Source organism: Phalacrocorax aristotelis, chromosome 1 (genome assembly GCF_949628215.1).
Source record: "Phalacrocorax aristotelis chromosome 1, bGulAri2.1, whole genome shotgun sequence".
NCBI classification, from domain to species: domain Eukaryota; kingdom Metazoa; phylum Chordata; class Aves; order Suliformes; family Phalacrocoracidae; genus Phalacrocorax; species Phalacrocorax aristotelis.
The window spans coordinates 76,292,437-76,433,599 of NC_134276.1; the positions used below are offsets into that span (position 1 = coordinate 76,292,437).

At 43.2% G+C, this 141,163-nt stretch overlaps 7 protein-coding genes across 17 annotated transcripts in view; 5 read left to right on the forward strand and 2 right to left on the reverse strand.

The window, feature by feature from the left end:
- The first annotated feature begins 3,460 nt into the window (after nt 1–3,460).
- LOC142057760 (granulocyte-macrophage colony-stimulating factor receptor subunit alpha-like) lies at nt 3,461–16,169 on the forward strand. 2 transcript variants are annotated; one of them, XM_075094429.1, is made up of 9 exons: nt 3,461–3,545; nt 7,899–8,052; nt 8,145–8,320; nt 9,041–9,180; nt 11,901–11,936; nt 13,473–13,611; nt 14,189–14,276; nt 14,848–14,929; nt 15,895–16,169. In XM_075094429.1, exons 1-9 carry the CDS (start codon nt 3,521–3,523, stop codon nt 15,958–15,960), a joined length of 906 nt encoding a protein of 301 aa, XP_074950530.1. In that variant the 5' UTR covers nt 3,461–3,520; the 3' UTR covers nt 15,961–16,169. The 2 variants fall into 2 exon arrangements, with proteins under 2 accessions (XP_074950530.1, XP_074950534.1); XM_075094433.1 differs by lacking the exon at nt 14,189–14,276 and adding an exon at nt 14,341–14,432.
- A 9,973-nt stretch (nt 16,170–26,142) lies between these two features.
- Nucleotides 26,143–43,258, forward strand: LOC142057753 (granulocyte-macrophage colony-stimulating factor receptor subunit alpha-like). 4 transcript variants are annotated; one of them, XM_075094393.1, is made up of 10 exons: nt 26,143–26,279; nt 26,846–27,148; nt 32,487–32,616; nt 32,709–32,884; nt 34,945–35,084; nt 38,649–38,687; nt 39,686–39,815; nt 40,195–40,291; nt 41,165–41,246; nt 42,436–43,258. In XM_075094393.1, exons 2-10 carry the CDS (start codon nt 27,061–27,063, stop codon nt 42,508–42,510), a joined length of 957 nt encoding a protein of 318 aa, XP_074950494.1. In that variant the 5' UTR covers nt 26,143–26,279; nt 26,846–27,060; the 3' UTR covers nt 42,511–43,258. The 4 variants fall into 4 exon arrangements, with proteins under 4 accessions (XP_074950494.1, XP_074950504.1, XP_074950515.1 ...); XM_075094403.1 differs by lacking the exon at nt 26,143–26,279 and having other exon boundaries at nt 26,845–26,971; nt 27,052–27,148; XM_075094414.1 differs by lacking the exon at nt 26,143–26,279 and adding an exon at nt 27,325–27,458.
- A 6,188-nt stretch (nt 43,259–49,446) lies between these two features.
- Nucleotides 49,447–63,963, forward strand: LOC142057782 (granulocyte-macrophage colony-stimulating factor receptor subunit alpha-like). Of its 2 annotated transcripts, none has more exons than XM_075094488.1 (9): nt 49,447–49,650; nt 55,693–55,846; nt 55,939–56,114; nt 56,834–56,973; nt 59,694–59,729; nt 61,266–61,404; nt 62,134–62,225; nt 62,641–62,722; nt 63,688–63,963. In XM_075094488.1, exons 2-8 carry the CDS (start codon nt 55,695–55,697, stop codon nt 62,698–62,700), a joined length of 795 nt encoding a protein of 264 aa, XP_074950589.1. In that variant the 5' UTR covers nt 49,447–49,650; nt 55,693–55,694; the 3' UTR covers nt 62,701–62,722; nt 63,688–63,963. The 2 variants fall into 2 exon arrangements, with proteins under 2 accessions (XP_074950589.1, XP_074950580.1); XM_075094479.1 differs by lacking the exon at nt 62,134–62,225 and adding an exon at nt 61,982–62,069 and having other exon boundaries at nt 63,688–63,959.
- A 9,981-nt stretch (nt 63,964–73,944) lies between these two features.
- On the forward strand, nt 73,945–91,050 carry LOC142057767 (granulocyte-macrophage colony-stimulating factor receptor subunit alpha-like). Of its 3 annotated transcripts, XM_075094457.1 has the most exons (10): nt 73,945–74,072; nt 74,639–74,941; nt 80,280–80,409; nt 80,502–80,677; nt 82,737–82,876; nt 86,441–86,479; nt 87,478–87,607; nt 87,987–88,083; nt 88,957–89,038; nt 90,228–91,050. In XM_075094457.1, exons 2-10 carry the CDS (start codon nt 74,854–74,856, stop codon nt 90,300–90,302), a joined length of 957 nt encoding a protein of 318 aa, XP_074950558.1. In that variant the 5' UTR covers nt 73,945–74,072; nt 74,639–74,853; the 3' UTR covers nt 90,303–91,050. The 3 variants fall into 3 exon arrangements, with proteins under 3 accessions (XP_074950558.1, XP_074950567.1, XP_074950546.1); XM_075094466.1 differs by lacking the exons at nt 73,945–74,072; nt 74,639–74,941 and adding an exon at nt 75,117–75,251; XM_075094445.1 differs by lacking the exons at nt 73,945–74,072; nt 74,639–74,941 and adding an exon at nt 78,814–78,996.
- A 6,202-nt stretch (nt 91,051–97,252) lies between these two features.
- Nucleotides 97,253–122,362, forward strand: LOC142057794 (granulocyte-macrophage colony-stimulating factor receptor subunit alpha-like). 2 transcript variants are annotated; one of them, XM_075094549.1, is made up of 12 exons: nt 97,253–97,441; nt 105,468–105,585; nt 105,758–105,891; nt 106,901–107,012; nt 108,653–108,782; nt 108,875–109,050; nt 110,190–110,329; nt 111,413–111,445; nt 112,419–112,548; nt 113,199–113,292; nt 113,923–114,004; nt 119,494–122,362. In XM_075094549.1, exons 2-12 carry the CDS (start codon nt 105,498–105,500, stop codon nt 119,557–119,559), a joined length of 1,185 nt encoding a protein of 394 aa, XP_074950650.1. In that variant the 5' UTR covers nt 97,253–97,441; nt 105,468–105,497; the 3' UTR covers nt 119,560–122,362. The 2 variants fall into 2 exon arrangements, with proteins under 2 accessions (XP_074950650.1, XP_074950640.1); XM_075094539.1 differs by lacking the exon at nt 97,253–97,441 and having other exon boundaries at nt 105,372–105,585.
- On the reverse strand, nt 122,070–125,831 carry SLC25A6 (solute carrier family 25 member 6). Its single transcript, XM_075094562.1, has 4 exons — nt 125,606–125,831; nt 124,131–124,617; nt 123,221–123,361; nt 122,070–122,861 (listed from the first exon to the last, which is right to left on the reverse strand). The coding sequence occupies exons 1-4, from the start codon at nt 125,714–125,716 to the stop codon at nt 122,704–122,706; spliced, it is 897 nt and encodes a 298-aa protein (XP_074950663.1). The 5' UTR covers nt 125,717–125,831; the 3' UTR covers nt 122,070–122,703.
- Nucleotides 125,832–127,789: 1,958 nt separating this feature from the next.
- The window catches only part of ASMTL (acetylserotonin O-methyltransferase like), a 30,758-nt gene continuing 17,384 nt past the window's right edge, over nt 127,790–141,163 (reverse strand). Inside the window, exons 8-13 of one of the 3 annotated variants that reach the window (XM_075094513.1) lie at nt 141,014–141,163; nt 139,030–139,214; nt 136,929–137,058; nt 135,694–135,837; nt 135,014–135,136; nt 127,790–128,492 (exon numbers count right to left, since the gene is read on the reverse strand). The exon at nt 141,014–141,163 is cut by the window's right edge and continues 13 nt beyond it. In XM_075094513.1, the coding sequence (XP_074950614.1) occupies nt 128,278–128,492; nt 135,014–135,136; nt 135,694–135,837; nt 136,929–137,058; nt 139,030–139,214; nt 141,014–141,163 (947 nt within the window). In that variant the 3' untranslated portion in view covers nt 127,790–128,277. Of the gene's footprint in view, nt 128,945–132,158; nt 133,378–135,013; nt 135,137–135,693; nt 135,838–136,928; nt 137,059–139,029; nt 139,215–141,013 lie in introns of those variants that run through there. The other 2 variants (XM_075094523.1, XM_075094505.1) reach the window with 2 other exon arrangements.

Here is a 141,163-nt window from a genome sequence, read left to right on the forward strand (position 1 = left end):
TAGGTCATGATTTGGGGGTTTTAGTTGCAAACAATTAATATATTTTTTCAGGGAAGACATAGTGAGTGCAACTCATATGCAAGTTCACCAGGTACCACACCTTGGAGTTAGATTAAATACTAAGGTCTGTACCAAACACAAGGACAAGTGGTTTTCTTTTTTTCCTGTTACTGATGACAAAGAAACCATCCCTAGTTTTATTCTGCATTATTCCACTCTGCTGTTTTCATGAGTGGCTTCACCTGAAGGCTCATGTGTTCAATGTCAAATTACCTAGTGATGCCTATGCTTCTGGATCAGATCCCATATTTTCCTTCCTGGTTGGCACATAGAAAGTGTACATCAAGTGTCCAGTTGTCTAGGACTTTGTATGTACCACTGATGGGATTTGGACTCTTTTCCACTCTGGCCCTTCTAAATCCTTCCATTTCTTTAACTTCCTTTTTTGCCTAGGCAATCTGCCCTTGACAGGTTCAATGACACAGTGGCAATGTGCTTTGCCCATAGTTCACTGTAAGTGAGAAAAGCTTTGGAAAGCAGCAATCCAGCCAATGGACTAAAGAACATAACTAAAAAAATCCAGGAAATCACTGGACAGTTGTTTTCCTGGATAATTCATCTCTCTAACAATGTTAAATATTCTGATAAATTATATTCTATTAAACTAGAAAATAATAGTAACAGGATGACAGATTGTGTCCACTACACAACAACTAGTATTTCCTGCCATACTGGAAAGTTTTGATGTCAGTGTGATTACATACTTACATCCTTTCTACAGGAAACTTGTTTCATTCTGTGTACCTTATAGGTGCATGTGAGAATCAGTTGTTTAGCTTCCAGCCTACACAGCATTATTGTCATCTAGCTGGGCAGGTTGTACATACCTGATAGAAAATAAGGTTTCACGTTCACTGATACAAATCTATGCCAAAACCATAATTCGCTCAAGTTTTATCGAAGCATCTACACTAGAAAGTGAGAAAGAGAACAAAAGGTTTTACTTCTGCTCCTGAAATGAAGTGTCTTAGCAAGGAACGTGCTAGTGTTCTCTTGATTGTTCTGTGAATAAAATTGAGGAATTGAGACCTGAAGAAGGGGAAACATCTCAAGAAACACCCTCATTCCTCCTCTGCCCAGAAGAGTGACAAGAACAGGGGCTGATGGGAATGAATCTATAAAAGATACAGGGAAACAGAAGCAGGACAGGTCTGGTCAGGTTTACCACTCCTCCAGTGAGATAGAACAGATAAATAGTGTAAGACAAGTATAGTCAGTGAATATTATAACTAATCAGATTTAAATACTGTTGTTTACTTTAATAACTTCATTTTCCTGTTCAAATGATTTAAAGGCAAGAAAGGCAAAGGGATATGTAATCAGACTTTGCTGTTGGTACCTGAAAAGGCAGATGCTATGTTTCTCAGTTCACAGAAAGTAGCTTTGCTGGACCAACACCTTTGAGGACCCAGGCATGCTCTTCAGGGTCAAAAGCAGTCAAGATTGCAAAAAAGGCTTGAACTTACTCAATTTGGAGTCTGCTAACACAGACAGTTGTAGAACTCCATGCCCAAGCAGTACACAACTGACTGTGTTACCATCACACTGTGTGTGCTCACGTTGCTGAATGCAATTGGAAAGAGGACGTTCAGACTCTGCAACCAGAGGGCAAGGGGGACTGCACACCTTCCTGGAACCAGGGCACAAGCACAGACAAGTGATGTAGTGTTGATTTGGTACACTCAGGGCATTTGCATGCATGAAGAAACTTTCCCTGGTCTGTGTACTGAATTCACCCAGCCCAGAAAAAATATGTACGCGTCAAGCGGAAAAGTTGTGGAAGCTGGTGACATTGGAAATCAGGCTGGCCAGTGCAAAGGGAATGGCTGTTATGAAGTCCAGAACACTGGACTTATTCTCCTGTGCAGAGCGCTAACCTTAAGCAATAAGCAGAAAACAGCGGCATGGCTTGAAACTGTGGTACCTGACCTATACCTTAGCCAGAAGGTAGCCTCATATAGAATCATAGAATAATTTGGGTTGGAAGGGACCTTTCAAGGTTATCTAGTCCAAACCCTCCCTGCAATGAGCAGGGATATCTTCAACTAGACCAGGTTGCTGAAAGCCCCATTCAGCCTGATCTTGAATGTTTCCAGGGGTGGGACATCTAGAATCATAGAATTATTAAGGTTGGAAAAGACCTCTAGGATCATCAAGTCCAACTGTCAGCTCAACACTACCGCATCTCCTAACCATGCCCTGAAGTGTCATGTCTACCTGTCTTTTAAGTACCTCTAGGGCTGGTGACACAACTACTTCCCTGGGAAGCCTGTTCCAATGTTTGGCCACTCTTTCAGTAATGTTTCTTAATATTCAATCTAAACCTCCCCTGATGCAGCTTGAAGCCATTTCCTCTTGTTCTATCTCTAGTAACTTGGGAGAAGAGACAAACACACACCTTGCTACAACCTCATTCAGGTAGTTGTAGAGAGCAATAACGTCTCCCCTCAGCCTCCTCTTCTCCAGGCTAAAGCACAATTCCCTCAGCTGCTTCTCATAAGACCTGCTCTCCAGACCCTTCAAAGTTTTGTTGCCCTTCTCTGGACACGCTCCAGCACCTCAATGTCTTTCTTGTAGTGTGGGGCTCAAAAATAAACACAGTACTTGAGGTGCGGCCTCATCAGTGCCGAGTACAGGGGCACAATCACCTCCCTGCTCCTATTCCAAATACAAGCCAGGATGCTTTTGGCCTTCTTGGCCACCTGGGCACACTGCTGGCTCATGTTCAGCCAGCTGTCAACCAGCACCCCCAGGTCCTTCTCCACCAGGCAGCTCTCCAGGCACCCTTCCCCAAGCCTGTAGTGTTGCATGGGGTTGTTGTGACCCAAGTGCGGGACCCAGCATCTACCACCTCTCTGTGCAACCTGTGCCAGTGTTTTACTGCCTTCGTCATACATTTATTCCTTAGATCTGGTCTAAATCTACCCTCTTTTATTTTAAAATCATTAGCCCCAGCACATCAAAATTCTTGAATGGAGCACCTGCTACATCCATTTGTCCATGGGGATTTGCTAAATCCAAGCCTACTGGTGAAGCCATTACTCACAGGAATCCTTCCACACCGTGGCCATTGCTTCTCTCAGAAATAGACAGGAAAGCTCTGCATGACAAAAGCTCTCAGGACATTCACCTACCTTTTAGGTTGTGCCCTGTACAAACACCTGTATGAAAAATGTGTGACAGAAATGAGTGAAAATTATGTGAATGAAGTGGTAAAGAGGGTGTCTTTCTATTCTGACCCATTTGTCTCCATGTAGAAAAACAATGGCTGTAACCAAGCTTTTCCCGGTTACATTACAGAAGTACAGGGTAAGGGAAATGAGTAAGATTACACCCTGTTCCATGAGTAGTTCAGAAGAACTTAATAATGACATCAGTTTGTCAAAGCACCATGAAAATATGCCACCCAGGCAAATTCACAGCTTCCGTCCTTTTTCTGCCTCATTACTGTAGCTGCCACATGGAAACTGGTTTTCAGGGAGGAGGTAGGTTTACTTTTGTCTTTGTCTGTTGATTACTTTTACTCCAAAGAAGCTAGGCAAATAAATACTGCATTTTGTTATTTTTCCTAGTTTTAGTGTTGTTAAAATAACTATAAGTTGTGGGTAGATACTATCTGCAAATGCATGCTTTTGTGTGATGAATGTCTTATCCAAAATTTTAATGGTGTATTTTTTCTACAGTCTAAAATTAATTATATAAAAATATTTTAAAATTAGAAGAGTTGCCAGTATTAATGGCCTCATCCACATTGCAGTATTTTGCTTGTTAAGTTAAAACCTGCATTACAGCATTGAAGAGTGCTTGTCACTTTCTATATTCTCTTGAAAGCACAGTCTGTGTTCAGGTTTTAGCTCTTTACATCCATAGAGCAAAATCACTATGCAGAGTGAATCCCTTTTAGGAGTACTGCATGTAGGCACCAGTAGAATGTAAGTGTGCCAGTGTCTTTTCTTTAATACAATATTAATGTTGAAGTAGATTTCACGTACACACAGGTCTCTGAAAATGTTACAGGAATGTAGGGATAATTTTATCCTAATAGCACAACCAACATGCAAGCAGTAATTCTACCTTACATATTCCTCTGGACAAAAATAATTTTCCAAGTGTTTCAGAGGCAAAGCTGGGAAAAGTTCTATTCAAGAACTACTGAATAAAAGTAAAAATTCTTTTGGGGTCAAGGCACAGAGGTAAAAGCCTGTCCTTCCTTGTTAATAATCCTCTTTACCACATAGGACTGCAGAGACAAGTTTTCTTTTCTTTGATATTTTTCTGCAGCTACTACTGAATGAATTAATTGTTTTTCTTTGCTTGTATGCACGGCTTTTCTTTAGCCGTTAAACTGTCTTTATCTCAACCCGCAAGTTTTCTCACTTTTACCCTTCTGATTCTCTCCCCCATCCCACTGGGGAGGAGTGAGCAAGCAGGTGGGTGGTGCTTAGCTACCGGCTCAGGTTAAGCCACAAGTGGTTAAGCAAGAAGTCACTGGAACAATTCAGTTAGTCCTCAAGTATGAACTGGAAAGAGAAAAATTTCAGTGTCTCATTGAAATAACAGGAGATAATGGGAGAAATGTCTCATGAAGACTTAGCTCTGTTCCAGGCATTGCTAAAATTAAAAGTAGAAATATTACACTTACACTGTGGGTGAATATATTAGGCTCAAAAATAAACCTTAAAGGAGGTGTAGTCATACTTGTCTACTCTGCTAGGTTTTCTTTGGCATATCCACAGTAAGATGAATAAAGAAAAAATGAAAAATGAATCCCCCCAAAACCTGGGAAAAAAATCCTGTCATCAAAGGGAATAAAATAACTTACACATACCTGAGTAATCTTCCCAGCATGTGCTTGGTGTTGGTATGAACATGACACTGTGCAGCTGACCATGGCTGTTTTATAGGCAGAATAACGTTCTGGCTGTAGAACTTAGGCTAATTTAAGAACATCTGAGTATATCTCTATATGCTTCTCTTGGATATAAAAAACTGAGGCCATCACTGAAGAGGCCAAGGATGTGGTTTCATTTGCTTTTTCCTTGACCACAATGCCATTTTAGGAGTTCCTTTCACCCTATTTCCTGTGTTGCCACTCAACTCATCTGCTTGATGGGCCACATGTGAACCAGGTTGTGATCTGATTTGAAGCCAGAGTAACCCTTTTTTTCTTTTGAGTTGCAGCATTGTCAAAGGCTTTACAAAGCCTATCCCCCTAAGACCCTTGCACAGCACCTGTGATCATACTTCAGACTGCTGCATTTACTTCACAATTTCTTGACAGGAAGAAAATTTCTCTGTTTCTTTTGTAAATGAGGAAGTGAAGTACACAGATTTGATTGACCCTGTCTCATACCGTGAATCTGTGGCAGACCAGAGAACTGAGCAAAGCTGTCTATCACCTCAGTACAGTACCATAATCATTGGACCCTCAGGAGTGTTTTGTTGTACATATATATATAAATTTGCATTAAGCTGGATATAAGCAACTATATGCCGAGAGCTTAGGTGCCTTCAGTAACTAGATAGGGGTCAACATTTCTTGCAGCAGCAGAAACAGCTTAGACAGCTCTCCTCTGGGTCTTTGTTGCTAACCCACAGTGTCATCTCAGATGACCTTGTTCCATTGTTTGTGGTAAAGAATGCTAAGCGAGATGAAAAAAACAAAACAAAAAAACCCAACCAACCAACAAAAAAAATCTGCTGGGGTGGGAAGAGCTTTATTAGTTTTAGCGATGATCCCTTCTTCAGAACTACTCACTATGAGACCCCACAAGAAATGGCACTAGCACAGCCAGGGAGGCAGGATGGAATCAGGAAGGAGCCATGGAGGATGGGGAAGGCCAGTGGATGTTTAGGCCAACACTGCTGTCAACAGAAATGCTGCTGAACCAAGCTCTTGAAACAGTTTCAACCTTCCTCTTGGAAGAGAGGAAGTTTTCCAGAAATCCAGGAGTACTGTGACAACTTTGCTGTCTCTTGAAGAATTCCTCTTTATTTCCAAAGGAATCAGATGATTGCTAGTCTTGAGACTCCTTTGCAAGGTCCTGTCCCTGACAACATTTCTCCTAGCACATGCTGAATCCTAGTGTGATGAGCATGAAGTGAACACTTCCACCAAGGTGTTCTGAGGGATGAGGTTTAAGTCATCCGGCTTTCTTTGTAACCAAGCCACAGAACATCATATTAGGTCAGGTCTCCTAGATAACAGCCTTTGCCTCTGAAAACTGTGATTCTAGCCACATTTATTACATGCCTACACTTGTAGTACACCCAAACGACAACAACTTAATTCTGTAGAGAAGTTCCAAGAGCCTCCATACAGCACAGTAGCTGCCTGGAGCAAGCCATGAAAAAATATTACGTGCAAGAGTCTGTTTGAATTCCTTCTTTTCTGGAGAAGGATTGCCTTTTCTCACATTACAGCTGAAGAGAGGAAAGGAACCAGAAGGAAAATAGACCTTTTGAATCCTCCCATTGGTCATCCTATTGGCAAGGGATCTGGTAGAGGCCAAAAAAAATTATTGGATTCAAAAGAGAATAAGGAAATTAATGGTGGATCAGGCTTTCTCGCACTGCTAAAGACAGTGATCTATGAGGTAGCCCCTACCTTTGCAAGTCCATAGGGCACTGGTAGATGAGAGAACATATAGGCAAAGGCCTGCTTGGTGCCTTCTCACTCCTACTTTTCACCCTAAGCATCCCCTGATGTCAGAAGTTTTGGTCTGCTCAATAACAGCATTTCTTTTGAAATCAGTGCTGTCAATTATATGGTCAGATGCTTGTGGGAACATAAGGAAAAAGAGGCTTCCAACGTGGATTGCAGTGGAGGTTGGACAGGAGACAGTCACTTGGTCTCATAACATGGTAGTTGCTAAGCCCTGTTAGGGAACCTTTGTTAGACACGTAGGGAGTTTCAAGGCGAACAGGGGAGGTACAAGTCAAGGTGATACCTGTAGTGCTTCAGCTCAGTGAATCACTGTCTTGGAAATCTGTCACCCAGTCCTTCAATTCATGATGACAGTAGTCAAGAAGAGGTACTACATGATTATTATTTCCTGTCGGAGATCTCACCTTTTGATTGGGAAGAAACACACAAGGAATTCATTCCTCATGTGAATACACAACCTGAATAGCTATCAACTCTTGCTTCAGTTCTGTCTTGATTTTACACTAACGACATGGATATTCAGGCTGGCTTCTACCAAGTTCACTGCAAACAAAATTCCCACTACCCTTGAATTCAAAGTGCCAGAATGGATTAGCAACCGTTTTCAATTCAAGAACAAACAATATGCCACTACTGAGACACTTCTGCAGGGGCTAGCTTCAGGAAGCAGTCTCAGGTTTGGGCTGTAATCACCCAGCTGTTACACAGAAGAAAGTGATGGACAGGTTATTTTAAATCCTTAGTCCTTTATAAGCCAACCAAGGCTCCGAGCACTTAAGACAAACACGGAAGAGAGAACTTGCCTGGCTTATGGTTGTAGCATTCCACTGTAGACTGGACCTTAGATAGACAGGGGATCTAAACAAAAGGCACAACAGTGACTGCCTTTGTTATTAGCTTCCACTACATCACTGTGTCTGAGTTGATTAGAGCTAAATCCTAGTCGCATCTTCAGCATCTGTAACATTGATAGATTATCCTCCTAGCTCAACAAAATAAAATCGTTGCTATCTTAAAGTAAGCACATAACTGCAAGTCCCAAACAATATGCAGTTGGATTTACTAATCAGGTGGCTAAAAATTACTACAAGGGTTTGCAGAGATCTGCATGATTTGAACCATTATACAGTCTTTCCAGAATGGACATGGGATGTTCTTCCTGTGTTTGCAGGCATGAATGGGACAGCCATTGAAAATTTCGTCTGTGTCATTTTTAATGTTTCCTTCATGAACTGCACTTGGGATGTGGGCAGGACTGCTTCAGGAGATACCCAATATTTCCTGTACTGGAAGACCTCAGGTCTCTTCTACCCAACGACCTCAGGGTAAGTAGGTCTGCTTGAATCTAGGGAATTTTGATTTCTGGTCTGACATGTGACATTGTCAATATTTAACTGATGCAATATGTCATGTAAAGGAAAGAAGATTTCACAGAATGCCAGAATTACACCGAAGATAATTGTGGAAGGCATACAGGATGTAGATTCCAAAACGTGACAATAGAAAATACAAAAGCTCATTTCCTGGTAAACGTGTCTAGAAGTGGACAAACCATTCGGTCATATGAGAAGATGATTATCCTGTACAAAATTGGTAAGGATTTTTTTTTCAATTTTATTTGCAGTTTTATGCTAAGGGAATGAAGAATTTATTCCTGGAAAAAAACCCATACGTTTTAAAACTACTGCTTCTCAGAACTGTTTTTTGTTGTTGTTGTTGTTTGTTGGTTTTCTTTTCCCCAGACTTGATGGCTCAAAAGTCAAAAATATAAGAACAAACAAAACCAAAATAATTTAAAAGACAATCTGAAATCATAGGTCAGAGAGTTGTGAAATATTTCAGTCAAATATATGTTCTGTGAAAGAAAGGTGTCATCTTTTGGGATTAACTAGCTAAGGATGCCTGACTGGGACTATCCAGATGTTGGTTTTGTATCATTACCTCATAATTCTGTTCATCCACACAAATACCAATTACCTTAACACTGTTGCTAATTAAAAAAAAGAAAACAAACACAAAACAACAACAAAAAAAGCCCCAAACCTGCACAGATAGCATGTTGAATTCAGTAGAATCTAAGAAATTGTCTGTGTTTTTACTTTTACCTACTGTTGCTGCTGATAGTCCAGGCTCCTCAACTGGAGCGTTAAATCAGGGAGTCTTGCTTCAGAATATGGGGTGAATATAATAATTCTAGTAAAGCTGTATTACAATTTTTTAGACCAGTTGCTTGAACACTTACCTGTATTTTAAAAAGGCAGAGTGAAGAGAGATAATTAGTAATCAATAATATTTCTGGTTATATTATTGTAGAAAAGCTCACCCCTCCATTAAATGTCACTGTGAATTGTACAGAAGCTTCTCATGGTTGTGAAATTCGGTGGCAACCACCTCGCACAAGTCATGTGAAAAGATATGCTTGTTTCAAATATGAAATTGTCATAGAAAACAAGGTACGAATAATTATGACTCTTAATAGCATTTGGTATGCTTGTATTTCCACACATACTACCATACAACCAGCACCCTGTTCTCTTTCCCTGCTTAACTAATCTCTCCTTTTCGATATGTAGTGCCCCTCTTGCATGTGAGCTGAGGACGGCTGTCACTCACAAATAGGGGCAGCAAACTGAAGGAGTATTTTCAGTCCACACCCGGTTCTTAAAGAAACTGGGCAAGGGATTCCCCACACTGAGGCTGAATAGTTATTCTAGCATGGACCATATTACCTTTATGACTTTATGATAAACAGTTATAGGTTACATCAGATGAATTTTAAATATACTACAAAGAAAGAAATCAAAGCTACTGTTAAATTGGATACAACCCATTTTATGTGTCCCTGTAGGGCAGTTTGGGCCCCAGTGCAGTCTTTCAGTCCTAGTGCTGGTTTTGATGAAGTTAGGTCAGGAACTTCTGCTCTGTGGTTTTCCTCTTTGCAGCCTCCTATGCCATCAGTCACCTTTTGTCATGTCTTTCACAAACTCACTTTGCATTTTTTCTTTTTGTAGTCATCATGACTGCTCAGTCGGGTTTATAGTAGTACTAAATTGGGTCCAGAGAAGTAGCACATGCTTTATTACAAAGGTGCACCTGTAAGTTAGGATGTATTGCAGGAACTTTGAGGTATCTCCACCCGGACCCCCGTAACTTCCATCCTACCCTTTTCGTATCCAGCCATGCCTTGTTCTCCTATTGCCTCCATTTACTGATACCAGCATGGTGTTGCTGAAAAGGTTCAGGAGTTTATGTCTGAAGTAAGACTGCAGCGTATACAGTCAGGATGGTTGCACCCCAGCTGTCACATTCAGATGTAAGGGGCAGCAATACAGCATCTGTTCATTGTGGGATTTTATTGAGTCCCATGTCCTTACTTTTTAACTTAAAGTGAAAAGAACCATCCATGTCTTTCAATAAAAAGAAATATTCTGTCAGATTATTGGATCAGAATATCCAGATTTGCCAGGTCTTGACTGCATACCGTTGTTATCCACTTCAGGAACTGCTAGTATTCCGAAGACTTGGATAAATATGGAGAGTAGTATTAAAACCATCAAAAACAAAGTTTGAAATATTGGTGGAAACATTTGTGAGTCCATTATTCCAACAGCAAAAAGTAAAAGAAATGGAGACATGACATAGCTTAATTAAATGTTTAAGCATGTAAAAGCTACACAGACAAAAGTTTTAATGGAAAAAGACATTGTTCCAGTTCGCTAGTATTTTTTTAGATACTTTGTTTTGTACAGGTAAAACATAATTTTAAATGGTGGGCAACTTGAGCCTTTTTAAAATTTAGTTATTTGGTACTCAGTTCTGCAAACAAACTGAAAGGGCACAGTATTTCAGAGAACCAGTGCTGAGGAAAAACCTTTTAGAGGAAGAACAGTGTGGTGGGTTGACCCTGGCTGGACACCAGGTGCCCACCAAAGCTGCTCTATCACTCCCCTCCTCAGCTGGACAGGGGAGAGAAAATATAATGAAAGGCTCATGGGTCGAGATAAGGACAGGGAGAGATCACTCAGCAGTTACTGTCACAGGCAAAACATACTCGACTTGGGGAAATCTGTTTAATTTATTACCAATCAAGTCAGAGTAGGATAATCAGAAATAAAAACTAAATCTTAAAACACCTTCCCCCCACCCCTCCCCTCTTCCTGGGCTTACCTTTACTCCTGAATACTCCACCTCCTCCCTCACAGTGGCAAAGGGGGATGGGGAATGGGGGTTGCTGTCAGTTCATCACATGTTGTCTCTGCTGCTCCCTCCTTCTCAGGAGGACTTCTCACACTCTTCCCCTGATCCAATGTGGGTCCCTCCCATGGGAAAGAGTCCTCCACAAACTTCTTCAAAGTGAGTCCTTCCCACAGGCTGCAGTTCTTCACGAACTGCTCCAGCGTGGGTCCCTTCCCCAGGGTGCAGCCCTTCAGGAACAGACTGCTCCAGCGTGGGTCCCCCACGGGGTCACAGGTCCTGCCAGCAAACCTGCTCCAGCGTGGGCTCCTCTCTCCATGGGTCCACAGGTCCTGCCAAGAGCCTGCTCCAACATGGGCTTCCCAGGGGGTCACAGCCTCTCCTTCACACATCCACCTGCTCTGGCGTGGGGTCCTCCACGGGCTGCAGGTGGATATCTGCTTCATCATTAACCTCCATGGGCTGCAGGGGATCAGCCTGGCTCGCCATGGTCTTCACCACAGGCTGCAGGGGAATCTCTGCTCTGGTGCCTCCTGCCCCTCCTTCTTCACTGATCTTGGTGTCTACAGGGTTGTTTCTGTCACATATTCTCACTTCTCTCTCCAGCTGCAGTTGCACAGGTTTTTTTCCCCCCTTCTTAAATACCTTATCCCAGAGGCGCTACCACCATCGCTGATGGGTTCGGCCTTGGCCAGCAGTGGGTCCATCTTGGAGCTGGCTGGCACTGGCTCTGTTGGACATGGGGGAAGCTTCTAGCAGCCTCTCTCAGAAGCCACCCCTGTAGCCCCGGCACTAGCAAAACCCTGCTGTGCAAACCCAGTACAAACAGCTTAACTTCACAGCCTTTAAAAGAACACCTTTAAAATATTAAACGTACTTTTTTTTTCCCCTGCAAATCAAACATTCATAAGGCAGAACCTCTTATTACACAGTAACAAAGAGAACAATCATAAATACTGTCATTATCTTTTGTTGCTAGGCTGATCCTGAGAACATCAACACGACATCTAAAACAGTAAGTCTTTATTACTGTATTAATCTAACGTTTATGCTGGATTGAAATGCCACTTCTATCAGAGCATCCTCCAATCAAATTGTTTTGGATTCACACTACCAGTTTCAGTATACTATATATGCTCTTTATTGACAATTTTCCTAAACTCAAACTTTTAAACTGTTATTTATAAAACATGGTACAAAAAAATAGCTGCACATGTGGAACTTCATATTACTTCTATGCAAGTCACAAAATCTTCCATTTTATAGTCTCTTGTACTTCCTACCAAATTCATATGAATCACAGAATCACACAGGTTGGAAGGGACCTCAGGGAGCATCTAGCCAAACCCTTCTGGGAAGAGCACAGTCGAGACAAGATGGCCCAGCACCCTGTCCAGACGACTCTTGAAGGTGTCCAACGTGGCCGAGTCAACCACTTCCCTGGGGAGATTATTCCAATGGTGACTGTCCCCACTGTGAAAAATTTCCCTCTCGTGTCCGATCGGAATCTCCCCAAGAGCAACTTGTGTCCATTCCCCCTTGTCCTCTCCATGGGACTCCGTGTCAAAAGGGAGTCTCCATCTTCTTTGCAGCTACCCCTTAAGTACTGGTACATGGTGATGGGATCCCCTCTGAGCCTCCTTTTCTCAAGGCTGAACAAACCCAGTTCTCCCAGCCTATCCTCGTACGGCAGGCTTCCCAGTCCTCTGATTGTCTTGGTGGCCCTTCTCTGGACCCCTTCCAGCCTGTCCACATCCTTTTTGTGCAGCGGGGACCAGAACTGTGCACAGTCCTCCAGGTGTGGCCTGACAAGCGCTGAGTAGAGTGGATAAGGACTTCTTTCTCTCTGCTGGTGATGCCCTTTTTGATGGAACACACATCCATTTATATGTATAAATGTGGATGATAATGCCACATTACACTTAGACACACAAAATGTGACGAAATTTTTTCTTTATAATGGTCTCTGGAAGGGGTTGAGATGCAGGATGCAAGAAAATATCACCTGGAAGATTAAGCCAGTATAAAGAAGGAAAAAGAAATTCATGTTTACAAGGAAGCTTAATATTCTTCTGAGAAGGATTTCAATATATGTCAAATTTTTCCCTTCTGTTTAATCTGGCTGTTAAACTCTGCTTCAGTTTTAAAAATTTCCGTGGTAAGGAAATGCCAGATCTTTAAAGAATTATCTTACAGTAGAATGAAACATTCACAGACTGAAAATAAACTTTTTTTTTCTTTTCCCAAAAAGTCCCATTGTTTAGCAGAGGCTAAGGAGCCAGGGAAGAATACTGCAGGTTTCATCTTCACAACACCAGTAACAGAAATGTTCAAACAAAAGGAATTAGGATGGAACAAGCTAATTTATTAAGGCATAATTTTCTATTTGTTGTTTCGCTCTAGTCTGGTGAGACTAGAGAGAATGACTAGTTCACAGAAGGATGCGTAAAATCTTTTGTAATCTCCTGCATCATTAAATGAACCTGATTCATTCTTAACATCTGTACATCTAGTGAATAAAAAGTTCTCAGTCTAGTTGTTTTGTATTTAGGAAAGAAACGTCTCAGGAAACTCCTACATATTTGGGAGCTTCAGTGCAGGAAAAAGGTACAGCGTCAAAATCAGAGCGACTGACAATAATTGTTTAGTGAGCAGAAGCTGGGGAGAGTGGAGTACACCCGTAGAGTTTGGTAAGAGTGAAAATCACCTCCTTGACTTAGCTCTCCCTCAGTTATTAATTGTCTGCCTCATTTATTACTTCATACTTACAGGTATCAACACATTGATATTTACACATTAATGTGCTAGGATGAAAAGGAGCAAAGAATCGGCATATCTCTTAATGTGAGGGAGGTCTCCGAGCATTCTGGTGTGAGAGTGTGTGCTTCTTGCAAGGAGACAGTGAATAAAGCAGACCTTTTCAAGGTCTGTTCCCAGCTCTTTTCCTTCTTTCATTTCTACTTCTGGTTTTATAAACTTCTCTTTTCTCCTGTTACTTTTGGCCACCTTGGATTCTGAAGAACTCTCTAGGCCTCAGTTCCTCCCAAAATGCTCGGTAAGGTCTCAGATTACCATAGACAGTCCACATACTTCCATCCATCTCGTTCCTTTACATGTTACAGGACACAGAGGTGCTAAGCTAAGGAAGAAGCCACTTCATACCAGTGCTTGACACTGTCGTGCGAAGCAGATTGCACATAGCTATGCAATCATTCCTGTTCTGTCATATCATGTCAGTCAACACTTTGATGATTGCTTGTCTTTCAGGAAAAGAACAGCTTAGATCTACTTCATCATATACGTTATTTCTGACACCAGTGGTGGTAGCAAGTCTCGTACTTATTCTCTGCGCAGTGTAAGCCTTATTTCTTTGCACAATTTTTATTCTGTCGTTGTAATAACACCTCTTTCCCCAACAGAAAATTTCTGGCCTCCTTTTAAAGGAGAGGAGGGAGGGAGAAAATTGACACTGAACTATAGCAGGAACCATGACCTGCTGGATGCTCCTCAAGTAGGCTCTATATTTCTGATTCCCAAACTTCTTACCCATCTGATCAATATAACATAATGCTTTCCATTTACTAGGGCAAGGCTTTATATCAGTGCTGCTTTCCTGCCAACAGACCCTGCAATGTAGAATGGCATGAAATTGTTTCCTTGTTTTGAGGATATTTCCCTTTCAGATACTTAAAAAGCAACTTCCTATGATTCTTTAATAAGTCATAAAGTAAATTATTATCATCCAAATTCTGAGCAATGAAATTATACCATTGTACTCAGCCTACATAATTTTTAGTTTGGTTTTTTTTTTTTTCGCTACTTTTCTCTTAGAGGAACAAAATAATACCTCAGAAGCATTATTATATAGCATGTCTTCATACGTTCACATACGGTCTTTTCTTCACCAACACTTTTTGCCATTGTAGAAGGATTTATTTGAAAAAAACGTCTGCTACAGTACCACAGCCAAGAGACCCATTCCATGATATCTCTCCAATAGATTTCCAGGTACGTTTTCCTTCCATTTGCCTGAAATTTTTTGGAAGTAAGGATCCATTGCAGTCTCAAAGGTATTACCTAAGTGTCAGAAAGATCCACAGAAGCAAGGATATGTTTTCTTTCTTGTTCTTGGGGTATTGGAGGAGAAGGTCCATACGCAATAATTCTTTTTCTCCTTTTCCATTCTGAAACCCTCATCATCTCTCTACCTGGAGTATTGGACAAAATACAAAATTTCACCCTGCTCTTCCTACAAGCCATATGCTATCACTAGCATAGCACTGATCTTAAACTTCTCAGCCCAATAATAACGCAGAATCAGACTGTTGGTCAGCCTTGGGAAGAGAAGGGGCAAATAAATCTACTGCTGGCCAAAACCAGTTGTGCCATAGCAGATGTTGAGACCCATGTTAGTTTTTGGCAGTGATGCTGAAGGAGGAAAAGTTTCTAGGGTGCAGTAAGCACAAAAGTAGAGCAGAGAGCTGAGAGGTTCTATCTTATGTGGAGAGCTGAAGACACTGGCGAGAAGAAGGAACAGACAGACATTGCAAGTAACAGAAGGGAGCAGTCTATCTAGAGAGCATTTGCAAAGTTTGCTGCAATTTGCTGAAATTCTTTAAGATGGCTACAGCCAGGTCTGGAAGCAAGAATGTCTCTACAAGGACACACTGGATCACTGGTGAGCCTTTATAAATCCTTTTACTTTCTGTTCCTTCATCACGTTAACTTTCCTACATTTAAAAAGATGAGCCTTCTCGTTTTGAGTTGAAAAGTCTTTTGCTCCTCTTTGGGGAGTTTGTCACAGAGGGAAGACCTAGACATGTCTACTTCAGTCCTCACATTGCCAGAGTCCCACTACAGCTTCTAGATTCTATATACTAGCTAACAACTCTCTGAATAACAGGAAAATCGTAAACTCATGGCTAATCTCATGCATGAAACACTAATGAAATGTTTTGTTCTTCCTTTAATAGACAGACTATAAGAATCAATTAATAAAGCATGAAACTGAAGAAATAATTATTGAAGAAGTGGCTTAACAGCACGCAAGTGAAACAAGGAACTTGAATTTTTTCAAATATAAATATCTTATTGATAGTCATTTACAGGCTTTACACATTTTCTCCTTCTTGCAAGCAGAGACAATAGCATTGCCTGTAGAGACAATTCCCCAAGAGCCTATCTTTAAAAGCTTATTTGTATTTGATTGCATTTTCCATAAAGAATTTCAGTTGTTTGGACTATTTTTCATTCTTCTTATGATGAGTATTCTTGCAACGTTTCAGCAAAAACATTTCAGTAGTGCTTTGGAAGTTATTATACCGCTTTTCAACACCACGCAAAAGAATAAAACAAGTACAACCAAACTTAAGGGGCTTATACAGGATCTCCAGTGGTCCGCTGCCCTGGGAGAAGTACAGCTGCACTGAGATTGTGATCAGGAATAAAAACTTGTCATCTGTATGAAAACCCACTGACAACTGGCCAAGATTAAACCTCTTAAAATGATCATTTACTCATACAAAATGAATATAGTTGAAGAGTTCAGGAGGCATTTTCTCATAATTCTATTTGTTGCTTTCAAACTCTGTTGCTACAGCCTTCAGCACAGCATGCCCTAGATGTTGCTCACAGCCATTTACGAAACAAAAAATTTACTCCCACTTTTCATCACTTCATACCTGTGGTAGATGAAAACATAGCTGAAAATGTGACTGCTAACAGGTAGCAGATAATTATGTGTATGTGTGTGGGGTGGGAAATGTTGGAAATTGACCTTCTGAACTCTCCGACAGAAGCCTGCCACTTGCTAGCTGTAAGTGGTACAGGCTGGTTGTGTGGTTTTATAACACCTGGACAAAACAGAATCCTCCAATTAGTAAGGAGATATGAGGCAAAACCACCAATCTGGAGGCTAATCACACATTGTGCTTCGGTGGATGGGTTATTTAGATTGGGAAAACCAGGGGTTAGAGGCCTTTTATAGCCATGAAGTCCCCATTGCCATGCCTGTGTCCCACCTCTTACCCAGCCCCATGCCTCTACACGTCTACGGCATATCCGTGTGCCTCCACTTCTAAAGGCCTCTACTGTCATCTATATCGGTATATCTATGTCTGTATCGGTGCACTAGAGTTGTAAAACCTTAGTGCTAACATACAAAGGAAAGCAAAAGTAAAACAAATTAGCGATGGGCACATGGTCAAAGAAAACTACAAGCATATCAAGAAAAGTCCAAGCAGAGCAAGCCTGACAAACTTCAGCCCTGAGGCCTTGCAAACTCATTACGAAGTTTATAGCCTGTTACTAGCATGTTACAGGGCTACATGGTTACAACGACTAAGTTTACTAATGCTGCTGTTGCAAATGTTCTGTTTTTTCCTCATGTCGACATCACTTGGAGAGTGTCTCTACAGAATAAACACTAAAGATCGCCCGTGCATACTAGGCAATTCTGTTCCTGACTGGCTTTTCCAAAGATTTACCTTAGGCTCCTAAAATTACTTCTTCTGAAATTGGCTTGATCTTTTTTTCTGCATTTCTGCCAGAATAAAACCAAACCAAAACCGTAGGACAGACTCCAGCACAGGGGAATGCCTCGAGTGATTTGAACATTCTGGTAAACTGAATCCCTGCAAAACAGAAGAGGTGCTGCCGAGGTTAGGAAAAGACTGTGCCAGATGAAAAAATTCAGTATAGTGGCCCTTAAACTCAGGAGCTGGAGCTAGTTGCCCTCATCAAAACAGAGCTTCCTATGGGAGTTTCACTCGTATGGAGTAGAGCCCTGGCTAGAGGGAGGCATGCCTTGAGCCATCCCATACTGTGAACTGGGCTCCGGCAGACAGACACCAAGGGAGGTCCTGCAGCAGATGAGATCTGCAAGGTCAGGAGGAAGCAAGTGGTGGCAGAGGGCACTGAGACCTGGGTCTGTGAGGTATGCAAGGACACCTCTGGCGTAGTAGATTGCGTGCCAGGGCAAAGGTGAAAGATGTAGGTGATTCCCTTCTGAGGGGGACAGAGGGCCCAATATGCCAGCTAGACCCGTCCCACAGAGAAGCCTGCTGCCTCCCTGGGGCTCGGGTCAGAGATGTTACTAGGAAACTCCCTGGTCTGGTACGGCCCTCTGATTACTACCCGCTATTGGTTGTGCAGGTGGGCAGTGATGAGGTTGCAGAGAGAAGCCCAAGAGCAATCAAAAGGGACTTCAGGGCACTGGGGTGACTAGCCAAAGGACTGGGAGCGCAGGCAGCATTTTCCCCAATCCCATCAGTGGCAGGGAAGAATAATACTGAAAGGAACAGGAAAACTCATCTGATTAACATGTGGCTCAGAGGCTGGTGCCATCAGTGGAATTTTGGGTTTTTTTGATCACGGGGCGGTTTACATGGCACCGCATCTGCTGGTGGCAGATGGAGTTCACCTAACCCAAAGGGGGAAAGGGATTCTTGCACATGAGTTGGCGGGGCTCATCGAGAGTGCTCTAAACTGGGTTTGAAGGGGGAATGGGGTATAGCCAGGCCCACTAGAGAGGAGCCCAGGGGCAGTGTGCCACGGCTGGGGGTGAAACCGATATCCCAGCTCAAGTACATCTACGCCAATGCACGCAGCATGGGCACAAACAGGAGGAGCTGGAAGCCCTTGTGCAGTGGAATAGCTATGACTTAGTCATGATCACAGAGACATGGTGGGATGACTCTTACGACTGGAGTGCTGCAGTGGATGGCTATAAGCCCTTCAGAAGGGATAGTCAAGGAAGGAGAGGCAGTGGGGTGGCTCTGTATGTTAGGGAGTGTTTTGATTGTATAGAGCTTAGTGATTGTGACGATAAGGTTGAGTGCTTGTGGGTAAGGATGAGGTGGAAGGCCAACAATGCAGATATCCTGCTGGGGGTCTGTTATAGACCGTCCAACCAGATTGAAGATGTAGACGAAGTGTTCTACAAGCAGCTGGTGGAAGTATCACAATCAGTTGCTCTTGATCTAGTGGGGGACTTCAATTTACCAGATGTCTGCTGGAAATACAACACAGCAGAGAGGAAACAGTCTAGGAGGTTCCTGGAGTGTGTGGAAGATAACTTCCTCACACAGCTGGTAAGTGAGCCTTCCAGGGGAGGTGCCCCACTTGACCTCCTGTTCACAGAGAAGGACTGATGCGAGACGTGGCAGTCGTGGGCAGTCTTGGGCTTAGCAACCATGATATGATTGAGTTCTCAATTCTTGGTGAAGTAAGATGGGGGGTCAGCAGAACCACTACTATGGACTGCCAGAGGGCAGATTTTGGCCTGTTCAGGGCACTGCTTGGGAGATCCCCTTGGGAGGAAGTCCTGAAGGGCTTTCTTCAAGAAGGAAGTCCTGAAGGCCCAGGAGCAGGCTGTCCCCAAGTGCCACAAGTCGAACCAGTGGGGGAAGACAAGTGGCCTGGGTGAACAGGGAGCTTCTGCTGATGCTCAGGAAAAAAAGGAGAGTTGACCACGTTTGGAAGAAGGGGCAGGCAGCTCAAGAAGAGTACCGAGATCTCATTAGGTCTTGCAGAGAGAGAATTAGACAAGCAAAAGCCCAGATAGAACTCAGCCTGGCCACTGCTGTAAGGGATAACAAAAAAAAAAATCTTTTTACAAATACATTAACAACAAAAAGAGAACCAAGGAGAATCTCCATCCTCTATTGGACGCGGAGGGGAACATTGCCACCAAGGATGAGGAAAAGGCCGAGGTACTAAATGCCTTCTTTGCCTCAGTCTTTAACCGTCAGACCAGTTATTCCTGGGGCATTCAGCCCCCTGAGCTGGAAGGCAGGGATGGGGAGTGGAACAAACCCCCATAATCCAGGAAGAAGCAGTTCATGACCTGCTGAGCCACCCGGACACTCACAAGTTTATGGGGCCGGAGGGGATCCACCCAAGAGTACAGAGGGAGCTGGCAGAGGAGCTCGCCAAGCCACTCTCCATCACTTATCAACAGTCCTGGTTAACAGGGGAGGTCCCAGATGACTGGAGGCTTGCCGGTGTGACACCCATCTACAAGAAGGGCTGGAAGAGGGATCCGGGGAACTACAGGCCTTTCAGCCTGACCTTGCTACTGGGGAAGATTATGGAGCAGATCATCTTGAGTGCACTCACTAGGCAAGTGCAGGACAACCAGGGGATCAGGCCCAGACAGCATGGCCTGATGAAAGGCAGGTCCTGCCTGACCAACCTGATCTCCTTCTATGACCAGGTGACACACCTAGTGGATGAGGGAAAGGCTGTGATTGTTGTCTACCTGGACTTCAGCAAAGCCTTTGACACTGTCTCCCACAGTACCCTCCTAGAGAAGCTGGTGGCTCGTAGCTTGGATGGGTGTACCCTTCGATGGGTAAAAAACTGGTTGGATGACCAAGCGCAGAGAGTTGTGGTGAACAGAGCTAAATCCAGTTGGTGGCTGGTCACGAGCGGGGTTTCCCAGGGCTCAGTGCTGGGGCCAGTCTTATTTAACATCTTTATCAACGATCTGGATGAGGGGATTGAGTGTGCCCTCAATAAGTTTGCAGATGACACCAAGTTGGGTGGGAGTATTGATCTGCATGAGGGTAGGAAGGCTCTTCAGAAGGTCCTGGACAGGCTGTATCAATTGGCTGAGGCCAACTGGATGATATTTAACAAGGCCAAGTTCTGGATCCTGCACTTGGGTCACAACAACCCCATGCAACGCTACAGGCTTGGGGAAGAGTGGCTGGAAAGCTGCCTGGTGGAGAAGGACCTGGGGGTGCTGGTTGACAGCCACCTGAACATGAGCCAGCAGTGTGCCCAGGTGGCCAAGAAGGCCAACAGCATCCTGGCTTATATCGGGAATAGTGTGGCCAGCAGGAGTAGGGAAGTGATGGTGCCCCTGTACTCGGCACTGATGAGGCCGCACCTCAAGTGCTGTGTTCATTTTTGGGCCCCACACTACAAGAAAGACATTGAGGTGCTGGAGCGTGTCCAGAGAAGGGCAACAAAACTTTGAAGGGTCTGGAAAGCAGGTCTTATGAGGAGAGGTTGAGGGAGCTGGGGTTGTTTAGCCTGGAGAAGAGGAGGCTGAGGGGAGACCTTATCGCTCTCTACAACTACCTGAAATGAGGGGTAGCGAGGTGGGTGTTGGTTTCTTCTCCCAAGTTACTAGAGATAGAACAAGAGGAAATGGCTTCAAGCTGCATCAGGGGAGGTTTATATTTAATAGTAAGAAAAATTTCTACAGGGAAGAGGCTGTCCAGAAGGTGGTGGGGTCACTGTCCCTGCAGGTATTTAAAAGACATGTAGATGTGGCACTTCAGGGCATGGTTTAGGAGACATGGTAGTGTTGAGTTGACAGTTGGACTTGATGATCCTAGAGGTCTTTTCCAACCTTAAAAATTCTATGATTCTGTGATTCTATGTCATGAGCTGTTCAGAGAGGTTACTTGGGACTGCAAGGGATGGGCTGTGTCTGTGTCGTGGTACCCAAAACACAGGAAAGAACAGGAAAGATGTGCTGGAGGCTAAACCCAAGCTACTGGCAGGAGACTTCAGTCCAGCACATCCATAGTGGGAGTCTCTGAATTACTGCCAGTCTCTCAGTTGAGGGCTGAAAAATGGGCAGAGCACTGGATCTCAGGTCCTATCCTGCCCTAAGCAACCTGAAATCTGTTCTCATGATATCTGTGCTGGTTTTGGCTGGGATAGAGTTAATTCTCTTCACTGTAGCTGGTAAAGTGCCGATGGCACATTGATGCTTTAGTTGCTCTTAAGTAGCGGCTAAGTAGTGCCTATAGTAGTCAGGGTCCTTTCCAGCTTCCCGTGCTCTGCCAGGTGGGCAAGAGGCCGGGAGGGGCAGGGCCACAGCCAAGACAGCTGACCCTGACTGGCCAAGGGGATGTTCCATACCATGTGACGCCATGACCAGTATATTAACTGGGGGAGATGGCGGGGTGGGGGGGTGGCAGTTGTGGCTTGGGGACTGGCAGCGTCGGGTTGGTGGGCAGTAAGTGGCTGTGTCATGTGCTGTTTTGGTTGTTCATTCCCCCTTCCCTACCCCCAGGCCTGTGTTTTGCCTCTCTCATTATTCTCCTTCTCATTGCATTATTATTGTTGTTGTTATTATTGTTTTATTTTAATTATTAAACTGTTATCTCAACCCATGGGTTCTACCCTTCTGATTCTCTCCCCCATCCCACCAGTGGGGGAGTGAGCAAGCGGCTGTGAGTTGCTGGCTAAACGACAACAATATCCAACTTAAATAGTATGCTATTTGCCTTCCTCCTTTCTCTCAGGAGCTTAAAATCTACCACATCATGATCCTTGCAGTCTACACTGCCCATTACTGTCATATGCATGATCAGTTCTTCTTTGATGAGTTGCAAACCTGGCTGAGTACCTCCTGTTGTTGTCTTGTCCAGCACCTGTACCAAAATATGGTTCCTGATGATCACTGCAATTCCCCTGGCTTGCTTGTATCCTGCATTTTGCCCATCCAGCAGGTCTCAGGATGGTTAAAATCATTTCATGCGGCTGAAATTGCCTCCTGGAAGATAAACTTCTCTCAGGCTGATAAAATTCCACTAGAACAGATGACTTCCAAGAGGCCATCTTTGAAACCAGTCTTTTTTCTATGACATTTTTGTTTCTAAATAAGTTTTCATTAACAATTTGCTTTGAATAGTTTTTTAAAACACAATCAGAGAAGCAGCCTTCTGTTTAACTGCCAGAAGATAGAAGCACCTTCATGAGAAGTGGCCAACTAAAGCCAAAGGTTACTTTAATCTAAGGGGAATGAATAGACAGAGTCTACTGGATCCTCTCCATCCTGCTTCACTCACAATGATCATGACCATTGGTTCACCCATTACCACCCCACTGCTTTCACTGCAAAAGCTGCTGAGGCTGCAAAGCCATTCCGAGATCTGGAATTCACTACTAGTGCCCTGATAAGAACACCAGAAATCCTGTCCATGAGGCAGTGGAGGTGAGAGTAGGAGTGGAGTAAAGGTACTCCTTTCCCATCCCTTGGCCAAGGCCCAATTTAACACTCACTGGGAAAGGATGGTCAGGCTATATAAGCTTCTAACCAAGTGGTTCAGGCATTCACATAGATAGAAGTCCTGTATTCTGGTCTCCTATGGCTGTTCTTCTGTTCTCAGGAGAAAGACATTTGCTAAAATCTAGAAAGTTCTTGCTGCAAGGGTGAAAAAGAAGGCTTTGCCTCCCATTTGTGTTTTTGTGGTCTACGCAAAAGCTGTAAGACACTGGCATACTGTTGTGTTCATAGTAGGAGTCTGAGGAGTGGCCTGGGGAAGACCCTACCGTTGAGTCACGAGGTTCAGACAGGACCCCCTTGCTTTCTAAACTCCTTCTCAGAGAGGAGTCTACGGGCAGCTAAGTCCAGTTTTAGCCTCAGACTTGATCAGCAGTTTAGTTTCTAAGGATTGTAGATGTAACCACCCGTCAGAGTATTTGTTGTTGGTAACTAATTTGGCAGCTGCCCAGACAGGTCACATTCAATGAGAACAATCACAGCTAGGTTAATGTATAGTACGATTTATTAAAGCAACAGATACACAGTTTCTTTGGATGACTGGTGATAGAATTGCTGGTTACAAGACACACACAAATACTAGGAAAATTAGTAACGCTGCTAGGCTACAAGTGTGTTAAGCAAATGTGAAGCGACTCTAATGCGTTGAAGATTTAAAGTGAAGCTATAGAGAGGTTTCTAAGTTTTCCCGGGGAAACACTTGGTATAGCCAAGTGCTCAAATCTTACCCAAAGGCATCCCAATGGGGCAGGAAGAGGGGCTCAGCCCGCCAACTTGTCCCGGGAGTCAGAGTGCTACGCGATGGTATCTTCCCCAACACCCCTTCTCTCTTGACGCAATTTATACTATTTTTTACCTCTCAGGCGGAGCTTAAGGGACTCTAGTGGTACATACCCTTATTATTATTGGTGTAAAATTTCCTTGCTTTACTCAGTGAGGGGTGGTCGCGCCTTCGAGGCAGGTAGCTTTTGGGATGCAGGTGTGTTTTGGTATTGTAATGGTAAAAAGGACAGCATTTTGTCAAAAGCGTGACAGTCTGTTGACTCAGGGTAGCAAATGTGCAGTGTACCAGCTCTATGGTACTGCCAGTTCCCATTTATCACAGAGCCTGGCCAAGTATGCAGCGTACCAGCTCCATGGTCACAAAGCCTGGCCACGGTGTCTCCACAGCATTCCATCCTCCAGACAAATCCTCTTAGAGTCAGTACACCAAGTTCTCCTGGCATTGCTGACATCTAAGGCTACAAGCCTAGGGAACTTCCATGGAATGGATTTCTCACCTGTCAGCCGCACCCTGTCCTGCAAGCTTCTTCCATGCAGTACCTTTTCTAAAAACGTAAGTTTAATTTCTAAGTCACCCCCAGCGACTATTCCACACGTAGCAAAATGCCCAGGCAGTTCTTGTGAGCACTACTATTGTTGGAGCAATCAATTATTCTTCCAGCTCTCGGGACTTTTAAGAAAGGTTGGTTTTAATCACGTTCCTGCTGTGACTCTACTCCTTGTAGAGTCAAAAGTTGGAAAACAGCACTAGTGTCTCTGCCCAACTTTCTCTTCTCTTTCTGTTCTTCTTTCTCTTTCTCTTTCTCTTCTTATTTCTCTCCCAGCTCCTGGTCAGACAGTCCTCATTTCAACACTAGTTTTATGGCCTTTAAAAGATAACAGGCTATGGTAGCACCATCAACAGCACCATCTTTGCTCGCAGTTTTTTAATTTTTAATTTTTTAATTTTCATTTTTGAAAGCCTCAGGGCAGGACTTGCCTTAAATATAGACAAGCAAAGAAATCCCCTGGATTGTAGAGAGTTCCTTGGTCTGTGGTGACATCACTGTCCTTGTGGGCTGTTTGGGTTGTTCTGCTGCAGTATATTCCAGTTGAAAAACAAAAAGTAGCCAAACCTCAAAATCTCAAAAGCCGGACTTCCTCATTTTGTTACAGAGGTGCATAGTCTGAGGGAGCAGCAGAGAGCACGCTGCTCCTCTGCTGCCTGCTGTACAGGCTTGGGAGATCTTCAGAGTGGGAGTGTTGGGCTTTACCTGGGGTGCACAAGTAGACACACAGTTGAGAATCCAACTGGGGAAAGAGAACCCAGCACTGGTTTGTCCATGTCCACTGATTGCAAGATGCGTAACTGTGATGGCTCAAAGGTTGGAGGTTGACAGCATTTCCCAAAACAAGATTTAGGCACAGAAAAAACACACAGTTGCCCAGGGCAGTCAACATCCCACTGCATCAGTGCTAAACAGTGTAATGAAAGGGCAGAAACAGACACTGCCCAACAATCCAGCCACAGCCGTCAGTGGGCACAGCATTGTGGCCCAACTGCTTTTATCAAGAAATGTCCATAAGAGGGTGGAGCTACACAGCAACAGCTGCCCTTAACACCATGCATCAGCAAATGCAACTTTGGTGCAACTGATCCTAGCCTTCCTCCTCCCCAGCCCAGTCTCTGGGCTGTATGGCTCACCTCAACTCCCTCCTTCCTCTGCTCCTGCAGAGTGAGGTGCCAGCGGGTGAGCAGAGCTCCTGGTTTGGATATGTCTGCTGCAGGAGTGTGTAGGAGACTGCCTAACACTCTGGGAACTGACCAGTTGGAGGAAGGAGACTGAGAGAGGGGAAAGGCTGGGGGAAAGGAGAGAGAAAGGCAGGTACACAGAAACTCTGTCTTCCTTCATTTTCCAGAACCCCACTTGAGTCTCTGTGACATTTCCTACAGCTCTTATTTTATTACACTGGACACTTCCCCTCCCCCTGCCATGAAATGCAGTCTGTTACCACCATAAAATCAAGTGCTTTTCTTCCAAAGATGAAGGCACAATAAAGTATGGGGTTTTTTTCATTCTTCGCCTGGCTGGGCTGGGACGGGCCCGGGCTGCCAGGCCCTGCCCTGGCCCACCATGGGGAGACCTCACTGCTCCAAGCCCCCAGAGGTGGTTTGTATTGAAAGGTGCTTTGTAGTACTCAGTATTATTTAGAGCTAGAGAGAAATACCTGTAAAAGAAAAGATCTTTATGCACTTGCTAGATTCCCAGGCACCGGGTGGACCCTGTACAATAGAAAGGAGAATTTAGCCAGCTAACTGCTTGTTTATGTTATTTGCAATCATGAGTTGTGCAATTGTACACTGCAGTTTGTACGAATCATGAGGGAAGTGATGAACATCATGTCTTACAACACTTCCGATGCTATGACAGTTCCCCAAAACACAGGCTGCAAGGGAGAAAGCCCTATTTGCAGCTATACAACCACTTAAAAGATGAATCTTTCCATCTTCTCTGAGCCTGAAGACTATGATAGAAAGATGAACAAGAAAAAGATGTTCTGAAATAGAAGGTAGGTCTATCTTTGTCTTTCCAAACTTTTTGTTTGCTGAGGTATTCACTGAGACGCTAGGAAGTCCAGGGCTGGAGGGGTCATGTCCCAGGTAAAATCTAAAAAGTTTACAGAGGAATTCATGTAGCTGAACTGAAGTTTTTTGCAAATAAAGTACCTACTGCCTGCTGAGAAAGGTCCTGGTCACAGTTCTGGGTTTTTTTTTATTTTTACTGGGCTTGGTACTGAATTTGTAGAAGTTAGACACTGCTCCTAGATCTACTTTTAAGCATATACTGGAAAATATCCTTGAAAGTACATCAGCTAATGCCCTCATCAAACTTACCGTATTCACCATTGGGTAACTCAAGTTGATTGATATTGCTGTGACCCATTTTGGTATTTTCTGTTTGCGGCTGTTTACCCACCTGCTTAACGTCTATTCATCCTAACCTTTGTGTAGAGCAGAGAGATAAATAACCTGTAGACCGTAAGATATCAGTCATCAAATGTATGCATGTAACGCTTATACTGTGCTTCTGAGATCACCTTCTTTACTAATCATCACATAAATTGTTTTGTTACAGAAAAGGACAACTTCTTTAACTTTGTTACTGTTTATTTGAACATTTGTCTGACTGCTTGGGAAGCAGTCTTTCCTCCCACCAGAACCGAGAGATGGTCAGATGGTGTAGACGCAGGCGTACAAGCAGGTCAGACGAGATAAATTCAGAGAGTGGCTCACAGTGGCATCTTTCACCTTGCACAAGCTTCACTGTTCTCTGTCTCCAAGGAGGAAGAGATGGTTGCTCCTCTTGCACTCATCCTCATGACCCTTCAGTGGGTGATGCTGATCACCCAGTTGTGTGTTGGCTGGAACTGCACAGACTGTGAGTAGAACAATTCCATGGGGCAATCCTCCAAGGTGGAGTGTAATGTGCTTCTCATGATGCGTAGTTGTCCTTAAGTTGCTTTCTGTCTTAGATGTGCTAGGTAGTAATCTCTGCACCCAAAAATCTGGGAATCAGTCCTGCGCCTTACTGATCGTATTATGTGACACTTGCAGCGGAGATGCCAGATTCACCTATTAGAAATTTGATGATGAATCAGTGGAAAATGGAACTGAGTTGGATGAGCAGCAAGAATTTCACTGAGTACTGGTGTTCAGTGACTGCAGGAGACTTTACCAAGACTATAAGGGTAAATTTGCTATGTAAAGTTTTAACTGAGATAAATCATTACACTTTCTTCTTTTTCTTTCATATCCTGAAGTGACTGAGAAGAATGTCCTTAGTAGGACAAAATAGTCTCTGTTTTAGCAGTCTCTTCTAGTTTTTTTTCGAGACCTGTCTTGGTCCTGAGGCATATCTGTCCTCTCTGGCCATTCTTGTGAAATTCTTGCCTTCAGAGGACTCTTGTGGAATCAGGGCCTTGATGGGACTGCAGTGTAAGATTGCTTGCTTTTCTGTTTTCAGAGGAACTTTGGTGAGAGGTGTCTCATACTGTGCAGATGAGGATTTTTAAGTACAAAGGACAGACTGAATTAAGTACATAGCCTAAAAACAAGTCATAAGCATTCAGGGACATTGAAGAAGCAGTGATGTGCTTGCTCAGGGCTGGCTGGTGTGACACAGAGCCTGTGAAGACACAATGTTTCTGGAGTGGCTCCTGAGGGCCAAGCAGGTTCGTACAATCATAGAATGGTCTGGGTTGGAAGGGACCTTGGAAGATCCTCTAGTCCAATCTCCCCACTATGGGCAGGGACATATTTCACTTGACCATGTTGCTCAAAGACCCATTCAACCTCACCTTGAACACTTCCAATGACAGGACATCCACAACCTATCTGTGCAACCTGTTCCAGTGCCCCACCACCCTCATCATAAAAAATTCCTTTGTTAGGTACAATATAAATCTACAGTTTTTCAGTTTAAAACCAATGCCCCTTGTTCTGTCATTCCAGGCCCTGGTAACAAGTCTCTCTCTGTCTTTTTATAGGACCCTTTTATATATTGAAAGGCCTCAGTAAGGTCTCCCCAGAACCTGCTCTTCTCCAGACTGAACAGCCCTAACTCTCTCAGCCTTTCTTCAGAGAAGAGGTGTTCCATCTCCCTGATCATTCTTGTGGCCCTCTGGACACTATCTAACAGGTCCATGTTTTCCTTGTGCTGGGGACGCGAGAGCTTGACACAGTGCTCCAGGTGGGGTCTCACGAGACTGAAGTGGAGGGGAAGAATCACCTCCCCCAGCTTGTTGGTTACCATTCTTTTTATGTAGCCCAGGATATGGTTGGCTTTCTGGGCTGCAAGCACACTTTGCCAGCTCATGTCCAATTTTTTGCCTACCAGTATCCTTAAGTCTTTCTCTGCACGGCTGCTTTCAATCCATTCATCCCCCAGTCTGTATTGATACTGGGGATTGCCCCAAACTATGTGCAGAACCTTGTTGGACTTCTTGAAGTTTGCATGGGTCCACTCCTCAAACCTGTCTAGGTCCCTCGGGATGGCATCCCTTCCCTCAAGCGAATCAGCTGCACCACTCAGCTTGGTGTCATCTGGGACAGACTCATTGAGTGTGCACTCAATCCCACTCTCTGTGTCATTAATGAAGATATGAAATCATATTTGTCCCAGTACAGACCCTCGAGGGACACCACTAGTTACTGGTTTCCACTTGGACATTGAGCCACTGACTACTGTAAGTCTTTGGGTGCACCCATCCAGCTAATACCTTATCATCTGACAGTTCATCTGTCAAACTGATATCTCTCTATTTTAGAGGCCAGAATGTTGCGGGGGACCATGCCAAAGGTCATACAGAAATCCAGGTAGTTGACATCTGTTGCTCTTCCTTTATCAACTGATGAAGTCACTCCATTGTAGAGGAGCACTTGCGACTCGGGCATGATTTGCCCTTGGTGATGCCATGTTGGCTGTCTTCAATCACCTCCCTGTCTTCTATATGCTTCGGTGTAACTTCCAGGGGGATCTGTTGCATGACTTTACCTGGCTTGGAGATGAGGCTGACTAGTAGGTAGTTCCCAGGATGCTTTCTATAACCCTTTTTAAAAATAGGTGCAATATTCAACTTTCTGCAGTCACTGGGGACTCCTCCTCACTGCCATGACTTTTTAAATATGATGGAGAGTGGCTTGACAACTACAACAACCAATTCCCGCAGGACCCTAGGATGCATTTCATTGGGTCCCATGGGCTTATGTATGCCCAGGTTCTTCAGGCGGTCTCAAACCTCACCCCTCAACCTGATGATGGAAGGGACTTTGTTCCCCCAGTCCCTGTCTTGAGATTCAGGGACTTGAGAGACATGAAAAGAGTGATTGCCAGTGAACACTGAGGCAAAAATCTGTTGAGTACCTCAGCCTTCTCCATGTCAGTTGTCACTACTTCTCCTGTCTTATTTATCAGAGGTGGTACCCTTTCTTTAATCTTTCTTTTCTGACCTGGAGAATCCCTTAGTATTTTTCCCATTCCCAGTCAAATTCAACTCCAGATCAGATCCAGGCTTCAGCTCCAATTCTAGTCCAAACTTTTGATAGCAGACAGGAGATCTAGAACTCAACTCAGATCTTGTGTAAATGGATTACATGAGAAGTGTCATGACTTTATGAAAAGGCAACTTCTGCTTCTCATTTAGTCTGTTTTCAGTGCTTATTCAGAGAAGACAGAAAGCTAAGCATTTCCTATTTTGCAACTACTATTTGTTAAGCAAAACAGTTTTCTCTTTCGCTCGCCCCTACAAGCTGCACAAATACTTCAAAGCAAGTCATGAAGTTGTCTTCTTGGGATTATTCTTTTCCCTATGCTTGTATTACTCCTGCCTTAGTTAAATTCTCTTCCTCTAGAGCCCAAAACTCTCTTCATTCATTTGGCCAATATTTCTGCTGCATCTGGTTGGGTAGGTAATCTCCAACATAAAGTTGTTTCAGGAACAAGAACTGGTTTTGACAGCCTATTTTGCATGAATAGAAAGGGAGCATTTTACACTACACTACTGGGTCAAGCAAGATTTATACCACATTCGCGGTAAAAATTAATGTTTCTATAGGCAGTTCCTGGAAATTCTGACATTTGGGGACTCCTCTGATACTCCGTGCAGTTATATCACCTGCATCAGTAATCACAGATTTAGGTAGATTCACGTCACCTTCATTTCAACTACCTAAGCATGGAAATTATAGTCCTCTAAGCTCTGACAGAAGCTACTGGAGAGGTACAGCTGCTGCCTGAAGGCAGTGTATCCCATGCATCTTCTATGTCACTGTCTGTGTCTTCCTTCACCACTGCATCTGTATGACTTGCCCAGATGAGGTGCTAGATTTTAGAAAGCGAATGTCAGTGAAGATGAACCTCAAGCCAGCTCCTTGCCCAGGCAGGCATTTGTGGTGTATCTCCCTTTGTCTTTCAAAGGAGTGTAAACCACATTACAGCCATCTGCTGATTCTTATGAAAGCACACATGCTCTATCTTGAGGCATTTCGACTGATTTAGTGGACTGTTTGGAGGACTATGGGTAGAAGGAGGGGAGGATCTGCTATTCCTAACACTGCCATGAGCTTTTCCGGAGGAAAGCACTGAACGCTTCACCTTGAACTGGTAAAGTTCATTACCCAAAACTTCTGGGAAGACAGTTGTCAAGCCTGGGAAGATATCAGTACCTACTTCACTACTGTAGTGGTTCCACTGTTACAAATCGAGCACAAGCTTAAGCCCTTTCTACAAGGATTAGAAGCCACAGGAGTAGCACTGGGTAAACCAATAGAAGAAAAACTAAAAAGTAAACCTTCTGCATGACATTTTTCAGGCAGAGAATATGAAGTGCATGTTTGGAAAAATAGAACCTCCCCTGCCCAGTGGGCCAATCTTTTCTGTTACAACAGTGAACATGAACGGCACATACTCAAGCATATGCAGATATATTCCTCAAGGTAATGCACTAGACTTTGGGAAAGAATTTGCCTACTTCCAATGGCCTGGAGGTAAAATTAAAACTGAAACCCTTCATTCCTTAATTCATTTGTTCCTTGTAGGATGAACAGGTTCTTGTTCACAGCCTTATGACAATGTTTGTGTGAAAAGAAAAAGAGTTTCCTGCAGCTAGCTAAGCAATTTTTAGGCCTCAGCTGCCACCCTGCTTAGTGCCATCTTTTTAACTGCCAATTCTCTTTTAATTGTTTGTGCTAATATTTTGTTTACAGCATTTGAATGTCTTTAAACTGTTGTTAAAAATCCAAGTGAAACAGGCTCGTGGCTGTAGTTTTGAAATTCTTCCTTGAGAAATCTGTGACTCCTTGAATTTTGTCACAGCATAACTCACGGCTTAACGCCCAACGCTTTGCAGTGTCCCATCCACGGTAATGAAACCCCTGACAGAATTTGCTCCTCTTTGTATGAGAGAGGTAATAGATATGAGATTGTTAAAAGAATGAGGTACGGGATCTATTAGTTTAAGCAACTTGGAGTTGGCATATACAAAATGGCACTACTTCTTGCCTCATCAAGCTCATTGCTTGATTGCTCATTGCTGATTCTCTATAAAAGGATTAATCAGTAATCCTTCCTTTTAAAATGTATGTTTAGTGTTCTTAGTGGGTTTTGTTGGGGTGGGCGTTAAGGAGTAATTTGATATGTTTGTGATCAGGAGAAGATTCCTCATGTTAATCCCGGGTATCGTTGCAGAGCACAAACTCCTCACAAGTTTGTGTCTACGCCTCTCTGAAGTACTGAAAAGCTTCACAGCTCTGCACTTGTGTTTCTCTCTCTCTCTGGAGTCCACAGGGAAGCTCCTCATTCTCTCCACTCATTTGACAGGGCACTGAAGAACATCCTTTAAATAGAAATTTTATAGCAGGTTATGGAAGGATGATAGGCCAATGTTTCAGTCTGTGGCACTGTGGCCTGTTCAAAGCACAGGAGTAGCCACTTCAGATGTCAACCTGTACTAGAGCAGTGTAATCTCCCCTGAGGCTTATTCTGTCAGATGCAGCTATAATCATATCTTTGGAGGACTTACTCATGACAAACTCTACATTGAATCTGTCAGTGTAAATATCTTCCAGTGTTACTACTTAAAATGAAACAAGTCATGTCTAACCCAAGCAATAACCAGCTGGAACTGCAGCTGTCTAACATATCTAAGCACGTGCCAAGGTTCTCCAGCTTGGGGCAGTCACAAGATGTTTCCTCATCACGGACGTTCCTGTGTTTGCAGGCATGAATGGGTCGGCCATTGAAAACTTCTCCTGTGTGATTTATAACATTTCCCTCATGAACTGCACTTGGCAGGCAGGCAGGAATGCTCCAGCAGATACCCAGTATTTTCTCTACTGGAAGAACTTGAGGTAAGTAGGTCTGCTTGAGTCTAGGAAAGTCTCAATTCTCATTTGACACATCACACTGCCCCCATTTAACTAAAATACCTTGCTATGCACAGAGGTGACAACGAAGTGGAATGTGAGCTTTACATTAAAGACGAAAATGGCAGAAACACGGGATGTAGGTTCCAAAATGTGAGGATAGGGGATGAAGAAGCCTACTTCCTGGTCAATGGATCTAGCAAAGGCTCTGTGATCCAGTTCTATGATAAGTACGTTCAACTGTATAAAATTGGTAGGTAAAAAATTTATTTCTGCGTCATTTTTGTTATTGCATGAGGGTAGTAGAACATGTGTCCCTGAGAAGGAACAAGTACCCTGTCTCCCCTAGAGTTGAAAGTAAGAGACTGTGGCCTCTTCAAGAAAATCTATTCCCCAAGCAAAAGAGAATGAGGGAAACTGAGCAAGAAAGCTCCATAGCTGCAGCCTGCCTCAGATTCTTCAGCATTATACCTTTGTTGTTTTTAGGTCTTTCTCCAGCAAGGTCCACAGGACTTTAGAGATTGTACTCCCCACTGTTGTCTTTTCAGTGATGGCCAAAGACCTTTCAACAGAGGAGACTTTTCAGGAGAAGCTTATATGAGCACTGATTTCTCCTTCTCATTGCCAGTGGGGATGGCATACGCTGACACCATATCCTTGGTTAAAGGAATTAATGCGTGTACAAAATACCCCAGGTTTTCATATGCTCTTTCAGATGTGGTGCTCTACTTGCACGCATCCTGTGCAATTACTTTTGCTGTGGCAAAACCTTTTTGGAAAAGTCTCACTGTTCTTGGTATTCCCTCCAAAAACTGGATAAACAAGGCTTCATTCTATAAGGAGAAGGAATTGAGTTGTAATATCACTTATGGCAGATAAAACAAGACTGTTCTTAGACCAAATAGCGCATCACAAATAGTCTAGGCCTGTCTCTAAATATTGATGTAAAGTAGCAGCCTAGCTGAAAGGAAGGTTTAGCTAAAAAGCATCTTATGAGGAAGCTTGAAGAAAGAAATGACCTTTGGATTTCTTACGTGAGAGTTAGCATCAGCTTGTTCTTCTGCAGTAAAAAACATCCATATAAAAAAAAAAACCAGACGGGACTCTACCTTATTGTCATGGTTTTAGCTGGGATAGAGTTAATTTTCTTCACCCTAGCTGGAATAGTGTTGTGCTTTGAACTTAGCATGAAAAAAAATGTTGAGATAACACACCAACGTTTTGGCTGTTGCTGGGCAGTGCTTGTACCAGTCAAGGACTTTTCCAGCTTCCCGTGCTCTGCCGGGTGCACAAGAAGCTGGGAGGGGAGGGGGCACAGCTGAGAGAGCGGATTCAAACTGGCCAAAGGGATATTCCATATCATGTAACATCATGCCCAGTAGGTTAACTGGGAGGAGCTGGCTGGGGGAGGGAGGCAGCAATCGCGGCCAAAATGGACTGTCGTGGTTCAGCCTCAGCTGGCAACTGAACACCACGCAGCCGCTCGCTCACTCCCCCCAGCCCCTGCGGGATGGGGAAGAGAATCGGAAGAGCAAAAGAATTTGTGAGTTGAGATAAGAACAGTTTAATAATTACAATGAAATAATAATTATAATAATGATTGTGATAATAATGACAATAATGTTAATATAATAAAATGGAAAAGGAAGGGAAAGAAAAAAAAGGAAAAAACCACAGAAACACAAACAATACAGCCGCTCACCACCCGCCGACCGACGCTGCCAGTCCCCGAGCTGCGATTGCTGCCTCCCTCCCCCAGCCAGCTCCTCCCAGGTAACATACTGGGCATGACGCTACATGATATGGAATATCCCTTTGGCCAGTTTGAATCCGCTCTCTCAGCTGTGCCCCCTCCCCTCCCGGCTTCTTGTGCACCCGGCAGAGCGTGGGAGGCTGGAAAAGTCCTTGACTGGTACAAGCGCTACCCAGCAAAAGCCAAAACGTTGGTGTGTTATCTCAACAATTTTTTTCATGCTAAGTTCAAAGCACAGCACTATTCCAGCTAGGGTGAAGAAAATTAACTCTGTCCCAGCTCAAACCATGACACTTATTCATCTAGAAAAGTAAATGGAGGGGTTTGTATCTTTGTATGCTTCTAAGGCATGTTCTATGGATTAGCCTCTGTTTTTTCTCATCCTGGGGACAGGATTTCAAGAACTTTGGTCTTTCAATTATTTCTAACAGAGTTCCTAAGAAAAATAGCTACAATAGAGCATCTTTCGTCATAGATGTGTTATTTGCAATTGCACTCGCTTTTAACAAAGCAAAAAGAGATCAAGTGATTTTAATTATTTGAATTCTTGGTTATTTCAGAAAAGCTCATGCCTCCATCAAACATCACTGTCAACTGTGATGAAATTAAAAATGATTGCATAATTCAATGGCAACGACCCCAAATAAGTCATTCTAACAAAGACAAGTGTTTTAAATATGACATCTACATAAATTATAAGGTAAGATAATTTCTTCACCTACATTTAACATTAATGCATATGTTTGCATTTACCAATACACATGGATAGAAAAAAAAAATATCCCTCTTGTATGGTGTATGGAGATACACTGCTTGACTGTGACTCTGCGGGACTAAGAGGAGAAACATGGCTAATCAAGACTTGAACGTATCATAGCTTTGGCTGTGACAAGACTCAGAAAAGGCATCTTGTTCACTAAGATCTGGTGAAGCTGTCCTGGACTGGGGTCCTTCCAGTGCTGGCCGCATCTCTGCGAAAGGGCTATAAATCCTGGACAGAGAAATGTGCATCCACTTAAAAAGTATGAGTTGATGGAGGTGAATGAAGTTTCTATGTATATGAAATGTAGATAGCTTATCCAGTTATCATGTATAAGCAACACACCTGTTGTTCCAAGAGTTAAAGCTATAAATATAAAGTTAAATAGCAGGAAAATAAATGTGAGAGAAAGCAGAAAGGCAATGTGAATAAGCACAGGTTACTGAGGGAATCATTTAAGCTACCGAAGATCAGATTCAGACCTTGGCTTTACAAGTCTTTTTGCAGCAATAGGGAAGGAGTGAGATTACTGTGTTTCACTACTAGACCTAAACTACTGTAACTGGCAGAACCGCATCAAATGACCACAGGGTGGCGGACAGTGACAACAAAGGAAAAACCTGCCTGTACTACAACCAGATTTGGCCGCTTACTGGCTGATTGAAGGCATTCCCTCTATTTCTGTTATTTGGAACCTATTTGTCTACGCTGGGCTTGCTATTTCATAGACAACTTTTCTTGCAAGCCCAACTAACTGCTACAAAACTGCATTACTTCTCTGAATCCCTTGGCTGCTGCAGCAAAGAAAGCTTATAGGAAACTGACATTGGCAAAAAAGTGCATTAGGGTAAAGCAATACGTACTCCTTAAAGCCTTTTAGTATGCCTAATATTCATTTTATAAGGAATATTCAATTCACACATAGTCTGAATTGCTGAGCATTTTTTAAATAATCAGTAGCAGTTTTCATGTTCTTTATTGTGTCAAGGTCCAGCAATTACTGCACTGCAAAATTTATTGCTTTACCTCTGCCAGGTATAAACCTGTATTGTTTTATTAATGTATAATATATGAATGTAGAGTTACACAATGTAATATGTGACAACATATATTGTATTACAGTTAGCCTTGAAATTTTGTTTTCACAACTGGAAATTACTTGCCTAGGGAGCAAACAAAAAAAAAACCACGTAACACTGTGAGCAGCATAATTTCAATCACAGTTTTTCATATCTGGCCCCAGTAAACTAAATTTGCTGAGAATCTTGGCTTCTCCTTCAGCCATATTTTAAGTTAAGGCTTTATAGATCAAGCTATCTGGGAAACCAGCAGGCAAATTTTAACAATGAAAACTGAGCTAAAAAGGCACCAATTACTTCAGCCTTTCCCATGTCCCTTGTAATAGGTTTCCCCAACTCACTGAGCAACAGGCCTGCATCATTCTCCTTAACCTCCCTTTCGCTGCCAGAGCACTCATAAAGATATTTCTTGTGTTCACCTCCCTCACTAGTCTCAACTCCAGCTGAGCTTTGGCTTTCCTGAGTCCGTTCCCGCAGGTGAAGAAAATGCCTTTGTATTCCTCCCAAATCCCTTCTTCTACCTTCTGCTTGCTACCTTTTTGCCTCTGAGCTCAGGCTCAAGCTTCGTGTCCTGCCATGCTCACCTGTCATACTTGCTTGATTTTCTGTACACTGGAATGGACCATTCTTGTGCTCTGAGGAGGCTGTCCTTGTAGATCGACCAGCAACTTTGTCTTCCAGGGCAACTTCCCTTGAGTACAAGGCCTGTGACTATGAGGCTCTCTGAAGAGGGTCTCATCCGCTTCCTTTTCCTGATCAGGACATTTGGGGCAAGCACCTCCTACATTTTCACCTGTGTTGGTTTGTCCTCTGATGCCTACTCGCAAGCTCTCTTACTGGTTTATCATTTGTCCTAAGACAGAGCTCTATGTATTCAAGGCACTCTTTCACACAGAGCACAAGGACCAGTTTAGCAAGCCTGTTTGCAAGGATGCTCTCATCCCCCTTGGTGAGATGCATCCTATGCGTGCCCAGTAGCTCCCGTTTCTGAGAAAGGGTCCTAGGGGTGTCGAAGCCAAAGCCCTGCCAGTGACACCAGCTACTCAGACAGGTGTTTACCTGCTGGATGAGTTCAATTCTGCTCAAGCCTTTCCCTCTCACTGGAAGGACTGAGGAGGCGACATCTGGGCTTCCTGCCCTTCACAATCCCCTCAGCGTACTGCAGTCACCCTTGCAACCATACAGGTTACCCGGCCACACCATTTTGTGCCCACACAGAAAAGCACAAAGGGGTAATAGTTCATTTGCTAGGCAAGTCTGGCAGTCCTTCTGCAGCACCCAGGGTCCTGGCCCCAAGCAAGAAACAGACCTCCGTCAGGTCAGGTCAGTAGATTGGTGCCACCATGCCCTGCAGGAGGGATTCTCTTTTAACTATCGTGCACGCTTTCTCCTTAAATTTTTTTTTAAATGCCGTGCCCCTTAATACAGCTTTTCTTCCAAAGTTTGCAAAAGACCAGCTGTCCTTCTGGAACTCCACTTTCTGAGGTCTTCCTTGACTTCATTGTTTCCATTTCTCATGTATTATTTTGGTATAAATGCAAAAAATGGGAGACTATTTTGTTGCACTTTCTCCTACGCTGATCCTTGCGCTTCAGCTGGCTTGTGTGCAGATCCTAGAAGCTGACCTGTACAGCAGTGTGCCTTGCAAAGTCATGTTCAGGTGCCACATGAGCATGCATGCAATTATTTGATAGATCACGTTTGGATTAATTTAATTTTGTTTTAAAATGGAATAATAAAGAATGTAAAATAATTAAAAAATACATAACTCTGGCAGGCTAATGGAGACGATGTAGTCTGCAGTCATTAGTTGTATGGTCACTACATTACATGGTAGTCATTGTGGTTACTCAGAAGAGATGAGTGAATTGTATTCTATCAAAATTGTAGCTGGAGGCAGCCTAAAATATCTGTGAATCCACGTCAGTCCTGAGTATTTTCATCTGAGGGAAGAGGAAACAATATTTACATAGCATTTGCGATTAAATATGGTAACATTTATTGTAAAATATAAACACTAGAAGTAAACTAAAAAGCTTATTTCACAGATTTTTATCTTCTCCCACCCCCCCGGCCCCTCCCCCCCTCCCCACGGTGTGTGTAAGAATAAACGTACGGTTTTCATTCAGGTTTGGTTTGCTTGTGTTTCAGCTTAATCACCAATGTGAAATAAAATTTATTTCTAAACTCTGGTGGTAAGGAAAAAAAATACTTTTCCATAAAAGATTTAGTTACTATATAAACTTGGCATTGCAGATGAATTATATATTAGATACTAAATGTTAGAGAAATGACTAGTTCTTCTGAAAAACTGTCAAGCGATAAGAGAGAGTAATGCAGAAAAAGGAGACAGTAGATAAAAATGACATTATCTAAACTCAAAACCAGCAATCGTAAAAATAATTATTTTTTTTCCAATTTACAGGATAACGCTGAGGGGAAAGCCAAATATACTTCTACACAAGTAAGTCTGCTTGTTCTATTAATAAGCAATACGAGCTACTTTCTCAGTCATTTGTGAAAAGTAAGTAGTATCCAAATGTCTTTTACTCAGTAGGTGTTCAATGTCCTATGCTGTACGGGATCCTCATTTATAAATTTCACGAATGTGTCAAATTCTAAATCACCATGACATATGTCAGTTATTATACAATCAAGAGCAGAACTTTGTTCCGCAAATATTTTGAAAAACCTTCCATTTTACATTATATTGTCCACTCTCCCCCTCAAATATTTGGATCAGGGTTTGAAGTTACACACCGGTGACGGCAGAGAAAAGAGACACAGAGAAAACACCTCCTAGGAATTTAATTTTGTTTATGAAAAACAAGGACCACAAAAGCCCATTGGGATCCTTTGGGATGGAGGCTGTCCTCTAAGTATGCGGCACTTCCTTCTAATCAGCGCGGCACCTCTATCCTGGAAGTATCCAACAGCAAGCATGTTTCAGTAAATTGCCGTAACCCTAAGTATTGCAGTCGTCTGCTTGTTTTACAGGTTTGGCTGGGAAGTTATGCTTTTCCTGAAAAGTCATAATGCAAACGCTGAGGAACGTGGGGTGCATGCAGACAGTGTGTTCCTCAAATCGCTCAACTCTAGCAGTACTGTAACGAGACAATTTGAGATATTTTTCTGGCTCTGTCAATGTGCCAATGGAAATTATTATTAGATCAGATTATATCGTAAGAAATTACAGGATATAGTTTAAAAGACAAAAAGCTTCTAAACACAAAAAGCTTACTGAGTGACAGGTTATTTTTTTAAAGGAGTTGCAGAGATAGGTACATATTATATACATAATAAACATGCATGGGTTTATTTTTTTGCTTTGTAACAGCAGTCTGCTTTAAAAAGCAATGCTCTCCTAGCCTTCTAAAATTTTCGCTGGTGAATGGCACCTGTGTATTATGAACACCTAGACAAGCAGCAAAGAAAAACAACCCAGTTTCGCTTTGTTTTCAGGAAGGGGGGAATAGTCACACATTTCGAAGGTCCAATACAAGAAAGAGGTACCTCTTGAAAATGAGAACAGCTGGCAGCACCTGCCTCATGAGCTCAGCCTGGGGGGAGTGGAGTGCACCTGTAGAGTTTGGTAAGAATGAAAATCCATGCCTTGGGCTACCCTTCCCCCAGCAATGCCTTGTCTACCTCACACGCTCCTGCGCATCTACAGACACACAGGTATATAAAGGCTTGGCATACATTTTGTTCCCCTCCACATTGCTGAGAAGTTACACATTTGCAACCGAAGTGCATCCCTGCTTACTGCCGGGGCTGGGCAAACAGGCTCAACGTCAATCCCCCCCAGCAGATGTTACTGCTAAGGTGCTAAATTAAAGAGTGTATTTTTATACCGAGTGAAGCCCTTCAGACTGACACTCACCAGGCAGCCATCAGAGTAGATGTTTGACACAGCTGTGCATCTATTCCTTTTTATTTACAATAACACTTTATGACTGCTTCTCTTTCAGGAAATGAAGAAATTGTTTCTTCCTCAGCATGGATTTTACTTGTGGTAGCAGTTGCCACCCTCTTACTGGCAATCGTCGTAATTCTGTTCTGCAAAAGGTAAACTTAATTTATGCATACGTTTCATTTTGTGTGGTGGGTGTGTGAAACATCCGCAGTTCTTAAACAGATATGGTAGAGGCATCTCTCTAGTATAGATAAAACTTTTTCACTCAGACTGTAGTAGAAATCAATCCAAATGAGCGGTCCTGAGGCAAGTACTGTAATGGTGATGCCAAAAGTCCCTCCCCAGCTGATGCACACCACTTTTCCCAGGGCCTCTTCTGTCAAGATGGCAAGGAGAGCAACTGTATGCAATTACTTATGTTAAAAGTATAGCTGCTCTGAATATTTGCAATGTAGACTGTTTACACAACAGGTTTTCTGAGTTCTTAAGCTGCTGAATTTATTGCAAACACACCGGTTGATTGTACTTATTGGTAAAGATTTTGCGGTGTTCACTAGAATTGTCCTGGCAAACTGAATGTATCTGGAGGCACATAAGCTAAGCAGCTTGCTTCTTGAAACAAACTGTGTAAGTGAAACAGAAAGAAAAAGGATATTCTGCTATATCATGCACCTTGTATAGAAAGATACAGTAATTCAGAGAAGATACTGTTATTCCAACTTGGCAAAATTTTGACACACACTTTTCACTGGTTATAGTGACTTAAACAGCAGAACAATTGGGAGTTCCTTTTCCTTTCAAAGAGGAAAATAACTACTAGCGAATCTTTAACCAAAAATTAAACTATCAGCATCCAAATTCTTAGAGTTTTCCTGATATGTATTCCATTCTTGCCGAGATGATGTATTTTTAATTTATCTTCTCTCCTGGAAGGGGAAGGTTAGAGCTGGTTCAAGGTTGCAACGGTTTTGATACGTGGCGGTTACGTAATTTTTCTTTTCTATTCCATCCCTTTTGATCTCCAGGACTGGCTGCTGGAAAGCAGCGTTTCTACAAATCCCAGAGCCAAAAAATGCATTTTGTGGACTGCCTGACACAAACCCAGAGGTACGTTCTCTTTCTATTTTATATTAAATGTGTAAAATAGATACCAGAGTCTGTTGCAGGTATTTTTTAAATGACAAGGAACTTAACAGAGAGAATAATGCTTCTCTTTGCCATATTTTGGGGAATTACAAGAGAAAATCAGCAGGCAAGTGTGTTAAGGGAAGTCAAATGTAGTGCTTTTCCAGAACCAGGGGATTCCTCCTGTTCCAGCCTCACAGATACAGGGGCTGATACTCCCATTGGTAGGTCCAGAGAGCAGCAAGGGCTGGGCATACACAAGGCACATGTACAAAAGCACACAGAGAGGACACTACTGCAGCCAGCCACAAAGACCAGCACAGGTGCTTTTGCTGGCACCACATCAACACCAACAGCAGTCACATAAATAGCGTCGCAGATGTCCCAGTCTTCCTGCTCCTCTCCAGCTGAGCAGGGCTGAAGTTTGGCACAGAGATGTGCATACACCCTCACTCTGTTCATTCACAACCATCTATTCTCAAGTTCCTCCTATGTGATCTCTGTGTCCAGACCTTGCGTCCTCCCACCAGGTCACCAGCTCTCACCTTTGGTCCCTCCAGATGCGGGTGTCTCCTACCCACCCACTAGCCCACCTTCAGTGGAGCTTGCTAGCAAGTTAGACACACAGGATAGAAAGCAAGGTGACACAGAAAACAGTTCAAAATAGGATTTTGTAATGTAACAGGACAGACCGCAGCGGTCACACACACACAGGGTTTGACCAGGCCAGCATACTGACCAGCAGCTTGCTTGCACCCTTTTCTTGTCCAGCAATTTGTCATGTTATGTCCAATAATTTCTCATGGTCTCGTCGATTAGCTAATCTTCAGGCCAATTTGCACTCATCTACTTTCACACCTTGGCAAAGTTAATCCTTTTGTATTAATTTGTTTGAGATGGTGTAGTAATCTGTGTGTGCATTGGAGAAAAGCACACATTCTTCCTGTCCACTTCCAGGCCAGTCAAAAATCATGGGTTGGCATTACAAAGTTGCTGGAGTTCTACTGTTATGTCCAGCTAAGGAAAGCTTATCAGCTAAAAAACAAAGAAGCGAAATATTTCTATAAAAGATGCAGCCGGAGCTGTAGTACCCTCAGAATTGTGCATAAGTAAGTACATGCTAACCTAAATTTAAGTATAAAACTAATGGAGGTTTTTTTTGTCCTTTCAGCTGATGGAGAGCAAAATTCAGTCAACAACGTCTGAAAATGAAGAGATAACATTAGTTGCTGACATAGTGAAATAACCGTGAAAAACTGAGGATTCTGAAAGGGCATTTCTTCGCTCAGGCAACTGTATATTCCTGCGGAAAGCCTGGAATAATATACAGGCTTTCTTCACTTTCTTCCTTTTCTTGGCAAAAACAGTAGTGCAACCAAGAAAGAATGATATCTCCCATATAATGTTTTCAAATGTAATTGTATTTGCTTTTATTTTTGGCTGACTGTAACTGTTTGGGTAACTTGTCCTTATTGGATATCTTCCATTTTGTGAATATGATTGAAATATTTCAGTCAAGAAATCTTAGTTACATTTTAATTTGTTTAAGGAAAAATAGTGGGTGTGTCTCATTAAAAAGAGCAAGAAAAGAAATCTAAAAAAAATTTAAAAAAATTTTCTGGTGCCTGAATGCCATTGTTCTATGGTCAAGAATGGGCCTCTGCATACTTGAAGTTTCCTCAGATCTGTTGAAGTACACATGGGCAAGTAGAAAACTGAGAATAGGATTGAAAACAGGCTAACATATTGAGTGGTGGCCTGTACTCAACAGGAATCTCAAAGGACAAGAGTATGTCTAAAACCCCAACTAATCCTAGACCTTAAGTGTGGTACTTTCAGGTTAAGAGATCAGCCACCATTAACTTGATATCAGCCCAGCATTTACTCCTGTAGGTACCTAGCTCTTTATGCTCTTAATGCTCACTTGCCTTTTTACTACTTTTGTTCCTCTTCAACTTCTTAGTATTTTAAAATATTGAGTGCGTGACTCAGTTAATTTCTGTGTCCTTTTGTTCAAACAGAGACCTTTACTAGTCAGCTGGGAACTGGACAATAATTTTCCAAAGACATAGGGTTAGGACAAGGTGTTGGGAAAACAGCCCGGGCTGTTGTTGAATGCAGTGACAGGTTATGAGTGATGCCCCTCAAGGATCAATGCTGAGACTCGTAGTATTTAGAACTAACAGTAACTTGGACAACGGGATGAAATGTGGCTTCAGAAAGACTGTGGATGGCAGCAAACTGAGGACGCTGACTGATATACTGGAGGGCAGGCCTGCTATTCAGAGGGCTCCTGACAGGCTGAAGAAAGGAGCTGACAGGAACCTCCAGCAGCAAATGCAAAGCCAAATACATGGGAACAACTATCTCTGTGTCCTAGAGAATGACTGACTGACAGGTCTGCAGAAAAGGCTCTGAGGTGCTGGTGGACAACAAACTGAACACAAATCAGAAGCGCTTCCTTACAGTAATGAAAACTATCCACATACTGGGACTACTGTGAGGATTGGACCCAGCAGATCAAGGGCAGTTATTATTCCCTCTGCTCAGCACTCATGAGTCTGCACAGGCAGTTCCGTGTCCAGATTTCAGCCTCCCAGTACAAGAAGGACATTAACAAGCTGGGTAAGCTCAGCGGCGGAGCACCAAGATGTAAGTAGTCAGTAGAGACCACGAGGGCAGCACAGAAGACAAATATCCTCACCTCCTGGGGTGTCTCCTGATAACCTTGGCAGAGATCAGAAGCACAGCAACAAACTCTATTTTACTGGTATAATTTGATTTCTGGGCTCCTTTATTTGGGAAAGAAGCATATTCCAGCAAGGAAGTCAGAATCTGAGCAGGTAATAGCAGAGCACAGACAAAACTTCCATCTTTGGTTAAAGGCTAATTCCATACAAGGCTTAGCCTTGATCTGTAGTTATACCAAAAGAGTCTTGTCGTGCGACTCCCCAGTTTGGATGGTTGCTCAGTAAACCATCTAGTTGTTCCGACCTGAGGGTGTAAATCTGGAAGCTCACCGTGACTTCTAAGGTGGTCTTAAGACTCAAAGAGAAAATGCTCAGCAATTTCCCACCTGAACAAGATTAGCTTTCTAGCACTGTCACTCACAGGAAAAAGAACTTTATCCTCTGAGTAGCGCCAGTAATGTTGATAACTCACATATCTTGCTGCTTCTTTTGGTCTCGGAGATTCAGATTTTGGGGGTCTTACAATTTTTTTCATAATTAAGTGAGGAATCACTGGCAGATCAGGTTTATGCTTTGTCGTGAAATTGCTTTTCACTTTGAGACTTAAAGGCTCAGATTTCTATACTGGACATTTGAACATAGCTATATGTTTATAATGATACTAGATGTTTGACTATTACAAAAAATACTCCCAGGACTACTTTCTTGCACTGAGGCCAGTTGCCATGCAAGAGCCTAGATACATTTTATTAAACCTTTAAATAAGGTAGGCACATGCAAGCTGCCTTCTGGGGTGCATTAAAAGGAGTGTGGCCAGCAGGTAGAGGGAGGTTATCCTCCCCCTCTATCCTGCCCTAGTGAGACCACACTTGGAGCGTCCAGTTTTGGGCTGCCCAGTTTAAGGACAGGGAACTGCTTGAGCAAGAGCTACCAAGATGATCAGGGGACTGAAGCATCTCCCTTATGAGGAAAGGCTGAAAGACTTGGGTTTGTTCAATATGGAGAAAAGACTGAGTGGGGGGGATCTCATCAATACTTACAAATATCTAAAGGGAGGGTGTCAGGACGATGGGACTGGACTCTTTTCAGTGGTGCCCAATGACAGGACGAGGGGCAATGGGCACAAGCTGGAACACAGGATGTTTCACTTAAATGTGAGAAAAAACTCCTTTCCTGTGAGGGTGCCAGAGCAGTGGCACAGGCTGCCCAGGGAGGGTGTGGAGTCTCCTTCCCTGGAGACGTTCAAAACCCACCTGGACGCGTTCCTGTGCCCCCTGCTCTAGGTGTGCCTGCTCAAGCAGAGGGGTTGGACAAGGTGATCTCCAGAGGTCCCTTCCAACCCCTGCCGTTCTGTGATTCTGCGGTTCTGTTATTCTGTGATTCTGCCTTTAGAAAGTAACCCTGACCTGAGCTAACCGCTGGACTATGTTCAGGATTTGTTCAGGACATTGCTTGCAAATCCTAGCCAAACCAGTGCTGGGAACACTTGTTCCTGGACACATTCCAGCACTGGAGAGCCTTCCAGTTACCGGTGCGTTACCAGGGGTGATCCCGCACACTGTCCAGCTTCTACTGGAGCTTGATGCAAACAGTTCTAGGCACACCTGTTGCCTTTGACAAAGTTAATGATTGCCTTTTGGTCCAAGACTCATGGCTTTAGCTGAGATAGGGTTAATTTTCTTCCTTGTGATTGGTAGAGTGCTGTGTTTTAGATTTAGGTTGAGAATAATGTTGATAACACACTGAGGTTTTAGTTGTTGCTGAGCAGTGCTTACACTAGTCAAGGCCGTTTTTCAGCTTCCCGTGCTCTGTTGGGTGCACAAGAAGCTGGGAGGGGGCACAGCCGGGACAGCTGACCCAAACTGGCCAGAAGGATACCATTTGATGTCATGCTTAGCATATAAACTGGGGGCAGTTGGACAGGGTGCAGCGATCACTGCTCGGGGACTGGCTGGGCATCGGTTGCTGGGTGGTGAGCAATTACATCACTTGTTTTTCCTGGGTTCTGTTCCTCTCTCTTTTTTGTTGTTTTCCTTTTCACTGCTGTTGTTGGTGGTGGTGTTATTATTATTATATTTTATTTCAATTATTAAACTGTTCTTATCTCAACGCACGAGTTTTATTACTTTTGCCCTTCCATTTTTTACTTTTTTTTATATATATATATATATATATTAAAAATTTACTTTTGCTTTTCCATTTCCCTATCCCGCCGGGAGGGAGAGTGAGCGAGCGGCTCTGCGGTGCTTGGTTGCTGGCTGTGGTTAAACCACAACAGCTCGCCTGGGAAGATTTTTGCAGCAGATCAGAACAACAAGGACAATTTCTTAATGAGGCTGAGTTCAGGCTGGACACACATGTAAACCACCTTCGCATTTGTCTCAATACACAGCAGTGGGCAGAGCTGAAATGCTCACAATCACTTGCTAAAAGAGTGATGAGGTTGTACCGGGCTACACTAGTTTATAAAACCTTTCACGGCATCTTTCCTCTTGGCAAAATCGCCAGAGCAAAGCATAGTTTAGCTTTAATTGACCAAAACCTAGCCATGAGCTATGCACCATTCACCGGCTCTCTGTAGGGAAGGGAATAGGAAAATACAATAACGGAAATATCAAGATACACAGGAGATGGCATTATGGTCTTGTTAAATAGATATTATACAAACTCCTGATTTTTTTCCTGTTTTCTCCTGGAAAGGAATAACATACTTTAACTTATTCAGGAAAGGTGTTACACGCATGCTCAAAAAAAGTCCAAAAGTTCAGTCGGAGAGCTACAGGCATATCAACCTCGGAAACTCATGGAGTGAGTCCTCTTGGGGCACATTTCTGGGCACTTTAACAAGAAGGAGGCCACTGGGAACAGTCAGTATGATTTTTACCAAGGGTAAATTCCTGTGACAAGTGGGATACCGCAGGGGTCTATCCTGGGACCTATCCAGTTTAGCATCTTTATGAATGACATGGAGGAGGTGATGGAGTGCATTGTCATCTTGTTTGCAGATGACATCAAATTGGGGTGACTGGCTGATTTGTTCAAGATGAGGGTTGCCATACAGAGGGACACAGACAGGCTGAAGGAATAGTCCAAAAGGAACCTTGAAATCATCCACTACTCACTTGAATTTACAATGTCCAGAAGAGGAAAAAGTAAAACATGTAACATTATTTTAAAATAGCTCTTCCAAAAACAGGGTTTTGAAAATTGTGCTGTGCATTTCCTAGAAATCTATGCATTACAGCAGTCCTTCTTAGCCTGTTACAGAAGAACTTCCTACAATATTTAGCAATTTCTTGGAGGATATGAACGTAATTGTTCCATCTACTCCTTCCTTATGGAAGGTTGGTAACATTTCTGAAGCTTTTTTTAGCCTGGTGTTTTCCTTAGAGTGCCTCCTAACACTGCAAATGTTAATGCTAAACTGAGACATTATTATTAACAGATTTTTCAGACCATGTAGAGTAGTTTTTCTGTCTTTCATTTATAATAAGCTATTCAAGGACTGGCTAGCAACAGCTACATCAACAGCATGGAACACAACCTGCAGGAGATCCCAGCAGACCACCCACACCTGTGGACCAAGAGCTCCGGTGCTCTTAGGGGCTGTCTTGGGGAAATGGACAGGTCTCTGCCCACCCCTGACCACTCCTGGGGGAGCCTCAGCCACTCACATTGCCACTACCGAACTAGAATAAACCACAGAAAAGCACTTTAGACAACACCAAAATCGTTGCTGGCTTACCATAAACACCAGGCTGTAGAAGGTGGCAGTTCACAGGCTGTTAAGGTGACTGTTCCCAGGAGAAGGCCAGGCATGCTGAAGGGGGACGAGAAAGATTTAATATGTCCTGAAGGAAGGTGATCCCCAAGAGGGTCAGAGTCCCGGGTTTGTCCAGGACCTGAGGGCAGCCGCGGTGCTGGCAGGGCTGTGCCCTCCCCACCCAGGGCCCATCCCACACCAGCCAGCAAGGGAGCGCAGGCGGCCAGACCCTGAGAAAAGGGGAAGGGTGGCTGTGCCCGTTGGTGCACACAGAGCCCTGACAAATTAATCCAGGCTAGAGTTTAAAATGGATCGGTTAACACTAATTCAAACACTGCTTGGGCAGCCTGAAGGTACTGATAGGATGACACTGGAAGACCACCTCAGGTTACCCAGAGCCTGCCCAAACATGTCACCACAACAGGATGCAAATCCCTCCATCAAAATTAATCAGGCGTACTGTCACACACTTTGCACCACAAATATGTGTGGCATGGGAGGGGAGGCCAAATTCTGCAGCTGAGCCACTGCCTCACATGTGCTCGGCCTTCAGTATTACTTACTTATCTATAGTTTTTTCATTCATAGCCTCAAGGTCCTAAAATGGAAAATATTATTAACATGTCCTTCTGATGGGAATCACTGGGTAAAGGTGGGCAAGACTGAGCAGGGTGGACGGAAAAGCAAAGAAGACATCTAAAACTTGAAATGTGTGAAGTAATCTGCTGTTGGTGGACCTGACCACATACAAAAAAAAAAAAAGCGTTCAAGGAAAGCAGGGTTAAAATAGTTCTTCCTCTAACAGACTACTAAGGAAGCTGCCTGACTCCGAAGCAGCCTGGGGAATTCTTCACCTTTCTGCTGTTGTGCCTCTGTCAGGACTTGAAGGTAGGAGGTAATTTAAATCACTCTTGCTACAAGTGTTTGAGAACAGCAAGTAAAAAGAATCTATTACAGGAAGATTGCGTATCTGCATGCCAGATATCATCTGAAACAAACTGGGAAGTGGCTAACACTCAGCATGACCCAGAGCTACATCTAAAGCTGCTGGACGTTAAAGCAAACATTGTGGCTTAGACCCTCATATTTATATGAATATAATGGCATATATTGCATATGAACATGCAGCTGCTGCATTTTGCGAGCTTGACATTACTGAATTCAGCAAATGCTTTGGATATTTTCTTTTACTTTGAATATTCTGACACTTTTGCACCTAACTCATTATATTGTACGCAAAAATGAAAGAAATGAAACCAACCCAAAGTCAGGCAGTGAGAAAGTTCAGAAATTTGGATTTGATATTTTCCATGCCACTGCTTTGCCTACAGACAGGCGAGACATTATTTTCTTAGCTGTTTGCAAATGCATGCTAAGGATTGATCTTCCTCAAAGGAGAACCTGGGCTGGTGCACAGGTCATAAACTATGTATACAGCCAGTCGGGTCCTGACAAAATTAAGTGGCCGTGCTGCAAGCACTTTACACACGGACTAGCCATTCAACACTGCTGTTATTGCCAGAACATATTATTTACGAAAATGTGTTAATTTGTAGGAGAGGTATTTCTATGCGCATATTCCTTACTATGACTACTGAGTATTTATGTATTTACGTATAATGAGTTTGCATATTGTGACTATTAATACTTAGTTCATCCAACATAACAGGAAGGAAGGGTTAGTTGCGTGATCAGTTCATGTGAAATCATTAGCATCTGCAAATTAGGAAATTTAAGGAAGTTTGAAAGCAGTAAGGGAAATGATAAACTGCGACACTTTCTGAATTGCAGCATTTGCTACTGCCATGCAGTAAAAATAGTTCATTGGCAGAGCAAAACTGATGCCTGCATGACCACAGCTACACCTTCAAGTGTCCTGCTGCTGTGATCCAAAATCAAACAAGATAAACAAGGAGGGTTTTTTCAAGAGCAGGTATGTCCTTCTGTGTTGTCTATTGATTTTCTTGTGCCACGGATTTCGTGCAGAATGCAAGTCTTTGCGCAGGATTAAGTTAGATACAGTTATAGTAGCAAACGTACAAAATCTGGATTAGCTTCCTGCTTAAGAACGTCTAGGCAAAATTTTGGTGATGCTTTAGCCTATTGCATTAAAAATGTAAACCTGTGTATATATAAAATTTCTAAAGATTTCTGCAAGATGCAAGGAATCCTATGAAATGTCTATGGTGTCTGTTGTGCTATTTGACATTTGTTATCTGACACCTATTTTGCAACAACAGAAAGAAATGCTATTTTCTGTACCCTTTCTATAAATTAGCCTAATTAGAAATATGTGGATGTCTATTTCTTGGAAAAAAAAGTAAATCACAGGATCTTGGGATGGTTGAGGCTGGAAGGCACTTCTGGAGATTGTCCTGTGCCACCCCTTGCTTGGATTAAGGTCAGCTACAGCAGGTTTCTCAGGGCTTTGTCCAGTCAGGTTCGAGTATCTCCAACCTTGGAGACTCCACAACCCCCCTGGAAAACCTGTTCCAGTGGTTGACTACCCTCACAGTAAAAAGTGTTTTCTTGTGTTTAAATTGAATTCCCATTATTTCAGTTTTTGCTCATTGCCCCTTGTCCCGTTACTGGGTGCCACTGAGGTGAGTCCGACTCCATCTTCCTTACTCCCCACAGTTGGATATTTATACACATGGCTAAGATATCCCTGATCCATCATCTCTCCAGGATGAATAGTCCCAGTTTTCTCAGCCTCCTCTTATATATTAGAGCCCTTAATCATCTCTGTGGCTCTGCTGAACTCTCTACAGTAGCTCTGTGTCTTTCTTGTACTGAGTATCCCAGAACTGGATCCAGAAGTCCAGGTCTTGCTTCACCAGTGATAAGTGGAGGGGAAGGATTACCAGCCTCAACCTGCTGGCAGCACTCTGCCTAATGCTGGCCAGGATGCCTTTCACCTTCCTTTCTGCAAGGGCACATTGCTGGCTCATGGTCAGCCTGTTGTCCACCAGGACCCCCAAGGCCACCTCTGCAAAGATGCTTTCCAGCAGGTCGTCCTCAGCCTGTACTGGTGCTGGGGGTAGTTACTCCCAGGTAAAGGACTCAGCGCTTCCCTTTGCTGAATTTCGTGAGATTCTTTCAGCCCATTTCTCCAGCCTGTCCAGGTCCCTCTGAAGCGAAATAGTGGTATATCAACCACTTCTCCCAGTTTTGTATCATCTTCAGAAATCAAAATACTGATCTAAAGAGTGAAGCAGTTTGGGGAAATTTGCATTTAGGCAGCCATTTGAGAGGAATTTTTCACTGCCTGGTATGCATTTTAAGGTTTTCATTCCTATTTCTATGACTCCTGGTAAGCTTAGCAAGTGTATGGTACTCTCCATATGACTGCAATGTATAAGCATCAGTTTATCCTCACATCACCCTATGAGTAAAATTCAAATTTTCATTTCTGGAAGTGTATCATCGGCAGGAGTAACTTTCCCAGAATGACTCAAGAAAACAAAGTCACTGGCAAAGCTGGGAATTAGAACCAAGGAACCTTGGTCTCGGGTGACATTTTCTGGTAGCATCCTTCACTCACAGCCTAAGAGCTAAGACAAGACTGTACAGACTTACAGGCTGTGAGGGTAAGAACTGAAAGTTCTTAAGTCAGCATTTAATGGATGTTTTCTGTAAAAAACCCTTACGGGCATAGCACAGTATTTAAATATGACTGATTTTCCTTCTGACACATTGATGCTGAGATCATTCTAGAGCAGACTGAGTTTGACCATGCATTGCTGCAAAAGACCAATGGGGTCACGTTTGCCAGCATCCAACTTTCCAGGGATATGATCACTACTGCTGCGTAAGACACATCATACATCTGGTAACATTAGATAATAAGTTTACATCTGGTGACATTAAATAATAAGTTTAGCAATGTTTTCCTCGATAAGCTTTTGCTAGTGCAAAACTTAAGCATAGAGGTTATGCGCATACCTCTAAATAAAAGAAAGCTCCAAAGCCAAGTACCACTGACTCACTCCTACTCACATAGCTTAGGTGGATAGATTAGGTTTATAGCAGACCTGTCCTGGAGAGAGCTAGGCAGTGAGCTAAGAACTGAGGAGTGCACAAACCAGCTGCTTGAGTCCTCTCTGGGGCCGTCCCCCACATAGCAGGGTAGGCACACGCTGAGAGGTCAAGACATTTGTGAGGCTGGCCAGGAAAGAAGAAGGAAAGAAGCAAAGCAGGAACAAGCATAGAGTTAAGGATGGGGGTTTACCTCCTAATAGACTCTATATCATCTCTTATATTAATGAAATATGAGGAAATGCCACTTACAAAAACATATATATGTTTCTTCTGGTCTGCTCCTCCAAATAACACTCCCAAACAGTTTGATATAAGTAGGTGTTCCTGCTGATACCTTCAACAATGAGGTTTGTTCAGAGCAGAGGGAGTTTTACCCCACCTGTCTGCAAAAGACCACTCTGGGAGAGGGTAGAGCTCTTGGAGGCACAAAGCTTCTGCAGATGTGGTGCTGGAGCCACACACGCTGGAGCTTGGCCACCGGGCAGAAGGTATGGATGGGTCTGACAAATCACTTAGGGCTTACCACAGCTCCTGTATCTCTTATCCTGCCTGCACGCCAGAGAAAAGCCAGAGGACCTGGCTATGTGTTGGCAACTTCATCTGGGGCAATAGAGAGAACATAGGCACAATCCAACACTAATCTTTCCTTGTGTAATTTGTTCTAAAAGTCAGTCAACCGTGAAACACAAATGCTTTGAGAAGCAAACCCCCTTAGTGCTATGCTCTATGGAAATGGTCATTTCTTATGAGGAAAGCAAACACTTACAGGCCCTGCTGTTCCCGCTGCAAGACCAGTGACACATCCAGAGCCTGGAGGCAATGGCGCCAAGCAAGCACTACTCTAAGCAGGCAGGGCTGCAGACGACTCCTTCGCCAGTGCTCCAGACAAGCATTTCCATGAGACTGCTTGCAGCATGGGGCTGCTGTCATGTGTAGGAAACTCAGAGAGATTTTGACAGCAGAGGAGTCATGACAGCAGACAGAGGGAGATGACAAGAAGAATGAAGCAAAGACTATAGATGAACGGTGAGCGGACTGTTGCCAGAGAATAAGCAAATAAGTGCCTAAAAGGAAAGTAGGATGATGAAAGGAAGGAGAAGAGGTTAAGAGTGACTGAACAGATGGCACAAAATGGAGAAAAATAGGGTTATGTGAAAAGGGGCAGACTAGAAGGACAAGAGGTCTCAAGGCTCCTATGTGCATTACTGGAGAGATCACTGAGAGCATGGGAAAGTGGAAATAACTGTTGAGACCAATATCTCACATAGCATTTCATGGCCAGGCCTCCATACTGTCTGTAGTTAAGATTCTTCAGTATCGCTCCCCAGCAGCTGTGGCCACATCCTTACTGTAGCACGAGGATTTACAAAGAAAAGATTGATGCTGCAAATGATAAGCAGAGAAGAATCAGGCTACAGTGAAGAGTCTGACCCTGTTGCAACCCGGACATGGTGTCCTGTCCTGTCTTGATTCCTGCAGACCATGATGGACAGGACACATCAAGCCAATTTGCATGAAATGTGAGGTGCCTCCTGGAAATATTCAACACTCCAGCTTGCTTGGAGGGTCTGGCTGGGTTTTTGCTTTCACCAGAAATTGAGTCAGTCCAGAATCGGCACTCTGAAATGACCATAAAAATTAATATAGAAAGACAGACGAGTAACAAAATATTACCATGTTTCTCTGTTTCCTGAGTTCATAAGAATTTGCCTCACATTCTTGTAATTAACCTTAAAAATACCTGCAATCAAGAAAATTGCTATTAGGAAGTTACACTGTGAGGAAATACTAAAACAAACAAAAAACCTCCATTAACCAATGTTGCTTCTTCATGTAGAAAAAAACCAGAAACATAAATGCTGTGAATAGAGAAGTCTCTTCCAAAGAGTTTTAACTTCCTCTGAGAAAAGGAAAATGGTACCTAAGACACAGAGATGCTTGACAAGAGCTGATGCCAGTGTTTGACTAGCTCTGCTCAGACCTTCGTGCCACATGAGTGAATGTGGAGTCACCCTTTGCAGGTACTCACACTTCCTTAGTAATTTAAATTCCCTACAACGATCTGTAATATCTGACTCCTCAGTTTCTGACACTACAAGAAGCAAAAGTTTGAAGTAGACTGTTCTGGGATGAGGGATGTAAGCCTCTAAGAACAGAGGGAATTATTCCAGTTTGAAAAGAGGAGAGCCATTTGTGATAGCAAACAGGAAAAAAATACTGCGATGGTTTGACCTTGGCTGGCCACCAGGTGCCCACCAAGCCACTATCTCACTCTCCCTCTTCTTTATTCTCCGCTTCCCATCAGCAGACAATATCCAGCCACGCCCTGGGAAGGAGGTCTTCAGTACATGTAGCAGTTGCTTCAGACAACTCATCCTCTGGCAATATTCTGAAATCTTTGCCTTCTGGCCAGTCCGTGATCTCTTCCAGGATTCCTGGGTGGTTGAGGTTCTCCATTTGAGCTTGTTGAATGATCGATGCTAGCCACTTACTCCATGTTGCATCGTTTACGTGATACGTAGAGGGAATGTTTCTTTTAAACATCCAGTGTAGTACAGGCAATCAAAGTGCCAAGAGGAGTTGTGCTTCTGTACCAAAAAATTCTGAAGCAGCTCAAACCCCCCTCATATGCTGCTAGTATCTCTTTTTCAGTCACAGTGTAGTGGGCTTCCAATCCTCGATACCCCCAGCTCCAAAACCCTAGAGGTCAGCCTCAAGTTTCACCTGGTATTTTCTGCCAGAGGCTCCAGGTGATGTCATGCTTTCTCACTCCTTCTACTTTTCACCCTAAGCATCCCCTGATGTCAGAAGTTTTGGTCTGCTCTATAACAGCATTTCTTTTGAAATCAGTGCTGTCAATTATATGGTCAGATGCTTGTGGGAACATAAGGAAAAAGAGGCTTCCAACGTGGATTGCAGTGGAGGTTGGACAGGAGACAGTCACTTGGTCTCATAACATGGTAGTTGCTAAGCCCTGTTAGGGAACCTTTGTTAGACACGTAGGGAGTTTCAAGGCGAACAGGGGAGGTACAAGTCAAGGTGATACCTGTAGTGCTTCAGCTCAGTGAATCACTGTCTTGGAAATCTGTCACCCAGTCCTTCAATTCATGATGACAGTAGTCAAGAAGAGGTACTACATGATTATTATTTCCTGTCGGAGATCTCACCTTTTGATTGGGAAGAAACACACAAGGAATTCATTCCTCATGTGAATACACAACCTGAATAGCTATCAACTCTTGCTTCAGTTCTGTCTTGATTTTACACTAACGACATGGATATTCAGGCTGGCTTCTACCAAGTTCACTGCAAACAAAATTCCCACTACCCTTGAATTCAAAGTGCCAGAATGGATTAGCAACCGTTTTCAATTCAAGAACAAACAATATGCCACTACTGAGACACTTCTGCAGGGGCTAGCTTCAGGAAGCAGTCTCAGGTTTGGGCTGTAATCACCCAGCTGTTACACAGAAGAAAGTGATGGACAGGTTATTTTAAATCCTTAGTCCTTTATAAGCCAACCAAGGCTCCGAGCACTTAAGACAAACACGGAAGAGAGAACTTGCCTGGCTTATGGTTGTAGCATTCCACTGTAGACTGGACCTTAGATAGACAGGGGATCTAAACAAAAGGCACAACAGTGACTGCCTTTGTTATTAGCTTCCACTACATCACTGTGTCTGAGTTGATTAGAGCTAAATCCTAGTCGCATCTTCAGCATCTGTAACATTGATAGATTATCCTCCTAGCTCAACAAAATAAAATCGTTGCTATCTTAAAGTAAGCACATAACTGCAAGTCCCAAACAATATGCAGTTGGATTTACTAATCAGGTGGCTAAAAATTACTACAAGGGTTTGCAGAGATCTGCATGATTTGAACCATTATACAGTCTTTCCAGAATGGACATGGGATGTTCTTCCTGTGTTTGCAGGCATGAATGGGACAGCCATTGAAAATTTCGTCTGTGTCATTTTTAATGTTTCCTTCATGAACTGCACTTGGGATGTGGGCAGGACTGCTTCAGGAGATACCCAATATTTCCTGTACTGGAAGACCTCAGGTCTCTTCTACCCAACGACCTCAGGGTAAGTAGGTCTGCTTGAATCTAGGGAATTTTGATTTCTGGTCTGACATGTGACATTGTCAATATTTAACTGATGCAATATGTCATGTAAAGGAAAGAAGATTTCACAGAATGCCAGAATTACACCGAAGATAATTGTGGAAGGCATACAGGATGTAGATTCCAAAACGTGACAATAGAAAATACAAAAGCTCATTTCCTGGTAAACGTGTCTAGAAGTGGACAAACCATTCGGTCATATGAGAAGATGATTATCCTGTACAAAATTGGTAAGGATTTTTTTTCAATTTTATTTGCAGTTTTATGCTAAGGGAATGAAGAATTTATTCCTGGAAAAAAACCCATACGTTTTAAAACTACTGCTTCTCAGAACTGTTTTTTGTTGTTGTTGTTGTTTGTTGGTTTTCTTTTCCCCAGACTTGATGGCTCAAAAGTCAAAAATATAAGAACAAACAAAACCAAAATAATTTAAAAGACAATCTGAAATCATAGGTCAGAGAGTTGTGAAATATTTCAGTCAAATATATGTTCTGTGAAAGAAAGGTGTCATCTTTTGGGATTAACTAGCTAAGGATGCCTGACTGGGACTATCCAGATGTTGGTTTTGTATCATTACCTCATAATTCTGTTCATCCACACAAATACCAATTACCTTAACACTGTTGCTAATTAAAAAAAAGAAAACAAACACAAAACAACAACAAAAAAAGCCCCAAACCTGCACAGATAGCATGTTGAATTCAGTAGAATCTAAGAAATTGTCTGTGTTTTTACTTTTACCTACTGTTGCTGCTGATAGTCCAGGCTCCTCAACTGGAGCGTTAAATCAGGGAGTCTTGCTTCAGAATATGGGGTGAATATAATAATTCTAGTAAAGCTGTATTACAATTTTTTAGACCAGTTGCTTGAACACTTACCTGTATTTTAAAAAGGCAGAGTGAAGAGAGATAATTATTAATCAATAATATTTCTGGTTATATTATTGTAGAAAAGCTCACCCCTCCATTAAATGTCACTGTGAATTGTACAGAAGCTTCTCATGGTTGTGAAATTCGGTGGCAACCACCTCGCACAAGTCATGTGAAAAGATATGCTTGTTTCAAATATGAAATTGTCATAGAAAACAAGGTACGAATAATTATGACTCTTAATAGCATTTGGTATGCTTGTATTTCCACACATACTACCATACAACCAGCACCCTGTTCTCTTTCCCTGCTTAACTAATCTCTCCTTTTCGATATGTAGTGCCCCTCTTGCATGTGAGCTGAGGACGGCTGTCACTCACAAATAGGGGCAGCAAACTGAAGGAGTATTTTCAGTCCACACCCGGTTCTTAAAGAAACTGGGCAAGGGATTCCCCACACTGAGGCTGAATAGTTATTCTAGCATGGACCATATTACCTTTATGACTTTATGATAAACAGTTATAGGTTACATCAGATGAATTTTAAATATACTACAAAGAAAGAAATCAAAGCTACTGTTAAATTGGATACAACCCATTTTATGTGTCCCTGTAGGGCAGTTTGGGCCCCAGTGCAGTCTTTCAGTCCTAGTGCTGGTTTTGATGAAGTTAGGTCAGGAACTTCTGCTCTGTGGTTTTCCTCTTTGCAGCCTCCTATGCCATCAGTCACCTTTTGTCATGTCTTTCACAAACTCACTTTGCATTTTTTCTTTTTGTAGTCATCATGACTGCTCAGTCGGGTTTATAGTAGTACTAAATTGGGTCCAGAGAAGTAGCACATGCTTTATTACAAAGGTGCACCTGTAAGTTAGGATGTATTGCAGGAACTTTGAGGTATCTCCACCCGGACCCCCGTAACTTCCATCCTACCCTTTTCGTATCCAGCCATGCCTTGTTCTCCTATTGCCTCCATTTACTGATACCAGCATGGTGTTGCTGAAAAGGTTCAGGAGTTTATGTCTGAAGTAAGACTGCAGCGTATACAGTCAGGATGGTTGCACCCCAGCTGTCACATTCAGATGTAAGGGGCAGCAATACAGCATCTGTTCATTGTGGGATTTTATTGAGTCCCATGTCCTTACTTTTTAACTTAAAGTGAAAAGAACCATCCATGTCTTTCAATAAAAAGAAATATTCTGTCAGATTATTGGATCAGAATATCCAGATTTGCCAGGTCTTGACTGCATACCGTTGTTATCCACTTCAGGAACTGCTAGTATTCCGAAGACTTGGATAAATATGGAGAGTAGTATTAAAACCATCAAAAACAAAGTTTGAAATATTGGTGGAAACATTTGTGAGTCCATTATTCCAACAGCAAAAAGTAAAAGAAATGGAGACATGACATAGCTTAATTAAATGTTTAAGCATGTAAAAGCTACACAGACAAAAGTTTTAATGGAAAAAGACATTGTTCCAGTTCGCTAGTATTTTTTTAGATACTTTGTTTTGTACAGGTAAAACATAATTTTAAATGGTGGGCAACTTGAGCCTTTTTAAAATTTAGTTATTTGGTACTCAGTTCTGCAAACAAACTGAAAGGGCACAGTATTTCAGAGAACCAGTGCTGAGGAAAAACCTTTTAGAGGAAGAACAGTGTGGTGGGTTGACCCTGGCTGGACACCAGGTGCCCACCAAAGCTGCTCTATCACTCCCCTCCTCAGCTGGACAGGGGAGAGAAAATATAATGAAAGGCTCATGGGTCGAGATAAGGACAGGGAGAGATCACTCAGCAGTTACTGTCACAGGCAAAACATACTCGACTTGGGGAAATCTGTTTAATTTATTACCAATCAAGTCAGAGTAGGATAATCAGAAATAAAAACTAAATCTTAAAACACCTTCCCCCCACCCCTCCCCTCTTCCTGGGCTTACCTTTACTCCTGAATACTCCACCTCCTCCCTCACAGTGGCAAAGGGGGATGGGGAATGGGGGTTGCTGTCAGTTCATCACATGTTGTCTCTGCTGCTCCCTCCTTCTCAGGAGGACTTCTCACACTCTTCCCCTGATCCAATGTGGGTCCCTCCCATGGGAAAGAGTCCTCCACAAACTTCTTCAAAGTGAGTCCTTCCCACAGGCTGCAGTTCTTCACGAACTGCTCCAGCGTGGGTCCCTTCCCCAGGGTGCAGCCCTTCAGGAACAGACTGCTCCAGCGTGGGTCCCCCACGGGGTCACAGGTCCTGCCAGCAAACCTGCTCCAGCGTGGGCTCCTCTCTCCATGGGTCCACAGGTCCTGCCAAGAGCCTGCTCCAACATGGGCTTCCCAGGGGGTCACAGCCTCTCCTTCACACATCCACCTGCTCTGGCGTGGGGTCCTCCACGGGCTGCAGGTGGATATCTGCTTCATCATTAACCTCCATGGGCTGCAGGGGATCAGCCTGGCTCGCCATGGTCTTCACCACAGGCTGCAGGGGAATCTCTGCTCTGGTGCCTCCTGCCCCTCCTTCTTCACTGATCTTGGTGTCTACAGGGTTGTTTCTGTCACATATTCTCACTTCTCTCTCCAGCTGCAGTTGCACAGGTTTTTTTCCCCCCTTCTTAAATACCTTATCCCAGAGGCGCTACCACCATCGCTGATGGGTTCGGCCTTGGCCAGCAGTGGGTCCATCTTGGAGCTGGCTGGCACTGGCTCTGTTGGACATGGGGGAAGCTTCTAGCAGCCTCTCTCAGAAGCCACCCCTGTAGCCCCGGCACTAGCAAAACCCTGCTGTGCAAACCCAGTACAAACAGCTTAACTTCACAGCCTTTAAAAGAACACCTTTAAAATATTAAACGTACTTTTTTTTTCCCCTGCAAATCAAACATTCATAAGGCAGAACCTCTTATTACACAGTAACAAAGAGAACAATCATAAATACTGTCATTATCTTTTGTTGCTAGGCTGATCCTGAGAACATCAACACGACATCTAAAACAGTAAGTCTTTATTACTGTATTAATCTAACGTTTATGCTGGATTGAAATGCCACTTCTATCAGAGCATCCTCCAATCAAATTGTTTTGGATTCACACTACCAGTTTCAGTATACTATATATGCTCTTTATTGACAATTTTCCTAAACTCAAACTTTTAAACTGTTATTTATAAAACATGGTACAAAAAAATAGCTGCACATGTGGAACTTCATATTACTTCTATGCAAGTCACAAAATCTTCCATTTTATAGTCTCTTGTACTTCCTACCAAATTCATATGAATCACAGAATCACACAGGTTGGAAGGGACCTCAGGGAGCATCTAGCCAAACCCTTCTGGGAAGAGCACAGTCGAGACAAGATGGCCCAGCACCCTGTCCAGACGACTCTTGAAGGTGTCCAACGTGGCCGAGTCAACCACTTCCCTGGGGAGATTATTCCAATGGTGACTGTCCCCACTGTGAAAAATTTCCCTCTCGTGTCCGATCGGAATCTCCCCAAGAGCAACTTGTGTCCATTCCCCCTTGTCCTCTCCATGGGACTCCGTGTCAAAAGGGAGTCTCCATCTTCTTTGCAGCTACCCCTTAAGTACTGGTACATGGTGATGGGATCCCCTCTGAGCCTCCTTTTCTCAAGGCTGAACAAACCCAGTTCTCCCAGCCTATCCTCGTACGGCAGGCTTCCCAGTCCTCTGATTGTCTTGGTGGCCCTTCTCTGGACCCCTTCCAGCCTGTCCACATCCTTTTTGTGCAGCGGGGACCAGAACTGTGCACAGTCCTCCAGGTGTGGCCTGACAAGCGCTGAGTAGAGTGGATAAGGACTTCTTTCTCTCTGCTGGTGATGCCCTTTTTGATGGAACACACATCCATTTATATGTATAAATGTGGATGATAATGCCACATTACACTTAGACACACAAAATGTGACGAAATTTTTTCTTTATAATGGTCTCTGGAAGGGGTTGAGATGCAGGATGCAAGAAAATATCACCTGGAAGATTAAGCCAGTATAAAGAAGGAAAAAGAAATTCATGTTTACAAGGAAGCTTAATATTCTTCTGAGAAGGATTTCAATATATGTCAAATTTTTCCCTTCTGTTTAATCTGGCTGTTAAACTCTGCTTCAGTTTTAAAAATTTCCGTGGTAAGGAAATGCCAGATCTTTAAAGAATTATCTTACAGTAGAATGAAACATTCACAGACTGAAAATAAACTTTTTTTTTCTTTTCCCAAAAAGTCCCATTGTTTAGCAGAGGCTAAGGAGCCAGGGAAGAATACTGCAGGTTTCATCTTCACAACACCAGTAACAGAAATGTTCAAACAAAAGGAATTAGGATGGAACAAGCTAATTTATTAAGGCATAATTTTCTATTTGTTGTTTCGCTCTAGTCTGGTGAGACTAGAGAGAATGACTAGTTCACAGAAGGATGCGTAAAATCTTTTGTAATCTCCTGCATCATTAAATGAACCTGATTCATTCTTAACATCTGTACATCTAGTGAATAAAAAGTTCTCAGTCTAGTTGTTTTGTATTTAGGAAAGAAACGTCTCAGGAAACTCCTACATATTTGGGAGCTTCAGTGCAGGAAAAAGGTACAGCGTCAAAATCAGAGCGACTGACAATAATTGTTTAGTGAGCAGAAGCTGGGGAGAGTGGAGTACACCCGTAGAGTTTGGTAAGAGTGAAAATCACCTCCTTGACTTAGCTCTCCCTCAGTTATTAATTGTCTGCCTCATTTATTACTTCATACTTACAGGTATCAACACATTGATATTTACACATTAATGTGCTAGGATGAAAAGGAGCAAAGAATCGGCATATCTCTTAATGTGAGGGAGGTCTCCGAGCATTCTGGTGTGAGAGTGTGTGCTTCTTGCAAGGAGACAGTGAATAAAGCAGACCTTTTCAAGGTCTGTTCCCAGCTCTTTTCCTTCTTTCATTTCTACTTCTGGTTTTATAAACTTCTCTTTTCTCCTGTTACTTTTGGCCACCTTGGATTCTGAAGAACTCTCTAGGCCTCAGTTCCTCCCAAAATGCTCGGTAAGGTCTCAGATTACCATAGACAGTCCACATACTTCCATCCATCTCGTTCCTTTACATGTTACAGGACACAGAGGTGCTAAGCTAAGGAAGAAGCCACTTCATACCAGTGCTTGACACTGTCATGCGAAGCAGATTGCACATAGCTATGCAATCATTCCTGTTCTGTCATATCATGTCAGTCAACACTTTGATGATTGCTTGTCTTTCAGGAAAAGAACAGCTTAGATCTACTTCATCATATACGTTATTTCTGACACCAGTGGTGGTAGCAAGTCTCGTACTTATTCTCTGCGCAGTGTAAGCCTTATTTCTTTGCACAATTTTTATTCTGTCGTTGTAATAACACCTCTTTCCCCAACAGAAAATTTCTGGCCTCCTTTTAAAGGAGAGGAGGGAGGGAGAAAATTGACACTGAACTATAGCAGGAACCATGACCTGCTGGATGCTCCTCAAGTAGGCTCTATATTTCTGATTCCCAAACTTCTTACCCATCTGATCAATATAACATAATGCTTTCCATTTACTAGGGCAAGGCTTTATATCAGTGCTGCTTTCCTGCCAACAGACCCTGCAATGTAGAATGGCATGAAATTGTTTCCTTGTTTTGAGGATATTTCCCTTTCAGATACTTAAAAAGCAACTTCCTATGATTCTTTAATAAGTCATAAAGTAAATTATTATCATCCAAATTCTGAGCAATGAAATTATACCATTGTACTCAGCCTACATAATTTTTAGTTTGGTTTTTTTTTTTTTTGCTACTTTTCTCTTAGAGGAACAAAATAATACCTCAGAAGCATTATTATATAGCATGTCTTCATATGTTCACATACGGTCTTTTCTTCACCAACACTTTTTGCCATTGTAGAAGGATTTATTTGAAAAAAACATCTGCTACAGTACCACAGCCAAGAGACCCATTCCATGATATCTCTCCAATAGATTTCCAGGTACGTTTTCCTTCCATTTGCCTGAAATTTGTTGGAAGTAAGGATCCATTGCAGTCTCAAAGGTATTACCTAAGTGTCAGAAAGATCCACAGAAGCAAGGATATGTTTTCTTTCTTGTTCTTGGGGTATTGGAGGAGAAGGTCCATACGCAATAATTCTTTTTCTCCTTTTCCATTCTGAAACCCTCATCATCTCTCTACCTGGAGTATTGGACAAAATACAAAATTTCACCCTGCTCTTCCTACAAGCCATATGCTATCACTAGCATAGCACTGATCTTAAACTTCTCAGCCCAATAATAACGCAGAATCAGACTGTTGGTCAGCCTTGGGAAGAGAAGGGGCAAATAAATCTACTGCTGGCCAAAACCAGTTGTGCCATAGCAGATGTTGAGACCCATGTTAGTTTTTGGCAGTGATGCTGAAGGAGGAAAAGTTTCTAGGGTGCAGTAAGCACAAAAGTAGAGCAGAGAGCTGAGAGGTTCTATCTTATGTGGAGAGCTGAAGACACTGGCGAGAAGAAGGAACAGACAGACATTGCAAGTAACAGAAGGGAGCAGTCTATCTAGAGAGCATTTGCAAAGTTTGCTGCAATTTGCTGAAATTCTTTAAGATGGCTACAGCCAGGTCTGGAAGCAAGAATGTCTCTACAAGGACACACTGGATCACTGGTGAGCCTTTATAAATCCTTTTACTTTCTGTTCCTTCATCACGTTAACTTTCCTACATTTAAAAAGATGAGCCTTCTCGTTTTGAGTTGAAAAGTCTTTTGCTCCTCTTTGGGGAGTTTGTCACAGAGGGAAGACCTAGACATGTCTACTTCAGTCCTCACATTGCCAGAGTCCCACTACAGCTTCTAGATTCTATATACTAGCTAACAACTCTCTGAATAACAGGAAAATCGTAAACTCATGGCTAATCTCATGCATGAAACACTAATGAAATGTTTTGTTCTTCCTTTAATAGACAGACTGTAAGAATCAATTAATAAAGCATGAAACTGAAGAAATAATTATTGAAGAAGTGGCTTAACAGCACGCAAGTGAAACAAGGAACTTGAATTTTTTCAAATATAAATATCTTATTGATAGTCATTTACAGGCTTTACACATTTTCTCCTTCTTGCAAGCAGAGACAATAGCATTGCCTGTAGAGACAATTCCCCAAGAGCCTATCTTTAAAAGCTTATTTGTATTTGATTGCATTTTCCATAAAGAATTTCAGTTGTTTGGACTATTTTTCATTCTTCTTATGATGAGTATTCTTGCAACGTTTCAGCAAAAACATTTCAGTAGTGCTTTGGAAGTTATTATACCGCTTTTCAACACCACGCAAAAGAATAAAACAAGTACAACCAAACTTAAGGGGCTTATACAGGATCTCCAGTGGTCCGCTGCCCTGGGAGAAGTACAGCTGCACTGAGATTGTGATCAGGAATAAAAACTTGTCATCTGTATGAAAACCCACTGACAACTGGCCAAGATTAAACCTCTTAAAATGATCATTTACTCATACAAAATGAATATAGTTGAAGAGTTCAGGAGGCATTTTCTCATAATTCTATTTGTTGCTTTCAAACTCTGTTGCTACAGCCTTCAGCACAGCATGCCCTAGATGTTGCTCACAGCCATTTACGAAACAAAAAATTTACTCCCACTTTTCATCACTTCATACCTGTGGTAGATGAAAACATAGCTGAAAATGTGACTGCTAACAGGTAGCAGATAATTATGTGTATGTGTGTGGGGTGGGAAATGTTGGAAATTGACCTTCTGAACTCTCCGACAGAAGCCTGCCACTTGCTAGCTGTAAGTGGTACAGGCTGGTTGTGTGGTTTTATAACACCTGGACAAAACAGAATCCTCCAATTAGTAAGGAGATATGAGGCAAAACCACCAATCTGGAGGCTAATCACACATTGTGCTTCGGTGGATGGGTTATTTAGATTGGGAAAACCAGGGGTTAGAGGCCTTTTATAGCCATGAAGTCCCCATTGCCATGCCTGTGTCCCACCTCTTACCCAGCCCCATGCCTCTACACGTCTACGGCATATCCGTGTGCCTCCACTTCTAAAGGCCTCTACTGTCATCTATATCGGTATATCTATGTCTGTATCGGTGCACTAGAGTTGTAAAACCTTAGTGCTAACATACAAAGGAAAGCAAAAGTAAAACAAATTAGCGATGGGCACATGGTCAAAGAAAACTACAAGCATATCAAGAAAAGTCCAAGCAGAGCAAGCCTGACAAACTTCAGCCCTGAGGCCTTGCAAACTCATTACGAAGTTTATAGCCTGTTACTAGCATGTTACAGGGCTACATGGTTACAACGACTAAGTTTACTAATGCTGCTGTTGCAAATGTTCTGTTTTTTCCTCATGTCGACATCACTTGGAGAGTGTCTCTACAGAATAAACACTAAAGATCGCCCGTGCATACTAGGCAATTCTGTTCCTGACTGGCTTTTCCAAAGATTTACCTTAGGCTCCTAAAATTACTTCTTCTGAAATTGGCTTGATCTTTTTTTCTGCATTTCTGCCAGAATAAAACCAAACCAAAACCGTAGGACAGACTCCAGCACAGGGGAATGCCTCGAGTGATTTGAACATTCTGGTAAACTGAATCCCTGCAAAACAGAAGAGGTGCTGCCGAGGTTAGGAAAAGACTGTGCCAGATGAAAAAATTCAGTATAGTGGCCCTTAAACTCAGGAGCTGGAGCTAGTTGCCCTCATCAAAACAGAGCTTCCTATGGGAGTTTCACTCGTATGGAGTAGAGCCCTGGCTAGAGGGAGGCATGCCTTGAGCCATCCCATACTGTGAACTGGGCTCCGGCAGACAGACACCAAGGGAGGTCCTGCAGCAGATGAGATCTGCAAGGTCAGGAGGAAGCAAGTGGTGGCAGAGGGCACTGAGACCTGGGTCTGTGAGGTATGCAAGGACACCTCTGGCGTAGTAGATTGCGTGCCAGGGCAAAGGTGAAAGATGTAGGTGATTCCCTTCTGAGGGGGACAGAGGGCCCAATATGCCAGCTAGACCCGTCCCACAGAGAAGCCTGCTGCCTCCCTGGGGCTCGGGTCAGAGATGTTACTAGGAAACTCCCTGGTCTGGTACGGCCCTCTGATTACTACCCGCTATTGGTTGTGCAGGTGGGCAGTGATGAGGTTGCAGAGAGAAGCCCAAGAGCAATCAAAAGGGACTTCAGGGCACTGGGGTGACTAGCCAAAGGACTGGGAGCGCAGGCAGCATTTTCCCCAATCCCATCAGTGGCAGGGAAGAATAATACTGAAAGGAACAGGAAAACTCATCTGATTAACATGTGGCTCAGAGGCTGGTGCCATCAGTGGAATTTTGGGTTTTTTTGATCACGGGGCGGTTTACATGGCACCGCATCTGCTGGTGGCAGATGGAGTTCACCTAACCCAAAGGGGGAAAGGGATTCTTGCACATGAGTTGGCGGGGCTCATCGAGAGTGCTCTAAACTGGGTTTGAAGGGGGAATGGGGTATAGCCAGGCCCACTAGAGAGGAGCCCAGGGGCAGTGTGCCACGGCTGGGGGTGAAACCGATATCCCAGCTCAAGTACATCTACGCCAATGCACGCAGCATGGGCACAAACAGGAGGAGCTGGAAGCCCTTGTGCAGTGGAATAGCTATGACTTAGTCATGATCACAGAGACATGGTGGGATGACTCTTACGACTGGAGTGCTGCAGTGGATGGCTATAAGCCCTTCAGAAGGGATAGTCAAGGAAGGAGAGGCAGTGGGGTGGCTCTGTATGTTAGGGAGTGTTTTGATTGTATAGAGCTTAGTGATTGTGACGATAAGGTTGAGTGCTTGTGGGTAAGGATGAGGTGGAAGGCCAACAATGCAGATATCCTGCTGGGGGTCTGTTATAGACCGTCCAACCAGATTGAAGATGTAGACGAAGTGTTCTACAAGCAGCTGGTGGAAGTATCACAATCAGTTGCTCTTGATCTAGTGGGGGACTTCAATTTACCAGATGTCTGCTGGAAATACAACACAGCAGAGAGGAAACAGTCTAGGAGGTTCCTGGAGTGTGTGGAAGATAACTTCCTCACACAGCTGGTAAGTGAGCCTTCCAGGGGAGGTGCCCCACTTGACCTCCTGTTCACAGAGAAGGACTGATGCGAGACGTGGCAGTCGTGGGCAGTCTTGGGCTTAGCAACCATGATATGATTGAGTTCTCAATTCTTGGTGAAGTAAGATGGGGGGTCAGCAGAACCACTACTATGGACTGCCAGAGGGCAGACTTTGGCCTGTTCAGGGCACTGCTTGGGAGATCCCCTTGGGAGGAAGTCCTGAAGGGCTTTCTTCAAGAAGGAAGTCCTGAAGGCCCAGGAGCAGGCTGTCCCCAAGTGCCACAAGTCGAACCAGTGGGGGAAGACAAGTGGCCTGGGTGAACAGGGAGCTTCTGCTGATGCTCAGGAAAAAAAGGAGAGTTGACCACGTTTGGAAGAAGGGGCAGGCAGCTCAAGAAGAGTACCGAGATCTCATTAGGTCTTGCAGAGAGAGAATTAGACAAGCAAAAGCCCAGATAGAACTCAGCCTGGCCACTGCTGTAAGGGATAACAAAAAAAAAAATCTTTTTACAAATACATTAACAACAAAAAGAGAACCAAGGAGAATCTCCATCCTCTATTGGACGCGGAGGGGAACATTGCCACCAAGGATGAGGAAAAGGCCGAGGTACTAAATGCCTTCTTTGCCTCAGTCTTTAACCGTCAGACCAGTTATTCCTGGGGCATTCAGCCCCCTGAGCTGGAAGGCAGGGATGGGGAGTGGAACAAACCCCCATAATCCAGGAAGAAGCAGTTCATGACCTGCTGAGCCACCCGGACACTCACAAGTTTATGGGGCCGGAGGGGATCCACCCAAGAGTACAGAGGGAGCTGGCAGAGGAGCTCGCCAAGCCACTCTCCATCACTTATCAACAGTCCTGGTTAACAGGGGAGGTCCCAGATGACTGGAGGCTTGCCGGTGTGACACCCATCTACAAGAAGGGCTGGAAGAGGGATCCGGGGAACTACAGGCCTTTCAGCCTGACCTTGCTACTGGGGAAGATTATGGAGCAGATCATCTTGAGTGCACTCACTAGGCAAGTGCAGGACAACCAGGGGATCAGGCCCAGACAGCATGGCCTGATGAAAGGCAGGTCCTGCCTGACCAACCTGATCTCCTTCTATGACCAGGTGACACACCTAGTGGATGAGGGAAAGGCTGTGATTGTTGTCTACCTGGACTTCAGCAAAGCCTTTGACACTGTCTCCCACAGTACCCTCCTAGAGAAGCTGGTGGCTCGTAGCTTGGATGGGTGTACCCTTCGATGGGTAAAAAACTGGTTGGATGACCAAGCGCAGAGAGTTGTGGTGAACAGAGCTAAATCCAGTTGGTGGCTGGTCACGAGCGGGGTTTCCCAGGGCTCAGTGCTGGGGCCAGTCTTATTTAACATCTTTATCAACGATCTGGATGAGGGGATTGAGTGTGCCCTCAATAAGTTTGCAGATGACACCAAGTTGGGTGGGAGTATTGATCTGCATGAGGGTAGGAAGGCTCTTCAGAAGGTCCTGGACAGGCTGTATCAATTGGCTGAGGCCAACTGGATGATATTTAACAAGGCCAAGTTCTGGATCCTGCACTTGGGTCACAACAACCCCATGCAACGCTACAGGCTTGGGGAAGAGTGGCTGGAAAGCTGCCTGGTGGAGAAGGACCTGGGGGTGCTGGTTGACAGCCACCTGAACATGAGCCAGCAGTGTGCCCAGGTGGCCAAGAAGGCCAACAGCATCCTGGCTTATATCGGGAATAGTGTGGCCAGCAGGAGTAGGGAAGTGATGGTGCCCCTGTACTCGGCACTGATGAGGCCGCACCTCAAGTGCTGTGTTCATTTTTGGGCCCCACACTACAAGAAAGACATTGAGGTGCTGGAGCGTGTCCAGAGAAGGGCAACAAAACTTTGAAGGGTCTGGAGAGCAGGTCTTATGAGGAGAGGTTGAGGGAGCTGGGGTTGTTTAGCCTGGAGAAGAGGAGGCTGAGGGGAGACCTTATCGCTCTCTACAACTACCTGAAATGAGGGGTAGCGAGGTGGGTGTTGGTTTCTTCTCCCAAGTTACTAGAGATAGAACAAGAGGAAATGGCTTCAAGCTGCATCAGGGGAGGTTTATATTTAATAGTAAGAAAAATTTCTACAGGGAAGAGGCTGTCCAGAAGGTGGTGGGGTCACTGTCCCTGCAGGTATTTAAAAGACATGTAGATGTGGCACTTCAGGGCATGGTTTAGGAGACATGGTAGTGTTGAGTTGACAGTTGGACTTGATGATCCTAGAGGTCTTTTCCAACCTTAAAAATTCTATGATTCTGTGATTCTATGTCATGAGCTGTTCAGAGAGGTTACTTGGGACTGCAAGGGATGGGCTGTGTCTGTGTCGTGGTACCCAAAACACAGGAAAGAACAGGAAAGATGTGCTGGAGGCTAAACCCAAGCTACTGGCAGGAGACTTCAGTCCAGCACATCCATAGTGGGAGTCTCTGAATTACTGCCAGTCTCTCAGTTGAGGGCTGAAAAATGGGCAGAGCACTGGATCTCAGGTCCTATCCTGCCCTAAGCAACCTGAAATCTGTTCTCATGATATCTGTGCTGGTTTTGGCTGGGATAGAGTTAATTCTCTTCACTGTAGCTGGTAAAGTGCCGATGGCACATTGATGCTTTAGTTGCTCTTAAGTAGCGGCTAAGTAGTGCCTATAGTAGTCAGGGTCCTTTCCAGCTTCCCGTGCTCTGCCAGGTGGGCAAGAGGCCGGGAGGGGCAGGGCCACAGCCAAGACAGCTGACCCTGACTGGCCAAGGGGATGTTCCATACCATGTGACGCCATGACCAGTATATTAACTGGGGGAGATGGCGGGGTGGGGGGGTGGCAGTTGTGGCTTGGGGACTGGCAGCGTCGGGTTGGTGGGCAGTAAGTGGCTGTGTCATGTGCTGTTTTGGTTGTTCATTCCCCCTTCCCTACCCCCAGGCCTGTGTTTTGCCTCTCTCATTATTCTCCTTCTCATTGCATTATTATTGTTGTTGTTATTATTGTTTTATTTTAATTATTAAACTGTTATCTCAACCCATGGGTTCTACCCTTCTGATTCTCTCCCCCATCCCACCAGTGGGGGAGTGAGCAAGCGGCTGTGAGTTGCTGGCTAAACGACAACAATATCCAACTTAAATAGTATGCTATTTGCCTTCCTCCTTTCTCTCAGGAGCTTAAAATCTACCACATCATGATCCTTGCAGTCTACACTGCCCATTACTGTCATATGCATGATCAGTTCTTCTTTGATGAGTTGCAAACCTGGCTGAGTACCTCCTGTTGTTGTCTTGTCCAGCACCTGTACCAAAATATGGTTCCTGATGATCACTGCAATTCCCCTGGCTTGCTTGTATCCTGCATTTTGCCCATCCAGCAGGTCTCAGGATGGTTAAAATCATTTCATGCGGCTGAAATTGCCTCCTGGAAGATAAACTTCTCTCAGGCTGATAAAATTCCACTAGAACAGATGACTTCCAAGAGGCCATCTTTGAAACCAGTCTTTTTTCTATGACATTTTTGTTTCTAAATAAGTTTTCATTAACAATTTGCTTTGAATAGTTTTTTAAAACACAATCAGAGAAGCAGCCTTCTGTTTAACTGCCAGAAGATAGAAGCACCTTCATGAGAAGTGGCCAACTAAAGCCAAAGGTTACTTTAATCTAAGGGGAATGAATAGACAGAGTCTACTGGATCCTCTCCATCCTGCTTCACTCACAATGATCATGACCATTGGTTCACCCATTACCACCCCACTGCTTTCACTGCAAAAGCTGCTGAGGCTGCAAAGCCATTCCGAGATCTGGAATTCACTACTAGTGCCCTGATAAGAACACCAGAAATCCTGTCCATGAGGCAGTGGAGGTGAGAGTAGGAGTGGAGTAAAGGTACTCCTTTCCCATCCCTTGGCCAAGGCCCAATTTAACACTCACTGGGAAAGGATGGTCAGGCTATATAAGCTTCTAACCAAGTGGTTCAGGCATTCACATAGATAGAAGTCCTGTATTCTGGTCTCCTATGGCTGTTCTTCTGTTCTCAGGAGAAAGACATTTGCTAAAATCTAGAAAGTTCTTGCTGCAAGGGTGAAAAAGAAGGCTTTGCCTCCCATTTGTGTTTTTGTGGTCTACGCAAAAGCTGTAAGACACTGGCATACTGTTGTGTTCATAGTAGGAGTCTGAGGAGTGGCCTGGGGAAGACCCTACCGTTGAGTCACGAGGTTCAGACAGGACCCCCTTGCTTTCTAAACTCCTTCTCAGAGAGGAGTCTACGGGCAGCTAAGTCCAGTTTTAGCCTCAGACTTGATCAGCAGTTTAGTTTCTAAGGATTGTAGATGTAACCACCCGTCAGAGTATTTGTTGTTGGTAACTAATTTGGCAGCTGCCCAGACAGGTCACATTCAATGAGAACAATCACAGCTAGGTTAATGTATAGTACGATTTATTAAAGCAACAGATACACAGTTTCTTTGGATGACTGGTGATAGAATTGCTGGTTACAAGACACACACAAATACTAGGAAAATTAGTAACGCTGCTAGGCTACAAGTGTGTTAAGCAAATGTGAAGCGACTCTAATGCGTTGAAGATTTAAAGTGAAGCTATAGAGAGGTTTCTAAGTTTTCCCGGGGAAACACTTGGTATAGCCAAGTGCTCAAATCTTACCCAAAGGCATCCCAATGGGGCAGGAAGAGGGGCTCAGCCCGCCAACTTGTCCCGGGAGTCAGAGTGCTACGCGATGGTATCTTCCCCAACACCCCTTCTCTCTTGACGCAATTTATACTATTTTTTACCTCTCAGGCGGAGCTTAAGGGACTCTAGTGGTACATACCCTTATTATTATTGGTGTAAAATTTCCTTGCTTTGCTCAGTGAGGGGTGGTCGCGCCTTCGAGGCAGGTAGCTTTTGGGATGCAGGTGTGTTTTGGTATTGTAATGGTAAAAAGGACAGCATTTTGTCAAAAGCGTGACAGTCTGTTGACTCAGGGTAGCAAATGTGCAGTGTACCAGCTCTATGGTACTGCCAGTTCCCATTTATCACAGAGCCTGGCCAAGTATGCAGCGTACCAGCTCCATGGTCACAAAGCCTGGCCACGGTGTCTCCACAGCATTCCATCCTCCAGACAAATCCTCTTAGAGTCAGTACACCAAGTTCTCCTGGCATTGCTGACATCTAAGGCTACAAGCCTAGGGAACTTCCATGGAATGGATTTCTCACCTGTCAGCCGCACCCTGCCCTGCAAGCTTCTTCCATGCAGTACCTTTTCTAAAAACGTAAGTTTAATTTCTAAGTCACCCCCAGCGACTATTCCACACGAAGCAAAATGCCCAGGCAGTTCTTGTGAGCACTACTATTGTTGGAGCAATCAATTATTCTTCCAGCTCTCGGGACTTTTAAGAAAGGTTGGTTTTAATCACGTTCCTGCTATGACTCTACTCCTTGTAGAGTCAAAAGTTGGAAAACAGCACTAGTGTCTCTGCCCAACTTTCTCTTCTCTTTCTGTTCTTCTTTCTCTTTCTCTTTCTCTTCTTATTTCTCTCCCAGCTCCTGGTCAGACAGTCCTCATTTCAACACTAGTTTTATGGCCTTTAAAAGATAACAGGCTATGGTAGCACCATCAATAGCACCATCTTTGCTCGCAGTTTTTTAATTTTTAATTTTTTAATTTTCATTTTTGAAAGCCTCAGGGCAGGACTTGCCTTAAATATAGACAAGCAAAGAAATCCCCTGGATTGTAGAGAGTTCCTTGGTCTGTGGTGACATCACTGTCCTTGTGGGCTGTTTGGGTTGTTCTGCTGCAGTATATTCCAGTTGAAAAACAAAAAGTAGCCAAACCTCAAAATCTCAAAAGCCGGACTTCCTCATTTTGTTACAGAGGTGCATAGTCTGAGGGAGCAGCAGAGAGCACGCTGCTCCTCTGCTGCCTGCTGTACAGGCTTGGGAGATCTTCAGAGTGGGAGTGTTGGGCTTTACCTGGGGTGCACAAGTAGACACACAGTTGAGAATCCAACTGGGGAAAGAGAACCCAGCACTGGTTTGTCCATGTCCACTGATTGCAAGATGCGTAACTGTGATGGCTCAAAGGTTGGAGGTTGACAGCATTTCCCAAAACAAGATTTAGGCACAGAAAAAACACACAGTTGCCCAGGGCAGTCAACATCCCACTGCATCAGTGCTAAACAGTGTAATGAAAGGGCAGAAACAGACACTGCCCAACAATCCAGCCACAGCCGTCAGTGGGCACAGCATTGTGGTCCAACTGCTTTTATCAAGAAATGTCCATAAGAGGGTGGAGCTACACAGCAACAGCTGCCCTTAACACCATGCATCAGCAAATGCAACTTTGGTGCAACTGATCCTAGCCTTCCTCCTCCCCAGCCCAGTCTCTGGGCTGTATGGCTCACCTCAACTCCCTCCTTCCTCTGCTCCTGCAGAGTGAGGTGCCAGCGGGTGAGCAGAGCTCCTGGTTTGGATATGTCTGCTGCAGGAGTGTGTAGGAGACTGCCTAACACTCTGGGAACTGACCAGTTGGAGGAAGGAGACTGAGAGAGGGGAAAGGCTGGGGGAAAGGAGAGAGAAAGGCAGGTACACAGAAACTCTGTCTTCCTTCATTTTCCAGAACCCCACTTGAGTCTCTGTGACATTTCCTACAGCTCTTATTTTATTACACTGGACACTTCCCCTCCCCCTGCCATGAAATGCAGTCTGTTACCACCATAAAATCAAGTGCTTTTCTTCCAAAGATGAAGGCACAATAAAGTATGGGGTTTTTTTCATTCTTCGCCTGGCTGGGCTGGGACGGGCCCGGGCTGCCAGGCCCTGCCCTGGCCCACCATGGGGAGACCTCACTGCTCCAAGCCCCCAGAGGTGGTTTGTATTGAAAGGTGCTTTGTAGTACTCAGTATTATTTAGAGCTAGAGAGAAATACCTGTAAAAGAAAAGATCTTTATGCACTTGCTAGATTCCCAGGCACCGGGTGGACCCTGTACAATAGAAAGGAGAATTTAGCCAGCTAACTGCTTGTTTATGTTATTTGCAATCATGAGTTGTGCAATTGTACACTGCAGTTTGTACGAATCATGAGGGAAGTGATGAACATCATGTCTTACAACACTTCCGATGCTATGACAGTTCCCCAAAACACAGGCTGCAAGGGAGAAAGCCCTATTTGCAGCTATACAACCACTTAAAAGATGAATCTTTCCATCTTCTCTGAGCCTGAAGACTATGATAGAAAGATGAACAAGAAAAAGATGTTCTGAAATAGAAGGTAGGTCTATCTTTGTCTTTCCAAACTTTTTGTTTGCTGAGGTATTCACTGAGACGCTAGGAAGTCCAGGGCTGGAGGGGTCATGTCCCAGGTAAAATCTAAAAAGTTTACAGAGGAATTCATGTAGCTGAACTGAAGTTTTTTGCAAATAAAGTACCTACTGCCTGCTGAGAAAGGTCCTGGTCACAGTTCTGGGTTTTTTTTTATTTTTACTGGGCTTGGTACTGAATTTGTAGAAGTTAGACACTGCTCCTAGATCTACTTTTAAGCATATACTGGAAAATATCCTTGAAAGTACATCAGCTAATGCCCTCATCAAACTTACCGTATTCACCATTGGGTAACTCAAGTTGATTGATATTGCTGTGACCCATTTTGGTATTTTCTGTTTGCGGCTGTTTACCCACCTGCTTAACGTCTATTCATCCTAACCTTTGTGTAGAGCAGAGAGATAAATAACCTGTAGACCGTAAGATATCAGTCATCAAATGTATGCATGTAACACTTATACTGTGCTTCTGAGATCACCTTCTTTACTAATCATCACATAAATTGTTTTGTTACAGAAAAGGACAACTTCTTTAACTTTGTTACTGTTTATTTGAACATTTGTCTGACTGCTTGGGAAGCAGTCTTTCCTCCCACCAGAACCGAGAGATGGTCAGATGGTGTAGACGCAGGCGTACAAGCAGGTCAGACGAGATAAATTCAGAGAGTGGCTCACAGTGGCATCTTTCACCTTGCACAAGCTTCACTGTTCTCTGTCTCCAAGGAGGAAGAGATGGTTGCTCCTCTTGCACTCATCCTCATGACCCTTCAGTGGGTGATGCTGATCACCCAGTTGTGTGTTGGCTGGAACTGCACAGACTGTGAGTAGAACAATTCCATGGGGCAATCCTCCAAGGTGGAGTGTAATGTGCTTCTCATGATGCGTAGTTGTCCTTAAGTTGCTTTCTGTCTTAGATGTGCTAGGTAGTAATCTCTGCACCCAAAAATCTGGGAATCAGTCCTGCGCCTTACTGATCGTATTATGTGACACTTGCAGCGGAGATGCCAGATTCACCTATTAGAAATTTGATGATGAATCAGTGGAAAATGGAACTGAGTTGGATGAGCAGCAAGAATTTCACTGAGTACTGGTGTTCAGTGACTGCAGGAGACTTTACCAAGACTATAAGGGTAAATTTGCTATGTAAAGTTTTAACTGAGATAAATCATTACACTTTCTTCTTTTTCTTTCATATCCTGAAGTGACTGAGAAGAATGTCCTTAGTAGGACAAAATAGTCTCTGTTTTAGCAGTCTCTTCTAGTTTTTTTTCGAGACCTGTCTTGGTCCTGAGGCATATCTGTCCTCTCTGGCCATTCTTGTGAAATTCTTGCCTTCAGAGGACTCTTGTGGAATCAGGGCCTTGATGGGACTGCAGTGTAAGATTGCTTGCTTTTCTGTTTTCAGAGGAACTTTGGTGAGAGGTGTCTCATACTGTGCAGATGAGGATTTTTAAGTACAAAGGACAGACTGAATTAAGTACATAGCCTAAAAACAAGTCATAAGCATTCAGGGACATTGAAGAAGCAGTGATGTGCTTGCTCAGGGCTGGCTGGTGTGACACAGAGCCTGTGAAGACACAATGTTTCTGGAGTGGCTCCTGAGGGCCAAGCAGGTTCGTACAATCATAGAATGGTCTGGGTTGGAAGGGACCTTGGAAGATCCTCTAGTCCAATCTCCCCACTATGGGCAGGGACATATTTCACTTGACCATGTTGCTCAAAGACCCATTCAACCTCACCTTGAACACTTCCAATGACAGGACATCCACAACCTATCTGTGCAACCTGTTCCAGTGCCCCACCACCCTCATCATAAAAAATTCCTTTGTTATGTACAATATAAATCTACCGTTTTTCAGTTTAAAACCAATGCCCCTTGTTCTGTCATTCCAGGCCCTGGTAACAAGTCTCTCTCTGTCTTTTTATAGGACCCTTTTATATATTGAAAGGCCTCAGTAAGGTCTCCCCAGAACCTGCTCTTCTCCAGACTGAACAGCCCTAACTCTCTCAGCCTTTCTTCAGAGAAGAGGTGTTCCATCTCCCTGATCATTCTTGTGGCCCTCTGGACCCTATCTAACAGGTCCATGTTTTCCTTGTGCTGGGGACGCGAGAGCTTGACACAGTGCTCCAGGTGGGGTCTCACGAGACTGAAGTGGAGGGGAAGAATCACCTCCCCCAGCTTGTTGGTTACCATTCTTTTTATGTAGCCCAGGATATGGTTGGCTTTCTGGGCTGCAAGCACACTTTGCCAGCTCATGTCCAATTTTTTGCCTACCAGTATCCTTAAGTCTTTCTCTGCACGGCTGCTTTCAATCCATTCATCCCCCAGTCTGTATTGATACTGGGGATTGCCCCAAACTATGTGCAGAACCTTGTTGGACTTCTTGAAGTTTGCATGGGTCCACTCCTCAAACCTGTCTAGGTCCCTCGGGATGGCATCCCTTCCCTCAAGCGAATCAGCTGCACCACTCAGCTTGGTGTCATCTGGGACAGACTCATTGAGTGTGCACTCAATCCCACTCTCTGTGTCATTAATGAAGATATGAAATCATATTTGTCCCAGTACAGACCCTCGAGGGACACCACTAGTTACTGGTTTCCACTTGGACATTGAGCCACTGACTACTGTAAGTCTTTGGGTGCACCCATCCAGCTAATACCTTATCATCTGACAGTTCATCTGTCAAACTGATATCTCTCTATTTTAGAGGCCAGAATGTTGCGGGGGACCATGCCAAAGGTCATACAGAAATCCAGGTAGTTGACATCAGTTGCTCTTCCTTTATCAATTGATGAAGTCACTCCATTGTAGAGGAGCACTTGTGACTCGGGCATGATTTGCCCTTGGTGATGCCATGTTGGCTGTCTTCAATCACCTCCCTGTCTTCTATATGCTTCGGTGTAACTTCCAGGGGGATCTGTTGCATGACTTTACCTGGCTTGGAGATGAGGCTGACTAGTAGGTAGTTCCCAGGATGCTTTCTATAACCCTTTTTAAAAATAGGTGCAATATTCAACTTTCTGCAGTCACTGGGGACTCCTCCTCACTGCCATGACTTTTTAAATATGATGGAGAGTGGCTTGACAACTACAACAACCAATTCCCGCAGGACCCTAGGATGCATTTCATTGGGTCCCATGGGCTTATGTATGCCCAGGTTCTTCAGGCGGTCTCAAACCTCACCCCTCAACCTGATGATGGAAGGGACTTTGTTCCCCCAGTCCCTGTCTTGAGATTCAGGGACTTGAGAGACATGAAAAGAGTGATTGCCAGTGAACACTGAGGCAAAAATCTGTTGAGTACCTCAGCCTTCTCCATGTCAGTTGTCACTACTTCTCCTGTCTTATTTATCAGAGGTGGTACCCTTTCTTTAATCTTTCTTTTCTGACCTGGAGAATCCCTTAGTATTTTTCCCATTCCCAGTCAAATTCAACTCCAGATCAGATCCAGGCTTCAGCTCCAATTCTAGTCCAAACTTTTGATAGCAGACAGGAGATCTAGAACTCAACTCAGATCTTGTGTAAATGGATTACATGAGAAGTGTCATGACTTTATGAAAAGGCAACTTCTGCTTCTCATTTAGTCTGTTTTCAGTGCTTATTCAGAGAAGACAGAAAGCTAAGCATTTCCTATTTTGCAACTACTATTTGTTAAGCAAAACAGTTTTCTCTTTCGCTCGCCCCTACAAGCTGCACAAATACTTCAAAGCAAGTCATGAAGTTGTCTTCTTGGGATTATTCTTTTCCCTATGCTTGTATTACTCCTGCCTTAGTTAAATTCTCTTCCTCTAGAGCCCAAAACTCTCTTCATTCATTTGGCCAATATTTCTGCTGCATCTGGTTGGGTAGGTAATCTCCAACATAAAGTTGTTTCAGGAACAAGAACTGGTTTTGACAGCCTATTTTGCATGAATAGAAAGGGAGCATTTTACACTACACTACTGGGTCAAGCAAGATTTATACCACATTCGCGGTAAAAATTAATGTTTCTATAGGCAGTTCCTGGAAATTCTGACATTTGGGGACTCCTCTGATACTCCGTGCAGTTATATCACCTGCATCAGTAATCACAGATTTAGGTAGATTCACGTCACCTTCATTTCAACTACCTAAGCATGGAAATTATAGTCCTCTAAGCTCTGACAGAAGCTACTGGAGAGGTACAGCTGCTGCCTGAAGGCAGTGTATCCCATGCATCTTCTATGTCACTGTCTGTGTCTTCCTTCACCACTGCATCTGTATGACTTGCCCAGATGAGGTGCTAGATTTTAGAAAGCGAATGTCAGTGAAGATGAACCTCAAGCCAGCTCCTTGCCCAGGCAGGCATTTGTGGTGTATCTCCCTTTGTCTTTCAAAGGAGTGTAAACCACATTACAGCCATCTGCTGATTCTTATGAAAGCACACATGCTCTATCTTGAGGCATTTCGACTGATTTAGTGGACTGTTTGGAGGACTATGGGTAGAAGGAGGGGAGGATCTGCTATTCCTAACACTGCCATGAGCTTTTCCGGAGGAAAGCACTGAACGCTTCACCTTGAACTGGTAAAGTTCATTACCCAAAACTTCTGGGAAGACAGTTGTCAAGCCTGGGAAGATATCAGTACCTACTTCACTATTGTAGTGGTTCCACTGTTACAAATCGAGCACAAGCTTAAGCCCTTTCTACAAGGATTAGAAGCCACAGGAGTAGCACTGGGTAAACCAATAGAAGAAAAGCTAAAAAGTAAACCTTCTGCATGACATTTTTCAGGCAGAGAATATGAAGTGCATGTTTGGAAAAATAGAACCTCCCCTGCCCAGTGGGCCAATCTTTTCTGTTACAACAGTGAACATGAACGGCACATACTCAAGCATATGCAGATATATTCCTCAAGGTAATGCACTAGACTTTGGGAAAGAATTTGCCTACTTCCAATGGCCTGGAGGTAAAATTAAAACTGAAACCCTTCATTCCTTAATTCATTTGTTCCTTGTAGGATGAACAGGTTCTTGTTCACAGCCTTATGACAATGTTTGTGTGAAAAGAAAAAGAGTTTCCTGCAGCTAGCTAAGCAATTTTTAGGCCTCAGCTGCCACCCTGCTTAGTGCCATCTTTTTAACTGCCAATTCTCTTTTAATTGTTTGTGCTAATATTTTGTTTACAGCATTTGAATGTCTTTAAACTGTTGTTAAAAATCCAAGTGAAACAGGCTCGTGGCTGTAGTTTTGAAATTCTTCCTTGAGAAATCTGTGACTCCTTGAATTTTGTCACAGCATAACTCACGGCTTAACGCCCAACGCTTTGCAGTGTCCCATCCACGGTAATGAAACCCCTGACAGAATTTGCTCCTCTTTGTATGAGAGAGGTAATAGATATGAGATTGTTAAAAGAATGAGGTACGGGATCTATTAGTTTAAGCAACTTGGAGTTGGCATATACAAAATGGCACTACTTCTTGCCTCATCAAGCTCATTGCTTGATTGCTCATTGCTGATTCTCTATAAAAGGATTAATCAGTAATCCTTCCTTTTAAAATGTATGTTTAGTGTTCTTAGTGGGTTTTGTTGGGGTGGGCGTTAAGGAGTAATTTGATATGTTTGTGATCAGGAGAAGATTCCTCATGTTAATCCCAGGTATCGTTGCAGAGCACAAACTCCTCACAAGTTTGTGTCTACGCCTCTCTGAAGTACTGAAAAGCTTCACAGCTCTGCACTTGTGTTTCTCTCTCTCTCTGGAGTCCACAGGGAAGCTCCTCATTCTCTCCACTCATTTGACAGGGCACTGAAGAACATCCTTTAAATAGAAATTTTATAGCAGGTTATGGAAGGATGATAGGCCAATGTTTCAGTCTGTGGCACTGTGGCCTGTTCAAAGCACAGGAGTAGCCACTTCAGATGTCAACCTGCACTAGAGCAGTGTAATCTCCCCTGAGGCTTATTCTGTCAGATGCAGCTATAATCATATCTTTGGAGGACTTACTCATGACAAACTCTACATTGAATCTGTCAGTGTAAATATCTTCCAGTGTTACTACTTAAAATGAAACAAGTCATGTCTAACCCAAGCAATAACCAGCTGGAACTGCAGCTGTCTAACATATCTAAGCACGTGCCAAGGTTCTCCAGCTTGGGGCAGTCACAAGATGTTTCCTCATCATGGACGTTCCTGTGTTTGCAGGCATGAATGGGTCGGCCATTGAAAACTTCTCCTGTGTGATTTATAACATTTCCCTCATGAACTGCACTTGGCAGGCAGGCAGGAATGCTCCAGCAGATACCCAGTATTTTCTCTACTGGAAGAACTTGAGGTAAGTAGGTCTGCTTGAGTCTAGGAAAGTCTCAGTTCTCATTTGACACATCACACTGCCCCCATTTAACTAAAATACCTTGCTATGCACAGAGGTGACAACGAAGTGGAATGTGAGCTTTACATTAAAGACGAAAATGGCAGAAACACGGGATGTAGGTTCCAAAATGTGAGGATAGGGGATGAAGAAGCCTACTTCCTGGTCAATGGATCTAGCAAAGGCTCTGTGATCCAGTTCTATGATAAGTACGTTCAACTGTATAAAACTGGTAGGTAAAAAATTTATTTCTGCGTCATTTTTGTTATTGCATGAGGGTAGTAGAACATGTGTCCCTGAGAAGGAACAAGTACCCTGTCTCCCCTAGAGTTGAAAGTAAGAGACTGTGGCCTCTTCAAGAAAATCTATTCCCCAAGCAAAAGAGAATGAGGGAAACTGAGCAAGAAAGCTCCATAGCTGCAGCCTGCCTCAGATTCTTCAGCATTATACCTTTGTTGTTTTTAGGTCTTTCTCCAGCAAGGTCCACAGGACTTTAGAGATTGTACTCCCCACTGTTGTCTTTTCAGTGATGGCCAAAGACCTTTCAACAGAGGAGACTTTTCAGGAGAAGCTTATATGAGCACTGATTTCTCCTTCTCATTGCCAGTGGGGATGGCATACGCTGACACCATATCCTTGGTTAAAGGAATTAATGCGTGTACAAAATACCCCAGGTTTTCATATGCTCTTTCAGATGTGGTGCTCTACTTGCACGCATCCTGTGCAATTACTTTTGCTGTGGCAAAACCTTTTTGGAAAAGTCTCACTGTTCTTGGTATTCCCTCCAAAAACTGGATAAACAAGGCTTCATTCTATAAGGAGAAGGAATTGAGTTGTAATATCACTTATGGCAGATAAAACAAGACTGTTCTTAGACCAAATAGCGCATCACAAATAGTCTAGGCCCGTCTCTAAATATTGATGTAAAGTAGCAGCCTAGCTGAAAGGAAGGTTTAGCTAAAAAGCATCTTATGAGGAAGCTTGAAGAAAGAAATGACCTTTGGATTTCTTACGTGAGAGTTAGCATCAGCTTGTTCTTCTGCAGTAAAAAACATCCATATAAAAAAAAAACCAGACGGGACTCTACCTTATTGTCATGGTTTGAGCTGGGACAGAGTTAATTTTCTTCACCCTAGCTGGAATAGTGCTGTGCTTTGAACTTAGCATGAAAAAAATTGTTGAGATAACACACCAACGTTTTGGCTTTTGCTGGGTAGCGCTTGTACCAGTCAAGGACTTTTCCAGCCTCCCACGCTCTGCCGGGTGCACAAGAAGCCGGGAGGGGAGGGGGCACAGCTGAGAGAGCGGATTCAAACTGGCCAAAGGGATATTCCATATCATGTAACATCATGCCCAGTAGGTTAACTGGGAGGAGCTGGCTGGGGGAGGGAGGCAGCAATCGCGGCCAAAATGGACTGTCGTGGTTCAGCCTCAGCTGGCAACTGAACACCACGCAGCCGCTCGCTCACTCCCCCCAGCCCCTGCGGGATGGGGAAGAGAATCGGAAGAGCAAAAGAATTTGTGGGTTGAGATAAGAACAGTTTAATAATTACAATGAAATAATAATTATAATAATGATTGTGATAATAATGACAATAATGTTAATATAATAAAATGGAAAAGGAAGGGAAAGAAAAAAAAGGAAAAAACCACAGAAACACAAACAATACAGCCGCTCACCACCCGCCGACCGACGCTGCCAGTCCCCGAGCTGCGATTGCTGCCTCCCTCCCCCAGCCAGCTCCTCCCAGGTAACATACTGGGCATGACGCTACATGATATGGAATATCCCTTTGGCCAGTTTGAATCCGCTCTCTCAGCTGTGCCCCCTCCCCTCCCGGCTTCTTGTGCACCCAGCAGAGCATGGGAGGCTGGAAAAGTCCTTGACTGGTACAAGCGCTACCCAGCAACAACCAAAACGTTGGTGTGTTATCTCAACAATTTTTTTCATGCTAAGTTCAAAGCACAGCACTATTCCAGCTAGGGTGAAGAAAATTAACTCTGTCCCAGCTCAAACCATGACACTTATTCATCTAGAAAAGTAAATGGAGGGGTTTGTATCTTTGTATGCTTCTAAGGCATGTTCTCTGGATTAGCCTCTGTTTTTTCTCATCCTGGGGACAGGATTTCAAGAACTTTGGTCTTTCAATTATTTCTAACAGAGTTCCTAAGAAAAATAGCTACAATAGAGCATCTTTCGTCATAGATGTGTTATTTGCAATTGCACTCGCTTTTAACAAAGCAAAAAGAGATCAAGTGATTTTAATTATTTGAATTCTTGGTTATTTCAGAAAAGCTCATGCCTCCATCAAACATCACTGTCAACTGTGATGAAATTAAAAATGATTGCATAATTCAATGGCAACGACCCCAAATAAGTCATTCTAACAAAGACAAGTGTTTTAAATATGACATCTACATAAATTATAAGGTAAGATAATTTCTTCACCTACATTTAACATTAATGCATATGTTTGCATTTACCAATACACATGGATAGAAAAAAAAAATATCCCTCTTGTATGGTGTATGGAGATACACTGCTTGACTGTGACTCTGCGGGACTAAGAGGAGAAACATGGCTAATCAAGACTTGAACGTATCATAGCTTTGGCTGTGACAAGACTCAGAAAAGGCATCTTGTTCACTAAGATCTGGTGAAGCTGTCCTGGACTGGGGTCCTTCCAGTGCTGGCCGCATCTCTGCGAAAGGGCTATAAATCCTGGACAGAGAAATGTGCATCCACTTAAAAAGTATGAGTTGATGGAGGTGAATGAAGTTTCTATGTATATGAAATGTAGATAGCTTATCCAGTTATCATGTATAAGCAACACACCTGTTGTTCCAAGAGTTAAAGCTATAAATATAAAGTTAAATAGCAGGAAAATAAATGTGAGAGAAAGCAGAAAGGCAATGTGAATAAGCACAGGTTACTGAGGGAATCATTTAAGCTACCGAAGATCAGATTCAGACCTTGGCTTTACAAGTCTTTTTGCAGCAATAGGGAAGGAGTGAGATTACTGTGTTTCACTACTAGACCTAAACTACTGTAACTGGCAGAACCGCATCAAATGACCACAGGGTGGCGGACAGTGACAACAAAGGAAAAACCTGCCTGTACTACAACCAGATTTGGCCGCTTACTGGCTGATTGAAGGCATTCCCTCTATTTCTGTTATTTGGAACCTATTTGTCTACGCTGGGCTTGCTATTTCATAGACAACTTTTCTTGCAAGCCCAACTAACTGCTACAAAACTGCATTACTTCTCTGAATCCCTTGGCTGCTGCAGCAAAGAAAGCTTATAGGAAACTGACATTGGCAAAAAAGTGCATTAGGGTAAAGCAATACGTACTCCTTAAAGCCTTTTAGTATGCCTAATATTCATTTTATAAGGAATATTCAATTCACACATAGTCTGAATTGCTGAGCATTTTTTAAATAATCAGTAGCAGTTTTCATGTTCTTTATTGTGTCAAGGTCCAGCAATTACTGCACTGCAAAATTTATTGCTTTACCTCTGCCAGGTATAAACCTGTATTGTTTTATTAATGTATAATATATGAATGTAGAGTTACACAATGTAATATGTGACAACATATATTGTATTACAGTTAGCCTTGAAATTTTGTTTTCACAACTGGAAATTACTTGCCTAGGGAGCAAACAAAAAAAAAACCACGTAACACTGTGAGCAGCATAATTTCAATCACAGTTTTTCATATCTGGCCCCAGTAAACTAAATTTGCTGAGAATCTTGGCTTCTCCTTCAGCCATATTTTAAGTTAAGGCTTTATAGATCAAGCTATCTGGGAAACCAGCAGGCAAATTTTAACAATGAAAACTGAGCTAAAAAGGCACCAATTACTTCAGCCTTTCCCATGTCCCTTGTAATAGGTTTCCCCAACTCACTGAGCAACAGGCCTGCATCATTCTCCTTAACCTCCCTTTCGCTGCCAGAGCACTCATAAAGATATTTCTTGTGTTCACCTCCCTCACTAGTCTCAACTCCAGCTGAGCTTTGGCTTTCCTGAGTCCGTTCCCGCAGGTGAAGAAAATGCCTTTGTATTCCTCCCAAATCCCTTCTTCTACCTTCTGCTTGCTACCTTTTTGCCTCTGAGCTCAGGCTCAAGCTTCGTGTCCTGCCATGCTCACCTGTCATACTTGCTTGATTTTCTGTACACTGGAATGGACCATTCTTGTGCTCTGAGGAGGCTGTCCTTGTAGATCGACCAGCAACTTTGTCTTCCAGGGCAACTTCCCTTGAGTACAAGGCCTGTGACTATGAGGCTCTCTGAAGAGGGTCTCATCCGCTTCCTTTTCCTGATCAGGACATTTGGGGCAAGCACCTCCTACATTTTCACCTGTGTTGGTTTGTCCTCTGATGCCTACTCGCAAGCTCTCTTACTGGTTTATCATTTGTCCTAAGACAGAGCTCTATGTATTCAAGGCACTCTTTCACACAGAGCACAAGGACCAGTTTAGCAAGCCTGTTTGCAAGGATGCTCTCATCCCCCTTGGTGAGATGCATCCTATGCGTGCCCAGTAGCTCCCGTTTCTGAGAAAGGGTCCTAGGGGTGTCGAAGCCAAAGCCCTGCCAGTGACACCAGCTACTCAGACAGGTGTTTACCTGCTGGATGAGTTCAATTCTGCTCAAGCCTTTCCCTCTCACTGGAAGGACTGAGGAGTCGACATCTGGGCTTCCTGCCCTTCACAATCCCCTCAGCGTACTGCAGTCACCCTTGCAACCATACAGGTTACCCGGCCACACCATTTTGTGCCCACACAGAAAAGCACAAAGGGGTAATAGTTCATTTGCTAGGCAAGTCTGGCAGTCCTTCTGCAGCACCCTGGGTCCTGGCCCCAAGCAAGAAACAGACCTCCGTCAGGTCAGGTCAGTAGATTGGTGCCACCATGCCCTGCAGGAGGGATTCTCTTTTAACTATCGTGCACGCTTTCTCCTTAAATTTTTTTTTAAATGCCGTGCCCCTTAATACAGCTTTTCTTCCAAAGTTTGCAAAAGACCAGCTGTCCTTCTGGAACTCCACTTTCTGAGGTCTTCCTTGACTTCATTGTTTCCATTTCTCATGTATTATTTTGGTATAAATGCAAAAAATGGGAGACTATTTTGTTGCACTTTCTCCTACGCTGATCCTTGCGCTTCAGCTGGCTTGTGTGCAGATCCTAGAAGCTGACCTGTACAGCAGTGTGCCTTGCAAAGTCATGTTCAGGTGCCACATGAGCATGCATGCAATTATTTGATAGATCACGTTTGGATTAATTTAATTTTGTTTTAAAATGGAATAATAAAGAATGTAAAATAATTAAAAAATACATAACTCTGGCAGGCTAACGGAGACGATGTAGTCTGCAGTCATTAGTTGTATGGTCACTACATTACATGGTAGTCATTGTGGTTACTCAGAAGAGATGAGTGAATTGTATTCTATCAAAATTGTAGCTGGAGGCAGCCTAAAATATCTGTGAATCCACGTCAGTCCTGAGTATTTTCATCTGAGGGAAGAGGAAACAATATTTACATAGCATTTGCGATTAAATATGGTAACATTTATTGTAAAATATAAACACTAGAAGTAAACTAAAAAGTTTATTTCACAGATTTTTATCTTCTCCCACCCCCCCGGCCCCTCCCCCCCTCCCCACGGTGTGTGTAAGAATAAACGTACGGTTTTCATTCAGGTTTGGTTTGCTTGTGTTTCAGCTTAATCACCAATGTGAAATAAAATTTATTTCTAAACTCTGGTGGTAAGGAAAAAAAATACTTTTCCATAAAAGATTTAGTTACTATATAAACTTGGCATTGCAGATGAATTATATATTAGATACTAAATGTTAGAGAAATGACTAGTTCTTCTGAAAAACTGTCAAGCGATAAGAGAGAGTAATGCAGAAAAAGGAGACAGTAGATAAAAATGACATTATCTAAACTCAAAACCAGCAATCGTAAAAATAATTATTTTTTTTCCAATTTACAGGATAACGCTGAGGGGAAAGCCAAATATACTTCTACACAAGTAAGTCTGCTTGTTCTATTAATAAGCAATACGAGCTACTTTCTCAGTCATTTGTGAAAAGTAAGTAGTATCCAAATGCCTTTTACTCAGTAGGTGTTCAATGTCCTATGCTGTACGGGATCCTCATTTATAAATTTCACGAATGTGTCAAATTCTAAATCACCATGACATATGTCAGTTATTATACAATCAAGAGCAGAACTTTGTTCCGCAAATATTTTGAAAAACCTTCCATTTTACATTATATTGTCCACTCTCCCCCTCAAATATTTGGATCAGGGTTTGAAGTTACACACCGGTGACGGCAGAGAAAAGAGACACAGAGAAAACACCTCCTAGGAATTTAATTTTGTTTATGAAAAACAAGGACCACAAAAGTCCATTGGGATCCTTTGGGATGGAGGCTGTCCTCTAAGTATGCGGCACTTCCTTCTAATCAGCGCGGCACCTCTATCCTGGAAGTATCCAACAGCAAGCATGTTTCAGTAAATTGCCGTAACCCTAAGTATTGCAGTCGTCTGCTTGTTTTACAGGTTTGGCTGGGAAGTTATGCTTTTCCTGAAAAGTCATAATGCAAACGCTGAGGAACGTGGGGTGCATGCAGACAGTGTGTTCCTCAAATCGCTCAACTCTAGCAGTACTGTAACGAGACAATTTGAGATATTTTTCTGGCTCTGTCAATGTGCCAATGGAAATTATTATTAGATCAGATTATATCGTAAGAAATTACAGGATATAGTTTAAAAGACAAAAAGCTTCTAAACACAAAAAGCTTACTGAGTGACAGGTTATTTTTTTAAAGGAGTTGCAGAGATAGGTACATATTATATACATAATAAACATGCATGGGTTTATTTTTTTGCTTTGTAACAGCAGTCTGCTTTAAAAAGCAATGCTCTCCTAGCCTTCTAAAATTTTCGCTGGTGAATGGCACCTGTGTATTATGAACACCTAGACAAGCAGCAAAGAAAAACAACCCAGTTTCGCTTTGTTTTCAGGAAGGGGGGAATAGTCACACATTTCGAAGGTCCAATACAAGAAAGAGGTACCTCTTGAAAATGAGAACAGCTGGCAGCACCTGCCTCGTGAGCTCAGCCTGGGGGGAGTGGAGTGCACCTGTAGAGTTTGGTAAGAATGAAAATCCATGCCTTGGGCTACCCTTCCCCCAGCAATGCCTTGTCTACCTCACACGCTCCTGCGCATCTACAGACACACAGGTATATAAAGGCTTGGCATACATTTTGTTTCCCTCCACATTGCTGAGAAGTTACACATTTGCAACCGAAGTGCATCCCTGCTTACTGCCGGGGCTGGGCAAACAGGCTCAACGTCAATCCCCCCCAGCAGATGTTACTGCTAAGGTGCTAAATTAAAGAGTGTATTTTTATACCGAGTGAAGCCCTTCAGACTGACACTCACCAGGCAGCCATCAGAGTAGATGTTTGACACAGCTGTGCATCTATTCCTTTTTATTTACAATAACACTTTATGACTGCTTCTCTTTCAGGAAATGAAGAAATTGTTTCTTCCTCAGCATGGATTTTACTTGTGGTAGCAGTTGCCACCCTCTTACTGGCAATCGTCGTAATTCTGTTCTGCAAAAGGTAAACTTAATTTATGCATACGTTTCATTTTGTGTGGTGGGTGTGTGAAACATCCGCAGTTCTTAAACAGATATGGTAGAGGCATCTCTCTAGTATAGATAAAACTTTTTCACTCAGACTGTAGTAGAAATCAATCCAAATGAGCGGTCCTGAGGCAAGTACTGTAATGGTGATGCCAAAAGTCCCTCCCCAGCTGATGCACACCACTTTTCCCAGGGCCTCTTCTGTCAAGATGGCAAGGAGAGCAACTGTATGCAATTACTTATGTTAAAAGTATAGCTGCTCTGAATATTTGCAATGTAGACTGTTTACACAACAGGTTTTCTGAGTTCTTAAGCTGCTGAATTTATTGCAAACACACCGGTTGATTGTACTTATTGGTAAAGATTTTGCGGTGTTCACTAGAATTGTCCTGGCAAACTGAATGTATCTGGAGGCACATAAGCTAAGCAGCTTGCTTCTTGAAACAAACTGTGTAAGTGAAACAGAAAGAAAAAGGATATTCTGCTATATCATGCACCTTGTATAGAAAGATACAGTAATTCAGAGAAGATACTGTTATTCCAACTTGGCAAAATTTTGACACACACTTTTCACTGGTTATAGTGACTTAAACAGCAGAACAATTGGGAGTTCCTTTTCCTTTCAAAGAGGAAAATAACTACTAGCGAATCTTTAACCAAAAATTAAACTATCAGCATCCAAATTCTTAGAGTTTTCCTGATATGTATTCCATTCTTGCCGAGATGATGTATTTTTAATTTATCTTCTCTCCTGGAAGGGGAAGGTTAGAGCTGGTTCAAGGTTGCAACGGTTTTGATACGTGGCGGTTACGTAATTTTTCTTTTCTATTCCATCCCTTTTGATCTCCAGGACTGGCTGCTGGAAAGCAGCGTTTCTACAAATCCCAGAGCCAAAAAATGCATTTTGTGGACTGCCTGACACAAACCCAGAGGTACGTTCTCTTTCTATTTTATATTAAATGTGTAAAATAGATACCAGAGTCTGTTGCAGGTATTTTTTAAATGACAAGGAACTTAACAGAGAGAATAATGCTTCTCTTTGCCATATTTTGGGGAATTACAAGAGAAAATCAGCAGGCAAGTGTGTTAAGGGAAGTCAAATGTAGTGCTTTTCCAGAACCAGGGGATTCCTCCTGTTCCAGCCTCACAGATACAGGGGCTGATACTCCCATTGGTAGGTCCAGAGAGCAGCAAGGGCTGGGCATACACAAGGCACATGTACAAAAGCACACAGAGAGGACACTACTGCAGCCAGCCACAAAGACCAGCACAGGTGCTTTTGCTGGCACCACATCAACACCAACAGCAGTCACATAAATAGCGTCGCAGATGTCCCAGTCTTCCTGCTCCTCTCCAGCTGAGCAGGGCTGAAGTTTGGCACAGAGATGTGCATACACCCTCACTCTGTTCATTCACAACCATCTATTCTCAAGTTCCTCCTATGTGATCTCTGTGTCCAGACCTTGCGTCCTCCCACCAGGTCACCAGCTCTCACCTTTGGTCCCTCCAGATGCGGGTGTCTCCTACCCACCCACTAGCCCACCTTCAGTGGAGCTTGCTAGCAAGTTAGACACACAGGATAGAAAGCAAGGTGACACAGAAAACAGTTCAAAATAGGATTTTGTAATGTAACAGGACAGACCGCAGCGGTCACACACACACAGGGTTTGACCAGGCCAGCATACTGACCAGCAGCTTGCTTGCACCCTTTTCTTGTCCAGCAATTTGTCATGTTATGTCCAATAATTTCTCATGGTCTCGTCGATTAGCTAATCTTCAGGCCAATTTGCACTCATCTACTTTCACACCTTGGCAAAGTTAATCCTTTTGTATTAATTTGTTTGAGATGGTGTAGTAATCTGTGTGTGCATTGGAGAAAAGCACACATTCTTCCTGTCCACTTCCAGGCCAGTCAAAAATCATGGGTTGGCATTACAAAGTTGCTGGAGTTCTACTGTTATGTCCAGCTAAGGAAAGCTTATCAGCTAAAAAACAAAGAAGCGAAATATTTCTATAAAAGATGCAGCCGGAGCTGTAGTACCCTCAGAATTGTGCATAAGTAAGTACATGCTAACCTAAATTTAAGTATAAAACTAATGGAGGTTTTTTTTGTCCTTTCAGCTGATGGAGAGCAAAATTCAGTCAACAACGTCTGAAAATGAAGAGATAACATTAGTTGCTGACATAGTGAAATAACCGTGAAAAACTGAGGATTCTGAAAGGGCATTTCTTCGCTCAGGCAACTGTATATTCCTGCGGAAAGCCTGGAATAATATACAGGCTTTCTTCACTTTCTTCCTTTTCTTGGCAAAAACAGTAGTGCAACCAAGAAAGAATGATATCTCCCATATAATGTTTTCAAATGTAATTGTATTTGCTTTTATTTTTGGCTGACTGTAACTGTTTGGGTAACTTGTCCTTATTGGATATCTTCCATTTTGTGAATATGATTGAAATATTTCAGTCAAGAAATCTTAGTTACATTTTAATTTGTTTAAGGAAAAATAGTGGGTGTGTCTCATTAAAAAGAGCAAGAAAAGAAATCTAAAAAAAATTTAAAAAAATTTTCTGGTGCCTGAATGCCATTGTTCTATGGTCAAGAATGGGCCTCTGCATACTTGAAGTTTCCTCAGATCTGTTGAAGTACACATGGGCAAGTAGAAAACTGAGAATAGGATTGAAAACAGGCTAACATATTGAGTGGTGGCCTGTACTCAACAGGAATCACAAAGGACAAGAGTATGTCTAAAACCCCAACTAATCCTAGACCTTAAGTGTGGTACTTTCAGGTTAAGAGATCAGCCACCATTAACTTGATATCAGCCCAGCATTTACTCCTGTAGGTACCTAGCTCTTTATGCTCTTAATGCTCACTTGCCTTTTTACTACTTTTGTTCCTCTTCAACTTCTTAGTATTTTAAAATATTGAGTGCGTGACTCAGTTAATTTCTGTGTCCTTTTGTTCAAACAGAGACCTTTACTAGTCAGCTGGGAACTGGACAATAATTTTCCAAAGACATAGGGTTACGACAAGGTGTTGGGAAAACAGCCGGGCTGTTGTTGAATGCAGTGACAGGTTATGAGTGATGCCCCTCAAGGATCAATGCTGAGACTCGTAGTATTTAGAACTAACAGTAACTTGGACAACGGGATGAAATGTGGCTTCAGAAAGACTGTGGATGGCAGCAAACTGAGGACGCTGACTGATATACTGGAGGGCAGGCCTGCTATTCAGAGGGCTCCTGACAGGCTGAAGAAAGGAGCTGACAGGAACCTCCAGCAGCAAATGCAAAGCCAAATACATGGGAACAACTATCTCTGTGTCCTAGAGAATGACTGACTGACAGGTCTGCAGAAAAGGCTCTGAGGTGCTGGTGGACAACAAACTGAACACAAATCAGAAGCGCTTCCTTACAGTAATGAAAACTATCCACATACTGGGACTACTGTGAGGATTGGACCCAGCAGATCAAGGGCAGTTATTATTCCCTCTGCTCAGCACTCATGAGTCTGCACAGGCAGTTCCATGTCCAGATTTCAGCCTCCCAGTACAAGAAGGACATTAACAAGCTGGGTAAGCTCAGCGGCGGAGCACCAAGATGTAAGTAGTCAGTAGAGACCACGAGGGCAGCACAGAAGACAAATATCCTCACCTCCTGGGGTGTCTCCTGATAACCTTGGCAGAGATCAGAAGCACAGCAACAAACTCTATTTTACTGGTATAATTTGATTTCTGGGCTCCTTTATTTGGGAAAGAAGCATATTCCAGCAAGGAAGTCAGAATCTGAGCAGGTAATAGCAGAGCACAGACAAAACTTCCATCTTTGGTTAAAGGCTAATTCCATACAAGGCTTAGCCTTGATCTGTAGTTATACCAAAAGAGTCTTGTCGTGCGACTCCCCAGTTTGGATGGTTGCTCAGTAAACCATCTAGTTGTTCCGACCTGAGGGTGTAAATCTGGAAGCTCACCGTGACTTCTAAGGTGGTCTTAAGACTCAAAGAGAAAATGCTCAGCAATTTCCCACCTGAACAAGATTAGCTTTCTAGCACTGTCACTCACAGGAAAAAGAACTTTATCCTCTGAGTAGCGCCAGTAATGTTGATAACTCACATATCTTGCTGCTTCTTTTGGTCTCGGAGATTCAGATTTTGGGGGTCTTACAATTTTTTTCATAATTAAGTGAGGAATCACTGGCAGATCAGGTTTATGCTTTGTCGTGAAATTGCTTTTCACTTTGAGACTTAAAGGCTCAGATTTCTATACTGGACATTTGAACATAGCTATATGTTTATAATGATACTAGATGTTTGACTATTACAAAAAATACTCCCAGGACTACTTTCTTGCACTGAGGCCAGTTGCCATGCAAGAGCCTAGATACATTTTATTAAACCTTTAAATAAGGTAGGCACATGCAAGCTGCCTTCTGGGGTGCATTAAAAGGAGTGTGGCCAGCAGGTAGAGGGAGGTTATCCTCCCCCTCTATCCTGCCCTAGTGAGACCACACTTGGAGTGTCCAGTTTTGGGCTGCCCAGTTTAAGGACAGGGAACTGCTTGAGCAAGAGCTACCAAGATGATCAGGGGACTGAAGCATCTCCCTTATGAGGAAAGGCTGAAAGACTTGGGTTTGTTCAATATGGAGAAAAGACTGAGTGGGGGGGATCTCATCAATACTTACAAATATCTAAAGGGAGGGTGTCAGGACGATGGGACTGGACTCTTTTCAGTGGTGCCCAATGACAGGACGAGGGGCAATGGGCACAAGCTGGAACACAGGATGTTTCACTTAAATGTGAGAAAAAACTCCTTTCCTGTGCGGGTGCCAGCGCAGTGGCACAGGCTGCCCAGGGAGGGTGTGGAGTCTCCTTCCCTGGAGACGTTCAAAACCCACCTGGACGCGTTCCTGTGCCCCCTGATCTAGGTGTGCCTGCTCAAGCAGAGGGGTTGGACAAGGTGATCTCCAGAGGTCCCTTCCAACCCCTGCCGTTCTGTGATTCTGCGGTTCTGTTATTCTGTGATTCTGCCTTTAGAAAGTAACCCTGACCTGAGCTAACCGCTGGACTATGTTCAGGATTTGTTCAGGACATTGCTTGCAAATCCTAGCCAAACCAGTGCTGGGAACACTTGTTCCTGGACACATTCCAGCACTGGAGAGCCTTCCAGTTACCGGTGCGTTACCAGGGGTGATCCCGCACACTGTCCAGCTTCTACTGGAGCTTGATGCAAACAGTTCTAGGCACACCTGTTGCCTTTGACAAAGTTAATGATTGCCTTTTGGTCCAAGACTCATGGCTTTAGCTGAGATAGGGTTAATTTTCTTCCTTGTGATTGGTAGAGTGCTGTGTTTTAGATTTAGGTTGAGAATAATGTTGATAACACACTGAGGTTTTAGTTGTTGCTGAGCAGTGCTTACACTAGTCAAGGCCGTTTTTCAGCTTCCCGTGCTCTGTTGGGTGCACAAGAAGCTGGGAGGGGGCACAGCCGGGACAGCTGACCCAAACTGGCCAGAAGGATACCATTTGATGTCATGCTTAGCATATAAACTGGGGGCAGTTGGACAGGGTGCAGCGATCACTGCTCGGGGACTGGCTGGGCATCGGTTGCTGGGTGGTGAGCAATTACATCACTTGTTTTTCCTGGGTTCTGTTCCTCTCTCTTTTTTGTTGTTTTCCTTTTCACTGCTGTTGTTGGTGGTGGTGTTATTATTATTATATTTTATTTCAATTATTAAACTGTTCTTATCTCAACGCACGAGTTTTATTACTTTTGCCCTTCCATTTTTTACTTTTTTTTATATATATATATATATATATTAAAAATTTACTTTTGCTTTTCCATTTCCCTATCCCGCCGGGAGGGAGAGTGAGCGAGCGGCTCTGCGGTGCTTGGTTGCTGGCTGTGGTTAAACCACAACAGCTCGCCTGGGAAGATTTTTGCAGCAGATCAGAACAACAAGGACAATTTCTTAATGAGGCTGAGTTCAGGCTGGACACACATGCAAACCACCTTCGCATTTGTCTCAATACACAGCAGTGGGCAGAGCTGAAATGCTCACAATCACTTGCTAAAAGAGTGATGAGGTTGTACCGGGCTACACTAGTTTATAAAACCTTTCACGGCATCTTTCCTCTTGGCAAAATCGCCAGAGCAAAGCATAGTTTAGCTTTAATTGACCAAAACCTAGCCATGAGCTATGCACCATTCACCGGCTCTCTGTAGGGAAGGGAATAGGAAAATACAATAACGGAAATATCAAGATACACAGGAGATGGCATTATGGTCTTGTTAAATAGATATTATACAAACTCCTGATTTTTTTCCTGTTTTCTCCTGGAAAGGAATAACATACTTTAACTTATTCAGGAAAGGTGTTACACGCATGCTCAAAAAAAGTCCAAAAGTTCAGTCGGAGAGCTACAGGCATATCAACCTCGGAAACTCATGGAGTGAGTCCTCTTGGGGCACATTTCTGGGCACTTTAACAAGAAGGAGGCCACTGGGAACAGTCAGTATGATTTTTACCAAGGGTAAATTCCTGTGACAAGTGGGATACCGCAGGGGTCTATCCTGGGACCTATCCAGTTTAGCATCTTTATGAATGACATGGAGGAGGTGATGGAGTGCATTGTCATCTTGTTTGCAGATGACATCAAATTGGGGTGACTGGCTGATTTGTTCAAGATGAGGGTTGCCATACAGAGGGACACAGACAGGCTGAAGGAATAGTCCAAAAGGAACCTTGAAATCATCCACTACTCACTTGAATTTACAATGTCCAGAAGAGGAAAAAGTAAAACATGTAACATTATTTTAAAATAGCTCTTCCAAAAACAGGGTTTTGAAAATTGTGCTGTGCATTTCCTAGAAATCTATGCATTACAGCAGTCCTTCTTAGCCTGTTACAGAAGAACTTCCTACAATATTTAGCAATTTCTTGGAGGATATGAACGTAATTGTTCCATCTACTCCTTCCTTATGGAAGGTTGGTAACATTTCTGAAGCTTTTTTTAGCCTGGTGTTTTCCTTAGAGTGCCTCCTAACACTGCAAATGTTAATGCTAAACTGAGACATTATTATTAACAGATTTTTCAGACCATGTAGAGTAGTTTTTCTGTCTTTCATTTATAATAAGCTATTCAAGGACTGGCTAGCAACATCTACATCAACAGCATGGAACACAACCTGCAGGAGATCCCAGCAGACCACCCACACCTGTGGACCAAGAGCTCCGGTGCTCTTAGGGGCTGTCTTGGGGAAATGGACAGGTCTCTGCCCACCCCTGACCACTCCTGGGGGAGCCTCAGCCACTCACATTGCCACTACCGAACTAGAATAAACCACAGAAAAGCACTTTAGACAACACCAAAATCGTTGCTGGCTTACCATAAACACCAGGCTGTAGAAGGTGGCAGTTCACAGGCTGTTAAGGTGACTGTTCCCAGGAGAAGGCCAGGCATGCTGAAGGGGGACGAGAAAGATTTAATATGTCCTGAAGGAAGGTGATCCCCAAGAGGGTCAGAGTCCCGGGTTTGTCCAGGACCTGAGGGCAGCCGCCGTGCTGGCAGGGCTGTGCCCTCCCCACCCAGGGCCCATCCCACACCAGCCAGCAAGGGAGCGCAGGCGGCCAGACCCTGAGAAAAGGGGAAGGGTGGCTGTGCCCGTTGGTGCACACAGAGCCCTGACAAATTAATCCAGGCTAGAGTTTAAAATGGATCGGTTAACACTAATTCAAACACTGCTTGGGCAGCCTGAAGGTACTGATAGGATGACACTGGAAGACCACCTCAGGTTACCCAGAGCCTGCCCAAACATGTCACCACAACAGGATGCAAATCCCTCCATCAAAATTAATCAGGCGTACTGTCACACACTTTGCACCACAAATATGTGTGGCATGGGAGGGGAGGCCAAATTCTGCAGCTGAGCCACTGCCTCACATGTGCTCGGCCTTCAGTATTACTTACTTATCTATAGTTTTTTCATTCATAGCCTCAAGGTCCTAAAATGGAAAATATTATTAACATGTCCTTCTGATGGGAATCACTGGGTAAAGGTGGGCAAGACTGAGCAGGGTGGACGGAAAAGCAAAGAAGACATCTAAAACTTGAAATGTGTGAAGTAATCTGCTGTTGGTGGACCTGACCACATACAAAAAAAAAAAAAGCGTTCAAGGAAAGCAGGGTTAAAATGGTTCTTCCTCTAATAGACTACTAAGGAAGCTGCCTGACTCCGAAGCAGCCTGGGGAATTCTTCACCTTTCTGCTGTTGTGCCTCTGTCAGGACTTGAAGGTAGGAGGTAATTTAAATCACTCTTGCTACAAGTGTTTGAGAACAGCAAGTAAAAAGAATCTATTACAGGAAGATTGCGTATCTGCATGCCAGATATCATCTGAAACAAACTGGGAAGTGGCTAACACTCAGCATGACCCAGAGCTACATCTAAAGCTGCTGGACGTTAAAGCAAACATTGTGGCTTAGACCCTCATATTTATATGAATATAATGGCATATATTGCATATGAACATGCAGCTGCTGCATTTTGCGAGCTTGACATTACTGAATTCAGCAAATGCTTTGGATATTTTCTTTTACTTTGAATATTCTGACACTTTTGCACCTAACTCATTATATTGTACGCAAAAATGAAAGAAATGAAACCAACCCAAAGTCAGGCAGTGAGAAAGTTCAGAAATTTGGATTTGATATTTTCCATGCCACCGCTTTGCCTACAGACAGGCGAGACATTATTTTCTTAGCTGTTTGCAAATGCATGCTAAGGATTGATCTTCCTCAAAGGAGAACCTGGGCTGGTGCACAGGTCATAAACTATGTATACAGCCAGTCGGGTCCTGACAAAATTAAGTGGCCGTGCTGCAAGCACTTTACACACGGACTAGCCATTCAACACTGCTGTTATTGCCAGAACATATTATTTACGAAAATGTGTTAATTTGTAGGAGAGGTATTTCTATGCGCATATTCCTTACTATGACTACTGAGTATTTATGTATTTACGTATAATGAGTTTGCATATTGTGACTATTAATACTTAGTTCATCCAACATAACAGGAAGGAAGGGTTAGTTGCGTGATCAGTTCATGTGAAATCATTAGCATCTGCAAATTAGGAAATTTAAGGAAGTTTGAAAGCAGTAAGGGAAATGATAAACTGCGACACTTTCTGAATTGCAGCATTTGCTACTGCCATGCAGTAAAAATAGTTCATTGGCAGAGCAAAACTGATGCCTGCATGACCACAGCTACACCTTCAAGTGTCCTGCTGCTGTGATCCAAAATCAAACAAGATAAACAAGGAGGGTTTTTTCAAGAGCAGGTATGTCCTTCTGTGTTGTCTATTGATTTTCTTGTGCCACGGATTTCGTGCAGAATGCAAGTCTTTGCGCAGGATTAAGTTAGATACAGTTATAGTAGCAAACGTACAAAATCTGGATTAGCTTCCTGCTTAAGAACGTCTAGGCAAAATTTTGGTGATGCTTTAGCCTATTGCATTAAAAATGTAAACCTGTGTATATATAAAATTTCTAAAGATTTCTGCAAGATGCAAGGAATCCTATGAAATGTCTATGGTGTCTGTTGTGCTATTTGACATTTGTTATCTGACACCTATTTTGCAACAGCAGAAAGAAATGCTATTTTCCGTACCCTTTCTATAAATTAGCCTAATTAGAAATATGTGGATGTCTATTTCTTGGAAAAAAAAGTAAATCACAGGATCTTGGGATGGTTGAGGCTGGAAGGCACTTCTGGAGATTGTCCTGTGCCACCCCTTGCTTGGATTAAGGTCAGCTACAGCAGGTTTCTCAGGGCTTTGTCCAGTCAGGTTCGAGTATCTCCAACCTTGGAGACTCCACAACCCCCCTGGAAAACCTGTTCCAGTGGTTGACTACCCTCACAGTAAAAAGTGTTTTCTTGTGTTTAAATTGAATTCCCATTATTTCAGTTTTTGCTCATTGCCCCTTGTCCCGTTACTGGGTGCCACTGAGGTGAGTCCGACTCCATCTTCCTTACTCCCCACAGTTGGATATTTATACACATGGCTAAGATATCCCTGATCCATCATCTCTCCAGGATGAATAGTCCCAGTTTTCTCAGCCTCCTCTTATATATTAGAGCCCTTAATCATCTCTGTGGCTCTGCTGAACTCTCTACAGTAGCTCTGTGTCTTTCTTGTACTGAGTATCCCAGAACTGGATCCAGAAGTCCAGGTCTTGCTTCACCAGTGATAAGCGGAGGGGAAGGATTACCAGCCTCAACCTGCTGGCAGCACTCTGCCTAATGCTGGCCAGGATGCCTTTCACCTTCCTTTCTGCAAGGGCACATTGCTGGCTCATGGTCAGCCTGTTGTCCACCAGGACCCCCAAGGCCACCTCTGCAAAGATGCTTTCCAGCAGGTCGTCCTCAGCCTGTACTGGTGCTGGGGGTAGTTACTCCCAGGTAAAGGACTCAGCGCTTCCCTTTGCTGAATTTCGTGAGATTCTTTCAGCCCATTTCTCCAGCCTGTCCAGGTCCCTCTGAAGCGAAATAGTGGTATATCAACCACTTCTCCCAGTTTTGTATCATCTTCAGAAATCAAAATACTGATCTAAAGAGTGAAGCAGTTTGGGGAAATTTGCATTTAGGCAGCCATTTGAGAGGAATTTTTCACTGCCTGGTATGCATTTTAAGGTTTTCATTCCTATTTCTATGACTCCTGGTAAGCTTAGCAAGTGTATGGTACTCTCCATATGACTGCAATGTATAAGCATCAGTTTATCCTCACATCACCCTATGAGTAAAATTCAAATTTTCATTTCTGGAAGTGTATCATCGGCAGGAGTAACTTTCCCAGAATGACTCAAGAAAACAAAGTCACTGGCAAAGCTGGGAATTAGAACCAAGGAACCTTGGTCTCGGGTGACATTTTCTGGTAGCATCCTTCACTCACAGCCTAAGAGCTAAGACAAGACTGTACAGACTTACAGGCTGTGAGGGTAAGAACTGAAAGTTCTTAAGTCAGCATTTAATGGATGTTTTCTGTAAAAAACCCTTACGGGCATAGCACAGTATTTAAATATGACTGATTTTCCTTCTGACACATTGATGCTGAGATCATTCTAGAGCAGACTGAGTTTGACCATGCATTGCTGCAAAAGACCAATGGGGTCACGTTTGCCAGCATCCAACTTTCCAGGGATATGATCACTACTGCTGCGTAAGACACATCATACATCTGGTAACATTAGATAATAAGTTTACATCTGGTGACATTAAATAATAAGTTTAGCAATGTTTTCCTCGATAAGCTTTTGCTAGTGCAAAACTTAAGCATAGAGGTTATGCGCATACCTCTAAATAAAAGAAAGCTCCAAAGCCAAGTACCACTGACTCACTCCTACTCACATAGCTTAGGTGGATAGATTAGGTTTATAGCAGACCTGTCCTGGAGAGAGCTAGGCAGTGAGCTAAGAACTGAGGAGTGCACAAACCAGCTGCTTGAGTCCTCTCTGGGGCCGTCCCCCACATAGCAGGGTAGGCACACGCTGAGAGGTCAAGACATTTGTGAGGCTGGCCAGGAAAGAAGAAGGAAAGAAGCAAAGCAGGAACAAGCATAGAGTTAAGGATGGGGGTTTACCTCCTAATAGACTCTATATCATCTCTTATATTAATGAAATATGAGGAAATGCCACTTACAAAAACATATATATGTTTCTTCTGGTCTGCTCCTCCAAATAACACTCCCAAACAGTTTGATATAAGTAGGTGTTCCTGCTGATACCTTCAACAATGAGGTTTGTTCAGAGCAGAGGGAGTTTTACCCCACCTGTCTGCAAAAGACCACTCTGGGAGAGGGTAGAGCTCTTGGAGGCACAAAGCTTCTGCAGATGTGGTGCTGGAGCCACACACGCTGGAGCTTGGCCACCGGGCAGAAGGTATGGATGGGTCTGACAAATCACTTAGGGCTTACCACAGCTCCTGTATCTCTTATCCTGCCTGCACGCCAGAGAAAAGCCAGAGGACCTGGCTATGTGTTGGCAACTTCATCTGGGGCAATAGAGAGAACATAGGCACAATCCAACACTAATCTTTCCTTGTGTAATTTGTTCTAAAAGTCAGTCAACCGTGAAACACAAATGCTTTGAGAAGCAAACCCCCTTAGTGCTATGCTCTATGGAAATGGTCATTTCTTATGAGGAAAGCAAACACTTACAGGCCCTGCTGTTCCCGCTGCAAGACCAGTGACACATCCAGAGCCTGGAGGCAATGGCGCCAAGCAAGCACTACTCTAAGCAGGCAGGGCTGCAGATGACTCCTTCGCCAGTGCTCCAGACAAGCATTTCCATGAGACTGCTTGCAGCATGGGGCTGCTGTCATGTGTAGGAAACTCAGAGAGATTTTGACAGCAGAGGAGTCATGACAGCAGACAGAGGGAGATGACAAGAAGAATGAAGCAAAGACTATAGATGAACGGTGAGCGGACTGTTGCCAGAGAATAAGCAAATAAGTGCCTAAAAGGAAAGTAGGATGATGAAAGGAAGGAGAAGAGGTTAAGAGTGACTGAACAGATGGCACAAAATGGAGAAAAATAGGGTTATGTGAAAAGGGGCAGACTAGAAGGACAAGAGGTCTCAAGGCTCCTATGTGCATTACTGGAGAGATCACTGAGAGCATGGGAAAGTGGAAATAACTGTTGAGACCAATATCTCACATAGCATTTCATGGCCAGGCCTCCATACTGTCTGTAGTTAAGATTCTTCAGTATCGCTCCCCAGCAGCTGTGGCCACATCCTTACTGTAGCACGAGGATTTACAAAGAAAAGATTGATGCTGCAAATGATAAGCAGAGGAGAATCAGGCTACAGTGAAGAGTCTGCCCCTGTTGCAACCCGGACATGGTGTCCTGTCCTGTCTTGATTCCTGCAGACCATGATGGACAGGACACATCAAGCCAATTTGCATGAAATGTGAGGTGCCTCCTGGAAATATTCAACACTCCAGCTTGCTTGGAGGGTCTGGCTGGGTTTTTGCTTTCACCAGAAATTGAGTCAGTCCAGAATCGGCACTCTGAAATGACCATAAAAATTAATATAGAAAGACAGACGAGTAACAAAATATTACCATGTTTCTCTGTTTCCTGAGTTCATAAGAATTTGCCTCACATTCTTGTAATTAACCTTAAAAATACCTGCAATCAAGAAAATTGCTATTAGGAAGTTACACTGTGAGGAAATACTAAAACAAACAAAAAACCTCCATTAACCAATGTTGCTTCTTCATGTAGAAAAAAACTAGAAACATAAATGCTGTGAATAGAGAAGTCTCTTCCAAAGAGTTTTAACTTCCTCTGAGAAAAGGAAAATGGTACCTAAGACACAGAGATGCTTGACAAGAGCTGATGCCAGTGTTTGACTAGCTCTGCTCAGACCTTCGTGCCACATGAGTGAATGTGGAGTCACCCTTTGCAGGTACTCACACTTCCTTAGTAATTTAAATTCCCTACAACGATCTGTAATATCTGACTCCTCAGTTTCTGACACTACAAGAAGCAAAAGTTTGAAGTAGACTGTTCTGGGATGAGGGATGTAAGCCTCTAAGAACAGAGGGAATTATTCCAGTTTGAAAAGAGGAGAGCCATTTGTGATAGCAAACAGGAAAAAAATACTGCGATGGTTTGACCTTGGCTGGCCACCAGGTGCCCACCAAGCCACTATCTCACTCTCCCTCTTCTTTATTCTCCGCTTCCCATCAGCAGACAATATCCAGCCACGCCCTGGGAAGGAGGTCTTCAGTACATGTAGCAGTTGCTTCAGACAACTCATCCTCTGGCAATATTCTGAAATCTTTGCCTTCTGGCCAGTCCGTGATCTCTTCCAGGATTCCTGGGTGGTTGAGGTTCTCCATTTGAGCTTGTTGAATGATCGATGCTAGCCACTTACTCCATGTTGCATCGTTTACGTGATACGTAGAGGGAATGTTTCTTTTAAACATCCAGTGTAGTACAGGCAATCAAAGTGCCAAGAGGAGTTGTGCTTCTGTACCAAAAAATTCTGAAGCAGCTCAAACCCCCCTCATATGCTGCTAGTATCTCTTTTTCAGTCACAGTGTAGTGGGCTTCCAATCCTCGATACCCCCAGCTCCAAAACCCTAGAGGTCAGCCTCAAGTTTCACCTGGTGTTTTCTGCCAGAGGCTCCAGGTGATGCCATGCTCCCCAGCTGTGGTGTATTGCACATTTGCACAGCCCTGTACAGGCTGGACCAACAGCTACCACACAATCTATCCTCTGATTAATCTTCTCAAAGTCTTGCTGTTGTTAAGAGCCCCACTCAAAACAGTTCTTCTTTCGGGTCACTCAATAGAGAGAGCTCACAAGCTGACTATAACCAAATATGCATTCTCCAGAATCCCACAAGGCCTAGGAAAGCTTGTGTTTCTTACCTGGTGGGGACATAGATGTTTTCTTATTGATCACATCCATGGGTCTCTGTTGAATGTGATCTTACTGTCACACTTGACAGAAACCACCTCCAGAGACTGCAATTTGTTGCCTTTTTTCCAGTTCCTCTGTCAATTCTTTCCAGTCCCTGGTGAGGGAACCCAGATGTTGGGCTTCCTTATCTTCTATTTCCTGACTGTTGGCCTGATATCCCAGCATTGGAGCCACCGGGAAGCCATCTACTCCCGTGGCTGACAACTGTAATTTTTCTGCATGTCTCAAAGTTCTCTTGAGGTCCTACGTTTTATTGCGTTCAGCTTTCATCATTGAGCTTCATATGAGGACAACCTCATATGGTCTGGAACCGCCCTTTGGTCAGTTTGGGTCAGCTGCCCTGGCTATGCCTGGGCCAACTGGCCTTTGGGTGAGAGATTGGTAAGACAGCCTTGATGCTGCATGAGCACTGCTCAGTAATAGCCAAAATGTTGGTGTGTTATCAACACCATTCTAGCTACAAATACAAAGCTCAGCACAGTATGGGCTGCTCTGGGGAAAGTTAACTCCAATATTTCTTAAGCTAGAGAAGGACAACACATGAAAGCACAGCCATGATCTACCTTCTTGAACCAGGCAGCAGTGCCAACCCTCTCCTACATTTAGAAAGCCTGGAAGGGGAGGCATAGCTTCCTACACATGATCTCTATACACTGCTTCACACTGCAAAGACAATATTCACACCCTCTGTGAAAGACAGGAACAGAAAAAAGAAGGCAAAAGAAACCTGAGCAGGTGTAAGATTTAGTTGCTGCTTTAAAAAATGCCTTTAGGAAAAAGACTTCCAAATCAAATAAAATCAGCAGAGTGAAACAGAAAATCAAATACAAAAAAATAGGAAGATACTAAAAAGATTAATAAGACTTCTATACAGCAATAGTCAAAGGCTTTAAAGCAAGTAGTGAGAAATTATTTATATCTCCCAGAAGTAGTGAATAGAATTCAACCAGATCTCCATTGACTATAAAGAGAACTTAAACAACTTGTGCTTATGTAAATACTGACTTGTAGATACTTTCAGATGTCTTAATATCAATATTCATCCCACACAGGATATCCAAAGGTATGCTAATAGGTCTGTTTCATTATCAAGACATAATCAAGGCAAGTCAAGAGGGGAAAGAAACACTGAAAAATATCTTTTCTGTCTTTTGTGGCATTCCTCTTTGAAAAGGATCGTTAGCATATACCATTTCACTTCAGGAAATTGGACTGAAAAACACACAAAGACAGAAATACGTTCTAGCAAACGTTGACAGTTTACAGAAAGTAAGTTGTAGGTGTAGAGGACCAGAATACCAAGAATGAAGGTGTACACTGTTTGTAATTACATAAATCTTTGTTCAAATGAACTGCACATGAAGACTTGAGTCACATTCTCTAAAATAGCTCTAAGAAGGTTCAGCATTTTTTCCTATCCTCTCAAGTATATTTTATAGCCCGAGTTCAATTGTGCATAACTGTAGTTATATTAGTTTAAAATTATGGACATATTTTATGAGCTAGCATCATATTTTCATTACAGAACAGACATCCTCAAAGTTTAATAATGTCCACAGTAAGATTCAACAATTTCTGGATCCGAAACAAATAATAATGAAGAAAGCATTAAAAAAGTTTCTTATTTAATAGTGAGATACAGTAAACTACACCTAACAACTGGGATTCTTTAGTATATTCAGTTTTCTATGAAAAGAGGTGAGAAATGAGAGGCCACATATAAAAATGAAAAATTTATTCAGGTTAGTCAGGAACTGACAGAAGTGTCATCAAGTTTATGATAAATGCTGCTATTTGGGATATTCAGGACAACAGAAAAGCAGCTGAATCCAGGGCTATCCAGTGCCAAATGGCCTTTGGAAAGACCATTGAAATTCTAGCTCCTAAGGTACTTTTCTGAATGGAAAGCTGATCTTAGTTGATCTGTAGTCAGAAAAGAAAAGAAGAAAAGGTGACAGAAAATAGCGCTGAAATTGATAGATAACACATACAAAGCCAATGGTCTGTCTGCAGTCAGCTTTGACCTTTGCCTCCAGGAAAAGAATGAGAAGTGATTCAGGGCATTGCTCTAAACATTATTTTAAGGGCTTTACCACATGAAATCTTGAAATTAGCCTCAAAAGCCTTTCAGGCAAGACTGTAGATTTGCCATAGTCAAAAAAAAGGTAAGCAGGCCAGCATTTCATTCCTGTTAAAACCTGATGGAGATTGAGATCTTTCTCTTCCTGTTTTGCTTAGACAGTTCAGGTCTCAGGGTCTTTTTCCATGCACTTCTAAGGCACACTGGGAGAAGCAGGTACAGGCTCTGAATGTGCCTGGTGGTGATGCTGGCTTTAACAGAGCGCTCATGGAGAAGTGAGTCATTCACACCCTGACACAACCAAAAGCCAAACCATCCACTTCCCAAAAGGTGTTCCCAATCCACAAATGATTGAAAGACGGTCTAAATGCTCACTTTGCAGCAGAAGCCAGAGCACTGCATAGGAAAATCTGCAGTGATGTTCACAGGGTCAAGAAAACCTTTCTGGTGGCATGGTTAGGATAGATTATGTGGGACAAAGTAATCCTAAATCACGGTCTCTGCACTTCATACAGTAAGTTTATGTATCATAACAGTCTGTGGCTTCTCTTTCTCAAACTGCTCTGTTGCAATAGACAATAGTGAGCCTACTCAGTTCTTTCAAAGAAGAGGTGCCTGCCAGAAGTCCTGAAGCACACTCTCCGCTTGGCTTTTCTAAAGAGTATTTTCTAGGGGTGAATTAGACAGCATCTTTGAGACTTCCCATGAAAGAAAAATGAAGGTTTGCAGAAAACAAAGTACACTTGGGCATCACTTTTCTCTTTTTTTTCTTTCTTTTTTTTTTTTCCCTGAAGGCTTCATTGTCTCTTTCCAGAGAAGAAAAGATGTTTGATACTCTTGGACTCATTTGCATGATTTGGTCGTGTATGATGCTATTTCATCCCTTGCATGCTGACATCCAGTGTATGGGGTGTAAGTATGCTTTTGCAGATATAATCTGAGAAACAGGTTTTAATTCTTCACTTATCAGAGGTATTAGCAAATAATCTGGCAATTGTGATTCTTCAACCTAACAGGTACTCTCCTCTGCATTCAACAAAAACAGTAGCATATCCTTACTGAACTTATTCTGTAACACTTTCAGCAGGAGCACAAGAATCACCTATTATGAATGTGAAAATTGATTGGATAAAAACGGAACTGTCCTGGGAGAGCAACAAGAATTACTCTATCTACAAATGTACTATGGAGAGCCAAAAGGAAAGTACAGAGAAAAAGGTAACCTTGCTATTCGTTGAGATAAATAATTGTACCTTTTTCTCTACCTTTTAACAAATTTACTTCCTTTGAAAAAATGAATCAGTTGCAGGTAAAATCTGATCAGTGATTGTTTGCAGTCTACAGCTTGATTTGTCAGGGGCTGTGGAAAGTTGTCACCGGTGCCAGGGTGCATTGGCTGCAGGAGCAGCATCCGAGGAAAGCACAGGAGAGCACAGAAAGCACAGAACTGAAGTTCTGGCACCAAAGTGGAAACGAGGCAATAGCCTGAACTGTACCTATGTTGAATCATGAATAGGGATGTAGCTGCTGAAAAAAGGGTCTGTGAGACTAAGAGAGATTAGAGAGACAGAGACCCTCCAAATAAAAGCTGAATTCCCCAAACACTGCCATGGATTTTCATTATCTCAAGTTCTTCACCTGTTTCCCAGTAAATTGGATCATGCCTGTAGCACAGGTTATGTTATAAGCCCACATTACCCAAAGAGAAAAGTAGGAAGCTTGACAGAGAGAGATAGAGATGGCTTATTTAGCCTAGCAAAGCAGATGCCTTAATTAGAAATACATAGTACAAAAACACATCTCATCTTTATTGAAGATTATAAGTATGTCATAGACACCTTCCTGATCCCTGGGTAGGTCAGATGAGGGCTTCCATTTTGTGTAATTCTTTGATTAAATTCCATTGTGGTTCCCCCATTTATTAACCATCTTCTACTACGCCACTGGAATACTGTTAGCCTTCTCTAATAGTTGCACACTAGTGTAGCATCCAACTCCTGAGCTGCAAAGCTTTTTGTGTAGTTATGCTTTTGATCACTCAGCTTCATTATACTTCACCCTAAAGTGGTAAAGGAGAGAGTTAGCGCTTGAACCTAAACCACATACTTATACGTGCAAGGTTTTGGCCCTACACATTGAGTTTCTGAGTCACACTTCCATAGCCAGCATCATCTAACACCAGCCGAGGAAAATCAGAGAAATAAAACATCAACATGTTCTTTTTCAGGTGAATAGTCCACTATGCACGTTTCCAGGGCGACACATGCACGAAGGGGCATCCTTTATCATTGAAGTGCCAAACGCAAACTTCTCAAAAAGCTGCACCTTTATCCCTGGAGGTAATGTCTATGGTCTGGATAAGTTTTTCTCCATTTGTAATCTTTTAACGGTAAACATTGCCTTAGAAAACAATTCCCTACATGGTAGGTAACTGCTTTACCTTCTATTGAAAATAATTTTTTGCAGATCTGCTAAAATTATTTGTTCTGTAATCAATGTTTCCACAATTCTGCAAAAGATGCGTTACTACATAGGTATCAGTAATTGCATTATTCTCTTTCATGCTAGGGCTCCAAAGTGCCACTAAATTACAGTGGTTTAAGGGTGGATTCAAATAACTGTTCTGATGTTAGAAATTAAAATGTTAGCTCCCATTCCTCATTAAATGCTTTTCTGCTGGGCTGTTGGTGAGATTGTCAGGGGCCAGACCACAGAGCTAGCTAAAGCCACAGCCTGCGGATCAGTGAAACCCATACAATGGGAGGAGGAGAGGAAAGCAGATGCCAGTGATAAGCAGCTAGGGGCAAACCGAATATAGCAATCTCCTCATCTGGCCCTGGCATGCATGTGCGCACGCATATGCACACACACGCATGCATGCGGGTTCCCTCAGCTGCTGTGCACCCATTGAGATGAGACAACTGTTTACAAAGATATTCTGAGCCTGCCCTGTCTGGGAGTTAATCACAGTGCAATTTAGGCAGATCCTAGGCTCATAATTCCAAACCTAAAATCTTTACGGCCCTTCTTCCCCTTCCTTCTGAACTCAGAGTTCTCCACTAAAATTCCTGAGTCACCACTGCTCCTGCAGCTGTGTAACTGATGTATTTCAGATTTGACAGAGGTGATGAGATCTGCAGCTTGCTCATACCTAAGCAGGGAAAGTATTTCCTACTGATGTCTTCCTGGAGACTTAACATGGGAAACACTCTCTCTCACGGTGACTCTCAAAACATGAACCAGGACACGCTGCCTCCTAAAATCTCCTGGTTCTGGCGTTTGTCCCTGTCTGGCCATCATCTCCAAGCATGCAGGAGCCCCAGGGGAATCCCCCCCTGATTCCAAAAGGGTGCCCTCAAGACTGGGTGCTGGAAGGGGCTTGAGGCAGCAGGACAGGAAGCTTCCACCCTTTCACGGAAGTTAGGGCATGCCACAGAAAGAAGCAGAAAATTGGCTGAAGAAGGGGAGGCTGAGCATGCCTCCACAGCCCAGCCATGAGGGAGCTTCCAAAGAAACAAGGTTCCCACTTCAGTGTGCTCCAGAAAAGGAAGAGATCAAGTTGCTGTTGCCCACATCAGGGTGGAAAGCTCTAGCTAGGATGCTATTTGGACAGAGGGCAGAAAAAAGCCCCACCTTACCTTTAGAAGTCCCAGCTTTTTAAATGCTGTGTGTAAACACTTCAGGAGTGAATTCCTGGGCATTAAGTGCAAAAGGAGAAATACTTCTCTCTGTAGCACCAAGGATGATGTTAAAAGGCAATGTGCCTTTACGTGTGTGAATGCTCTCCTCACTCCCAGGTTTCACAGTTCAGAGGTAGCCAAAATAGGGTGAGTTCAGCTTTCCCACAGTTGTCGTGTCTAACCCAAGCAATAACCAGCTGGAACTGCAGCTGTCTAACATATCTAAGCACGTGCCAAGGTTCTCCAGCTTGGGGCAGTCACAAGATGTTTCCTCATCACGGACGTTCCTGTGTTTGCAGGCATGAATGGGTCGGCCATTGAAAACTTCTCCTGTGTGATTTATAACATTTCCCTCATGAACTGCACTTGGCAGGCAGGCAGGAATGCTCCAGCAGATACCCAGTATTTTCTCTACTGGAAGAACTTGAGGTAAGTAGGTCTGCTTGAGTCTAGGAAAGTCTCAATTCTCATTTGACACATCACACTGCCCCCATTTAACTAAAATACCTTGCTATGCACAGAGGTGACAACGAAGTGGAATGTGAGCTTTACATTAAAGACGAAAATGGCAGAAACACGGGATGTAGGTTCCAAAATGTGAGGATAGGGGATGAAGAAGCCTACTTCCTGGTCAATGGATCTAGCAAAGGCTCTGTGATCCAGTTCTATGATAAGTACATTCAACTGTATAAAATTGGTAAGTGAATATTTTCATTTTCTTTCTGCTTTATAAAGTAAGGAAGAGGGGAAATTTTCTCTGAAGAGAAAACAAGAATAAAACAAAGTCTGTAGCCATCACACTGCAGGACAGGCTTTGCTCCTGATAGCTGTTGGAATATAGTTCCAAAAATTAACTAGAACAAGCAAAGGCAGAGGCAGCCTGAAATAAACGCTTGGAGAAGTGGTGTGAACTATGGAATCTAAGTGATGAAATGCAACGGTTAGACTTTCAAGACTACCTTTCTATGGGCTCATTTTGCTACCCCTTAATTCCACAAAGAGCCAAAAAGAGTCACAAGAGCTATGTGTCCTAAAACCAGAGGGAGGGTTCAACTTGCAACTTAAGACTGTGTTAGTTAAATATGTGGGTACCTATGTGTGAGTTACGTCTTTAAGCTCCGATAGAGATCTGGGACAGGATTCAGTTGCCCAAAAACCTGCTTCTAGTGACATTCGAGATACCCTCAGACACTTGAGGCATCCACAAGGCTTGCAGATGTGGCCCAGGACCTGTGAGAGACCAGGGTCTTCTTGGATGTGCTATGTGGTCTGAAATGCACAATGTGAGACTGAGCCCTGCCTGCAGCTGATGCAGGCCGCAAAGCCCAAACTATTCAGCTGAGCACACCTGTGCCATGGTACACCAAACAGCTTTGCAGACATCATGGGCACTACTGATGAGGTCTCTGCTGACTATGGCAGTTAGACACTGAGGTCACACCTAGTCAACTATATTTTAGGCGCTCAAATTCCAATGACTTGGTCTTCCAACTGAATACTAGCACACACACAAAAACCTCCATATTTTTTCCTGTGGAGAGTTGTATTGTCAATGTGAAATTTAGATGCAGAAGAAAATGGCACTGTGCTGATTGTACTACTGAATTACACAAAATTATTCATACTCTTTTTACACCACCTTCAGTTACTTCAGATGTCCAACAACTGAAGAGCTATATTCCCGAGTCTTGCTACTGTATTTTACTCATCTTTACCTGATAGCATTTAACATCAATAGCACACAGCTGTCCATCAGTTTGCTCCGCTTCACATTTATTTTGGGGAGTTGAGCTGATTACTGGCCATGTCTACATTAATTATTTCATTTCCTTCCAGAAATACTCACTCCTCCGTTGAACGTCACTGTCAGTTGTACTACAGATCCAGCAGGTTGCATAATTACATGGCAACCACCCCTTACAAGTCACATGAAAACTGAAACCTGTTTTCTGTATGGAATTAGCATAAAAAATAAGGTAAAAACAATCTCTTGGTTTGTATTTGGCACCATACCTATGTACATGCATATCTATAATGTGCAAACTTCTGTTTCTTTTATCAATTAACTTCTCTCCCATAAGCTGTATGTCCTCCTGACCAGCCCTGCTGGTCTCACATCCCACTGCTCGTGACCTTATTTCAAACTAATGAGAGGTACAAAGAAGAAAAGCAGGGGAGAACAGGAAAATGCTGTCCAAAGACCTGAGATGCTCTCCTGCCTGAGCACGTCTGACAGGTGGCCACATGATGGCAGCCTGTGATCTGCAACAAGGGCACTGCCCGGGCCACAGCCTCCAGCCCAGGACAGGGACCCTCACGCTCCCACCTGCTTCCCAGGGCACCTCGGCGTCAGCCCCCCTGACAGCATTTTGTGGATGCTGGAAAGATCCACAGTGCCCCTCAAGTTCACCACGTGGGACAGTTTTGTCCCCCTCAGCCCCCACACTTCTCCTCCACCAGCTCTCCCGCTGTCTGTTGTCCTTTGGCAGCCTTCCCTCAGACGCCATCCTTCCCCTGGAGCCTGGTTGACCCAACCAGACCCTCACCTGTCTACAGAGTGTCTGCCAAAACCTCTGTTTTGAATCCAGTGCTGAAATAGAAACCACTCTTCTGAAAAATTAGATACCAGTGACTCGGGGGGAAGTTCACACAGGCCCAGGGTAGATGTCTGCAATGGAAGCGTTTGCTTTTCAGCAAGTTACTCCTACTGTCTCTGCAGTCAGATGTGGTGCTTCCCACCTCCTTCGACAGCAGATGACAGACAAATCGTGTCCTAAAGTCCTTCTTTCTTTCCATTGGCTTAGAGGCAAGTACAGCTTCTCACAACCACTGATAATTAACTCATGTTTCCTTCCTTTTCTAAAATGCAATGGAGGAAGCCAAAACTCTGAATAAAGTGCTATATTCTGGGACATTACTGGAGCAGAATATCCAATTGATTTTTCAGTTTAAAATTACTTATGATCTTTATACGCAAGAAAATGAGAACAAAAGAGGGAGAAATATTTGATTATTTGACAAGAAAATAATAAAAATTAAGATTTGTCTTTGATTTGCAGGATGAGCCCGAAGAAAAGGATCAACCTGTAGAAGTAAGTATTCTTGTCCTATACAAATTTGTACTTTTGCCCACTTAAGCATATAAATACCATTATACAGAATATAGTTACTTCTAGAACTATAGGGTATGTATCAATATAGCAATAAGAATTCAGGAAGGTATGTTCCTATGGTATTTTTATGTGGAACCTTCTTAATAAATCCCTTTTGGATGGGATATCTTGCACCCGGTGAAATTTTCCATTAATTTCACAAAACTTCATAATTTCCATTTATCACACAAATAGGTTTTTATTAAAACAGATGTGACATTTTGCTTAACACAAATTGGAAATATTCTCTATCTTGTGTCTGTTGCTGGAAGAATATGACTGTAGTTCAGGACAGCTAGACAGAGGGAATGCTGAGATCTTCAAAACCTGTGGATGTTAATCGGGATTCCAATACACGCTGTCAGTCTTCCCCTCACAAATGAGTGGTACTTTCAACCCTGAAAGTGTCTTAGGCTTGGCGGATTCCAGACTTTGTATAAAATATCATGAAGCCAGATGATAAGTATGTGTAATTGGATAGTCTAAAAAGCATTAAGTCTGTTTAGCAAAGACAGACACCTTCCAGGGAATATTTGCATGATTAACGCCAGTAAAGTTTGCAAGGTGAATTTACAGGGTACTTCTCCAGTTTCAGCTTTCTGCCCATCTGTATTTTTTAGGATCCATAAACAAGGACAGGGGAAAAAAGTGTCCTTAAAGCAAAAAAAAATTAAATTAAATAACAAATAAACTTCAAAATCCAACTTTAAACTTAAAAAACACCAGAAAGATTCAGTGGCAGGATGAAATAATTTTTCATGGTTTTAAATTCGGAGAGAAGAAAATTTGACTACTACTTACAAAATCATACAAATTAATTTTTTTATAGAAACTGTATCAGGAAATTAAACCCCAAATTTTATTAATATTTGCCTATGGGGTGAAATGAACAGTCTGATTGCTTTGATTTTAGGTAAGGAACCACAGCTACACATTCCAAAATTACAATGAGAAAAAAGAATACCTTCTGAAAATCAGAGCACGTGGAAGAAACTGTCTCATAAATGAAAGTTGGGGGGAATGGAGTAAAATCATCAGGTTTGGTAAGACTGTGAAATACTATTCTACTATGGATTTTCATTTTTGGTATTACCACGCTTGCCTCCCTTTCTCCCTTACACTCACAGATACAAATAAGGTCTCAATTCTTACCCAATGGCATGGAAGGAACCAGGTGGAAATCATTAATGTGGAGGAGATGTTTAAGTACTATGGCAACAGAAGCTGATACCAGCCTTTGATTAGTTGGGATCGTGAAGGCAGCAGTTTCTCAGATGCCAGGGCTACAGGACCAGGCTGAGACAGACCCTATCCTGCCTTTAGTCCAGAGCACTGAGTCTATCTTTCAGTTCTTTAACTTTTTGCCATTAATATCATCCTCTTCCTTCCACATCTTCCTTTTTACCCTTTCCTCAACACTCCTTTTCCAGTTCCACCACTTTTGCTCTATTTTTCATTCTGCAACACTGATTCTCCTTGTTTTCTGGATTATTTATTTTTTAATTCTCTACATTTTAAAAGTGTTCCAAATGGTTTAAAATGCATCCTGCCTACCTGAGCTTTTTGATGAGGTTCTGTAGGAAATCAAGTTGAAGTCTTTCAGATTACTTGAAAAATTGGGTGAAATTTGCATTCATTACTGACAGCTAGCTTTTTGGTATGCTACAATATTTCTCTCTCTTGGATGTTTCAGGTGGAGGGAAAGATTATTCTATTTTTGTGATTTTATTTCTGATAGCACTTGGAACAATCTCAGTGACACTGCTCTCATTTTGTTTTTTCAAAAGGTAAACCAACTTTATTGATGTAGAAACTATTGATATATTATTATATCTATGAAACACATTCCTCCTATCTCCTACTTTCCTGCCTACAAACTTAAATGATTTGGTTATTAAATTCATAAAGTATTATCACCAGTAGTGTTGTGGGTGTCCCTTCAACATGCAAAATCACTACAGGTGAGAAAGGATGTTAAAGTTAGTAAGTGATTAATTCCACTAGATCCTGCAAAAACATTTCTGTTCTTATTTTTAAGCGTTTAACATCCACGTGGCTTTGAAGCCATTGGCTTCATACAGTACTGGACAAGAGGGAATGAGGACAAATAAACATGTCATTATTTTGATAAAACCTCTCACTTGGCAGAAGAAAGTTATGTTGTGTGATTGACTGAAAGTCATTGTTTAATAAAATATTTACCGTGACTCTTGTCACAAATTTTAGTCAAGCAAGTGATAAGATAGTTACCCACCAGTCTACATTCAAAATATTTTCCTTCTCATTTAGCGATTTGCAGAGCAAGAGTTATTCAATCCTGAAAGTAAAGAATGTCCTTGAGGTGCAATACAAAATGTTTGTGTAAGTTATATTACCAGTATTTTTAATTTCTTCACAATCCTGTTTTCTACCCAAAGGTATTGTAGTTCCAAAAGCATATTTTCTCCCATTCCACAACCAAGAGACAAATTTAATGCATCAACTGATGAAGATATGCAGGTACGCTTTCTTTTCAATTCAGTCCAATTTGTTAATTATAAACCATGATAGGCCAAAGACAAGAATAGTTGGCATATAAAGACAAGAGTTAAATTTGGTCCATTAAAACCTAATTTGCTCCCACGCAAAGTATGCTCTTTGGAAGCTAGAAATGCTCTGTGCCAGTGCTGAGACTAGCCATTATCCTGTACATATTTGCAGCTGCAATTTAAGACCAGAGTTATCACTTTTACAGAGACCAGTAATTTCTGCGTGTACCAGTTTTGCTAGGTTGCTGTTCATACTTTGAAAATAACCTAAGTGAGAAAGCATTTGCCATTAGCATTTTCAAATATCAATGATCATAAAATAATGTGAATATGTATTTTATGTTTGACCTAAAGCCCTGTAAAATAAACTGTCGCACTGAATCATGAAAAGCAGGGCTGGAAAGTCTCACCAGGTTAACTAGCCTTCCTCTTTACTTCAGCATAGGATTAGTTATGACAATTTTGATGTTTTGTGCAAATTGTATTAAATCGATATTCTATAGCATCCCTACACTGTCTAGTCTAATGTTTAATTATCTTTACTTTCAGAAAGCTCTTTTAGTAGCCTGTTTTACTGCACGTAAAGTCCATTACATCTTATCCTTATTCCTTTCCTGTTTACAGCATATCTGGCACACTGTCAACAGCAACTAACTCTTCCAGTCTTTCTTCACATGTCATGACAACCAGGCTTCAAATCATTCATGCTTCTCTTCTCATTTGTCCACCTGAAGAGTGTCTGTGTTCAGTGCCTGTGTAGTGAGGGAATGCTTTGTATCAGCTGGCTAAACCAAAGATGTAAGTCAATAAATCAGGCCAGTTGTTTGTTGCTTACAATGTTTCAGTGGGCAACACCACCCTTTTCAATGAGGCTTTCAAAAGTGACACAGAAATTTTCCACCAATCCTTTACAAAGAATCCACAAAGCTATTACTACTAAAACTTTCTGGGTTTGGTAACCATACATGAGCACATTGCCATAACTTACTTGCGTCTGTTCCTACCATCTTAGGCCTTAATACAAGGGAGGTAGCGAGGTAACTTGGATGAGTTTCCTCATATATCTTAAGTCATAAATACCAGATACCTCACTTAGTATTAGGCTGCCAGAGCTAAGCCTAGAAAGCAGCAGTCTATAGCCCATCAGAAGGCATAGGCAGGGCAGGAGAGGCCCGGGAGTGGCATTGTATGTAGTGGAGGAGCTGGAATGCATGGAGCTTGCAGTTGGAGATGGCACAGTTGAGAGCCTCTGGTTAAGGGTTAAGGGACAGAAAAACAAGGAAGATGTTGTCATGGGAATCTATTAGAGGCAGCCACCCAGCAAGGATGATGACACTTATGAGTTATTCTTCAAGGAACTAAGGGATGCCTCTAAATCATCTGCCCTTGTCCTTATGGGGGCCTTCAACTTGCCAGATGTCAAATGGGAATACCACGCAGCTGGGACAAACAGCTCCAGAAGGTTCCTAAACAAAACGGACATTAATTTCTTGGTACAGGTACTGAGGGAACCAACAAGGAAAGGTGTCTTCCTCGATTTGTTGCTTATTAACAGAGAGTGAACTGGTGAAGTGGTGATTGGTGGCTGCCTTGGCCACAGTGACCATGAAACAGTCAAGTTTAAAATCTATAGTAACAGGAGGAAAACTGCCAGCAAGTCCTCAACTCTGGACATGAGGAGAGCAGACTTCAGGTTGCTCAGGGAACTGCTTTGTAAGGTCTCCTGGGGAAAAGCTTTTGAAGGTGCTCTGCTCCATCAGTGCTGGTCACTTTTTAAGTACCACTTCCTAAGAGTGCAGGAGCGGGCAGTCCCAAAGTGTACGAAGTCAAACAGGAGAGGCAGAAGGCTGGCTTGGCTGACAAAGGGTCGTCTTCTAGGATAAGATTAAAAAGGAAAGCATATGGTCAGTGGAAGTAAGGTCAGGCACCATGGGAGGACTACAGAGATGCTGTCCGCTACTGCAGGGTAGAAATTTGTGTAGCTAAAGATCAATTAGAGTTGAAGCTGGCCAGTACTGTGAGGGACAATAAAAAGGGCTTTTTAAAATACGTTAGTGGCAAAAGGAAGGCCAGAAATAACATTGGTCCATTGCTTGATGAGCATGGGCACCTCACAAACAAGGCAGAGACCATTAATGCTTTCTTCACCTTGGTCTTCAACACCACTGATGGGCTCAGGGACCCCCAGAGCCCTGGGCTAGAGCACCATGACTGTGGGAATGATAAACTCCCAATCAACCCCGACCTTGTGTGGGACTTCCTCTTCCATCTGGATCCCTATAAATCGATAGGGCCTGATGGGATTCATCCAAGGGCACTTACAGAGCTGGCTGATGTCATAACGAGACCTCTCTCAATGATTTTTCAATGCTCGTGGGAATCTGGAGGGGTCCCAGTTGACTGGAAGCTGGCAAACGTTGTCCCAGTCTTCAAGAAGGGCAACCGGGATGACCCCAGTAACTGCAGGCCCATCAGTCTCACTTCTGTGCCAGGTAAAATTATGGAGAAGATTATTCTGGGAGTTATTGACAAACACCTGAAAGACAACACAGTCATTGGTCCCAGCCAGCACGGGTTCATGAGGGGAAAGTCCTGCTTAACAAACTTAATTCCTTTCTATGACAAGGTTTCCCACCTAGTTGACCAAGGAAAGCCAGTCAATGTGACCTTTTTGCATTTCAGTAAAGCTTTTGATACTCTCTCTCACAGTGTCCTCCTGGACAAAATGCCCAGCACACAGCTGGATAAACACGTAATGCGGTGGGTGAGCAATTGGCTGATGGGTTGGGCTCAAAGGGTCATAGTAAATGGGGTTACATCAGGCTGGCAGCCAGTCACTAGTGGGGTTCTGCACGGATCCAGCTTGGGACTGGTACTTTTTAATGACTTCATAAATTACCTGGATGCAGGACTTGAAGGAATACTAATTAAGTTTGCTGATGACACAAAATTGGGAGGAGCTGTTGACACTCTTGAGGGCAGAGAGGCCCTGCAGAGAGATCTGGACAGACAGGAGAGCTGGGCAATCACCAACAGTATGAAGTTTAACAAGGCCAAGTGCCAGGTTTTACACCTGGGGCACGGCAACTGTGGATGTACATACAGCCTGGGGAACAAGAGGCTGGAGAGCAGCTCTGCAGAGAGGGACCTGGGGGTTCAGGTCGACAGCATGTTGACCATGAGCCAAAGTGTGCCCTGGCAGCCAAGGGAGCCAGCCGTGCCCTGGGGCGCGTCAAGCCCTGCATTGCAGCCAGTTGAGGGAGGTGATTGTCCCGCTCTGCTCTGTGCTGGTGTGGCCTCATCTTGAGTGCTGCGTACAGTTTTGGGCTCCACAGTACATTAAGGATATAAAGCTACTAGAGAGTGTCCCGAGGAGGGCCACAAAGTTGGTGAAGGGTTTAGAGGAGAAACCGTATGAGGAGCAGCTAAAGTAACTTGGTTTGTTCAGCCTGGAGAAGAGGAGACTGAGGGCAGACCTCATTGTGGTCTATAGCTTCCTCACAAGGGGAGGAGGAGGGGCAGGTGCTGATCTCTTCTCTCTGGTGACCACTGATAGGACCCGAGAGAATGGCAGGAAGATGTGCCAGGGGAGGTTTAGGTTGGATATTAGGAAAAGGTTCTTCACCCAGAGGGTGGTGGAGCACTGGAACTGGCTCCCCAGGGAGCAGTCACGGCCCCAAGCCTGGCAATATTCAAGAAGCACTTGGACAACACCCTCAGACACATGGTGTGAATTTCAGGGTTGTCCTGTGCAGACACAGGAGTTGTACTCGATGATCCTTGCAGGTCCCTTCCAACTGAGGAGATTCTATGTTTCTATGAAATTATGAAATAGTAATTGCTAGTAAAGTAGCAAGCAGTCCTTCAAAAGTTGTAGACCCTCTGGATTGCTTTTACCAAATCTGAGGGGCTTCCAAATTCCTGTATATACACTACCAGAATTACTCAAATCACTCCTCTACAACCCAGAAGCCTTTGTGGATGCCGTTTTGTAAATTGTGCCACAGGCACTTCCACGCAGGCAGCAACTTATCAGCAGTAATTATCAGAGTTCAAGTGAAGCCCTCAGCTCAGGTTGCCTCATACCTGCCAACGGGCGCTCTGAAGGTTATTTGTAAGTCTGACGTGTCTGAACAGTTTCTAGACTCTTCTTTGCCTATTTTAATCTAGTCTTAAAGCCTAGTTTTGTTTTACCTCTTCTCTCCACACTCAGGTATCTAACCCTGATTGAATGCTGTAATTCTTCAAATCAGGTAATAAAGCACAAATAGATTATTTCAGGAGCTCTCCTCCACTGAATACCAGGACTCTCCCTGGCATTTAGTGCTAATAAATTTATGAGCTATTTTGATCCTGTAATGTCCTTTAATCACACCTTTTAAAATCTTGGATTCCCTCATTTTGTCCCTACTTACTCTACAACCTTTCACATTTTCTCATTATTTGTCCTGTTTCACAATACAACTTTTCCTCAGATCACTGAAAAACCTCATGATTTACAACCCTAACCTTTCTGCCCTGAGTTTGCACTTATATCCTTAACACTCGTGTTAAGGAACTGCCAGTTTTCCTGTTTGCTGTGGGTACGATCCTACCAACCAATTCACATTGTTCATCAGACTCCTTGCATTCCTCTAACCCATTTTATTTTACTCCTCTTCCTTCACTTTTTGGGCATTCTCATCCCCAATGCTTTCCTCACCCTCACTCAGAATTACATTTTTAATACTTTTTCCTCTCTTCCTGAATTAAGTGCATTCCAAGAACTTGCCAGACACACTGTGTGCAGATTGCTTTCCTCAGTGAGTGGCTGAGTAGCATAAAACACCATGACCATGAAGCCCTGCAGTTCTTACCAATCCCACAGATTTCTTAGACAAAATTCCCCACTAAGACATCCTGGTTTGATGTTCTGTAACATACTGTCAATATGACAGTAAACTTGCCTTTTTTTTTTACCCCCCTCTCCTTTTTCCAGTACTAGCCCTCCTATTTTTTAAATCATTTATCTCCCCTCAGTATTTTAAGCCCTAAGCCCTGTATCAGTACTATGATCTTACCCAGCAACTTCCACCCTTGTAGGACTGCAAGTTAAGCAATATATGAGAGCAACCAGAAAGTCCTCTCTGTAAGACTAGTTGATGCCTACATATGGAAAACTCAGGCAAGTACTCACTGAATACACTACTTCTGTTGTCTCAGTTAAGGTTGCCCAGCATTTAAATCAACTTTTATTCCTTGTCCTTCAGCTCACAAATAGCTACCACTGATCATACACGTTAAAAGTCAAACAATCCTTAACTGTCCTTGAACTATTTTCTCCTGCTTTGCAAGCATTTATGTCTTAAAATAGCAAGATGAGGTGCCTTTGGTACTGGTGTATCTAACATTTAGAAATGTTCTCTGATTAACAGTGACTTTGTAGCTTATTGTGTGTTGTAAAATTTCCTTTCTTTTTAGATAAAGTATGTAAGCCTACAAAAAAGTTGCATTGAGGAAATAACTGTGGTCGAAGAGATGACTTAACTTTCCAAAAAGAATATGCTTAAGATTCCCCAACATGAAAGAACATCATGGATCCTCCTAAGGCGCACTTCAAAGCAGACTACAAATGAGTATCATCACCTGTAGAACTATTTGTTCCATAAAAATCGACCTAAAATGGAGCAGCAGAAGCAGAGAAAATCAGTGAAATTTGTTCTTTTCCCATTGTTCAAGAACACAATGCGTGGCAGCTAAGCTTTTCTGCCAACACCTGCCGTGAAGACTTGCTTAAACCTTGCTGAGATCTTCTTCACAGTGTGAGGCGAGGGGTCTCATCCACAACACAGAAGGAACTGGTTATTTCCAGTCTTCATTGCTATGGTGCTTCTTTCCTCTGATTACAATTATTTCCTATACAATAAGACAGTAGTTAATTTTCCTAGCTGATTTTTATATATCCAGAATATCTTCTGAAGGGGAAACTAGCTATTCAAAAATTTAAAACTGCCCTTCAGCCTTGCAAACAGCAATACCGAACTGTCTCAGTACATTCAATAAACTACGCAAAACCAAAAATGTGAAATGACGCTTCCCAAAAACAACTATTAATGCTGGGCCGCCAGTCAGCCACTCCATTAGTTCAGTACTTCCAATGTAGACTTAACTCAGTATTTAAGTCTTCAAAAAAACCCAGCGTAACAGTTGTGAGAATTGGTATAAAATCTGTAATAAGATTTAATAACTGAATTTAAATGTAAAGATTAGCTCACACCAATGCATTTTATTTATCTCCTTCAAAGTGTTCAAGCCCTATTTCTAATGCCTTTTTAAAATACAGGCTTTAGATGCCAGTATTTTCTTTTACAAATTCCACATATTTTCCTGTTAAAAATGGTTTTCAAAATAAATACATTTCACCAAGTGTTTCAATAAGGCAGAAAACAAATGCTTTTTTTAAAAGTCTCATTTATTGTTTGCCTCTTATGTTCCCACACTGTATAATCACACATTGAAAATTGCTGCTGCACGACTAAGGGAAGCCATATACTAAAAAAAAAAAAAAAAAATGAACACCAAGTAGTACATGCTGAACGCACAGCATAGGTAAATTGCAGTTCCACTTAAAAAAAACACCCCAAACACCCACACTTGCATTGATTTCTTTTCCTATTTCTTGTGGTTAAAACCTAGTTCTGGAGGGGACAGGGGAGGTGGGGTGAAACACCTCCTCCCCTTTTAGGGGCTGCTCAAGTAATTGCCATGCTTGGTTCTTCCTCACAAAGCTAGGGTCACCATACACTCAGTGAGGTCACAGGAGGTATTCTATCACTATCTCTACTTTTCAAGCCACTGATAAAGTAAAACTAAGCAAGGTATTTATATAGACAAGAGCTCTTCCCCTGCCCCCCACAATTAATATAATTACAACAGAAACAGCAGGTTTATTGGCAAGGACAGCATCAAGTGACCTGCCCGCACCACGAGAGCTACCATTACTGAACAGGATCACGATGCTTGCAGGAGGTACATAAGCCTGCTATTGGTCTGTGTACAAAGTAGCTGTGTAATGTACTTAGATTCATACACAGCTGTTGAAAGCAGTGCTTCTGCAACAGTGGAAGGAAAAAGGTAAATTATGTTTGAAAGAAGGTAGTAATCAGCCAAAGCCGAGTAGTTAATTTAAATACTTCATCTCAAACAGCAACCTCAGAAGGCACACAAAAGAACTCAAGACAGCTCAGTCAGCCTTCAGTGACTCACACAATGACACACTGTTCCCTTCTCAAGATACAGGGAGAGTTCTTGAAAACAAGATTGCAAGATGAACACCTTGTTTTCCTCTACTGGTCCCCCTACCACGTCTTTGCAGATTATGAAGTACAAAAGATTATATACATACGAAGAATGGCACATAGGTATTACATTACCCCAAACAGCAGTATGAGAAATTATTTCATCCAATTTTGGTCATCTGACAATCAGTCAATATTGAAGGCTGACCTATCTTGACCTATATTTTACAGGTACACAGGATACCTATTCTCTCCCACACACCCCATCGACTTCACCTTTTAGAATGAGCCTCATTTCAGATTAAGTTCATCTTCCACAGAGGTCCCGACCACTGCTACAGATCAGGCCACACAATATCTTGAATGGCACAATCAGCATTTCCAAATAGCAGCAACAATACAATACATAAGTTACTCAGAAGTTGAAGGCATTTACTAGGTTCTGGGGTTTTTGCATGAATGCCATGTTGCTTTCTGTATTGATTTAAAAAACTTATTTCATTTTAAGCTGTTTTACCAAAGGCAAGGGTGTTACTTTTTGACTGTCCTTGGGACTTTTCAGTTCTCCTAGCACTACAACAGAAACCCCCCCATTTTAAATTATATGAAAAGTTGCAAATCAAGTTCTAAGAATCATGCAAAAAGCCACTTGCAGCAGCCGATCATACACTATCAGGCACAAAGAATGGGAGCAGTTTCTATTAGTATAACCCATGCTTCCCTCCCCACGAAGTTCTCACATTCAGTTATTTCTTAACAAAAAAAAAAAAAAATCAAGCTTATTCTGTTACAGAGTACAGTGTTAAGTGTATCAGAGGAACCATTATCTGAAACAAGTTTTCAAACAAAAGAGGCTTTCCCAAAGCTTTTATGTAATAATTTCAACACAGACAGAGTAAGTATGTTTATTGTTTTACAGCAGAATGCCCCAATTTAAGAACAAAATTGCTAGATGTTCAGCTGTGCAAAATGGTACATAGTGCTTCAGTACAAGTGGAAAAGAACATGATTTGTTAGCAAGTACTTTCAAATACAATTTTATGGTCCTGGAAGATAGGACTTGAAACTGGGGACTGATCCACAGGCAAACAAGTTTTTCTACCTAAATTGGACCCAGCTGCTTTGGACCCAGAACCAACGCCACTCACTCCTCATTGCTGGGGGGGGGAAAAAAAAAAAAAAAAAAGCGCCACACTGAATTGCCGGATTCAGTGTCTTCATGCACGTTACTGAGAAATGGATCAGTCCTCTATGTCAGTTTCTAGCCCCATCTACACACATCATCTGGCTCCGATAAATAAGACTCACAGGAATTTCTTGAAGGTCAATGGTCCATAATGGTAGTTATTCTACATGATCTGCTCAACTTGATTTCCAACTCTAGTTAGGCTGCTTAAATGATTTTCTTGAATTCGTCGTACAGCACAAGCACAAAAGCGCCCCCCATGCCTCTGAGAACATTAGACCATGCACCCTTGAAGAACGCCTTTCCTCCCTCATCCCTTGCAATCTTCCGCCAGCAGTCAATTGTTCCAGAGTACATGATATCAGCTGTAGAAAGAGCAAAGAGTTGTTTTTAACTCTTATGGTTGTATCTAGGATGTTTTTAACAATTGCCCTGTTTCACTTCTCTAGCTTTGTGATGTCCCAAACCACATTTTAATATTTGTCATTGCGAACAGGCAGTCCATTTACCCACTTCACTCTATGAAGAAAAGTCCTCAGCATAATTCCTGACAAACACTGCAAGTTATGACCCTACCGCATTTCCTCATATCCTTTAAATGTAGTATCACTTAAATTGGATTTATGGAACAAGGAACTGTGAGTGCTATTGGGGTGACTACTAGGAAAAAGTGCCCTCCATCTTGTTAACGTTGCTTGAAGAACTGCACAAATTAACAGCCTACCTCCTTTGCGTCCTGACTGCATCATCATTCTACGCCGCACTGTATCAAAAGGATAGGAGACCACGCCAGCCACAGCAGTCACAGTCTGGGCAATCATCCAACTGATGACAATATGAGTATTTCTGGGATCCGGGAGCATGCCTGCAATAAAAAAGTAATTAGCTTTTTATCTTGTACGTCCTCCTCCAGTTCACTCACTGCATGACAGCTACTTTATTTGACGAAGCATTGTAAAGCCATACTTTGCAGTTGCACCAAGACACTTGATAAAAGTGAAACATGCTGAAGCAGTATTTGAAAAAAAAACCCACAACAAAACAAAAAACCCCAACTAACTCAAGGAAATTCACAGAATTTTCTTCTCAGTAACTAAAACAGGTAACATTTAGGCACCAGGACTCTCTTCAGACTAGCATAAGAGTAGATATAACTATTCCCTGCTCTTTTTAGAGGTGAGTGTCAAAGTAAGTCATTGTCCCTGTGAATCGCCTTAAGCTATCAGGTAGTACCAATGACCTCTACGCCCAAATGTCAAGCTTAACAAACAAGTGCTTTGTAAAAGCATTGCTCAATCCCATTCTCCTAAACCCACCCAGATTGCTTTAACATAACTACAATAACGCACTGAACAAAAAAGAACTTGTAATTACGTACTGTTACCAACATGTTTTGCTGGCATCAGGAAGAACTCTAAGTACAGAACCAGCAGTATTCAGAAGTAGCATCCTTCCATCAGTACAGGCCCAAGTTTTACCTTGAACACTGCAGTGTCGCTGATATCCCCCCTTCCAACTCCTCCACACACACATAAACTCTAGTTACTACAGACACAAAGTAACACCCGAGAACAGACATGAAGAGACAACACAAGTCTGAAAATGGGTTTATCAGATCCTCTCTGAAATTTTACCTTTTGCTGTATCATATATTCCAAAGTAGGCAGCTCTATAGATGATGATGCCTTGGACAGAGACATTGAACCCTTGGTACAAGCCACGAAGACCATCGGACTTGGTAATTTTGACTAGACAGTCCCCTAGACCAGTGAATTCTCTGTCTGCACCAGCTTTTCCAACATCAGCAGCCAAACGGGTTCTTGCAAAATCCAAGGGGTAGACAAAGCAGAGGGAAGTGGCTCCAGCTGCACCACCAGAAGCCAGGTTACCAGCAAAATACCTCCAGAATTGAGTGTGCTTGTCTACACCTCCCAAGAACACCTGCTTATACTTATCCTTGAAGGCAAAGTTGAGAGCTTGAGTTGGGAAGTATCTGATGACATTTGCCAAGTTTCCTCGCCAGAAGGACAGCACTCCTTGTTCCTTTGGAATACGCACTACACAATCGATGATACCCTTGTACTGCTTATCGGCAGCAATTTGTTTACTTGCATGTTGTACCTGCAAATAAAAATATGTATTTTGACTGTATGCCTCGGCAGGCCTGCACTACAGCTGGCGTTAGTCTGCTTATGGTATAAGAGAAAGAGCCGTTACGCTCGAATGCTTCATGGCAGTTGTATGTGGAGATTAAGCCTGCTTACTGTGATAAACCAGCTGTGACAGCAAACCTGCAAGAAGCAAAAGCTCCTGGGGTCATTTTGAATCGTAAAACCTAACAAATAAACTAACGTTTATTTGTATTTTGGCGAAGACCACAGCACTTGAGGACTGACAATTCTGAAGTATTAAAAGCCTAGGTTTTACACGCACGCGAAACAAGGGACCGTGCGCGGGGGAAGAACCGCAGACGCAGGAGGCCTGGTACAACCCTAAGGGCCACACAAAGGCTTAACGCTGCTTCCCAGCTTCCTGAGGGATCAGGGCTTGCCCAGATGGGAAGCGCCAGCCGCGAAGGTCACGCGAGTCACCTTGGGGCGCCCGGCCGCCTCGCGCCGGCCGGCCCGCCCCGCCCACAGGCTCCGCGCGCCTGCCGCAGGCCCAGCCCCACCCCGCACGCGGGCCAATGCGCTGCCCGGCCGCCACGTCACGTGAAGGTCACCAAGATGGCGGCGCGCTGCCGCCCTCCCCCACCCACCCCCTACGCGCCGGGCGCCAGGAGCGGGACGGGAGGAAGTGACACCGGGAGCCGCCCCCTCGCCCCTCCCCCCCGCACTCCCCCGCGGCCCGCCCCCGCCGCAACGCCGCGCCCCGCATAGCGGAACCGGCTTCCCCGCCGCCGCGAGAGCCCGCCGCCCACGTGATCTGCCGGACTGCCACCACCCCGCGCGCGCTCTTTGTTCCGCGGGGGCGGCGCCCTCCCCCCCTCCCTCCGCCTTCCTTCCCCCCTTCCCCCCCCCCTCCCCGGGCCGGGCCGGCCTCAGCGGGCGCCGGCGGGGGAAGGTGACGGGCTGCCCCCACTCCCAATGGGCTCGGCCGCACCGCTGACCTGGAGCAAGAGCTTGACCCGCTCGATGGGCGCCACCGCAGTCTTGCTGATGGCGGCGGCGACGCCGCCCGCCAGAAAGTCCTTGAGGAAGGAGATGGCCTGGTCCGCCATATTCGCGCCGCGCCGGAGCCGCCGGGTAAGAGGTGCCGCTGCCGCTCAGGCCGAAAAGGCGGGACTGCCGCCGCGCAACGGCTAAATGCCGGGCTCCGCCGGCCCCGCCTCCGGGCCCTCATTGGCCGCACCGCCCCGGGGGCGGGGCCTCGCCGGCCTGTGTGCGGGAGGGGCCGGGTCGCCTGAGGGCGGCGGTGAGAGGCGGGGCGCCGCTCCCCCTCCTCCCCCGCCTCCCCCGCCCCTGCGGCGCCAGTGGCGCAGCGCCGCCCCGCCCGGGCAGCTCCGGGGCTGCCGGGACCCGCCGCCGCCGCTTCCGAAAGGCGAGAGGCCTTTCCTCCCACCGAGCCCGGCCCCCGCGCGGCGGGGTAGGCCCGGCACCGCAGCGCGGCCCACCTGGCCCGCCCTCCGGCGGTATGTGAAGATGACCGTTGCTCGCACAGTTTTTTCCGCAGCGGCCTCTTCCCGACGCGTTTCCTGCCGCCGCCCCGCGCCGCCCTTGGTAGGGCGCGCGGGCAGGAAGCTGTACGGTGTAACGGTCCGGCCGCGGGAACCGGCGGGGGACGGCTCTGGGGCGCTGATCCGGGTGCCGGCAGGCTTTGCTCGGCGGTCGCCACCCGCCGGGTAAGGCCGAGGGAAGGCAGCTCCGTGCTTCCCGGCTCTGTGCCCCCCCGCGGCTCCTCACCGCTGCGGTGCCACATCGCCCGGCTTCACCGTCGGTCACTGAAGTCATCCCAGACAATGAAATGCCTGCGGTTTCCTCCAGGCAGGATGGGGAAGTGTGGTCCGGGCTTCACGTCTGGGCGCTCGGAGGCAGATGCTGAAAAGCCCTTCTGCAGGCTGCCCCGAGCCAGGCCTCCTCCGTCAGTAATTTCTGCTAATTTTATTGTACGCTGACACTGACAATTTTACACCTAAAGGGCAAGCTTGTGTCCGAAATTACAGCTGTTCTTCTAAAAGTAGGTCTTGAAATTGTTCTAGCTGGAAGGCATGAGTTCACACGCACCTTTTGTTATTGCTTTCACTTTTAATGGATGTTTCCTACAAAAGTAAATAAAGCCAAACATATTTTTTTAAAGAGATGACTGGTCAACCACAAAGTGGCAGTAGCTGAGATGTCTGAAACCACTGCTCTTACACATGCGTGTACTTCGCAGGATTTCAAAATGAGAGCACCTCGCTGGGAGGGCACGTTGCTGTTGTGAGACCAGGATGTGCCAGGCATAGGCTTTCTCTCTGCCATAGTACGACAGACCTGGTATTCCATGTCACCATACCTTTTTTTTTTTTTTTGCACGTCAAAAGAGACAAAGTTGTGTGCTATTTTATATTCTAAGTCATAACACAGATACAGTGAAGCGACTCCTGTGCCCACACAGGACTAGGCACATGCAGTTACAGGACTATATTTCGGATGTAATTAATGAAAGGCTGTGGTGTGTATTCTTAGGCAGGCACACAAACAGCTTAGTGTTTTATTCTTCTTTTAAAAATAGCTCATAACTGAATGTTAATACTCTCATAGCACAACACAATGTGTGCAAGGCTGGGATTTTTTTCCCCAAAAGGTTTTCTGTTGATTAAAAAAGCACTTCATACTCAGGGACCCTGAAGTGTTGTTGGTTTGAAAAATGAAGGTAAAATGTACGTAACCTGTGTGATACGAAACTGTTCGGTAAACGGTTGTCCTGTCCTGTTCACCTGGGCAGCTCAGATGCATCTGACTGGGGGAAATACTTTTCTCCTGAGCACTGTGCTTTTCCTTCTCTTTCTGCACTTTTTTTTCCGTTTTTGTTCATCTAATCTCATATTCTGCTGTCCTCTTTCGTAAGAGCTCACAAATTAAGTAGGGCCAAAATGGAGGATGAGGATGATGTTCTTGAACCGAATGTGGTGCCCCCACATTTCATCTCCAATTACAATCACAGATGAAACTTGTGCTTTTATACAACTGCCTTCTCCAGAAACCTCACAGAAGGCAGAGGAGTCTGTCTTCACTCTCTTGGAAAGCTGCTGCTCCAGTTCTTCTGCTTCCAATCTTGACCACGCCATTGCAGTAGCAGTTTCCAGACTTCATTAGACAATGCTTCTTTATTTACAGTACAGCATGTAACATAAAATGATATTAAAAGGGATGGTGATGGAGTAATGAAACTAAACCTGCATTAACCTCCTGAAACAGGGGTAAAGGAACATGTGCTGGTCTAAAAACTGGACTATTCTGATTGCACCAAGTATGAAGAAACTCTGATTTCTCAGCAACATGAATACTGCTGTAGGGCTGCTGATACCATCTGTGGTCAGAGACTTGTTTCTGAGGGTACTACAAGGGTTGTGCAGCCACAGTATCACTGCCGTCAAATGGTACCAGAATCTTCGGGCGTCATTTTACTCAAGATCCAAATAAATGCAATCAACCTCTCCCCCTTTTCAAAAGTAACTTCAGAAAGCTGACGTAACATTTCTTGTTTATGATAATGACGGGAAACTGAGAACCTATTTGCATAATTACAAAACATCAAACATGACCAGACACCCAGATTTTACTACTAAATCCATTTTTTCTAGGTCTTAACAGAGAGAATGACATCTAACAAATTTCCTGTCAGTCTGATTTTGACATCTGTGAATCCATGTTGTTCCAGTAAGCCTCGATATTCAGGGCCACTTCTCTCCTTTCCCTCTGTCTGCACAAGCATGTTCAAAGACTGCAGCAGAGCTGTGCTCCTGGTCTTCTTCTCATCATCCAATACCATTTCAGCCAGCAAAATCCCACAGCCTAATTTAAAAACAAATGCATGCAACAGTACTAGTTTATTATCAGGCAAAAAAATTTCTGCTACCATTTATAAGGTGCAAGCTACAAGACACGGGTGATTTCATTTATCATTTATGGATTTGCTCCGCCTTTTGAATGACAAATCCACTATTAAATGTTTAATCCACTCCTCTCACAAAACCCAGGAAATGTCCTTCCACACACTGTGATCAAACGCTCACATGTCAAATCATGTCTCTTTTCAGGGGAAGAGGGGATGACTTCTGTAGGCTTGGCATGAGGGTTATGGAAAACAGTACGGCAGGAATCTCTTTGGGATATATTGCTTCTTCACAATCATACTGAAACGGTGCCGAGCAGGCAAAACGGTGGATGGTGTGTGTTACAGAAGCAAAGAAGTCAATGCTGTATATTATTTCTGTAGGAACTCGGGTCTTTGTGGTGGGACTGACCTAGGGATGCAAGCAGAACTTAAAGTGATCCTGTTTCATACAGCCACTCCCTCCATCTTCAGACACGTGAGGGGAAAGGGAAGACGAGCGGGCTACTGACAAAATGAGCATTGTTTTACTCATTGTCTTACGGCCTTATATCTTATGTGGTGGTTTCTCCTGGCACAGTGGGGGCTGGAGGCCACCAACTCAGATCAAAATAGCAGCATTTTACACTGATTTTGGTACTACTAAGGGTTGCATGACATTCAGATCTTTCTGACCCTTAAGACAATTTCCTCAGAGCCATTCCTACCTGACACCTCAGACATTTAACAACTAAAAAAAGGAAATGGAACATAATACTGCAGTTTCTTAGAGAAGAGACTGAGACCTGCAGATAAAACTGCTGGCTGAGACCTCAGTCTTAACTATCAGGAGTCATGAATGTCCTGACAGCTTATTAGTAAATTCCCTGTTTCTTCCCCGTATCACCAGCTACCTTATCAAGTGCAAGTTCAAGCCATCTACCCTGTGATGAACCAGTGACACAGGTTTGCTTCATAAAGAAAAAGGATCAGCCAAGTATATCTGAGGTGAGCCTGAGCCTACATTACCCGTCCAGTGGGACTCTTCTGCCCTAATTCAATCATCCAGCTGTATTTTAGCTAGCCCTCTTACATGTGCTCTATTCACTATGCAATTTGTAATCACTTTTTGTAGGAAAACCAGGAAACTGCCTTTCACAGAGAGGCAAGACAAATCATCCTCTGAAAATGCCTGTTTTTCTACTGATTGGAGAGCTCAACGTGACTAGGTGATTTGGATGCCTAACATTTAATTATCTAAAGTCAGGGTGATGAAGCCCATTTGTTAGGATTCAGTGGTTTCTATTCCTTCCCCTCCTCCCATGAGATTCTCTTTTGCCTTCAACAGCGACCTGGGAACCGCTGTTCCTAGTTACACAGCAAATGTTGCTAGGTAGAGTAATGCAGGACTATCATTTCTAAGTCACCATTATATTGCATCTTTGGAAGATGGTGTCCAAATTTTGTACACTCTGAAAGGAGGTGACAAATAGAATAGTCATTACAAATTGTCATGGAAAGTGGTTTTGGACACCCAGGTAACATCAGGGTAATCTGGAAAAAATATACCCAGAAAGCACAACCAATGTGGGAAGAACACCTTCAAAAATTAGACACAGTAAATTAAGTTAGTACAGGGAAAAAGAAAAAAAAAAATCCACTTTACAGTTAATGAGGATTTACTAATGTAATTGAAATTTCTTCATGAGAGGGGCTGAAACAGGGCTAACTTTCCACCCTTTCAGGAAGCATACTTTGATGAAGAAATTTTAGCCATGGTTTTATAGGAGATAAAAATTAATGGTCATAACAATCTTTTCTGAATTAGAAAGTAATTTAATCCAGATTATCACTGTTTAGCAAGGGCATAATTTTCAGGCAAAAGAAAGGGGGGGGGAGTAAAGTGCCAGCCCTCCAGAAACTTTAAAAAAACCAAACTAAAATCCCACATTAAATACTTCCACTATCCAGAGTCAGCTAACAGATCCAAAACTGAACTGAGAGCTCATGCAAAGGGGTTTAGCCATTAAATAGCTCTTCCTCAGCTTTTGTGCTGGTGGCTCAGATGACATACTACCCTTCGCTTCCGTCCCATTACTTTTCCAGTCACAAGTACTGTTAATAGCTGTTAACAAGGTCAAAAATTGATATAAAAACAATTGAGCCCGGGAAGTCAACCGAGTTGCGTCTCCTCTTTCTAGCAAACATCTCGTTCTATCTTCCTCAAGGATTCTTTCCTTGGCGTTCAGTGAGCAAGTGCTGAAGTTCTTGTGTCTATAATTTGTCTATTATTCTGTTAATCCCCACAACTCTCCACCTCAAAAAAAATGTTTTCTGTGCATTGCATTTCCTCTAAACTACTGTTAAGGCAGACTGTGGGTAAAAGGCAGCACCCTCAAGAAAGCATAGTTAAATGTCACTTCCCAGGGAGCAACACAAAACCTACAGGCTTTATTGGCCAAAGTTCATTCGGATTCTAAAACTCAGCCCCCTGACTCTTCGTGTCTTGGTTAGAGAACAGGCCCAAATTTGCCTTAGTTATGCCTGTTGCTTAGGAAGTCTCTTCAGTGTAACACCATTAAATCCACCCCCTCTACCAGTCAGCAAAAGATCAGCTTTCTCCAGAGCAACTGAAAAACTCAATTTGGACATTAATGAGAAAAGACAAGTTTCTCCTTTCTCAGGTGACTGGGCTACATCAAATGGTTATAGAACAGGAGATCTCTAGTCCAACTTCCCACTTGAAGCAGGGCAGCTCTACGTTCAGCTCAGCTTGTTCAGGGCTTTCTTCTCAACTCTTGAAACCTCCAAGGACAGAGATTCCACCACCTCTCTCAGCAACCTGCTCCAATGCTTAATTATCCTAGGAGTGCAAAGCTGTGGTGCATCACCACCGACACCATGCCCCAGGGACTAATCCTTAGCATGCATAGAGTGTTGTGCTTTAATCACAGACTACACTGAGGTTGTGTGGTAGCCAAGCATATTCTATTCCAATTCTACAGTCAGATACATAGTACTTAGAGGCACAGTTTTAAAGTCTGGGACAGTTACAGGTGTGCCAGCTTTAGGATTGAAACTTTCTGACTCAAACAGCTTATAGCAGCTTAAAGAATAGCATTATGAACTTATGAATAACTGAGATGAGAAAGATCTGATTGCTGGAATGAGTCTCTTAAAATACAAACCTGTTAAGAATAATGGAAGCTTCATGCCAATTTGGAAAAGAAACATTTTAAATTTGTTCAGCTGTTGAATATCTTGCCTCATCTCTTTAAATGTAAGGATGAGATCTGACAGATTTCCATTTATAAAAAAACTTCTGCTAAGAATGAAAAAGTTCAACATTTCCCTTATTTTGTGCAGAAGAAATGCTCTGTAGTAAGCATCTTTCTCATGATGAATTGAATCACCGTGGCACTTCTGCTTTACTCAGTGCTCAAAGAGCAAAGTAACTTCTGATTAAGTAACATAAGACAGAGTCTACCAGGCATATGCAACTCTTGACCTTGCTCATTAATTTGCTCTCTTTAATTTGCTGAGTTTGCTGATTCAGCATAGGCACAGCCTCTTTCACACTAACTTATTGGGATCATTGCTGTAGAAGTATGACAGGCAAGAAACTCACAACTGCTAGAGAAGAAAGCTAGTTTGAAAGTGCAACTTTAATCTCTAGGAAGGCTTCCACTACAAAGTACATTTTAAATAGAAAAAATAAATATCAATAAAGTATCAGGAAAAAATAAACATTAGGAGAGGTGACATCAGTGACAAACTACTTGAAGAGATGGGATACAGTATGTACTTCTCCAATTAAGGAATAGAATATAAAGAAACTTCTATTTTTAATTTTCAAAAGAGAATTTACACGTAAATCCTAAGACTCATCTCAAGTAACACAGAAAGTCTATGCGGCCATTTCACCGTATTCAGAAAAAACCCAGACTGATAGGAACGGAAGGGAACAGCTCTCAACTGCAGCCTGTGTGGGTACATACTGTGGCTGGAGGTCAGAGGCTGCTGAAGTTTCTCTGTGACATTATGGCTGCTGTAGGAACATGTTTGAGCTTTGTTCTATTTTCCCTTTTGCCTGCAGAAAACGTGCTTTAAAAAAAAAGGGTATTCTTGAGATGTTTTTGGGTGAAGACCCACAGAAAAGTGAAAAAGGGAATTAGCAGCCTCAATTCAGACAGATGGTACAGTATTCATTTTTGGTTTTTTCATTTCTGATAAAAACTAGTAGTAACCACTGAATACACTGCAGAGTGAGAATTCTCTTTGATTTTAAGGTCCAAGAAAACTGTGGGTATTAATGTGGCTCATAAAAGCTCATAGTTTTAACTTGCCATGCCATACAGCTATGCCAAGTCTAAGCTTAATATATCTTTCATGCATCTGCAAACCAGCTGAAAGAACTGGACATGAAGATATTTAATACATAGGAGTTTCAGCCTGCCTCAGGCACTTTTTAAATGCAGAGAACTCACTCCTGCAGAAGCTGCAGTACCACTTTTAATCAAGGCCAGTAACAACTATGCTGCAGATAAAGGGTCAAAATGATCCTAAACTGACAATATGTGCTGATTCATGATGGGTATACTGCACAAGTGTTGTAAAAACTCAGCATCCCAGTTTGCTTCTGGGCACACTATGGTGACAGATTCTTCTTGAAGCACAAAACGGCATCTAGTAAGTTTCCTGTGATCTTAATTTGTACATTTGTGAATCCATATTTCTCCAGTAGCTGTTTATATTCTGAGGCACTTCTCTGCTTGCCTTCAGTCATACTGAGGGACTGTAGTACAGCTCTAGGAGGGTGTGTCTTCTGTTCATCAAGCACAATTTCTGCCACTAGCAAGGCACTTCCTGCATTTCCAAAACAACCAAAAGTAGTTCAGTAAAGTATTTCTAGCTTCAAGTTTTGTATTTTGTTCAGACACAGTTACAGAGATCCCTCAGACTACCGTTTTAAGGTCTTCAGTGGAAATCAGTGAGAGAACTTTTAGTAATCTCTTCCTGGAAGCAACCATTTAATTGATAAAAGGAAGGGGGAGTTCAGAGCACTGTCTACACTACAATGAAGTTCAGATCACTTCCTGACTCTGCTTTTAAACTCAGTCTTGTTTCCATTTGAAACAAGCAACTCCTGTAAGCATCTGTCATACCCCAGTCTTTGCATAAGAAGATTAAGACAGTCACCCACAATTTTCTTTCATAATTTATAAACAGGATTATGCTTTATGTCCTAGATCTAGTTTTGAATGCTCTCCTATGAAACAAACTTCACAGCTACCATTAATCCTTTACCATTCACAGCTACCATTAATGATTAAGGAATCAGTTGATCTAACCAGTCAGGCTTTTCTGCTTTTTGTCTTCTCCTTTGATCTTTAATACTGCCCAAATAGGAGTGAACAGTGTGCCCTGACACCCAAAAGGGCCAACCATGTCCTAGGGTGCATCAAGCACAGTACCACTAGCCAGTCAAGGGAGCTGATTGTCCCACTCTACTCCACACTGGTGCGGCCCCACCTCGAGTACTGTGTGCAGTTTCGGGCACCTCAGTATTAGAGTGTGTCCAGGGGAGGGTGCCCAAGATGGTGAAAGGCCTTGATGGCAAGACTTAGGAGGTCACTTGGTTTGTCCAGCTTGGAGAGGAGAAGGCTGAGGGGTGACCTCACCACAGCCCACAGCTTCCTCAAGGGGGGCAGCAGAGAGGGAGGTGCTGATCTCCTCTGTCGGGTGACCAGCAATAGGACACAAGGAAATTGAATGAAGCTGCCTCAGGGGAAGTTCAGATCGGACATTAGGAAAAGGTTCTTCACTGGGAGAGTGGTCAGTCACTGGCACAGGCTCCCCAGGGAAGTGGTCATTGGCTCCAAGCCTGTCAGAGTTCAAGGAGCATCTGGACAATGCTCTTAGTCATATGGTTTAGTGTTAGGTAGTCCTGCGAGGAGCAGGGAGTTGGGCTCGATGATCCTTATGGGTCCCTTCCCACTTGAGATATTGTGATTCAAATGTAGGAGAAAGCAGAAGCGGCTACCTATTTCTCATGAAATCTGTGCATAAAGTAGTGCTGAACTCCAGTTTACCATATGCTGGGCACTACTGAGATAGCAAAATGATGGCAAGACAAACTGCTGCTTCTTGATTAACCTAAAGGAACTTTAGTTAGACTACCTGTATGTATAGAAATACGCACATGCTTAGTTATTTGATGATACAGGGCTTAATAAGAAAGACTGGGCATAGCAGAGATAGGGGAGATGATGTAGTTGTATGTGAGGCCTGAAACTATAGTAAGGGCTTATTTTATATAGTTTTATTAGCAGCTTTGTTTCCTTTTTTTCTCAGTAGGTATTACCATAATGCAAGCATAGACATTAAAGCAAAGGCTACTATGACTGGACAGAAAAATATGGTTTTTAATATGAGCTTATGATTACTCGTTATATTTATGCATTAACATATACCCTTAAGCCCACAAGATGAAAAAACTTACCTGGTTTGCAGACAGCTGATATCTTGCTTAACAGCACATGTATCTTTTCATCAGGCCAGTCATGAAGAACACGTGAAAGGATGTAAAGATCTGCTTCTGGAATATTATCCTTGAAGAAGTCACCTGTTGGAAAGCAGAGTTTGAGTACATTCCTACAGAAACCACAGAGTACATTCCTACCAAATGAAACTAAAATATTGTGGAGGAACTAGTTGCTTCAGCAGAGGTAAAGAAACAAACAAGAATGAACAGGTATAGGGATACACTGATTTGCAGATAAGGAAAGCGTAGTTAAGGAGAAGAGCAGATCATAGGTAAGAATTCTGTAACATGAAAATGGAGAGAAAGTCTTAAGTAAGGAAGGAGACATCGAAGTCCTTTGTAGCCACCACATTGATCTTCCCTAGAAAAGAAAAGCCTGAGACAAGGACACGCAGCCTCTACCCCCAGTGGTACTCAAAAATGACTAATTCTTACTTCTTTCTTTATCCATGTTCTCCAACCACAGACAGATTTTTTTTTTTAATCCCCACAGGCTTGACAAATACAATTTAGCATGGGTGAGCCTATATTGCCTTGGGCTAAGATGACACACGTTTAGGGTTGGAGCAGGGTAGCACACCATTTTCTGCAGCAAAAGAGCTACAGAAGGAAGACAAAAGATCATGTGTTACATTTACCTGATACAAATGTCACTGGTGATGTGTGTTGTCCTGAAGGCTGAAAGTAAGAGGTGTTTGCAATGACTTCTGGAAGGTCAAATACTGTGACCTTGAGATTTGGGTATATTTGTACTAATTCATGACCCAGAGCTCCAGTGCAACCTGTCAAAAGTTTTAAAAAGTCAATTCAAGTCTTTTCTCCCAGCATTTGCAGACGTTTTTAAAGACAAGGCTATATACAACATTAAAATATACATCAAATCAGAATTAGAGGTAGGCAGTCAGCTCCGCAGTTAACATGGGCAGTAGCACTTCCTGGTGAATAAAGCAATGCTTTGAAGCTTGGGGAATGCAGGGATGACTCCTTACTGTCATGGAATTGCTAATATGACCTTTGACACCAGTACCTCAGGGGTTTTTTTGGGGGGGTATAAGAACATTAATGAAGGGGCAAGGACTTGCCATTTGTGGATGACGAGCACTAGAACTATTTACCATTTACAAAGCACTGATATACAAACTTTGACAAATACTCTCCAGCATGGTAAAGGATAGGGATAGTAAAGCCTTGGAGTCTCTGCACAACTGGCAAAGGTTGCACCAGTATTGTGTTAATTCCTCTGACATGCTGTCCACCTCCCCAGGCACAAAATAAAGTGTTTTTCCTCCAGTGGATTTTTCCCTGCATAGTAACACTCTTTCTGGGCAACTCCAAGCATAGGGCCAAACAGGACAAGAGGAGTTTCTTCAGGTGAATCATTAGTCTTCAACATTTTGGTGGTCATCTTTGATATTAATAATAAGACAGAAAACAAACCCATTCTAAAAGAATCAACCCTTTTTGTTCTAGCAGTGCAGCATTTCAGGTCTGACGCCTCAATACAGAAGTATTCAGAAATAAATCCTTTATTACATTTGAAAATCTTGGACACGCCAAAAGACAGCAACAGTGCAGCTGAAAATGGAGCTCCCAGTCCAATATTCTATCAGCTAAGCCACAAATCATCCTGTTTTTTTGTGTTGTGTCAGTATGCAACTGATTGTGACAAACACTCACTTATTTCAAACTACTCAAATACCATTTAAGTAACCTTGCTTTCAGTCCTTTCATTCTGACATTATAATACCAGGAAAACAACAGTAAATAATATTACTGCAGTTCTAGTAAAAAATACGCCTATGTTTTAAGTAGCATAGAGCTGAAATCAAGGTTTTCCCTTTAATTTGTACACAAGTTCAGTTACAGGCAATACCTCCTAAATCACAAGCAGATTTAAACTGTGAAAGATCAAATGCTGTAGCCACATCTCTTGCTGTCAGGTGGGCAATGCTGTGCATGGCAGCCATAAAACGCTGCTTCACCTCCTGGCTGTGATAATAGTCCTAAAAGGGGAAAAAGGCACAGTAATTGAAGTTGATTTCCATTACTTAACTAAAACTACATACAACCAAGGCAGTAGGTGCACACCATTAACATTAGAATTCTAAAATTAAAAGATCTGTTAAAAGTGCCATTGACTATTTGCTCATCCAAGTCCTTTTCTGTTTCACTGTAGTGGTAAGCACATTTTTGCATGTTTTCCAAAATTCTGATCATACAGACATCTTTTGCATCATGTCTCAAAGGACATACACCTGGCTGGTGTGAACCTGGTCTTGGTGATGTCCCAAGCGCTGATAAATTCAACACTTCTGCCCACTGAAGCTGGGGCAGCAGAGCAGGAAGAAGGGGTAATCTGAAAAGTGCCTTTTAAAGAAGTAGTGTGCCTTTGATATACATTTACTAACACATTTGCTCCACAGCAAGATGTCATCAGACTTTAAACTGTTTGAAAGGATAGAGTTTTTCCTTTCAGTCTCCTAAAGTGTTCCTCCTTCTTCTTGATATACTCACAAATTGCTTTCATTTAATTCTGACGTTCTCCCATGATGGGAAGATAACTAGATGATTGGACCATAACCTAAACCAGGAACATTAAAGCTCATGCTGGGTTTTTTGATTAGGTAAGATGCAAGCATTCAGTACCAGAACCTCATGCCTTTACCTTTGAAATGATACATAAGCATGAATCCCTTCATGTCTCACTTTCATACAGACTTATCAGTTCTGTCTGGCTTTACAGCTACCAGTAAGTGGCAGTACCTCCAGGCTGTGGTATGCAGAGTGCCATAGGCAGCCCATATATTCTGCTTGGAAATACTATCCCGTAGATACGTGGACCCCAGGCCTGAAGTGGTAATGACTCCTGCCACAAGCATCACCCAAGCAAACTCAAGGTGATAATCCAGATGTTTAACAAAGGATGAGATCCCATTCACCTACATTAGAATGTTCAACTTGCACATAAATTTAATCATCTACTGCAGTATCTATCCTAAAGCAAAGTATCTAAACTCCCTTTAAAAGGGCTTTGAAGCATTCCTAAAGGAGGTTCTGTCCACCAGTAATCTAGGTACTAACATTAGGTTAACAGGATCTTCTTAAGTTTCCTAAAGCCCTTATTTCCTTCCATCAACTCTATGAGGGATGTAGACATCTCCTTTAGGAGAGTGGCTTCATCAGCATGTAGAAGTTAAATATAAATTAAGAACCTCAAGATGTAGTGTGAAGCACTGCTGTCAGAGATGAAGTCCTGACATTCTCCTGCTCACTCTGCTAGCCCTCTCCTTAAAGAGGCACAAATATTTATGCCCCAACCTGCTTCCCCAGGTGGATAACTGACAAGTTAGGCTAGTTATACTCTGATTCTCCAGTCTGAACACATCCACCTGGGCTAGCATCGGAAAAGGAATGCTACAGAGATGGATACAGATGGAAGAAAGGATTACAATTCTTACAGCAATATATACCAGCTTGAAGCATATACAAAACTACAAACCTTTATAAGAGAGACTGGATCCCTTCTCCACTGCATCAACACAAAGCAACTTTGAAAACAGCTTTGATTACACTGTCAGCACAGACTGAACTGGATGCACATCAGTACCAAGTGATTGGCATCCAATATGGAAGGAGTGCATGTGTGATTAGGTACTATCTGGTGTTATATAAAGGCCACATTTATGTAAATTAAACAAGCCCAGAGGTTGGCTGAGTGTGTGTTAGCTGGATGGGCAACACTAGCCAGCGAATTTTTGTCAGCACTTGAATTTCCCAGTATGTTCTGTGATTGCTCCAGCACTTCGGATCAAAAAATCGAAGGGAACACAAGTCACAGGGACTCATGAGTTGCACTGTGTTTCTACTGTTTCTTAGATTGACCAACTTTCTTAAACAGCTCAATCTCCATTTGCCCCTAGATCAGTTCTGGGCTCCTCAGAGCTGGTTTTGATACTAATAAGCGTTTACATTACCTTAAATAAATCCTCTGCTTTCTTTCCAAAGGCTCGATGGTTCTGCCTGCTGCCTTCTTTGACAGCAGACTCCAAGTTTGTGAAGAGAGGCCAAAGGTGGTCATTAGAGTGGATAATATAGCCATGAAGTGAGTAATCACCATCTGAGGTCAGGTAGGTGTTTGCTGACTCAGTATTACTGTAACCTTATAGGAGGAAAACAATTGTAACCAGCTTTGTTTCAGTACTTTACAACGGTCATTTAAAATCTAAAGGCATGTTTTCTGTGTAGCTGTTAAATAGCTAGCAAATCCTGACCTGAGGATGATATTTTTTTGTGCAGAGGTTTCTGTGAAATAATTCTAAAGGCCTTCATTTTTAAAGGAGCACATACTTTTTTATAAAAACTTTATAAAAAGTATTTATATGCTGGAGGATATAGATAGGCACAATTTTTTTTTTCTAAAACCAGAGCACCTCAGTTACCTCACCTGATATTCAAGGTTGAGTATCAGAAGTTCCTCATTCCTTACTACTTTTTTCTTTAGATTATGGCTTCTGCTTCCCTTAAATTCAAGCTTTCTCCAGTATGGTTTGCCTTTAGGGCTTTCTCCTTGGTATTGTCCTTTAACAGAGTTGAAAGCCTCCTTTATTTCCTTTTCTTGGCACTTGACCATTTTAAGTCTTACTATGTAAACAATGCATATGGAAACTTTTAACTATGTAGTGCAGACTGAAAAAGTTAATATTGACTCCCTCACCTACATACACCTTCAAGCACTGTTCGAGTTAGGGGCACTAAAATTTAAGCTGTTGTCCATGAAGAGGGACACATTCCAGAGCTGCTCTCATTAAAACCCTGATTCTCTGCTGAAGATTGTGACTCTGCATTGCTGCAGCAGGGAATGGAATTTGGTCCTTAATTTAGATAGAATCGTAGAATCATTTAGGTTGGAAAAGACCCATAAGATCAAGTCTAACCATTAACCTAACACAGCCAGTTCATCACTAAATCATGTCCTAAGTGCCATATCTACATGCCTTTTAAATGCTTCTAGGGATGGTGACTCAACCACTTCCCTGGGCAGCCTGTGCCAGTGCCCGACTACTCTTTCAGCAAATAAATTTTTCCTAATACCCAGACTAAACCTCCCCTGGTGCAGCTTGAGGCCATTTCCTCTCATCCTATTGCTAGTTACTTGGGAGAAGAGACCAACACCCACCTCACTACAGCCTTCTTTCAGGTAGCTGTAGAGAGTGATAAGGTCTCCTCTCAGCCTCCTCTCCTCCAGACTAAACAACCCCAGTTCCCTCAGCCTATCCTCGTAAGATCTGCTGTCCAGACCCTTCACCAGCTTCATTGCCCTTCTCTGGACACACTCCAGAACCTCAATGTCCTTCTTGTAGTGAGGGGCTCAAAAATTAATACAGTATTCAAGGTGCAGCCTCACCAGTGCCCAGTACAGGGGCACGATCACCTCCCTGCTCCTGCTGGCCACACTAGTCCTGATACAGGCCAGGATGCTATTGGCCTTCTTGGCCACCTGCAAACACTGCTGGCTCATGTTCAGGTGGCTGTCAACCAGCACTCCCAGGTCCTTTTCCTCCAGGCAGCTCTCCAGCCGCTCCTCCCCAAGCCTGTAGCGTTGTGTGGGGTTGTTGTGACCCAAGTGCATATGGTACATCTGAGCTGTTACACTGCTCCCTGGGACTACCCACACAACATTTTCTTAGAAATTTGGTCAGTATTACATCCAGAGAGCACAAGCAATCTAAGGATTCCTCAAAGGAGGCCTGGATGTGTTCATTAGATAATGCCTGCCCCCAAATGAAACAATTCCAGCTACTAATAACGCAAGCAAAGCAGCAACAATCCATTCCTCTTTCCCCCAAATCCAAGTTACCCACAATACCAGGTCAGACCCTGTGACCTTCCAAGCATTTCCTCCAGTCCCGCATGTCTTTCAGTACTGTATGCAGTTGCAGGGAGGACAAATTAAGTCACCTTGTGGGGTCTTCTGCAGTAATCCAAGAGCAGCACATGCATCAAGGAGTCTTTCTGTTCCACACACAGAGGTTCCAATCTCATTTGCAATATCCACAGCCTTCAGTGGACCTTTATCTTTCAGATGATCAAACATCTTCAGCTTAGAGG

What these genes read in the sequence shown, in the direction of transcription:
- LOC142057760 (XM_075094429.1), top strand. Translation starts at nt 3,521, where the DNA reads ATGGAAACTGGTTTTCAGGGAGGAG. An exon ending in AACTGGTTTTCAGGGAGGAG is followed by an intron (nt 3,546 to 7,898) that starts GTAGGTTTACTT and finishes CTGTGTTTGCAG; the next exon opens with GCATGAATGGGACAGCCATT. An exon ending in GAGTACACCCGTAGAGTTTG is followed by an intron (nt 13,612 to 14,188) that starts GTAAGAGTGAAA and finishes CTTGTCTTTCAG; the next exon opens with GAAAAGAACAGCTTAGATCT.
- LOC142057753 (XM_075094385.1), top strand. Translation starts at nt 31,089, where the DNA reads ATGAAGTGCATGTTTGGAAAAATAGAACCTCCCCTGCCCAGTGGGCCA. An exon ending in ATGCAGATATATTCCTCAAG is followed by an intron (nt 31,204 to 32,486) that starts GTAATGCACTAG and finishes CTGTGTTTGCAG; the next exon opens with GCATGAATGGGTCGGCCATT. An exon ending in CTCTACTGGAAGAACTTGAG is followed by an intron (nt 32,617 to 32,708) that starts GTAAGTAGGTCT and finishes TGCTATGCACAG; the next exon opens with AGGTGACAACGAAGTGGAAT.
- LOC142057782 (XM_075094479.1), top strand. Translation starts at nt 55,695, where the DNA reads ATGAATGGGACAGCCATTGAAAATTTCGTCTGTGTCATTTTTAATGTT. An exon ending in AAATTGTCATAGAAAACAAG is followed by an intron (nt 56,974 to 59,693) that starts GTACGAATAATT and finishes TTTTGTTGCTAG; the next exon opens with GCTGATCCTGAGAACATCAA. An exon ending in GTACTTATTCTCTGCGCAGT is followed by an intron (nt 62,070 to 62,640) that starts GTAAGCCTTATT and finishes TTGCCATTGTAG; the next exon opens with AAGGATTTATTTGAAAAAAA.
- LOC142057767 (XM_075094445.1), top strand. Translation starts at nt 78,882, where the DNA reads ATGAAGTGCATGTTTGGAAAAATAGAACCTCCCCTGCCCAGTGGGCCA. An exon ending in ATGCAGATATATTCCTCAAG is followed by an intron (nt 78,997 to 80,279) that starts GTAATGCACTAG and finishes CTGTGTTTGCAG; the next exon opens with GCATGAATGGGTCGGCCATT. An exon ending in CGTTCAACTGTATAAAACTG is followed by an intron (nt 80,678 to 82,736) that starts GTAGGTAAAAAA and finishes TGGTTATTTCAG; the next exon opens with AAAAGCTCATGCCTCCATCA.
- LOC142057794 (XM_075094549.1), top strand. Translation starts at nt 105,498, where the DNA reads ATGTTTGATACTCTTGGACTCATTTGCATGATTTGGTCGTGTATGATG. An exon ending in CTCTACTGGAAGAACTTGAG is followed by an intron (nt 108,783 to 108,874) that starts GTAAGTAGGTCT and finishes TGCTATGCACAG; the next exon opens with AGGTGACAACGAAGTGGAAT. An exon ending in GAGTAAAATCATCAGGTTTG is followed by an intron (nt 112,549 to 113,198) that starts GTAAGACTGTGA and finishes TGGATGTTTCAG; the next exon opens with GTGGAGGGAAAGATTATTCT.
- SLC25A6 (XM_075094562.1), bottom strand. Translation starts at nt 125,716, where the DNA reads ATGGCGGACCAGGCCATCTCCTTCCTCAAGGACTTTCTGGCGGGCGGC. An exon ending in AATATATGATACAGCAAAAG is followed by an intron (nt 123,362 to 124,130) that starts GTAAAATTTCAG and finishes TTTTTATTGCAG; the next exon opens with GCATGCTCCCGGATCCCAGA. An exon ending in GCAGTCAGGACGCAAAGGAG is followed by an intron (nt 122,862 to 123,220) that starts GTAGGCTGTTAA and finishes CTCTTTCTACAG; the next exon opens with CTGATATCATGTACTCTGGA.